A 144,179-nucleotide genomic window follows, 5' to 3' on the forward strand; every position below is an offset into this window, starting at 1 on the left:
AGACAGAGCATGGTGTATGATCCTACTGTTCTGACATCAATCAGCACATCTAATGATGTACGGTACTTTTATGGTGCTTGCTGGAGACAGTTCCCTGGTGCCTTGCATGCATGATACCAGGGAGCTAACCCAAGACCAGAGAATAAAAGCCCTAAATCAGGAAGGTACTGCTGTGGAGGGAAGCAGTAGTGCATTTGTATGATCTACAGTCTATGCACTAAAACTCATCTAGTACATAACAAGGCTGGGGGATCTACTGCAATTCATATACCCACTAAAGTATAGTAGACTTAGCTTCTGCACATTCAATTCTGAGATGCTGCCAAAGATAATCTTGCATTAGAAATGCGTACACATTCCAATTTCCCTTTGGCATTCTCTGACTTCCTTTAGGAAAGCCTCTACTAGGGCATATATCTGGAAGGTTGCAATATATATGTACATCGCTGCACCATATGTTGACACTATATAAATAATTGTAATTGTAATGCAGTTTATCAATATCATGCGGCACTTTTATAAATGTATGTCCATGATGATCCTTAGATTCATCTAAATCCTGGAATGTTTGGATGCCAATCCCATAATTTTTAGTTTTGACGTTATCTTCACCATTCTCCCCACTCTGTTCTCATCGCTCTATGTTTGTGGGTTTGGAGGCATCACATCATAGAGCTCAAGCCTTGATATGAACCAGTTAACTCTAAGGCCCACTGCTGACAGACCTCAAAGGAGCTCTCGCTGCCCACATGGATAAAAAAAAAAAAAAAAAAAATCAATGTTTAGTAGATATACTCCCAATGAATACATGCAAGAATTTTCAAGCACGTATTCATTGGAGTATATCTTAAAAGAGGTTGCAAAGGCTGTAGATCTCATGAACTGCAGCCTTAGCATGCCCTTCCCTTTTTCCCCCTGGAAATGACAGGCAGTCTCTTCATAGGAAACTAACCAATCAGAGGCTTCTCATTGAGATGCCTCTGAATTGGTGCACATGTTCACGCGCGCGCACTGGCTCGTGCAGACGCACACACAGCTACATGTGCAAGTGTCAGTTTGTGCACACGCGCACATATACGTGTGCGCGCACACGACTGGTCTAAGGTCTGGAGCTGGTGAGTGGGGAGGCAGGCACGCTCAAGTAGCGCATGCCTGCCACTTCAGTTAGCTCAAGGGAGCTAACAAAAGTAGGAAGGAATCCTCCCTGGCTGTTTGATTGACAGCCAGGGGGGTGTTTCCTAGCAAATTTATAAAAAAAAAAATGCTTATTTCTCATAGAAAGGGTTAAGCTATGCTACTCCTCACCCAAAATAAGTATTTTGACTAAGCTGGAATCTTATTAAAAGATATTACAAGACAAAATCAGAACTACTTTGTGTAGAACAGAGAGCCTGACAGAGCTTTCACCATCAAGTTTTGCCAGTTGCCACAGAGATCACTTGGGAATCCTCTCGTAAATGGCATTTTCTTGCATATCACAAGAGATGGTCTCTTGTGGATGCCACAGTCTTGTTGGATCCTACATTATTATCCTCATCTTAGACGTCAGTGTTGCACTCTTGTGCATGTGCAAGTGTACAGCAGTCACATGGACTCCTAGTGAGGAAGGCACTAGGAGCATAAGAAAGAAAATTGATGCACAAGCACGTATAGCTCTTGTTAACTATATCTACCCTCAGCTTCGCAACACACTGAATGCAAAATATGCAAGGACCCGAGAAGCTGACAAAGCCACTTTAAAACCCCTTAAGGACACATGACATGTGTGACATGTCATGATTCCCTTTTATTCCAGAAGTTTGGTCCTTAAGGGGTTAAATGACACACTCTGTCGGTGACAGACAGCTTATCTCACATTGGCAAGAGAGGATAAAAGGTATTTTAAAAATAGCCGTATTTCTGTGTGGTTGCGGACTATACAAGTGAAACGTATTAGTAATGACCTTGTAAGATCCTACAGCTGGAACAAGTAATTAAAAATAGAGGATTAAAAATGTTATGCTTCTCCTTCACCTGCAAGTAAAATGAGAGAGCCTTGGGCAAACTACATGTGCTGTGCAAACACAAGGAATTGACAGTTTTGTAAGCAGTGTTATTTGCAAGGAGAGTCAGAATGCCCAGCTTTGTGGAAAATACTGTTGCTATGTAAATTAGGCTATTGGGGGCTTAGAATACGGTATATTCAGTGCTGTGTTTACATGTATTGAAATATTCTGATTAGAAGCCCTCCACCTAACTGGACAAACAGGATATAAAAAATGATATGTGCCTAAAAAGGGGTTCTAATGAACTCAGGATAATTAACTAAGGTCCGAATAGCTCCGTACCAAATTGGGCAACACCATTTGGTGCTGTACAGGGCAATTCAGAATGCAAAATCCTGATATTGTTAACACTTTTAAACAATTTCTGGATTATGTAGACCAAACTCTGCCGGTTGGCTGGAATCCAATCCAGGATTTTAAAAATCCAAACTGTTTGTCTGCGGGCAGCTGGAAAGCACTTGATAACCAGCCACCACAGTCAAAAGTATAGAAATAAATAAATAAGTAAATAAATAAATAAGCCTTTGGAGGTCAATAAAGCCAGCGGCTGCTTACTGTAACTATAACTATAATCTAGTTTTGCTAGTTATTGCCCAGTCGCTAGAGAAGCCTGTAAAATAAATGTGGGAGGGAGGGCCTAATTGAGAAACGCCTTGGTCATGGGGTGGGGGCTTTTAATTATATAATGGGGAATATTCCCAAGCACGTCTCGAGAGAAGTACAAGTGTCATAGAGCCCTGATTGGTTGGCTTACAAGGTTTTTCCCACCTTTAAGGTCATTCTATGCCCCGAGAGGGCACTAGTAAAGTCAGGAATTATTAGGGTTTCTTTAGGGCTTTTATGGGGATGAAGGAAACAAGATTGGAAAAGAAATAAACCACAGATTATTTGATGTATTGCCCCCTCTCCTCACTATTATTAGGATATGGGGGGTAGTCAGAGTATGTTTTATTTGGGTAAAGGTGTTTAGGGGCTTGTTACTGTTTAGTAGATATGCCCCACTAGTGACATGACAGACTGAATCATAAGAGAGGTGAGATAAGCTCCCCTATGCTTATATTGGGATCATAGCTTTTGCTTGTTTTAAAAATGTTTTAACTTTTATGTTGTGTTGGTTGGTTAGCGAGCACAACCGTCAAATGGGTAACCTTCTCACTGCCAAAGGTTTTTAAACTTTATGTCCACCGAATGCTACAGTCAGTGGGCAAATAGTACGCAAATTACCATTCGCTTGCCAAAAGCATATGATGTGTTTAATTTGCAAATGAGTATCCTGATGAATGCATTTAGTCTTTATTCATTTTAAAATTGGTGCCTTGTAAATATTACAAACCCCCACATTTTTTTATAGGGCTTGGATGTGAAAAGCACTGATTTTCAACCATACACCAAATGTATCTAGCCAACTGGTGCAAATTCAGTAAGGCTGACTGGATTTCAACTACTATTACCTATAGTGAATATGAGAATTGCTCTTTCGGTCAGAATTCGGCCACAATTTGGTGTTTAGTGAATAGCCCTGTCAGTAAAATCTGTTGGATTTGACACAGGTATATCTACAATGCTTGTTTTATATTAGTTCATTCTACGCATGAACAGACGTTCTCAATGTACCTGGCAGATAGTGACATAATTATTTCCTGAGAAGTGCATAACCTGTTTGAAAATCTTGCCTACAAAGCAAGGCATTAGTATAGGGATTAGAGGAAAGTAAGAAATATTAGCATCAATGAAATAAAAAAAATTAAAAATAAAAAATAAAAAAAAACAACAAAACTGCTTAATAGTTAAAATGATTAACATGAGACAAAGAAACCTAAAAATTTCAAATAGTGGAAATGGATGGTGAGGCTCTTAAGAAAGATCTGTGTAAAAGCATAGATCAAATATAATGGAGGGCAATGTAAATTCGCTATATAAAATACATGATACATATAGTGTGTGTGGGAACTCCTTCTGATAGATCCAGTGGAGGCTTGTCTATACAGGCTCATGGGGCAGTGCCCCACTAGTTTTTATGTGAGGAAAAAATATTTGCAGTAGTTTAGAAACACAAATTTAAATTATTTTAATGGAGGGGAGGGTGGTAACTAAAAAATATATATATATGGGAAGAAAATTAGTGTCTCTTTAATTCTGAAATAGCTTTCAGTTCTGCAGGGCTACTCCCCACTCATTAGTAGCTGTTTGGAGACGTTTACTTAAGAGCATCTAAGCATGTCAAAATATGTGGCTGGTTTGAAATCTGCCTTATTACAGCAGGTTTTGCACATGCCTAGTATCCTTTAAGAAGGAATTTCCATTGAGTTGATGTAACGGTAGTCACCGTCACTGGTAATGGAAGACAGACACAATATGTAGGTTCCCAGATTCCTCTTGTGTTTTGGTCACCCTGTGCCCAGTATTAGTGCAGGGTATGTTGAATGTATTGCTTGTCTGTGCCTCTTCGCCTCCCCCCTTTTCCTGTCCCATTGTTTCCCCAGTAGGGAGTTGTCCCAGGGACACTGCCAGACCAGTTTAAACTAGCTGCTTTATCCCTCATCAATCTCCCATCAGCCCTTGCTATTGTCTTACCCCACTCTTCCTTGTACTATAGTGCTCTATGCAACATTGTATGTAAATTAGGCTATTGGGGGCTTAAAATACGGTATATATGCCATGTCTTGTAAAGTCAGTTTTTGTTTTAACCTTCATTAAGTGTTGAAATCTGCTGATGGAAAGTGTGTCCAAGGCTATAAACACAGTAGCCTGGTCCAGGGTGGAAAAGGCCCTCAGTGATCCCAGTCAAGCCTCGGTGAGTGGGTCTGAAGTGCTCCAGGGTCCCTGATAGTTACAAGGAAGCACGCGGTGAGAGTACTACTTGGGTAGTAGAGCCAGCTGCCCATTTATGGGTGCATGTAATTGGTCTCCCTATTTAGGGGCCATCATTGGCTGATAGCACCAGGGGGTGCGGTTACAGAGAGAAGCAAGAAGCCACCTTGGAAGTAACACAGGGTGAGCAAAACAGCAGCAGCTCCTGCCAAATGTCAGTATATAATATATTTTTATGTCCCACAAGTGACTGCCTCCTTAAAGCTAATTAACCTCCCTGGTGGTCTGATTATCTCAGTATTATTTAATATTAAAGTGGTACATTGTTTTAAAATGTATTGTGTGGATGTGTGTCGTTGTTTGTTTGTTTTTTTGCCTGGTTCCAGCAGCGCTCGCAAGGAAAGGAAACCCCAGAAGACGGATGCTGGCATTGGGCGGAGAACACTGCGGGAGGACACCAGGGGCTCATAGGGACAAGGTAAGTGATACTACAGTGTAATCCCGAGCGTGGCTCGTGGTTACCGCTTTTGGTACTGAGAATTAACCCCAAGCCACCCTTGGGATTACTGCCAGGGAGCTTAAGCAAGGGAATATATTTAAATATATAATTAATATATATAAAGCCAGGGAAGACCAGGGCTGGCAAGGGTAGGGGAACATTTCTGACGTAGTGCACTGTTCTGCCTGTCACTAATAGTTTTAATAACTCTTTCTGCATATAACCGCAATCTTCTTTGTAGTGCTCAGTCACTCTACAGCTGAGACCTGAAACGCAAATGCTGTGACTAGTTGAAACATTGTGAAGCTTCAAACTGCAGGAATGGGGCTGTGACTCTGATGATTCATCTGATTCTGATTTCAATCTGTTTTAATCGGTAATGATTGTTAATTCTGTTAACCATGCCGGCTACGTCTTGGCTCTAAAATACCACTGCAGAGTAATTATATCGACAGCTGCAAAGGTAATAAGGAATCTATCAGCATCCTGCTGCTTTAACCCTGTGTTTACTGTGTGCTGAGAGCTAATGGAGCGGCTGACGTTTCATAATGTTGGGAATACAACATCATGTACTGCATAATATGTATATAATTAGCACTTGAGCTATAGATGGCGCTGTGCAATTCAGAGTGATACCGGAGAAACTGACGGAAGCCAAGCACAGAGAGATGGACACAGGTTTCTTCAGGAAGGAAGAGATTCTTTATTGGATCACCGATCGGGACTCAGAGGGACTAGCGTCACCAAAATACAGCAAAGTCTGAGTCCTGAATACATAGAGTACATTCCTTATATAGCACTGTAGCTCCTCCCACAATTAACTACACCCACACATACCCTTAACCTATTTAATGAATAGAGTCTAAACTCATCCATCCGGTCTAACCACGTGGCTCATCTGATACAAAGGAGAGGGACGCGTAATTCCAGTTCTTACATTCCTGCACCTGGTCAGTACAGTGATAACAGTATCTTAGCTACGTGTACTACAAACACATATACATACATATGCCTTGTGGCAATCTTAGCCTGCTAAACTTGTATTTTACTGGAATTACATCACATTCCCCCCTTTGATGCCTCTGATATTTCACAATTACTTGAGGCATCACTTAACCTTGGTTTGCATATACCTCAGGTTACCATGAACCAGACCAGACTTATCTTATGATGTGAATCTTTTAACACTCATCTTCCTGCATTGGTTCTCCCTGATCTAGAGCCTTATACTTATATATCGCCATTATCTGTGCAGCAGCCTTCCTCTCTGCTATACTTCCTATCAGGCTTTGCACAGACCTAACTACTAAGGGTATAAGACACGGTAGGAGTAGACACAACAGTAAAATCAGTAGGACTCCACCTACCACTGCCTTAAGCCCTCCAAACCACTCATACCAGCTACCAAACCAACTACTTGGATTGTACCCTTTCCATACCTGAGTAGGCACATGCGCTAGTTTAACCATATGGCTAGTAAGCTCAGCTATTGCTTGCCCTTCGTCATCTATTTGAAGACAGCAATTACTTAGGTTAAACTTCCCACATACACCTCCCTCTACTGCCAAAAGGTAATCCAAGGCTAATCTATTTTGGTAGACTGCTGTCCTCATCCTGGTGTTATGCTTCGCTAGAAGATTGAGCGCTTGTGATGTCTCATTTGTGATAATCTCAACCACCGCCTGTAATCTTATAATACGGTTGAGCATATAAATAGGGGTTCTATAACCAAAGGTACCATCCTCAGCCCACGTGGCTGGCCCATAATAATCTATAATACGCTGGGGAGGCCATTCATTATCTTCCCAGGCGCCTATCTCTATGGGTCCCCTTTTCTTCCTATGATTCACATCATACACTTTAACACCTAAAGTCTCACCTGTTTCAATCGGTAACAAGAAGAAGGATGGTTTGAGCATACCCAACACACATGCCCCTTCCCAGTCCTGTGGCAACTCCGAATAGGCTTTCTTACCACAGATCCAGTACAAATTTGCTGGGGCTCTCCAGGTAGATGTGATGGATAGATCAAACCACACATCCTTTAAATTGGCATATCTAGCAAACGGGTTAGATGGTTCTGAGACATTTGAAGCCGACCACCAAGTTGTATTCTTTGTATCATCATCATAAGCTTTTTGCCCTAGACAAGTTAATTCTCCTACAGAAGTATTATACATCATTCCTTTCCTTGCTATGCAAACATAACCTATGATGGAGGTCTTTAATCTCCACTCAGATTTACCTCTAACACTCATATGATAATCGGCTTGTGTAGATATTAATTGGTCAACTGCCTCAGAACCGGACATTACCTCCTTTGCTTCCCAAGGCCATTGGTCTCCCATGTTAGTACCTCCACACACATAGCAGTTGGTAACATTAAGACTACCGGCAATACTTTCAGCTAAATCGATGAACAGGTTTTTAGCATTATGGGGGATCTTATTATCTATACTCATCTCTTCGTAAAAGGAATGGTATACTTGATGAGTCTGGGAGGATACCGTATCAGTCTCTATTCCTATAAACAATAATGTCCCAGGATCTAAACCCGTCCCGTATATCTGAAACCCAAATAAATTTCCATACTTATCTAGGAACTTGTCGGGGTTATTAATAAGTATATGGACTGGGTTGCATTCCATAGACTTACAATAAGGGCTAGTCGGCAACTTAGTCACTATCATGTCTTTGTCTACTGTCTGTCCCCAAGTTGCCCACCCCACACAAGACCAATATGGGCAAAAGTTATAATCTCTATTTGGGCATCTAGGACTTACATATTTATTTTTACTACTGGGACAAATATATTTATCATTAGACCCATACGTCCTCTCCCATCTAAGATCCCCACATACATTCCACGGTTTTCTACCACTTGATATCGCCTTACATGCATCAAATAGCAGAACACCCGAAGAATGTACGGATTCTAACACCGTTTTATTAATTAGGGTCCCCTGAGGATCTCCATTCCTGAGAGTCAACCAAATTGTACGAGGCTGATACTCCGGACTGAAGCACTTAGGTTCTCCTACTCCTAAATGGCACACACTATAATCTATATTTAAGTATCTACATCTCGATACATCTCCTTTACATTCGTATTGTGAATGCCAAATTAGGGTTTGGGAAATATGGTTACCTGTTCTCGTAGTCTTAATGCATACCTCACAGCTAGGAGTGTCGGTACCTCTACCTTCCTGAATATAAAAACACATATAAATAAACACTATCAAAAGCACATCTTTCGCCGTCATCCTCAGTCTTCGTCCGTGCGATGGCGCCTCAGCTTCCAGGATGTGAGGGGCTGCAGGGAATGGAGTTCTGCTCATCTTCACAGGTGTCCCTTCGAGACTTTCCTGGCTTATACACTATGTGATGGTAAGCGGACAGGCTTTATTATGGCCTTCTCACTCACACCTGTAACAATAAAATTTGTAATCCACAATAATTCCTCGTTACTCCGACTGAGTAGTGCGTTTCAACCGGATCTTGCAGGGATTCTCTGGATCTGCTGTAATTTGCCAAGAATCGACTGCTGCTGGTTTAACCCTGGAGTGATGTATCCACGGAGTTACTTCGGCTACTTTTATCGCTGTAGGGGTAGACAAAAGAACAACATAAGGACCTCTCCACTTGGGCCCTAACGGTACATTATTCCACTCTTTAATCCACACTTGGTCTCCTGGATGATAACTATGAACAGGGGGATAAATATTCACAGGTAATCTATCTTGTACCCATTTCTGTACCTCCTCCATAGTCTTACCCAACTCTACAACCTGCTGCCGGGTAATTCCTTCTCCCAACTGACTCAAGTCCCCCCTTAAGTTACCAAGTACGGGAGGTGGTCGCCCATACATGATTTCAAAAGGAGAGAGGCCCATCCTTCTGGTAGGGGTACTGCGGATTCGCAATAAGGCTATAGGTAAGAGAACGTTCCACTTAAGTTGGGTTTCCTGACACATTTTAGCCAACTGGTTCTTTATAGTTCTATTCATTCTCTCTACCTTACCAGAACTCTGGGGTCTATATGCAGTATGAAGCCTCCACTTTATACCAAGCATATGAGTCAGTTGTTGTAGGCACTGGTGAACAAAAGCTGGACCATTGTCCGATCCTATAGAACAGGGTAGTCCATATCGGGGTATTATTTCTCGTAGCAGGAATCTCACAACTTCTCCTGCTTTCTCTGTACGAGTAGGACATGCTTCTACCCAGCCTGAATAGGTGCACACAATTACCAGCAGGTAACGATGTCCACCCGATTTAGGCATCACTGTAAAGTCTATTTGTAGATCGGACATGGGGAGTCCCCCCATAAACTGGACTCCTGGTGGCTTTACTGGTCCTTGTCTTGCATTATTCTTAGCACACGTTACACATCTGCGTACAATGGCCTGAGTCAAGTTGGACAATCTTGGTATGTAGAAATGTTTTCTAAGAGATTCTTCAGTACTGTCTCTCCCAGAATGTGTCCCGTTGTGATAATTTTGGACAATTTCTACCGCTAGCGATGCTGGTATAACTATTCTTCCATCTTCTAGCTGATACCACTTGTTCTCCAGATACTTTCCCGGTTCAGTCTTTAACCACTCCTCTTCTTGAGCTGTATAAACTGGAGTCCATTGGGACAGTGGAGTTGGTATAAGAGCAGCTATATGCCCTACATACTCCTGTCTTCCTGATTCAGCAGCACGCTTAGCTGCACTATCTGCCATCCGATTTCCCTTGGTTACATCACCATCTCCTCTCAGATACGCTCGACAATGTATGATACCGACTTCTTTCGGCTCCCACACTGCTTCCAATAGTTGTAGGATTTCGGCTGCGTACTTGATTTCTTTGCCTTCTGAATTCAGTAGTCCTCTTTCTTTATACAAAGCTCCGTGGGCATGAGTGGTTAAAAACGCATACTTAGAGTCCGTATAGATATTTACTCTTAAACCTTCAGCCAATTGTAACGCTAGTTGTAGTGCTATTAATTCTGCCTTTTGTGCTGATGTTCCTTTCGCCAGTGGCCGAGCTTCTATCACCTTGTCTATGGTTGTTACTGCATATCCTGCATAGCGGATCCCTTCTTTCACATAACTACTGCCGTCGGTGTAATATTGAACATCGGGGTTCTGGATGGGAAAATCACGAAGATCTGGTCTACTTGAGAATACTTCATCCATTACTTCCAAACAATCATGTTGACTTTCAGTAGGTTGTGGCAAAAGGGTAGCTGGATTTAAGGTGTTTACAGTCTCTAAATGCACTCTTGGGTTTTCACACAACATTGCTTGATACTTGGTCATACGGCTATTACTAAACCAATGATTTCCTTTGTAATCCAACAACGTCTGTACTGCATGTGGGACTCGTACATAAAGTTCTTGACCCAGAGTGAGTTTATCGGCTTCAGCTACTAGCAGGGCGGCTGCAGCTACGGCTCTTAGACAAGGTGGAAGTCCGCTGGCCACTGCATCCAGTTGCTTAGACATGTAGGCAACAGGTCTTTGCCATGATCCCAAGTACTGTGTCAATACTCCCACAGCCATTCTTCTTTGCTCGTGTACATATAAGTAGAATGGTCGTGTGTGATCAGGTAGACCTAATGCTGGGGCACTCATCAAAGCCTTCTTCACATCTTCAAATGCCGTTTGCTGTTCTTGGGTCCATAAGAAGGGGTCGTGCTCTGTACCTTTGATAGCTGCGTACAGAGGTTTTGCTAGTATCGCATAACTGGGAATCCATATCCTACAGAAGCCTGCTGCCCCCAAGAATTCTCGCACTTGTCTTCTATTCTTGGGTATTGGTATTTGGCAGACAGCTTCTTTTCTCTCTGGCCCCATAATTCTTTGACCTTCAGAGATATGGAATCCCAGATACTTGACAGTTGGCAAACACAACTGAGCCTTCTTCCTGGACACCTTGTATCCTGCCTTCCAGAGAATATGTAGTAGATCGTGCGTTGCTTGCTGACATTTTTCTTTTGTAACTGCTGCTATCAACAAGTCATCTACATATTGTAACAATACACATTCTCCTGGGATAGACTCGAAATCCAGTAGATCTTGACTTAGAGCTGAACCAAATAGGGTAGGTGAATTTTTAAACCCTTGGGGCAGTCTTGTCCAAGTCATTTGGCGTTTTGAGCCCGTTACAGCGTTCTCCCATTGGAAAGCGAAAATACATTGACTTTCTGCGGCAATTCGGAGGCAAAAGAAGGCATCTTTGAGATCTAAGACTGTGAAGTAAGTAGCCCCGCCCGGAATTAAAGCAAGCAGGTTATATGGATTGGGTACAACTGGATGTATGCTAACAACCGCATCATTGACTGCTCTTAAGTCCTGCACAGGTCGATACTCATCTGTGCCGGGCTTTTGAACAGGCAGCAATGGGGTGTTCCAGGGGGAAGTACAGAATTTTAGGATACCATACCGTATGAACTTATCCAGATAGGATTGGATGTTCTTCTTAGCCTTCTGCGGAATGTGATATTGTCTTAGGCTCACTGGATAAACCCCATGTTTCAGTTCAATTTTTATTGGTGGAATATTGCGGGCCAGTCCTGGTGGGTTGTTCTCTGCCCAAACTCCTGGTATGTTAAACAATGTCTCATCACTCCTAGGGTTTTGGCTAGTCAACACTGTATAAAGTCGCCACTCTTCTTCCTTTGGTACGGATAAAGTCATAATACCTGAAGGTCCATTAAACTTTAAAGATGTTGTTCCATCTGGTAGGAACGTAATCTGCGCTTGTAATTTGGATAGCATATCACGTCCCAGCAATTGGACTGGACATTCAGGCATATAAAGGAATTGGTGTTTTACTACGTGGCCTCCCAATGTACAGAGTCGACTTTTAAGAACCGGTCTTTCAGCACTTCTTCCAGTTGCTCCTATCACAGTAATAGTCCTTCCAGATGGAGGAGCAACTAGATTAGTCACCACTGAATGTTCAGCACCAGTGTCGATCATGAACGCACTCCTTTTCCCCCCTATTGATACATCGACCATAGGCTCCGCTCGACCAAGGGGGATGGAGCCCGGTCGGTATCAATAGTCCTCCATGACCGTGTCAGCCAATCCTACGAAGTCCCTACCTTCTCTATCGCGGGACCTTTGCGCTGCTGGAATATATCTGTCTTCCCTAACACTTCCTCTGTTCCCATTACTCCCTCTATACCCATTACTCCCTCCGGGGCCTCCTCTACCTCTCGCTCTGCCTCTAAAGTTTCCGTAGCCTGCCCTGGGTTGGTCTCTCTCGTACTGCTCTCTTTGCGGACATTCGTTCCTCCAATGCCCTTCTTCCTTGCAATACGCACACTGATCCCTACTCAAAGGCTCCCTACTCCATCTATTATTGCCTCTATCTGGGCCCCGTTTATCTACGCCTGCGATCGCTACCGCTAGCATATCAGCCTTTTTACGCATCTTGCGCTCCTCCTCTTTCTTGCTTTCTGTTTCCCTATTCATATAGACCTTATTAGCTACCTCCATTAGTTGGGAGATTGACATACCTGCAAACCCTTCTAACTTTTGTAGCTTGCGCTTAATATCTCCGTAAGCTTGGCTGACAAAGGCGGAGTTAACCATTCGGGAATTGTCTGCGTCTTCCGGATTAAAGGGGGTGTACAAGCGGTACGCCTCCAATAATCGGTCATAAAAGACACTGGGCGCTTCATCGCTTTTCTGGATCACCTCAACTGTCTTCGACATGTTAATGGCTTTCTTTCCTCCGGCTTTCATGCCAGCAATTATAGCGTCTCTATAGGCTCTGAGTTGAACCATATCAGCACCATTTACGTTCCAATCGGGATCAGTGTTGGGATAATGTGTTGCGGCCCATGCTGCTGGATTAGCTTGGTTCAAAGCACGGGCTCTATCTTCTAATGCTTTAATGGCTGCTTGATTTATTCTTGTCCTTTCCTCATTGTTAAATAAAGTCATTAGTAACTGCTGGCAATCAGCCCATGTCGGATTATGCGTCTGTACTATTGAGGTGAACAGATCAGTCATGGCTTGTGGTTTCTCAGTATACGAGGAATTATGGGTCTTCCAGTTTAAAAGGTCGGTAGTGGTGAAAGGGACATATACGAAGACAGGGTCAGCGTGTGCCATTTGACCTGCGGCATCGATATAAGCTGACCCGGGATTTAAGCGAAGAGGCATCTGATAGTGCTTTAATTGTTGGGCACCAGTCAACTGTCGGGTTTGGATGGGGCTACGTAGGGAAGCGTCAGTCATGGGTTCCGGTCGGGGAGAGATAGGGTATGGGGATGTGGGAGGTTGGTTTTGGGAAAAGGTAGTGAATAGAACACTTCGGGCCGAGCTAGATGAAGCTTGACCGGAAGTCTGAAGTGGCGCCAAATCAGGATATTCATTTTTAATGGAGGTTGGTCTATCTGGTTCCGGAAGGGGGGATTTAGTACGAGGGGGGGTGGATCCTGCACTGGAGGAGGAAGCGGAAGTGGATGGGGGTAGTGAGGGAAGGGTTACAGGACTTCCTGCGTTTGCGTCACTTCTTCTTAACGGAAAGTAAGGGGGCGGCAAAGGGATCTCGGACTCAGGGGGCGTGTCCAAAATGGGCCTAACACCAGCCCTAGTGGACGAACAAGTCCTAGCTACCATGAGGCGACACTGTTCCTCGTGGCATGTCCGGAGCCATTTTGGCGAGTCATTTACGGCCTGTCTCCAACAATCAATATAAGGAAACTGGCCGTAAAGTTCAGGCCTACCTGATACAGCCACGTGTAAGCGCTGTACCAGAGTTGGATCCAAACTGCCACGTGGCGGCCATGCCGCAACCAAAGTAGGCCACTCCCTAGTGCACAAAGTGACCAAACGTACAGGGGACATCTTAACCCCAAAATCACAAACTTTGAATCCCTTTTTAAAATTCTTAACCATACATCCTAAGGGATCCGGAATCGTTGACTGCGACGCACCCATATTTAACAGTGGAACGTTGTCGACAACGATTACTATACACGCGTACTATTCAACAGTCACACCCGTTTCCTCTGGCAACAGCACCACGTGGTACGGTTATCAAGTGAAACGTACACAATAACAATAAACACTCAGGGAATTCCCGTACACACACAGCTGCTACACCAGTCACTATATAATCAATATTATGCCCTTTGGCGTAACTACACAGTCACCCACGCTATAATTCTCTATATACGAATTACCCGTCTATAACACACCCCAGTAACATCGTCTTTTACAAATAGCGGTTACAGTACGGTTAGCATAGGTCAAAGCACAAGTTAAGGTCACAATACAATTATTAGTGGTTATGGTGTTAAACATGCAATGGACGACAATGATTAGTACTTATTATATAATGTCAGTAAATATACAGGGTTATGGTACCGTGCACTATAATACAGCAACACACTATTAACACTCTCGCTAGACGGCTGAGCTCGCGCTATCTAACAAGATATACACTTTACTAAACAATCGTTAACACATTTACAATTCCCAACTAAACTATTGGCCAGTACCTTGAATGGACTACCTAAAACTATATACACCCGTTTTGGTTAGCCACACTGCCCAATCACCACATATATAGCGAGCTAGAGAACCGAATTTACACAGGCGCCTCTTAGTCGCACTATCAAAAGTCTAGTGGGTTCCAAATTTACACGCCTTCCCACTTAGCCCAGATAGGATGAGAACTAGCGAACCGAATTTACACAGGCGCCGCTTAGTCTCCCGGTCCCTCCGACCTAGCGAACGTAATATACACCCTAGAACGCTAGTCTAGACAAGACACCGGTGTCCGGCTAGGGCTATTTACACCAGGACCCCGCCTGACTAACCAAATCAAACGGTCTGACTAAAGAGCGTTCGATCGAGCGGTGCGCCTTCGCTCCTTCCCTCCGACAGAGGGGGCAGATACAGATTCAAAAACCCCTTTGGGCCTACCGCACAATCGGTATACCCCTAGCGGGTCCTGCCGTCTAAAACAGCAGTTATCTTACCTCCTCGTTCCTGAACCTGAGTTCACACTCATCGACGGGGACACCCCAGCACTTCTCACGTAGAGGCCGATGATCTCCTGGACAACAGACCAGTGGCGCCGAGACGAAGGGAGGTCCACGCAGAAGTTCAGGGGTGCAGCCGTAGAGAACGTGGGCAAAGATAGACCGTCTCACGCCTCTGCCTCTCAGCTACCGTTGAACGATGAGCTTCCCGGCCAATGCACCAAATGATACCGGAGAAACTGACGGAAGCCAAGCACAGAGAGATGGACACAGGTTTCTTCAGGAAGGAAGAGATTCTTTATTGGATCACCGATCGGGACTCAGAGGGACTAGCGTCACCAAAATACAGCAAAGTCTGAGTCCTGAATACATAGAGTACATTCCTTATATAGCACTGTAGCTCCTCCCACAATTAACTACACCCACACATACCCTTAACCTATTTAATGAATAGAGTCTAAACTCATCCATCCGGTCTAACCACGTGGCTCATCTGATACAAAGGAGAGGGACGCGTAATTCCAGTTCTTACATTCCTGCACCTGGTCAGTACAGTGATAACAGTATCTTAGCTACGTGTACTACAAACACATATACATACATATGCCTTGTGGCAATCTTAGCCTGCTAAACTTGTATTTTACTGGAATTACATCACAAGAGTACTTCTTATATATGATATGAACTTGTTGGTACTCACAGGAAGGAAGTTCTTTGTTTTTTTTACTTGCTCTTTGTTTCTCTTCCTTTTACCTTTCACCCTGCTGGCTGCTGTTTTAAGTAACTGATATGTTATAAATGTTTGCTGGTTATCCACACAAGTAAAGCCCAATATTGCCTCGTTTCCACTGAGCGGATCGGTTCGGGTTGGTACAGTTTGGAAGGTTTAGAATGGACCAGCCCATTCTGGTGAGCGTTTCCACTGCAAGTCAGACCTTTCAGGACAAGCAGGGTTTAGAAAAAATGCTCTTCCTGTCCACCAATCAATGGATTGTATAGTAGCTCCACCCTAACCGAACCGTTCAATTTCCTATGGCCCTAGATCTGAAGCAGGACCCTGAATGGATCGGTACGGTTCGCTTGTATGGACTACTTTCATAATGGAAACACCCAAAATAGCGAACCGTACCGAACCAAACCGAACCGATCCGCTCAGTGGAAACGAGGCATTAGCTTCTTCACAATCTGTCATTGTCTCTTTTTGATGCATAGCCAACAGGTTATGGGTCCAGACACTGAAGGAAAACCACAAAAAAGTAAGTCTTGCATCTATGATCCCAGTAAATACTGAGTACGGAGCTGCATCCAATTTACTGAAAGATGGCGAACATGTGAAGGCTATGCTAGAGATTGTGGAACAGCTACATGCAATAGGTGAAGATATGAAAGACAATCATGTAGTAGCATTATTACTATGCAGCCTTCCAGAGTCAATTGGTGCCCTTATAAATGCTCTATAAACTAGACCAGAGCAGGAACTAACACTAGAATATGCTAAAGGAAAATTAATTGATGAATACAACAAAAGAAAGGAAAATATGCATATGGAAGAGGATGAGAGACCAGATGTAGCTCTAAAGGTGCATGTAGGCATAAGACAAAGCAAAGAAACAGGGTATGTTTTAGGTGCAAAAAGGCCAGTCGCCTAAAAAAGAACTGCTCAATCTGGAAAGCTGAGCAGCGAAGGAAAGAGCCACCAACAAGAGAAAAAGAGTTAAAACAGCCACAAAGGAAACTGCAGGTGCATCATGGAGTGGTACCTTTAAAGTAACTCAGAATAGCACATCACACAGATGGTGCATTGACTCAGGGGCAACAAGTCACATGACAAGTGATAAAATGTTTTTTACAGAAATTGATTACAAACTCATCACTGCAAGCGAACAAGCCAGAGCAACAACTCATGATGTACACGACAAGTGTATCCACCTGTGGCACAGAAGATTGCGGCATTGAAACCCAGAAGTCATAAAGGATCTTGCAAAAAGAGGTCTATCAGAAGGTATGACAATTTTGCCTTGCCACACGCTCAGTGCACGTGTTGTATCAAAGCAAAGGCCACACGCAGACCAGTCAAAGAAAGACGACTCAATCAATGGAACTTATACACAGTGACGTGTGTGGACCAATTAAAACCCCCACACCTAGCGGGAACAGGTATTTACTGACCTTCATTGTCGTTTATTCTAGATACACAACGACATATCTGCTGAAGCACAAAAGCGAGACATCAGAGAGACTTCAAGAATTTCTAGCTATGACTAGCAACAAATTTAAACGGAAACCAGGAATAATACGCACTGACAATGGAGATAAATATATGGGAAAGGAAGTGGAATCATATCTAAAGAAACAAGGTATTATACACCAAACAACTGTACCATACACTGCCGATCAAAATGGTGTAACAGAAAGGAAAAACCACACTCTCACAGAAATGGGCAGATGCATGCTTTCAGGTGCCAACTTACCTAACAAGTACTGGGGAGAAGCAATAATGACTGCAACATACCTACAGAACAGGCTACCATCAAAAACAATTGAAAGTACCCCATACCAAATGTGGAATGGATCAAAATCCAGTATAGGACATAGAGTGTTCGGCTGTAAAGCATATGCCCATGTCCCAAGCGAGAAACGTTCCAAGTTGGAGTACAAATCTGTAGAAGGGATTCTGGTGGGCTACAGTGAACAAAGTAAGGGATATAGAATCCTTCACCCAAAGACCAACAGGGTTACAATAAGTCTCAGTGTTTATTTTGATGAAAGCGAAGCATCAGAAAATCTGATCCTAGAAAGCTGTGAAGAGACACTGACCAAAGTGAAGATGCACAAGAGTCAGAACAAGAAGTGGAGCTTACAATGGACAAACCAGTAGAATCTACCGAAGAATCAGAAATCAGACGATTCACTCGGGTGACAAAAGGAATACCACCCCGCAGGCTGTCATACACTGCTAAGACATATGGAATACAGGAACAAATATGCTGGGAAGAAATAGAAAAGTTGGCGCAATCGGAAAGGGTAAATCCTAGAACAAAGCACATTGATGTAAAACATCATCTGCTCAGGGACACACAAGAGCAAGGAGTTATTGACACTCAGTATTGTCCATCAGAAGAGATGCTTCTTCACAATCTGCCAGTGTCTCTTTTTGATGCATAACCAATACATAACAGGAGCAATATTTAGTAGAAAGCTAAAGTTATCATAGCAGCAGCATTGCTGAAGATGACATCATGTAAGAGAGAGTAGGATAATAGACATAAAGAGAGCTGGATCATTATACAGAGACATGTAGGTATCTTTGTATTACATCTGTGTAATTCATCACAGTGATCCTGGCTGTGTGGGATAGTTATGAGTAGTGATGTACCGAACTGTCCGCCGGCGAACAGTTACCGGCGAACTTAGCGTGTTCGCGTTCGCCGCGGCGGGCGGACACATGCGCAGTTCGATCCGCCCCCTATTCGTCATCATTGGGCAAACTTTGACCCTGTGCCTCTCGGTCAGCAGACACATTACAGCCAATCAGCAGCACTCCCTCCCTTACACACCCTCCAACCTCCCTCCCAGCATCCATTTTCGATTCATTCTGAAGCTGCATGCTTAGTGAGAGGAGGGAAAGTTTAGCTGCTGCTGATTAGATAGGGAAATTGATAGCTAGGCTAGGGTATTCAGTGTCCACTACAATCCTGAAGGACTCATCTGATCTCTGCTGTAAGGACAGCACCCCAAAAAGCCCCTTTTAGGGCTAGAACATCAGGCTGCTTTTTTTTTTTTCCTGTGTAATGTAATTTCAGGTGCCTGCCTGCCAGCTAGTGCCACCACTCATATCTGTTTTAACAATAGGTTAAGCTTTACATTTAAAATAAATATTTATTTTTCACTGTAATAGAAGAGCAGTTGCCTGCCTGACAGCTTCTGTGTCAGGTTGGATGCCTTGCCCATTTGCACAGTCAGTGCCACCACTCATATCTGTTTTAACAATAGGTTAAGCTTTACATTTAAAATAAATATTTTTTTTTCACTGTAATAGAAGAGCAGTTGCCTGCCTGACAGCTTCTGTGTCAGGTTGGATGCCTTGCCCATTTGCACAGTCAGTGCCACCACTCATATCTGTTTTAACAATAGGTTAAGCTTTACATTTAAAATAAATTTTTTTTTTTCACTGTAATAGAAGAGCAGTTGCCTGCCTGCCAGCTTCTGTGTCAGGTTGGATGCCTTGCCCATTTGCACAGTCAGTGCCACCACTCATATCTGTTTTAACAATAGGTTAAGCTTTACATTTAAAAGAAATAATTTTTTTTCACTGTAATAGAAGAGCAGTTAGTTGTCTGCAAGCGTCTGGGTGTCAGGCCTACTTCAGCGTGTGCTCTGCAGACCTGTGCCAGCGTGCTTTGACAGTTGCCAATCATATCTGGTGTCTCTTTAGCGTGCTTTAACAAAGAAAAAAGGTTTCTAGTGTAAGCTAATAGCAGCCAGTTAGTGTCCTTCAAGCGGCTCTGTCAGTCCTTCCTTCAGCGTGTGCTCTGCAGACCTGTGCCAGCGTGCTTTGACAGTTGCCAATCATATCTGGTGTCTCTATAGCGTGCTTTTAAAACCAACATTTTTCACTGTTATAGATTGAATAGCAGTTACCTGTCTTCAAGCGGGTGTGTCAGGCCTACAGTGTGTGCTCTGCAGAACTGTTCAAGTGCACATTGCCAATCATATCTGGTGTCTCTATAGCGTGCTTTTACAAAGAAAATTTGTTTTTCACTGTTATAGATTGAATAGCAGTTACTTGACTTCAAGTGGGTGTGTCAGGCCTACAGTGTGTGCTCTGCAGAACTGTTACAGTTCACATTGCCAATCATATCTGGTCTCACAGTAGCTTGCACGCATAGTACCACTAATCCCCAAAAAAATGACAGGCAGAGGCAGGCCACCCCGCAGGGGCCTTCGTGGTCGTGGTGCTGTGATTCCCTTTTGCCCTAGAATAATGCCCAGTTTTCAGAAGCCACGTACCCTGAACTTGAAAAGTTCTGAGAACATAGTTGACTGGCTAACACAGGACACCCAATCTTGTACAGCCTCCGCTCGGAACCTTGACGCACCATCCTCCTCCAGCTTAGCTTCAGGAACCAGAGCAGCTTGAACGAGGTGACCTTGCTCAGGTCCCAGGTGTGCGGTTCCTAAAATGGCTGCCATATACATGTCCACGGATAGGAGACGCGGAAGGTATTAAACTGATATGAACAATACTCCACTCCTATCAGTAGGTCCGTCCCATTGTGATTTATGCCCCCCACCCACCGCGCAGGGATGGGGGCCGGGGGGAGGAAAGTAGGCCCCCCCATTGTGATTTATGGCCCCCACCCACCGCACAGGGGTGTGGGCCGAGGGGGGGAGGACAGTAGGTCCCCCCATTGTGATTTATGGCCCCCACCCACCGCGCAGGGGTTGGGGAGGACAGTAGCTCCCCCCAGTGTGTATCATGGGCTTTGAGGACAGGTGTCAATCCATACCTGCCAAGTGACCCTATGTAGGGGGAACAGTCCCTATTCTGCTCTGTGTCAGTGTGTATCATGGTCTCTGTGGACGGTGAACAGTCTCTATTCTGCTCTGTGTCAGTGTGTATCATGGTCTCTGTGGACAGGGAACAGTCTCTATTCTGCTCTGTGTCAGTGTGTATCAGGGGCTTTGAGGACAGGTGTCAATCAATATCTGCCAAGTGACCCTATGTAGGGGGAACAGTCCCTATTCTGCTCTGTGTCAGTGTGTATCAGGGGTTTTGAGGACAGGTGTCAATCCATATCTGCCAAGTGACCCTATGTAGGAGGAACAGTCCCTATTCTGCTCTGTGTCAGTGTGTATCAGGGGTTTTGAGGACAGGTGTCAATCCATATCTGCCAAGTGACCCTATGTAGGGGGAACAGTCCCTATTCTGCTCTGTGTCAGTGTGTATCAGGGGCTCTGAGGACAGGTGTCAATCCATGTCTGCCAAGTGACCCTATGTAGGGGGAACAGTCTCTATTCTGCTCTGTGTCAGTGTGTATCATGATCTCTGAGGACAGGTGTCAATCCATATCTGCCAAGTGACCCTATATAGGGGGAACAGTCCCTATTCTGCTCTGTGTCAGTGTGTATCAGGGGTTTTGAGGACAGGTGTCAATCCATATCTGCCAAGTGACCCTATGTAGGGGGAACAGTCCCTATTCTGCTCTGTGTCAGTGTGTATCAGGGGCTCTGAGGACAGGTGTCAATCCATGTCTGCCAAGTGACCCTATGTAGGGGGAACAGTCTCTATTCTGCTCTGTGTCAGTGTGTATCATGATCTCTGAGGACAGGTGTCAATCCATATCTGCCAAGTGACCCTATATAGGGGGAACAGTCCCTATTCTGCTCTGTGTCAGTGTGTATCAGGGGTTTTGAGGACAGGTGTCAATCCATATCTGCCAAGTGACCCTATGTAGGAGGAACAGTCCCTATTCTGCTCTGTGTCAGTGTGTATCAGGGGTTTTGAGGACAGGTGTCAATCCATATCTGCCAAGTGACCCTATGTAGGAGGAACAGTCCCTATTCTGCTCTGTGTCAGTGTGTATCAGGGGTTTTGAGGACAGGTGTCAATCCATATCTGCCAAGTGACCCTATGTAGGGGGAACAGTCCCTATTCTGCTCTGTGTCAGTGTGTATCAGGGGCTCTGAGGACAGGTGTCAATCCATGTCTGCCAAGTGACCCTATGTAGGGGGAACAGTCCCTATTCTGCTCTGTGTCAGTGTGTATCAGGGATCCTTAGGATAGGTGTCAATCCATACCTGCCAAGTGACCCTATGTAGGGGGAACAGTCCCTATTCTGCTCTGTGTCAGTGTGTATCATGATCTCTGAGGACAGGTGTCAATCCATATCTGCCAAGTGACCCTATGTAGGGGGAACAGTCCCTATTCTGCTCTGTGTCAGTGTGTATCAGGGATTTGACTATCTTTATTCAGATTGAAAAATTACAATTCCAGGAAAAATTTAACAAACATTTACAAGAACATGTTATGCACATCATAGAAACAACGTGAACCTCTTTAAAGCCACAAACTTAAGACAAAAAATACGTACACACAATGTGTAAGGGTTTGAAAGAATATTCTGAATCCTTACATGTTTACTTTATCGTTTGTTTGATTTTTGTGAACCATATATAAACTAGAAGCAGCGTGAAAACTATAAAAACTCAAGTGGCCATGCTGATCAAATTAAATAGTATGCTTTACACGGCGTATAAGGGTGATGTCACAGCACAACGGGAATCTAACAGGGGAAGAGGTGAAAGTCATCCTCCCCCTCCCACGACCCCGCCATATCTGCCAAGTGACCCTATGTAGGGGTAACAGTCTCTATTCTGCTCTGTGTCAGTGTGTATCATGGTCTCTGAGGACGGGGAACAGTCTCTATTCTGCTCTGTGTCAGTGTGTATCAGGGCAGGGCTTTGAGGACAGGTGTCAATGTTAGGTGATTTATGCCCTTTATGGATTAAAAGCAGACTCTGCATCAACTGTGCAATTTTCCATGGGAGTTTTGCCATGGATCCCCCTCCGGCATGCCACAGTCCAGGTGTTAGTCCCCTTGAAACAACTTTTCCATCACTTTTGTGGCCAGAAAGAGTCCCTGTTGGTTTTAAAATTCGCCTGCCCATTGAAGACATTTGCGGAAGTTCGCGTTCGCCGTTCGCGAACCGAAAATTTCGGGTTCGCGACAACACTAGTTATGAGTATTAACTATCTATTGTGCCTAACTACTGTGACCAGATCTGTGTGTTATTTCTCTGTATTTTACTCAGATCCACCACTGGCTAGGTCCCCCATTAGCACGAAATATATGCGTGCAAACACTGCTGGTAGTGGGAATAAGGCTTATCCAACCATTCAACAATATAGACATGGACAGTTGCTGTCTGGACTCTCTGTAGCTGCACCCCTGCAGATCAGTGAGTAGAGATATGCAGGGAGGGATATGCTGGAACTTCCTATCCCTGCCTGTCTCCACACACACACTGACCCTTACTGGCCAGTGCTGGTATCGCATAGCAATCTCTTGTTTATACTGAGAAAAATACCAGCATTTGTATTGCCAATATCACTGCAATATTGGCACCAGCCAGGCAGCCTCAAATACTGGCTGTGCCAATAAAATAAAAGCCAGGTGGAATCCCTAAGAGTAGTGTGTGAAAAGAAAAAAAAAATGTATATATATATATATATATATATTTTTTTTTTTTTATCAATTTGCCTATTCCATGGGCCTGGGCCTGGAGCTGCAGCTCCATCAGCCCCTATGTTAATCCGGCCCTGGACATGGTAACTATTTAAAATTCAAGGTATATATGTATAAAAATGTGTTTATGTATGTATATATATATATATATATATATATATATATCCCCTTCTAGAATTTACACCCATGCAATCAATGGGATAACGCAACCATTTTGCCTCTCTAATACCACCTTTAATTTCTGGACTTCTATTATTCTCAATATCCATAAAACAACATTGTGGCATGTAGAAAAAAACTAAAGCTCCATACATGCATTGCATGTGCAATGTAAACACAAACTACACTAAAACTTTCAATGTAGAGAACAGGAATTCACTGCTTTGCAATGAAAAGTTCTACCCATGGTAGTGAAAAAAGCTGAACAAAACTGTACAATAACATATTTTCAACTCCAATGTGCTTGAGGTCCACAGGTTCCAGTGGAAGGTTAACTAAGAAAAGATTATTTATTTTTCCAAAACACACATAGACCCCGTGTAACAAAACATTTAACAGGCAAGTGGTGCCTTTAAACTTGATGTTCTTTTTTTATTTCAGTCATGCTCAGATTGCCCCCTTAACCTTCATGCTGCATGCCACTAAAAGCCCCATCTTCCAGACCTCACATGGCCCATCTCTCCACTTTTCCTTACATTGGCTCCTATAAATTTTAGGGTTGAACTTAAAATCCTAGTGCTTATCTATAAAGCTCTTCATAATAATGCCAGAATCTCCATGTGCACTAATAAAGAAGTAAGTCCGATCCTGGCCCCTCCAGTCCCATATTCAGATTATTATACATGTGCAATTTGTTTCGGTCCGAATATGTATTCGGACGAATTTCGGACATTCGGGTACTTCCGAATGTCCGAATTGCCGAGGTCCCGAAGTTCCGAAATTTCTGAAGTGTCGAAGTGTCGAAGTGTCGAAGTGTCGAAGTGTCGAAGTGTCGAAGTGTCGAAGTGTCGAAGTGTCGAAGTGTCGAAGTGTCGAAGTGTCGAAGTGTCGAAGTGTCGAAGTGTCGAAGTGTCGAAGTGTCGAAGTGTCGAAGTGTCGAAGTTCCGAAGCACAGTATTGCCTAAGTACTAATATACTTAGCCAGTGAAAGAAGAAGAATGTTACATTGTAAATAATTTTAAATAAAAAGTATACAAACATAGCCAGGATTCCGCTGTAAGCATTTGCAACACTTACAACAATCAAGTAACATACATTCATATAAAATGTAAGTTACTTAGCCAGTTAATGTATGACAGGAATGAATAAGTAGATAACTCCCTAATTCCCACGGTATTAGGGAGCTATCTACTAAAAGGCTGAAAGACCTAAATTGGTCTTTCAGCCAAATTTACTAATACTAAGTAAAGATTACTTAGTATTAGTAAATTACGCCCCTACTCGCTACACTGCGAGTAGGGGCATGTCTATTAAACAGTGAGCAGTCTGTGGCTGCTCACTGTTAAAAAAATAAATAAAAAAAGGGTCCCCCCTCCCTGAGCGGGTGGGGGCCCTAAAGTAAAAAAAGGGGGAGGACCTATTGTCCTCCCCACCGGCCCCCTCCCGTGAGCGGTGGGTGGGGGCCCAAATGTAAAATAATGGGGGGGGACCTATTGTCCTCCCCCCGGGCCCCCACCCCTGAGCGGTGGGTGGGGGCCCTAAATCAGAATAAGGGGGGGACCTAATGTCCTCCCCCCTGGCCCCCACCCCTGAGCGGTGGGTGGGGGCCCTAAATTATAATAAGGGGGGGACCTAATGTCCTCCCCCCTGGCCCCCACCCCTGAGCGGTGGGTGGGGGCCCTATAGTAAAATAGGGGGGGGACCTAGTGTCCTCCCCCCTGAGCGGTGGGTGGGGACCCTAAATACTAATAAGGGGGGGGACCTAATGTCCTCCCCCCGGCCCCCACCCCTGAGCGGTGGGTGGGGGCCCTACATTAAAATAAGGGGGGGACCTAAGGTCCTCCCCCCTGGCCCCCACCCTTGTGCGGCGGGTGGGGACCCTAAATACTAATAAGGGGGGGACCTAATGTCCTCCCTCTTGGCCCCCACCCCTGTGCAGCGGGTGGGGGCCCTAAATACTAATAAGGGGGGGGACCTAATGTCCTCCCCCCTGGCCCCCACCCCTCAGCGGTGGGTGGGGGCCCTAAATACTAATAAGGGGGTGACCTAAGGTCCTCCCCCCTGGCCCCCACCCCTGAGCGGCGGGTGGGGGCCCTATAAAAAATCCCCCCCCTAGTCACCCCCTCCGCCCCCAATAAAAATGATCCCCCTACCTACCCCCCTCACCCTAAAAACTAATGAGGGGGGGGGGACCTTTAACTAAGTACCTGTAAAAAAAAAAAAAAATAACTTACCATTCGATGTTTTCTTTCTTCTAAAATCTTCTTTTTTCAGCCACAAAAAAGGCCAAATAAAAAACCATAATAACCGACGCAATTATAAAAAAAAAAAAAAAATCCTTCTTCACCCGGCGAAGGCTCAGCGCAGACTGAGCTCTGCAGGGCTGGGGAAGGCTTATAAAGCATTGCCCCACCCTGCAATTAGGCTCAGAGCACTCTGATTGGTGGGTTTAAGCAATCCAATCAGAGTGCTCTGACAGGTAAATGAAGAGACTGACCGGTAAGTCTCTACATTTACCTGTCACAGCACTCTGATTGGTTGGTTTGGAATCCACCAATCAGAGTGATCTGTGTCATTTTGCACAGCGTGTGAAAGTTCTTTGGAAATTTCCCACGCTGTGTAATTTGACTCATAACTCTCTGATTGGTGGATTAAGTAACCAATCAGAGAGTTATGAGTCAAATTACACAGCGTGGGAAAATTCCAAAGAACTTTCCTACGCTGTGTAAAATGACACAGAGCACTCTGATTGGTGGATTTCAAACCAACCAATCAGAGTGCTGTAACAGGTAAATGTAGAGACTTACCTGTCAGTCTCTTCATTTACCTGTCAGAGCACTCTGATTGGATGGCTTAAACCAACCAATCAGAGTGCTCTGAGCCCAATTGCAGGGCGGGGCAAGGCTTTATAAGCCTTCCCCGCCCTGCAGAGCTCAGTCTGCGCGGAGCCCTTCATAGGTGAAGATGGATTTTTTTTTTGCGCTCGTTTTTTTTTTTTTTTTATAATTTCATCGGTTATTATGTTTTTTTTTTTGCCCTTTTTGGGGGCTGAAACAATAAGATTTTAGAAGAAAGAAAACATTGAATGGTAAGTTTTATTTTTATTATTTTATTTTTACAGGTACTTAGTTAAAGGTCCCCCCTCATTAGTTTTTAAGGTGAGGGGGTGAGGTAGGGGGATAATTATTATTGGGGGGGAGGGGGTGACTAGGGGTTTGGGGACCCCTAGTCACCTGGGGGGAACATATTTTTTAGGGCCCCCACCCACCACTCAGGGGTGGGGGCCAGGGGGGAGGACCTTAGGCCCCCCCTTATTAGTATTTAGAGCCCCCACCCACCGCTCAGGGGTGGGGGCCAGGGGGAGGACATTAGGTCCCCCCTTATTAGTATTTAGGGCCCCCACCCGCCGCTGAGGGGTGGGGGCCAGGGGGGAGGACACTAGGTCCCCCCCCCTTATTACAATTAAGGGCCCCCACCCACCGCTCAAGGGTGGGGTCCAGGGGGGAGGACATTAGGTCCCCCCCCTTATTAGTATTCAGGGCCCCCACCCGCCACTCAGGGATGGGGGCCAGGGGGGAGGACCTTAGGTCACCCCCCCTTATTTTACTATAGGGCCCCCACCCACCGCTCAGGGGTGGGGGCCAGGGGGGAGGACAGTAGGCCCCCCTTTTTTTTACTGTAGGGCCCCCACCCACCGCTCAGGGGTGGGTCCAGGGGGAGGACATTAGGTCCCCCCCCTTATTATAATTTAGGGCCCCCACCCACCGCTCAGGGGTGGGGGCCAGGGGGGAGGACATTAGGTCCCCCCCCATATTCTGATTTAGGGCCCCCACCCGCCGCTCAGGGTTGGGGGCCATGGGCGAGGACAATAGGTGTGTCCCCCCCATCATTTTACGTTAGGGCCCCCACCCGCCGCTCAGGGGTGGGGGCGGTACTGCTCTGTGTTTACTAGACATGCCCCTACTCGCGGTATAGCGAGTAGGGGCAAAATTAATTTTTACTTAGTATTAGTAAATTTGTCTGAAAGACCAATTTAGGTCTTTCAGCCTTTTGGTAGATAACGCCCTAATACCGTGGGAATTAGGGAGTTATCTACCAAGCGGCTGCAAGAGAAGTCCCGAGGTGCTTAAGTCCCGAAATGCCGAAGTTGCAGAATTTCTGAAGTGTCGAAGCTGCCGAATTTCCGAAGTCTCGAAGTGCCGAAGTTCCGAAGTCTTGAAGTGCCGAAGTCTTGAAGTGCCGAAGTCCCGAATTGCGAAAATCCTGAATTTCAGAAAGCCGAACCGAAAAGTTTCCCCATGCACATGCCTACTGATTATTATTCTTGGCAGGTGGGAGAGTTGGCACCGGGGGCTCAGCACGTGGCAAAATGTAACACCCTTACAATTGCCACCTGGGTCCAAAGATCCCCCTGGGACACCTGTAGTGTCGACCTTGCTAAGAATCATAATATCGGCAAATAATGTCATGTGCATGAAATGTTAGTGACATATCAAGCATGATTGTCATAACTGTCTATGAATAGTACATTTCAAGAGATATTTGCAGACGTGTCAAAAGTCACTTGCACTGAATGGGGAACGGTCACTTCCAGAAGCTTCAAGTTTTTTGCTTGTTTTTTTTAAATTAGAGAAATCAATGCATTTATTTAAAGTAAGATAGCTGTTTTACCTTAAAGGGGAAATGCCACCTCCACTGATATTTGATATATATAATATCATGTTTTTGTGAAGTCTGATATAAAATCAAAGTTAGAAATTCACATTGCTGTATGTAGCTCTATATTCCACCTTCAATCACTGTCAATCATTGCTTTAAGTACACATGAGTGTTATTAATTTGTTCCATAAACAAAAACTAGTACTAAATAGATCCCCCAAAATTGTGGCCAGATAAAAAAAAAAATATGATGAGAAGAACGATGGCCGAGGAGGTTCATCAACCTTTATGAAACAGACAGATATTGTATTGGGATTTAATAAGGTAAAGATCCCAGATTTGCTTAAAGACTCTGAGCAGCAGTAAGACATGTTCTATCAATTTATGATCATCTTTCCATACGCTGACTAGACCCAGAAAGGCTCACCAGCTATCATCATGTCTCAGGTATAAAGGAAAAGAATTGGGGGCAAAAATATATGAGTTGTGCCATTACTAGGTAACAATGCATTAGAACTGTAGTGGGCCCAAAGCTACTAGGTCGGTTGACTTCGCTAAACCACGTCCTTCATCTGGAATAGAACTGTGTAAAGTATACAAAGACCCATTTCCCTCCCAGTAACCGGAGGACACAAGGTCCTGGGGGTACAAAAACACTTTATTTGCCACACTCGCCTTTTATGCAAAACCCCATGCAAGGGGAGTACATCACACAATGACAATATCCCCTCCCAGGGGTCTTGGAGCGGAACCGGAACTCCAGCCTTCTTCCCATGAGCCTCTGTACCTGGCAATCACAGCGCGGGAAACCCTCCTGCCTCTTTGTTTCCCAGGTACAGATAGACCGCCAAACCGGCCATTGTCCCAAAAGGGTGCCTACACCAATCTCCAGGGACCCCCACAACGGTGCCTCCTTTGAAAAGCCTCAGTTCGCAGGGTCCCTGTGTGAAACCAGACAATGGAAGCGTCTCCTTTCGGGATACGAATGCTCCCCCTGGTTGGCGCTTGTCTATACGTACAGCAGCCACCCCGAGGAACGCTCATTAATTACTTCCCTTGCGGTTTCACACTTATGTTGCGAGTGGTGAATGTTTTAATTGATTCACTCCAGTGGGCACTGGGGGGAGTCCTCGTTCGGAAACAGAACGGGGTGGGACGCAGTCCGCGAATGCTCCCCCTGGATGTTGTTTGTCTATATGAAAGAGCGCCCACCCAGGGGAGGCACGCTCTGAGGCTTCTCTTGCAGTTTGTGGTTTAACACCTTGTTGCTAGGTGCAAACTTTCTAACCCGACATTCTAAATGAGGTATCGGGGTGGTCCCCATTCGGGAAATGAATGAATTTCCTTCGGGGAAGGCCTCCCGAACGGGGAGTGGACACATTACACAAAAACTAGGGGAACACGCATAGTATAATACCGGCAATTTATGGACAGGCAGTGGTCCCGCCACAATAACATGACTACTTTTATGAGTGGAGCTCTTATGGTAGAAACTTATTTTGAAGGAATTTAAATAATTCAGCCACATAATTTCCAGTTTGCTTAATGTAACCATGCCCCCCTTGTTTTAACCCTGCAACTGAAAGAAAGGCAATGTTTACATTGAAGGGTTTAAATGCCTCTAGTGGATGTCTTTCCCACAGCCACTAGAGGATCTCCAAAAAAGCAGAGTAAAACTGCTACAGGTACTCCTCACTTACTGACCGGGTTCCGTTCCTACGACCCAGTCGTAGAACGAATTGGTCGGTAAGTGATGAGTTAAGGGATTCCCTGCTCTGGTGCACTTGTCTATGTTCGGAGAAATTTCCCCGGTTAGTAGCCATGGCGAAGGAATAAAATAAATGTATATAACTGGAAATATGCTGGGTGTGCAAAAAAAAAACATTTTGGAGCTAATTCTTAAACAGAGTCTGTTATTGTGTCTTTTGCCACAGCCCGTTTAATACGTTGACAACCACATTCTCAAACCAGGAAATTACAGCCTTATTTTAACACCTTGCCCCAAAGAGTGGAGCAGGTCCATGCTAAATCCAAAGGTCACTACTCCATATTAATTCTCCTTGACCTCTCTGCTGCCTTTGACACAGTTGATCATGCTCTCCTCCTTCAAACTCTTCAATCACTCGGTCTCTGTGACTCTGTCCTCTCTTGGTTTTCCTCCTATCTCTCCCAACGCTCATTTAGTGTCTCCTTTTCCAAGGATACCTCCTCCCCTCGCCCTGTCTCGGTTGGAGTTCCCCAAGGCTCTGTCCTTGGTCCCCTTCTATTTTCTCTTTATACTGCCTCTCTTGGAAAACGTATTGCCTCTTTTGGATTCAACTACCACCTGTACGCTGATGACACTCAGATATACCTCTCCTCACCGGACCTCTCCCCGGCCGTCCTGCAACGTGTCACTGCTTGCCTCTCTTCCATCTCTGACTGGATGTCGTCACGCTTTCTCAAACTTAACCTCTCAAAAACTGAACTCCTTGTCTTTCCTCCTCCTAATACTGATCCTCCTCTCTCACTCTCCCTTCAAGTCAGTGATATCCACATAAGTCCATCCCTACAAGCGCGCTGTCTTGGCGTCATACTTGACTCTGGTCTCACCTTTGAGTCTCACATCCAGTTTGTTGCCAAGTCCTGTAGGTTCCAACTCAAAAACATAGCCCGCATCCGCCCCTTTCTTACGCAAGATGCTACCAAGGAGCTTGTCCATGCTCTAGTAATTTCCCGCATGGATTACTGTAACCCTCTCCTGATTGGTCTCCCCAAAAGCCGTACTGCCCCGCTACAGTCTGTAATGAATGCTGCAGCTAGACTGATTTTCTTATCCAGTCGGTCCTCGCACACCTCGCCCCTCTGCCAGTCCTTACATTGGCTCCCTGTATCCTATAGGAGTCAATTCAAAGTGCTAACCCATACATTTAAAGCACTGAACAATTCCAACCCCTCTTATATCTCTTCACTGATCCAGAGGTATGCCCCTCCTCGCACCCTCCGCTCTGCCCACGACCACCTCCTGACCGCTGCTCGCACCCGTACGGCCAACTCACGCTTGCAGGACTTCTCACGGGCGGCTCCTCTCCTATGGAATAACTTGCCTACTGCCATCAGACTCTCCCCTAGTCTTCAATCATTTAAGAAGGGCCTTAAAACCCATCTCTTCAGGAAAGCGTATGGCCTCCCAGAGTAATCTCTCCCTTACATACCTGTCGCTTGCTCTCCTATGGGATAGTGCTTTGCTCTCTCCTCCAGCTCTGCTTCACTCCTACTTGATATTTCCTATCCTAATGTTTCTAATACCCCACCTCCTATAGACTGTAAGCTCATTTGAGCAGGGTCCTCTTCAACCTATCATTCCTGTAAGTTTTCTTGTAATTGTCTTATTTATTGTTACATCCCCCCCTCTCAAAATATTGTAAAGCGCTACGGAATCTGTTGGCGCTATATAAATGGCAATAATAATAATAATAATAATAATAGCATCCAGAAAGTTAATAGCAATGCGTGAGCTGTAGCCTAAATCATAGATTTACACCTAGCAAAACTGCAGGCACCAGGTTCAAACCATATTTGCCATGTGAGACATGATTCACGTTAGTCATAGTGGGCAGTGATCAGCTGATGGTCTCAGCTTAACACTGCCTACTATAACTGGAACGATTTGGTGTAGCGAAGGCAGAACAGAACTCCTTGCCAGTGGGTGCCAAGTTAAACTGAATCATTGTTAAACTGTTTTGAAATTAAACAATAGATGGTGTCCAGGAGACTACAGGCACCAAATCCGATTGAATGAGCTGAAGTTATTACTGTGCCCCTTGAAGAATTTCTGGAAAAGCCAAAACACAAGAAAAAAAATAAAAATAAAACACCCACACATTGTAACATCTGCTGTATCAAGGAGTGCAGTTAAAACCATCAATGTGAATATAAAAGCAACAACCAATCTGGGAATTCACTGTTATCTGAGAGCACTAAGAAGGTCAGGGGGATCTCTTCTTCACACTTTTATTAGCGAAGCCACTGTGGATTATCACCAGTGTTTCTGTATAAGCCCATTTATACAGGGTATTATATGTTCTGAGAAAGTTGATAATGAAAGCAAACTCCCCTTTTCTGCCCATTGTAACTGAAAAAGGATGATCAAACTTCTTAGAAATTCACAATTTTCCTCGTCTTGCTACTGAGCGCCTCCTTAATGTGATAAAAATGTGTAACAGTGTAGTCTAAGAACATACCACCGGGTACAATCAATATGCCTTCCCTACTGAGTTTCAGGAAGAAAGCAATTCTTTAAAGCATGAAACTATTTCCTATGCCCATTAGCATGCACATCACACACAATTTAAGTATGCACTCAGAGAATTATATTTATATTAAAAAGTTAATTTATCAAAGAATGGAAAAAGAAAAAAAAAAAAAACAAACACACTCAATGATGGAGGCAACTCTTTCTATTTTTCTTTTAGTGTAATATTATATGGAAAAAAAAACTATTAAAAAAAAAAAAAAAAAGGTACGGACTTGCTGAGTGACACATTCCCAGGCTGTATAACTTTCACACAGGCAGCTCTCAATACACCAGCAAGTGACTCAGACAATCACACTACTTGCTTTACTATCGCTAATCCCTGTTGTACGTGAGCATAGAGAAGGTTTTTTGGGGGGGAGTTTTACAGGGTTTTTCACTAAAGTGAGCATTCCCAGAGAATTTCAAATTTAAGGTCAAAGCAACCGGACGGAAAGCATAACTGAATTAGATTTTTTTTTTCCAGTTCAGCTATTTAGCTCTTAAATTTGAAATTCACTATGAATTACTCACTTTAATGAATAAATAAAATGAATTTTGTGCAGCAGTGGCTTGAGCACAATGTCATGCCCTGCAGACTGTAAAGTGTAAAGTAATAATGGAGGGTTTGTGTAGCAAATTAATTCCTAACAAAACTAAAATAATAATAATATATGTATAATTAAAAGAATATAAATATATATATATATATATATATATATATAATATAAAATAATATATGTATTATTAAAAAATAAAATATGATATATAATATATATAGAAAAATACACACATATGTAATTAAAAAAATTATATATACATAAAAAATATTAATACATAAAAATTAAACACTATTTTATTTACTTTTCCATGTTTTTGTCTAGATAGATAAATATATAGATAGTCCATGTCTTTATGTTGGGTTAGTGTATAGATTAACCCTGTATGGGGGCTCGGAGCTCATTCCATTGGAGGCGCCAGGCCGGCAGCCATGAGGTCACTGTCCCAGCGCTGACCGCACACTAACTTCACCTCCAGGATCCTGTCAGAAACAAAGCCGCAGCCCAGGACTGTACCATCATCCCCGCACACCCCTCTTCCGCCGCCCGAGGAGTTGGTTTCACCCACCTATCACAAGGAACCCCCTTCCTCTTCTTGCCCGTTCACTGCAAAAACCACGCCCTAAACGCCCCCTTTACGTCGGCGCTGTCAGCCAATAGCCTTTTTTTTTTTGATCCTCCGGCGGCCATATTGGAAAAGGGAGGGTAAGGCGAGCGGTTTGAATTTCAGTGTGAGTGGAACGAAGAGGGGCGTGGCCTGAGTGAAGGGTGGGAGGGGCCGTGAGAGCGCAGGGGGTGGGGCGGCCAGTAACAGTCATTTGTCGGTTGTACTTTGCAGTGTCCGTACTGTCTGTCACTTCCTCTGAGCGCGCTACTGCTGGGGAGGTGTGAGAGACGCGGACCCAGACAGCTCTCCTCCCCGGCCGCCAGCCAGCAGCTGCTGTCCCCGTCAGGCGGAGCTGGGGCAGAGCGGAGAGACCGGCAGCGGCCTGTGCCATCCCCGGGCTGTCCTGAGAGAGGAAGCCGCCTGCAGTGAGCCCCGGAGAGGATGTGCGCGCTGCGCTAGGTCCCGTGTGTGAGCGGCTCTCTCTCCGTGTCAGTGTCCGGGAGGGAAGGGGGGAATCCCCGGCCTCTGTCCCCAGCCCCCCCGCGGGGGATCGCACCATGTCCAAGATGCCGGCCAAGAAGAAGAGCTGCTTCCAGATCACCAGCGTCACCACGGCCCAGGCCGCCAGCAGCCTGACGGAGGACACGGAGAGCCTGGAGGACCCGGACGAGTCGCGGACGGAGGATGTGTCCTCGGAGATCTTCGACGTGTCCCGGGCCACGGACTACGGGGGGCCTGAGGACGTGGTGGAGCGGAGCTCGTCCGAGGAGACCCTGAACAACGTGGGGGAGGCCGGCACCCCCGGCACCATGTCCCCCAACCTGTCCCAGGAGCCGGGCCCCGTGACGGGAGCCAGGGGCAGCCTGCCCAGCACCCCCGGGGGCGGCCATGCCCACATCGGCCATGTGCTGCCCGCCGCACTCCCCGCGGGGGCCTCGGCCAACTCTCCGTCCACGGCCAGCGGTACGGCCACCTGCAGCTCCCGCTTCAGGGTGATCAAGCTGGACCACGGCTCCGGGGAGCCCTACCGCAGGGGGCGGTGGACCTGCACGGACTACTACGACAGGGACTCGGACAGCGCCATCCTCTCCAGGGCTGGGGACTCCATCCGGCACGGCAGCACCTTCGAGCACCCGGCTGCTGACAGGGACAGTGGGCTGGGGGCCACGGGGGGCTCGGTGGTGGCCTCTGCCCTGCTCATAGGTCACGGTCCCGAGTCCCTGGCTGACAGCTCGCTTACTGCTGTGTCACAGCTACTGCACACCGACAAGATGAACCAGCCCTCCCCGCAGCAGCATTTCATCATTGGGCAGCAAAGCATAGGCGGAACAGTGTCTCAGGGGGGTGCTCAGCCCATGTATCCTTCGCCTGCTGCACTCACCAGTCAACACATGTTGGGCCAGCAGACCCCATCCCATGGAACTGCACCCAGCATTGGACATAATGGGAAAGGCACAGCAGCTCAGAATGTAACCCTTGTCCACCCCCCAGTGTCTAATACACAACAGCAGACTAGTGCTTCTGTGGGTCAGGCACAAGGCCCTTTTGCTTACCCCCAGGCCCAAGTCCAATCTGGACTTATGTCCACCCAGGCCTCTGGCCAGACAGAGTATGTGCAACATATAACAGTTATACAATCACAAGGAACAACTCAAAAAGCCACCACGACCTCGGTTACTACAAGTACTGGGGCTCCATCTAGTCTTCCAGGACAGCAGCAGCACCTTCAAGCAGGTGGAGCACAACTTATGGGTCTTCTTTCCAAACCCAGTGACTCACTCAGCCAAGGGTTAGGGCTCCTACAAAGTGGACAAACCCCACCGAGCCATCCTGTCCATATACAGCAACAAGGAGGTGTGGCACAGTCAAATATGGCATCCTTTGGAGTCATGCAACAGAAAACTATAACTCCACAAGTGAGTGGCGTTAGTCATGTTTCAGGTATTCCAGGTGGACACGGTGTCTTGCCCTCTGGAATGCAGAATGTGTCTGTGGCGGCACCTGGTACAGGTGTCAGTAGTGTACCCAGTGTGTCTGCCACTCCCGTTACTATGCCAATTGCTCCAACTACTTTTGTACAGTCTCAGATAAGCAGCCATACGTCTGTCAGGAGTAATAGCCTAGTCACAGCTGTTGGTCTTCCAACAATGCAAGGCACAGCAAATGTGCACAATAGTCTGCCACAGTCGAACATTAATCCATTTCAGTCACAGCCATTGACTGGTCAAATTGATGATAGAAGAAAATCGGAACCCCTACCTCAGCCGCCAATATCCCTAATTTCTGAGAAGTCTTTTGTGAAGGTTCCTATCACAGACAGTCTAACAAACCCACTCCATTTACCTGTATTTGGATTACCTATTCCGGTTGATGGTGATGATGACAGGTATGATGAATTTACCATGTGTCAGTGCTATAAATGCATTTCTTTTCCAGGAACTTACATTATTGCTTGTAGACTGAATGACATACTTGAATAGGAGATTCATAAATGTGCTGAAAGGCAGGAGAATGGTTGTTCTCTTTTGCTGTATAAATTCAGTTCCACTATGGGCTATAGTTCCAGTTACTCAGTGAACTCCTTAAGTCTATAGTGGATTTATGTATAATATACAACATCTGCCAAGTTTGTGGCCTATGTTATCTTTTTGTTTTACATTACACCTGTGTCCATGGCCAGTATTCTTTAAAACCTTGTGCCAACTCTGTTATGTTCTCAAGATGTTTTCTCAAAGATGTTTTCATTTTTTTTCTTTTTTTTTTTTCGTCAGATGTATATAGGGCTACACATTTAGATTGTAGATTAAGTGCAAATGCAGTGACGTGCATAAAGGTGATTATTCTGGCAACTTGTTGAGTGTAATGCATATGGTTTTCGAAACCATTGGTGAAATGGGGTGTATATGTGATAATATTGGTTGATTTCTTCTTATACCCATCTTCATATTGGGTCAGAACTCGGAGGTATTTAGTGCAGATCAATATTGCATAAGGGCATACTTTATACTTCATGTTTTTATTTTTTTTTAGTATGCCTAAGCTTTACTTGAAGTTGAAAATAAAGAACCTTTTTAGTACGCTTAACTAGTTACTGTTTGGCAATACTGCAAAAAATCTACAGGAAGCGGAGGAACATGCTATATGGCTCATAATGTATCAAAATGTTTATGGTATACTATTCATAAAGAAAACTGCAAGTAATTATGGTTATACTGTATTGTTTATCGTATTATGGAATGTCAGGCATTTGACCCAGTAGTGATCTTTGGTATCGAATAGTGCATGTGAGTGGCTTGTCATTCAGAAAGTTTTACAAGAGAGATTTTGTAATTCTGTGATTTAGGCCTGTGGCATAACTGAGTAACAATCTCTTCCTTAAAGGAACACTATAGTGTCAGGAATACGAACATGTACTCCTGACACTATAGTACTCTAATGCAGCATTTGGTCCCTGGCCCCCCTCTTTATGGAGATTACAGGTGATTTTTACTGTGCATTGGCACAGGAAGCACCTCTAGTGGCTATCTGAATGACTTCCACTAGAAATGTAACAAGTCAGCGATATGAACACTGCCTTCTCTTTGAGGCAGTGTATTTAGTGCTAAGGCTGCAGGAACATGCTATAGACACCAGAACCACTATATTAAGCTGTCATGGTTCTGCTGTCCCTTTCAGATTAAGATCCTAAACCTTTTTAAGCACTTGCTAAAGTTCATTAAAGTCAGTCAACATGACTGACTCACCTGTGTGTAACGGAAAATAAGTTGGGTGTCTCCTTTTGATATGCATATACATATGTAAACCGGCTAAAATAAGGTCACTGAAAATAGTTTCCTTTTTAGGTGATGATTCGTGCTGGATTTGCTTTGAATGTCATCGTTTATTTTTTACCTTGAATTTTGAAAGCATTAATATGTATTTAAATTATTAATTACTCTCTGAATGTGTATGTGACTTATGAGGTCTGTTAGAAAGATGTCTGCTTTCTATATTATTGGAATGATGGATGTTGTTAATCTATGTCCAGTGGCCATTGAGATTGTTGATGGCGGGGCACAGATTTTTTTTCACATGATGCACAGTAGATGCCTATGGTTTCTTATTGCACATGTGCTAGTTCTATGGAGGGACTTGCTGTTAATACATACAAAATGCCGTTTGCTCTTTTGTGGGATTAATTTTACTGATGATTTGTGGGTAAACTTTATTGGCAACTGAAACAGCCTTGGTTTAAGCTACACCCATCGTCATGTTTTGTCAACTTTACTGCTATACATAAGCTACAGTAGTTCATACGTTTCCTTATGTATAGCGGTAGCAGTCGGGAAAACAAGAGATTCAAACCAAGGGAACTATATTCAAGCAGATTAGATAACGTTTATCTAATCTATTATTCTCTAATAAAGTTTAATTTTAGTGACCGCTTCTCTTTAAGAATCCAATTATTCCTGTAAGAGTCAACCTTTTTTTTAAATTTGTACAAACTGCCAGGATGTAAGAGTGAAATGGTGGTCCATTTAAAACAAAAAAAACTAGAATTTTTAGAAATACTGGTTCTTGAGGTTTTCCAAACCCTAGAATAGCTCCTGATGTGATTCCAAAGCCTGTCAACTTGCACAGGTCCAGCTTTTGTCAGCTTTCTTGTTGGAACAACACTAGACTCCTAAACCTAGAACTGTTCATTCGTCTTAAATGGGCATTACAGACTGAAGGCAACCATTCACTTTTAATAATGCATCACGGAGAAGCAAAGTACTGTTGAATTGTTACTTTAAATTCTGCAGAGATGAATGAGTTGTTGAGATTTGTTGCCCAGTTCTGGTCATCCCTTAGGAGAGAACTACATAGCCTATGAATTCCTGCACAGAAATGGCAATTTATAAAAAGAAAATATTTATGTAATTCAGCAGGTGGATGTAAAATGTCTCCGTCATGAAACAGGTGAATGAAACTTTGGCAAACTAATGACAGCTGTCAAGATATTAACTGGTAATGCTTAGTAATTGGTTGATAAACACTTTCTTAAGGTACAGTTCATTAAAGGAAAATTCTAAACATCAAAACCACTACAGCTTAAGGTAGTGGACTTGGTGCTTAGATGCTGTTATTCCTGCTGACAAATTTTGGAGAAATTGTAATGTTACATTTGTTAGTCAACAAAATGGCTTAATTTTCCTTGATATGAGAGCACTTAAATGAGATGAAGCAGTCTGGTAGCCTATAGTTTTTCTTAAAGGGAGACTCCAGTGCCAGGAAAACAGTCTGTTTTCCTGGCAGTGCAGGTCCCCTCTCCCTCCCAACCCCTTCAGTCATCTACATGAGACCCCTGCCGATGTCCCGTGGTAGTTTTTGCTTGCTGCCGCTTCTTCTCTTCCTTACGTCAGCCAGTGGGCGAGACTGATCCCGGCTGAGGGGACCTAATGCGCATTAGTGTGCAGCATTGCCTAATGCGGCAATGCTGCACACGTGCATTAGAGCTATCCATAGGAAAGCATTGAAAATGCTTTCCTATGAGGAATTGAGCGACGCTGGAGGTCCTCACACAGTGCGAGGATGTCCAGCGATGCTCATAACCTGTGCTATGGAGCAGGAAGTGCCCTCTAGTGGCTGTCTAGTAGACAGCCACTAGGTGAGGACTTAAAGGGACACTATAGTCACCGGAACAACTTTAGCTTAATGAAGCAGTTTTGTTGTATAGATCATGCCCCTGCAGCCTCACTGCTCAATCCTCTGCCATTTAGGAGTTAAATCCCTTTGTTTATGAACCCTAGTCACACCTCCCTGCATGTGACTTGCACAGCCTTCCATAAACACTTCCTGTAAAGAGAGCCCTATTTAGGCTTTCTTTATTGCAAGTTCTGTTTAATTAAGGATTTTCTTATGCCCTGTTATGTTAATAGCTTGCTAGACCATGCAAGAGCCTCCTGTATGTGATTAAAGTTCAATTTAGAGATTGAGATACATTATTTACGGTAAATTACATTTTTGTTTTTCATGCAGGCTCTGTCAATCATAGCCAGGGGAGGTGTGGCTAGGGCTGCATAACAGATACAAAGTGAATTAACTCCTAAATGACAGTGAATTGAGCAGTGAAATTGCAGGGGAATGATCTATACACTAAAACTGCTTTATTTAGCTAAAGTAATTTAGGTGACTATAGTGTTCCTTTAACCCTGCAAGGTAATTTATTGCAGGTGATAAAAAAAACTGCAATAATTACACTTGCAGGGTTAAGGGTAGTGGGAGGTGGCACCCAGACCACTCCAATGGGTAGAAGTGATCTGGGTGCCTACAGTGTCCCTTTTAAAGTACGTTTGGCATTGGACAAAGTGTTCACAGTTAATTGGAAAGGAATTGGGTGTCACACTTGTAATGTTTAGGGAATCCTGATGAAATGGTTTTTATAGGCAAGTACGTGTGTGTGTGTGTGTGTGTGTGTGTGATTGATTATATTCTATTCTTTAACTATACATATGTTTATCTGATGTGGTGATGCTAACTTTACTAAAGCTGAAGTAGGTGCACATAGTATTGTCACAGTGTATACTCTGTTTGAGTATTGGCGAAATATAGATAACATTTTGGAAGGATTTTTAAATGTAAGCAAACTAATAAATTGGTGACTTGTTTTGTTCGAATCTGACACTTGATCACTGATCCTTAGTGTCATTCTAAGATTCTGCACCATTTTGTCCTCGGTAAGAACCATATGATTGGACAATATCCCGCGCTTACAAAGACGGTGGACCAAACAAAATTGGAAACAAAGGGATTCTCCAGTGTCTCCCCATGTCTCTGAAGGAGTTGAAACCCCTCCAGACACTTACCTGAATCCAGCGCCGATGTGTCTTGGTGCTGGGTCAGGCTCCGCCCACGCTCCTCCCCGCCGCTGTCTATCAGGCAGACACTAGAGGGACTTCCGTGTTCTTAAAACAAAGTGTTTTAAATGAAGCTGGATGTCCTGACGCTGTGAATGAGCACCTCCAGCGTCGCCAGAATCCCCATAGGAAAGCATTGAATAATGCTTTCCTATGGAGAGAACTAATATCTGTGCGCGTGGCCATTGCCGCGCATGCGCATTAATCTCCCCCGCTTATGTCAGGAGGAGCGTGGGCGGAGCCTGACCCAGCGCAGAGGGACATCAGTGCTGGATTCAGGTAAGTCACTGAAGGGATTTTAACCCTTTCAGCGACATGGGATGGGGGGCGGCAGGAAGGTGGGCACTGCAGGGTCCTGCAGTGCCAGGAAAACAATTTGTTTTCTTGGCACTGGAGTCCCGATAAACCTTCCAAGGGAATTATTGCAGTTTATAAAAACTGCAATAATTACACTTGCAGGACTAAGGGTGATGGGAGTTAGCTCACAGACCACTACTGCCTACAGTGTCCCTTTAACTACAGAACGCTGTCTGCTATAGGTTAAAAACTGCAATTTTTTTTTATGCATTTTCAAACATACTCTCAAGAACAACTGTCACCTCAACACTATGTATTAATATACTAATCCTTTCTTAAAATTAAATGTTGATGTAATCTAATTAGTAAAGCCAGTCACTTTACTATTTGAGAAGATCCTTCAGCCATATACATGCACCTTGGGTTTGAAAACCAATTTCCCTGCTTCTTTGCAGAGAGTGAAGCAGAGAAGGCACAGATAACAAGGTTTTTTTAATAGTGAGAATTCAGTGTCAAGTGCCACTAACCAAACTGAGAGCATAGCTGGTTTAGAAAAAAAATTCCAGTTCAGCTATCTTGACATTCTAATTTGCATTTCACTGTAAATTCTCAATTTTGTGAATAACCCAGCAACTGTCAAATCATTCTCTCCCAAGGTTGAAGGATTGTATACTAAAGGTAGGCAGGTTTTGTAGCTTACTTAGGTGGCCTAGTATGTTGCTTGAAAGGATACATCCCAAAAGTGACCGCATGCTGCTTGTTGAACACCATGCTTTTTGTTATGTTAAAAAAAGAGGTGGCTTTGGCTTCCCATATTCCAGAATATTTTTAATCTTCACCTTTTTATCTTGCCAGATATTCCCATTCTATGGTCATAAAGCACTACAGAATATGTTGGTGCTATTTAATAATATAGATTTGTTATCTTCTCTTGTGTAGGTGTTTTTTCCATGAGTTTATTTTTGACTCGCAAACCAGCAAGTTGATAACAGCACAGCACTTTTAAACTGGCATTAATTATTGCCTCCTAGACTTGTGCATTGAGCACGGTTAAAGGGACACTATAGCCACCAGAACCACTGCCGCTCAATATAGTGGTTCTGGTGTCTGTAGCATATGCCTGCAGTGTTGGCACTCTAAACACTGCATTTTAAGAGCGGCTAGGAACACCTCTAGTGGCAGTCACTCAGATGGCCACTAGAGCTTCCTATCTCAGTGGTGCTCGCTCTGCGTGGAGACTCTGATCGTTCTTCATAGAGATGCATTGGTGCAGTAGCTTCCCAAAAACACTAGATTGGCTGAGATAATGAAGTTTGATCTCTGCCATGGAGGCATAGCCAGCTATGGTGAGGCAGATGCAGTGTGGGAGGAAAGGTGAGTAAAATCACTTTTACTGGAGGGAGGGCTGGACATCTAAGCAGCAACTTTGGCACTGGTGTCAGGAAAACACGTTTGTATTCCTGACACTAGTGTCCCTTTTAAATTGGTTTGTTTACCATAATTTATTTGCATAACGAGTGTTTCCTATTCATCTACAATGGAGTGGGATCTGACTACTTACACAGGCCTTGTTAAAGTGTACTGTTTCCATACCCATTGCTTACATTACAAGCAGCCTCCATCTTGACTGGATTTGCATCATAGTTCGACCCCATTTATATATGAAAAGCTTGTTATACAGCATTTGCTAGAAAAGTAATGAATAGGGAAAGTTGTATAGGGTACAATTTGAAAACATTAGACAGAACGGGAATGTAGAAACCAAAACATAAATGTATTTCCTCTTAAATGAAGGGGAAGTTGCATTTTAACAATCCAAATGCCAAGCTCAAAATAGAAAGAATAGTGGTAACCGAAAAGGAACACAAAAAAGGAAACTGCACACTTGTATGTGTGGTGTATATGAGTGTATGTATGTATGTATGTATGAAAAAAGGCTTGCACTCACGGTCTGTTTCTTTTATAAAAGTGTTCTTCTTTATTCCAAATCTTGTTAAAACATAATCTTAGTCATCAATGTTTCAGCCATCTTACGTGGCTTTCATCAGGATCAGTTCAGCAAAAAAATACATTTACAAACATTTGCATTTATATAGCTAAACAGACTGATTATTTAATCATTAAAACACTCACCACCTGTATCGCAGCCTTCCCGGCGTCTCTCCGCCGTCTTTGCGCGTGTGCAAATACGCTGAAACCCGAAGTGGCATGTTGATGTCACCAACCGTCACCAGGGTTACCCGATATGTTTACAGGATCCCTGGCAACGTGGTTTATCTATCCTGCGCCCGGGCGCGTATACAGTTTACAAATTAATTAAAACAATGGCAAAATTTGCCTAACTGATATACATCCATCTCAGCATAACATATTCATCAATACCAATATTACATTACTATTCTATAATGTTAAATGTGCCCATATATCCTCTAACACAATTATCTGACCCTAATTTTACAAAATAATGCATCCATATTCTTATGTAATTTATAAAGTTTCTAAAGATATTTTTAATATCGAGTCAACTTATACTCGGTATTAAAAATGTCTTTAGAAACTTTATAAATTACATATATGGATGCATTATTTTTTAAAAAAATATATAGATGGATGGATGCTGGGCAGTTCTGAGAAATTTTAGATGACTTACGAATAACAAAGTATGTAATTCAGAATGGGGACTGTTTTCTTAAACATTTATTGCAGCTTTAAGACACATTATTGTATTATTCCTATGAAGCTCTGATTCCCCAACAATATGGAGCTCCTAAGAAAAAAGGATATTGGGATAGAAACGTGGGAGAGGGATTTGTGCCTAAAATAGTCCTATATTGCGACAATCGGGAAGTATGAATCTGGGTTGATGCCCAAAATGGTTAAGAATCACTGATCTTTAAGGTACAAAAAAATATGAACTTCTCTCTTTTACTTCCTAAAGTTGTGCCTAGTCCAATTGAGAGCAGAACTTATTTCTATATTGATCCTGTGACTGAATAGACCATCTATATCATGTGCCAACCTTACAGGGGAAATGCATTGAGGTGAATTGTTCTCTCTCGTCCTTTCTTCTCACCTTAACACCTGTAACTCTTACTACCAAGGCACACTAAAACTCATTGTGCCAGTGGGGTAGGCACAGAGGTGGCATGCAGACATATTCAGTACATGGAATTGTACACACCTAACTTACATTTTCATTTTCCGGCTACACAATATATTATTAGCTAGTCAGATGTGCAGTCTTATTTCATAAGCAGCACATATGTGTATTTTATAAGCAGCACATTTGTGTCTGCCTGTCATTTTCAGAGTGGAAATGTTGGTGGGTTTTCTCAAAACCTTGTTCTTTTTGACCTAAATATGTTTAGTTCCTACTTCCGTCTCTTAATGATTTCCCTTTACTTGTGATATTCAGTTGACCACAAGTTATTCTTACTGCCCCAATAGTCATGTGTACAGAGAAACTAATTGTCTATATTAATACCACCTCGTCATGCATACATTCCCCTAAACTAGCAGGTAGTTGCACAGCTGTATAAACCTGTGAATGGATGCACCTTATGTCTGATCACTAAACTGTAAATTGTCATTAATTAAGATTTTAGGTCTGAAGAGGCAGAATTGGAAAAGCCTTTCTGACGTAAACAGTATTATCATTCTTGTTATTTTGACGTCCTATTTCAAATTTTAAAGAGAAGAGAAAATTATTTTGGCGTACTTCTATGAATATCTTTTATTAAAGCACTAGATAAAACAAACACCCCAAGCATCTTAACCATTACAGGATTTTGGTGCCAGGATTGCACTGGTTTCATCACATGGTAATATGTAAAACTGTTTTTAGTATGACTTGACAACTTTTCTGGGTCCCACCAGGCACCCATAGCCGCCTCCTCTACATCCAGTCTTGTCCAGCAGGAAAATGTAGATTCATCAATAGATATATGCAGGGCAATCAAAGTAAGTTGTAATTGTACACAATTCTTTAACATCGTGCAGTGGTACTGCTGGCACAATAGCCACTAGAATGCGTTTGTAATGCTTATAGTGCGTGGAGTGTTCCATATAAGAAAAACATAGGCCAAACATTATTCCTTTATATGCATACAGCTTTATCAGCTGCATCTATCTAGAAAAAGATTGTTTTATCAAAGTATCTTATCCATATTACATAGCATAAAATACTCTTTGCTTTAGGTATATGAGTTAAAAATGGCTTCTGAAAGTGGTTTTATGCATTAAAGTGAAATGTAGAGAGATATAGGAGAGAGCCTTAATTTTAGATCGTCCAGTCTGCATAATCTGCTCTATAACAAGCTTCATTCAGAGCTGAAGACTTGAACAGATTTTTTAATTTTTTTTAAACTGCTATGTTTATATGAAGTTGAACATGTTCGGTGCACGTACAGACGAGACTGCATTCCTTGACTCCATATGACTTGGTGTTGGAATAAGAACAGAGCATAGATCGTCTTCCATAGATAGCTGACCAGTATGAACTGTGCAGGCCAAATTCCAAGAACTCTAATGAATGGCTGTGATTGTGAACTGTTGGACAGCTAAAAAATGGATTGTAGGCACCTCATTTTTGGATTGCCTGTTGCCTCATTTCATTAAAGACTTGCTTGTGCAGTGTTAATTGAAGCTGATAGAGAACCATTCCAAACATGACCATTTTGAACTATTTACGTTGATTTCTATACCAGTTTTAAGTATTACTTTAAAATGTCCTTGAGATCTGTTTGCCACCAAATGAGATCCCTAGCTTTTGTCTCCAGTTCCCTTGATGCTTGGCTGTGCTTCTGCCATTTTGGTCATTGCTGATGTATACTTTTAAGCTTTCCTGTTACATTAGCTTTTGGCTTCTTTTGTAAGAGAGCATTGTGATTAAATAAAAATGTGCAAGCTTCTACAAGTGTTAGTGGTCTATTCTTAGACTGAAGTCTAAGTATAGCTGCCTGGTGCCATTAATACAACTTTTAGATCAGACCCTCTGACAACGACCATCCTATGCCAGAGTCTCTCACTCTCCCCCCCAGGACCAGATGCACCGTAATATCAGACCTTGTTCTAGTCTGGACTACTCTGTACTGAGACCTTGAAAATCTGCACATAAATCAAAACAGTGTGCAGAAATCAGTTACACAATGTAAATGTGTAATGACCAACCTCAATAGATTTTTAGTACATGTACACACAGATTCTTCTCAAATGTACCTCTGCAAAAAGCATCCATTCTTAAGCAGCCGCCACTCTGTTTTTTTTTTTTTTTTTTTTTACATCTTTGATTAAATAATTTTCTATGACCTGCAGGAATTGCAGTATATCATTTATTCCTTTTACATTAGGGCCATTGAAAAGCTCCTTAATGTCTGTCCTCGACGCAGAGTTGTGGTTTGCAATGGCTTTATATTATAAAATAATGCCCTGTGTTTGTATGTTCTTTTAAAGCAAATTTGTCCTGTTGAAAACCGATAAAATTAACCTGCAAAATCAAACTGAAAATGGTGCAAATTTACATTCAGTTTTACTAAAAATATGCTGTCGCCTAAAAGTAATGTTCATCAATTCTCCTTTAACATGTTGTAACACATTGTTCATATGCAAGAAACTTTTTTTTTTTTTTTTTTTTTTTTTTTTTTTATCACTTGTGGTTTTTGAAGGTATTTTTGGGGGGATGGAAGGGGGGGGGGGAGTTTTTTTGTTTTTTTGTTTGTTTGGTCGTCTCAGTAATCATTAAAAATCTAATATACAGCTTAGGTGAATTTGAAGGGGGGGGGGGGGATAAAAACCCTACCTTCTCTACATGAATCGCAAAAATGGGCAACCCCATCCTTCTGACCATACTCTCATATCCACTACCTCAGTGTAACAAATTTTCTGTGAATTTCACCATTGTGTGCCAGGAATAATGAGATTTGCAGTTAATTAGCATCCATTGTCTTTGAGGAATTGTTACCCATAAAATCAAACCGTACATAATATTTTTTTTTTTTTTTTTTTTTAAACCTGGTAAGGTGGAAACCTAAGATCTCCTTGAATAATTAGATGGAAGGATCTATCCAATTTTAATTGTAAAATCGCCATTCCAGTTAAAGGGTTTTCCTTTACGTTGACACTCCATTGGAAGCATTGTAGATATATTCCTCTGTAGCATACACTATTTTATCATAGATCAATACAAAGCCACTGTTTTAATTGATCCAACCTTGCTATTTCAGTAATTTCTACAAACTCAACATTTATACATTGAGAAATTTTTTTTTTTATTTTTTTTCGTTTTAAACATATAGTCAATTGTTACTTCTAGTACCATTGGAAGAGCTCCTACGGCACATTCTTTGTTTTAATTCTTTACAGTGCTTTTATACACATTAAAAGCTATGTCTTTGTAACTATCATAATGCACACATTTACCTTGGTAAATTATTAATTAGCAATTGGTATGCAGACTACAGAACTGCCGCAGTGTGAATAGTTAATGCACCTATAAATCGTGATAATTGCTGTTTTTTTTTTTTTTTATAGTGTTTTTCAGCTGGTAAGTGGCCTATGAACACTGATATCCTAGATTTCCTTGACATTCCTTGTTCTAGGTGTTGACTAATGAAATTATTCATGTTTCAGTCCATACTTGAACGTATTGTGTACCTGTGATCTTCAGCACAAAGTTTATAATTCTATCGAAATATTTGTCAAAATGTACATTTTTCTTCTATACCTCACTCGGTGGATTTCAGTGTTCTGCAATACCAATTTGTTTAGGGGATATATATATATATATATATATATATATATATATATATATATATATATATATATATATATATATATATATATATATATATATATATATATATATATATATATATATATATATATATATATATATATATATATATATACCGTGCAATTGATCTGATATAAGTTTAAACTTACTGGGTTAGTATAATGGGTGTCTGCAGCACAAAGTGCATTCTGGGATTCTCAGAGGCACACGCTTGATTTATACAGTTTATACATTGTATCTTAATATCGATATATTCTAAATGCTTTAGATTTTTTTTATTTTTTAGTTTTTTTTTTTTTTTTTTTATGAAGCATGGATATTGATTTAATGTTTTATCATGGCCTAAGTAACCGTACTGTAGATTTTCTGTTTTTAATTTGCAAAATTACACAACTGCATTTGTATGATAGATTTTTATCTTTTTTAAGCCACTCCTGCTACAAATTTTGGTTAAACTGTTTCTCGTTTTGGTTCTTGGGTCTCGCAGGAATCCTTTATCTGCTTTCTATGAAGCATTTCATCTGAAGGTTCGTGGCTCAAAGAAACTGTGTGATAGGTATGATCCAAATGCCCACATGCAGAGATTTGCATGAATAGCTTGTGCTGAGTTTTGATTCTTGCACTAACTGACAGAAGGTGCTACGACAATGGTAGCTTTTTGCTAGGTGTGCTGTAGCAACTTGTAACTGCATATTTAGCTCAAATAATTCTGGTTTTTCTTTTTAGGTTATTTCTTGCTCCCTTCAATGCTCAAATCCAATTCTAGTCCTCCTAAAGGTTTTTGAATTATGTATATTTTAATTTATATAAATCTATATAAATTAAATTCTTTCTTCTACTACATATATTGGAACATTAAAATAATGGAAAATAGAACTTTTCATATAGGGTTTCAGAAACTGGAATGTAACCTAACCAATGGAATGCGTGAAGGCCTTCATCTATTCTCTATATTTTGACTTGTTATCCCTCAAGTTAGAAAATTTTGAAGCTGGATCTAGTTATCAGTGAGACCATTCAGATTTATGAAATTTTCTAGAAGATGCATGGGGTGAACACAATTAGTCTCTGAAGATTGAATGAAAAAGAAGTTTGCATCCAAAGAGATGCCTGCTATCTGCATGCGTGTGCTTCCAAGATGGATTCCTCAGCTTGACGTTTCATTACAGCGGAAACGATTTTAAGAAGAGAACTGGAGGCTTGCCTTTGCAGAACATTTCTCTGTATTCAATTAGAGAATGTTATGGTTTGAAGCCAGATGTGGAAAGAATTTATATATTTGTTTAGAGTGTTGTTAGCCTTTCGATAACCATCTTGCTTAAGAATAGAAAGATACATATATTTTAATTCCCTCCCCACCCCCCACCCCAAAAAAAAAAAATTACCATTTTGGTAGCAATGTATTAATTTAACTTCCTATACTCTATACATTTTGTAACTTTTTTTTTATAATGTTTTGAACAAAATGATTTATCTATACATTCTTGGCATGGTTGTGCTCTGTGCTCAGAGCCATTTCAGAAAAAAAGTATTTAAAATAGTCCAAATATTTAATACAAAACACCAAATTTTAGAGTGTATTTGTTTTTATTTTTTTGAGCACTCTTAAACCAAAAATCATTCAGAGAAGATACTTTTCTAAGTAAAAAGGGCTATTTTCACCTTTCTACTAGATGGTTTTATAATTTGTAGTTTATAACAATGTAATAATGTACATTGCTTTTGTAGGAAATTTTGATATAATACAGTTTAATATATTTTTAAAGTAGCAGTTAATTTGCTGAATAAACTACTGTTAACTGCCTAAACGTGGATTTCAGAGGAAATTAAAGTAAACAGTTTAGATAACTGGAATACTTTTTTTTTCTAAGGCTGTTCAAAAATACAATGCCATTTAGTTTTATTGCCAATTTTTATATATTACAAGCAGTTAGAATAAAAATGTATAAGACAAACTTGACAAACTTTTAAATACCCTATTTGCAAACTTTAAATTCCTCCATGCTATTGGCATGGTTACAGAATATAGCTTTGCATTCCTTTTTCACCTAAAATTTGGATTTAGAAAATAAAATTAAAAATATTAACTTACCCACTGCATTTTTACCACTTACGGGACAGTAAGGGGAAATTGCAGTCTAAATATATTTTCCATAAGGAGGGTTTTTTTTCCCCCCTATATATTTTTATTTTTTTAAATTATTTCCAGGAACCAGGATGAGCTGTGTCCTTTATCCATTCACAAGCAGAGTTTTGAAGTTTAAATGACATTCGGTTTTGTGCTTTCACCACTTGGATGAACATCTCTCTCATTGCTCACATTTTATGGCACATTGGCCACTCATCGAAGTTAAAGTTATCCATTGACTGACTATTCATCTTTTGGTCCAGAAACCTCAATTGCCAATCCTTTAAACCTTGACATCTGGGGTATCTGTGTAGGGAGCTGCATTTCTAATTGTGTACAACTTTTTTTTTCTCTAGTCTTTTTAGATCTACAGTATTGCTATTTTGCTTTGGAAGAACTGGAATTGGATTAGAGCAGTCAAGGGAGCAGGGAATATCGTAAATGAAATAAGTGGGATTAACACTATGTGAACGTCGACTGTGTTAGCAACTTATTCTAAGGCCCAATGAGAGAACCAGGAATTCAGAAAGGTAAGATTAATTTCCCTTTTTGAAAAGCTCCTCTATAACCGTTAATTAAATACATGAATTTTGAAGAAATTCACTGAATTTTACTCAGGACTTGCGAAATATCAGGAGTCTGAACGCTTAATTCACAAGCTGTTGTTTTTGCAGCTAAGCAGCTATGCTGTGTGAAGCTGTTATCAAATAAATTTTGGTTGTGGTACATAAGATGCACTTTACTAATTTTACTCTAAACTGCAAATGCATTGGCTGATCACATGGGGTGTGTCTTGCATATTTTATATCTTGTATTGATTGAGTTTTTATTTAAATTTTTTATGGAGGAATTTTCATTGGGCGGTTTTCTTGTAAAAGTTAAAATTATTTAATCACTTACAATACATTCATACAGTACGTAATGTAATTTTTGCATGGGCAGTGTAAGTTTTGTGTTTATTTAAAATTTGTGCATATAAAAATGTAAAAGTAATATTTTTAAATTAAGGAACATCGGTTTGTAGGTAGGTTATCCTACCTATCTACAGTTTTTTGTTTTTTTTTGTTTGTTTTGGTTTTGTTTTTTAAAACCCAAACCACAATACTTTCTAAATCTGAGGTTTGGATATTTTTTCATTTTGGCTGTTTGTAATTTTCATTTATTTATTTTGCTTCCCGTTTATATTTGGACCAACATCAAAGTTTGGAAACTTTTTAGACATTTGCAACCAGGAAAATTAAACCATAAAAATAGCTAATAGTTCCTACATTTATCAATCAATTAAATGGTTACTCCAAGCATCACAGCCACTGAGGGGGTAGCTTGGTGCTAATCCCCAGTGACTAGGTTAAGCTATTTAGCAGTGGTTTGCTTTCCTACCTGGGACAACACCGGGCACCTGGTCTCTGAAGGCAGGTTAATGACATCTGACTTATGCAGAGTTGCTGAAGCCGCATACTAATCCTGCTGCTCATTCATTGACCAAGAGGGTCAACTGGGTGCTCTCAGCCAATGAATGAGCAGCTGCGTATAAAATATGCATATAATTGACCATAGCCAGTCAGGAACTCTTGCTATGGGCTGGTTAATGGTGCTACCATTGGTGGGGTTACACCTCTGGCAGCAAAGAGCAAAACACCTGCAGATTTAGACACTACTAACTTCAAATCACTGAAGTAGTCATGGTGACTAAAGGAAGTCTTTCTAAATGAGCCTTTTCAGAACGTGGCAATTGTTAAGAGATATGAATACGTGTATTACCCTAAGAAATTTACGATCCTTATTATGGCTAGCTGCTGTGGACCAAACCACTGCACGTGGTGCTTCTAGGTAAAACCACCTATTTTAACAAGCCTTTTTGCTTAGAGCAGGGATAATCTGTGAACTTCCTGTAAATAGATAATCATAATTTGCATTCAGCCTGTTCAGTGGAATCTACAAGACCAGAGGGAATTCCCAACTAAATCAAGTTTCCCATTGGGCTTTAACGTAAATATTAGAATCCACATATATTATTTTATTTTTTTTACTAAGTCCAACCATTTAACAAAATAAATTACTAGTTTGGACTTTTTATTATAAATTTCTCATAATGTGGCATTTAACAATACTTTGCACAGGTTTATATTTTTAGTTCGACATAAATGATTTTTCTTTTAATAAAGAAAATATCTTGCCAGTAGCAGATAAATTGACATAGACTTTGTGTGTGTTATGCTTCCTCCTGGGAAGTTTTTATTTTAAGCATAACCATTAAGGTTGCTATGTAACTTATCCCTTTGCGTCTGGAGAGATGGAAGCCAGTTCATAAGCAGGAATAAATACAAATGGATGCATTCGCCAGAAGTACTGACTTTTACTGAATCTACAAAAGGCAGAGCAATTTGAAGATTTTATATGCATTTCATGTTTTAAAAAGGTGTAAACTGTATGTGCATGGAGGAAAAAAAAAAAATCTCCCACTACGGTAGTTCTTCTTTTCCTTTTGTAGTCTATTTGAAAGTGAGAGCAGATAACCCATCCAAGTTTACTGTAAGGGTTAATATATTTGTACATGTTAACAATTCGATAAAGTTTGTCCCCAAGACCAAAATACAGTGCTCCACTCTGTTTCCAGAAGTGGAATCCGTCATAAGAAGGTTGTGTAGGTTGTTACATAGTTGTCTATAGGTAGTTCAGCTCCCAAGCCCATTCTTTTATGCTGTTGATCCAAAAGAAGCCATTTCCAATTATGCCACAAAAAAATCTCTTCTGCCACTAGCCTGCAAATACCTTCAAGGTTATTTATAAACAAATTACGGTAAGCAGAAATGGAACCAGGACAGAACACTGAATCTCTTCACTTATCACTTTTGTCCAATTTTAAAAGTTTAGATTTAAAACTACTCTCAGCAGTCTATGCTTAACCCAGTGTTTTCAAGAACAGTTTTTCATCTAAACCAACTGATTTCAGTATTACGTGAAACTTTATCAAATGCCTTGGCAAAATCCAAGTAGATCACATCTACTGGATTGCCATGATCAATATTTATTCTAACTTCTTCATATAACGTCAGTTAGGCGTGTCTTTCGTAAAGCCATGTTTATTCCTGCTAATCTTGTTCAAAATTAACATTTGAATATTAAGCCCTTATCAATCCAACCACAGATGTTAAGCTCACAGGTCTATATTTTCCAGGTTCAGCTTTTGAACTTTTTTTTTTTTTTAATTTTTAAATAGTCACCACGTCTTCTTTTCTCTAATCCTCTGGTAGAATTCCTGAAAGAAAATTCTGAAAAATTAAAAACTGTGCTACACTAAGCTGCCCAAGTGCATGTGGGTGAATACCAATCTTCATTATATGTTAACTAATTGCCTGTTTGCTGTAATACTTTTATAACCGGGATTTGCCAATCTACAGCCATAGACTTTTCTTCCATGTATGCTGAGAAAAATTATTTAGAATTTCTGTCTTTTGTTAATCCTCCTTGATTAACTCGCTCGTCTCCATCTCTAATGGACTAACACTTTTACTCTTAACCTTTAGGCAATAAAAAAAACAAAGCACTTTTGTTTTAGTGTGTGTGTGTGTGTACACAAAATCGACCCCTCTGGTTTTTAAATGTTTTGAATGCCCTTTTCTGTTATTTGACTGACCATTGTGTTTAGTCACATTGGTTTTAATTTGCTTCTTTTATATTTCCCAATGGTATGAATTGAGAAATGCATGATGAGAAAATAAGTCAACCGTATTAGTTGACCAGATTTAGAAAAGCATCAATTTTATTCAGAAACAAAATAAATGTGAGGTATATGTAAGTATTTACAAACAAATTGCATCTTGCACAATAAAGAGTCCATCACTGGGAGCTCTTTTATTTCATTCAATTCCAAGACTAGAGGTTTATTTTGGGTTATTGGCAATCATTCCCAATTTAACCCACAAATATATTAATCTGACTCTTTAGCAATGTAAATTGTTCTGCGTTGTTACAAGATGGCTATCCTTTTCAGTTGGGGTTATCACGTATATTAATTGGAGTGCATTTTTACTTTGTGGGATACCACATTTTTCCTCAAATGTATCTTTGTTGGTTATTTTAATTTCCGTATCTTCAGGATAAATGTGGTTCAGGAAAGAATGATTGAATTCTTAGATCCTAATCTTTTTATTGTGGTTTCTCTGTTCTGTAATGCCCTCTTATTCTTGGTTGCCAGTGGGAAAATATATGGAAACGGTAGACCTGACACCGCTTTTATGCTGCTGCCTAAAGGTTTTTTTTGTTTGTTTGTTTGTTTTTCTTCAGTATGTTTTTTTGTTTCAGTAAGATGCATTACCTTCTGGCGTTTAAAACCATTGTCTGTTTCATGAATAAAAAAAAACCTCACTTTTCCAAGGTTGGTTGGTGATTTTTTTTTTTCATCGAGGTCCTTCTGTTTTAAAAACAAACCTGTTTACTTCAGGGGAAACCGTGTGTGTAAAAGAGAATGAATGTAAAATATATATATATATATATATATATATATATATATATATATATATATATATATATATATATATATATATATATATATATACCTTTTTTTTTTTTTTTTTTTTTTTTTTTTTTTTTTTTAATGGGATGCAATATATTTTTCAAATTACTTTTTGTAAATCTTTATTGGTGAACATAGTCCCTTTAAATGCCTCTGGAGTATTTTCTTGTCATTCCTGATATTCTCATTTGAATAGGCTTCACTTCCTACAGACAGGATTAGAATCTACTTCTTTCCTGTAGTAGTAAATTATGAAATACTAGTTGCCACAGTGATTAAGCACTGCTTGCTCCTTGAATGTCAAACATGTATTCCATTTTTGTTAAATAGTTTATTTTATACACACTAGATAGTGACAAGCTCCCTCATAATTGTGATTAACAGTCAGCAATAAAAGCATTTTGTGTATAAAAAAAAACACTTGATCAAGATCTACCTTTCCTGTATGAATGGTCGTTGGTTTTTCCCAAGTCAGGTAGGTAGTGGTCTCACATTTTTAAGGTTTTATTTTGTTTTTTGTTTTATTTTGTGTCGAATTCTAGACTTTTTTTTCTGTCAGACGCTACCTGAACGTACGGGTAAAAAAATGAGCCTGATAACTTATCATGGTTGGCTTCTGAAAATAGGGTACAGACACCTTCCTGAACAAAGTTGGTGTTAAGTTTCAGACATGCTTGTTTTTTTTTTTTTTTGTTTGTTTTATGTATTGTGACAGGCATGTTTGGCTTCTCAAACACACATCTACATCTGTTAACAGCTGGTTATTGTGCTACAAAATGCAGAGAGTTATAGACCATGGCAGTCCAGTTGCTGCCCTGTTGTGAATTTTACATCACCACTTGCTATAGACAGGTCAGTTCTCAGTGGGAGTGCCATTTTTTTATCCCTTTTTAAAAGACTCCAAAACTTAAAGGAAGGAATGGAGGAGAAATAATAAGGTGATTCATTTAGCAAAGTAATTGTGGTAGTTTGTGGTGAGTAAAAAAACCTGATACAAAAAGGGAATCTGCAGTCAGTTTCAAGAAGTACCGGTATATTCAATTTTTCTAGAAAAGTTGGTTTAAGCACCAAAACATGTCAGTCTGCAGCACTGTGGTGGAATATTTTTTAGCAGGTAAGGTCTCATTGGACTTTACCAAAAACTACTCATGGATTTGGGCAGAAGAAGCAAGTTAGAACTAAAACAAATGCTTGTTAGAGTGCAGGCCTCCCCATGCTGGTTCAAGCTGGACAGTTGTGAAAACGTGACCTCTTGGTCCCTAGTCATTTTCAACCACCGAAAAGACATTCAGTCTAATATCAATGCGGAAGATGTGTTGCATGCAACTATATACGTGTAAAAAAAAAATACATTTCCAGTTAAAGCCTCTTTTAATCGCAGAACGAGTGGAGTTGTATACCATCTGACTTGTAGTTGTAGACAAATATAAGTTGGAATTTTTTTGTCCATTTAAAACTTAATGGACACCTAAGATTTAGGACAGAAAAAGGAGATCTAGATTAAGGCAGAGAGTGTGTTTGATCTACCTTTTGAAAACCTGTAAGTCCAGCAGGCCTAAATGAAGGCTTTTCATATAAATATTTTATTCTAGATTAAACATAAAACTGTTTGATTTGTTCAACATAATGTTTATTGGGAAATGATACTTGGCCCAAGGAAACAGGAGACCTGTATTCCTTTACTAGGTACATAAAAGATCCAATATGGTGTCAAGGATAAGGTGGGTCTCTTCTAGTTACTAAAACCAAACATTAAAGACGCCCTTATGATACTTAACTTCAGATATACTGTTAAGGTATACAATGCTAGCTATTTATTAAATGTGAATAGAGAACGATGAAGTAATTAACTGGAGCATCCCGCAGGAAGAGGGACTTTATGTTCCTGTTTTCATGCAGGAACTTCTCACTGCTTAGTTAACCACCCCTATTGAACTGATGAGTAATTTTATGCAAAGTATAAATCTGTGCATGGAGTGGCTAAAATTAATACATACGCCTACTCTGTATGATGGATACATGCATACCCTTCATATAAATTGTGTTTGTTTTTTTTGTGTTTTTTTTGTTTTTTTTTATGACTGGACACAAATAACATGGAGGTTTATTTGTAAGTTTGGACAGATTAAATGTTTGGTTTAGTGAAATGGTAAATGGTAAATATAGTAATAATATGACCAATGATCATGTGACCTCATATAGTTAACAGAGCCAAATGGGTATCTTTAAGATATATATTTACATAATCCGACCTCTCCTTCACGCCTCCTGTTCAGTTCTATCGACAAATCCTGTCGCTTCCATCTCAAAAACATTGCGCGCATCCGACCCTACTTAATGCCAGATGCGACTAAGGTTCTGGTCCATTCCACTGTCCTTTCTCACCTGGACTACTGTAATCCGCTTCTCAGTGGTCTTACGTGCTCCCAACTTGCACTGTTACAGTCTATAATGAGTGAGGCTCATCTTCCTGTCCGCCCGCACCTCCCATGCCTCACCCTTCTGTCAGTCCCTACATTGGCTTTTTGTATGATATAGGGCTCAATTTAAAATTAAAATTCTGGTTCTTGCTTTCAAATCTTTACATAATTCTGCTCCCATCTATCTATCCTGCCTAATACACAAGTATGTCCTGTCTAGGCCCTTATGATCTGCTGAAGACTTGCGTTTATCTTCTGTCTGTACTCCCACCTCTGATGCGCGCCTTCAATACTTCTCCAGGTTTGCACCGTTTCTGTGGAACTCACTTCCCTCCTCTGTTAGATGCTCACCCAGTCTCCACTCCTTAAAAAAAAAAAAAATCATTAAATACCCACTTCTTCATAAAATCATATCAATTAAACTGTTAATAGCTCCTGACTGATTCCTCTCTTGCAACGGTCATTAGTCTAATACTATCCTTACCTTTTGTGTCCCTTTACCCCACTCCATCTAGCATGTAAGCTCATTGACCAGGGCCCATAACCCCTCTGTTCCTGTGTATCCAACTTACCTCGTTACAACTACATGTTTGTTCGTCCACCCACTGTAAAGCACTGTGGAATTTGTTCCTGCAATATAAATAACATAATAAACCCACCATCCAAACTTGGAGAAATGGGTGTTCAATTCATAAAACGGACAATTGATTTAAGTGCCAGAAGGTAATGCATGTTGCTGAAACAAAACAAAAACAAGAAAAAACAGAATGGAAACAAATACCTCTATCGTTATCACCATTGATATTTTGTTGGGATAATCACTTAAATAAAGTGTGAATTGGTAATGATTAATACCTGGAATATCTCACAGGGAGAGGAACGTAATGCATGAACTTTTCACTGGTGCTGGACTGATCCTATTTGAAAATGTCACCACATTACTCCAAAAGATGGGCACTCACTATCATTCATGTAATATCCACAAGTTAAATTGTAATTAGTGCATCTTTATTTCATGAAGTATAGCAGGTAAGCCTTATTAATAGGTAAACATACCACAAAAAAACCATTCCAAAATAGAACCCTGTGCCTGCTGGAAAGGGTTGTTAGGTAAATGCCTAAGAGGGCTCTCTGTGCGTTTCACATCTACACTTAGGTGGAAGTATAGTATATCTGAGTCACAACTTGATTGGAAGCTATTCATTAAAGGGGCGTTACACCGTGGCAGAGAACTGCCTTCTAGAGACAGTGCTGTCAGGTGATTGGTGCAGAGGACAAAAGAGGTGTGAATCAATGCATCTCTGTGGGGAAAGTTCAGCATTTCTAACGTCCGTGCTGCACACCCAGGAAGCACTCCTTCTAGTGGCAATCTGAGTGTCTGCCACTGGAGGTGTCCCTAGGCAGCAATGTAAACAATGCCTTTTCTCTAAAAAGACAGTGTTTACAGCAAAATGCCTGCAGGAACTGAATTTAATCACAAAAACTACTACATTAAGCTGTAGTTCTGGTTACTATAGTGTCCCTTTTAAGCCCCCTTCCAGTTCTATTGCTAGAGCAACCTAGCACTTCAAACATACAGATTTATATACCTGTATGTCGTTTTGCATAATTATTGGGATACTGCAGTCTCTTACTTTTCTAACATAGGTGCTAATTCTAAAACTGAGTTCTCTGATTATTCGTCAATGTTTAGCAGGGACCTGCTGGCCGCATTGGCCAACTATTCACAAAATTCAAACCGAACTTGGCCATTGGGAACCTTATAAAGCAGGCTTCCCCAAACTCTGGCCCTCCAGATGTTTCTGAACTACAACTCCCATGATTCTATGAATGACATAGGTTGAGAATCATGGGAGTTGCAGTTCAGCAACATCTGGAGGGCCAGAGTTTGGGGAAGCCTGTTATAAAGCATTGCAAAGGTTAGGTTGGTTGATCTAAGCAGTGCTCCCCAACCCAGTCCTCGGGCACCACCAACAGTCCAGGATTTATGTATTTCCCGGTTTTATTCCAATGGAGATACTGTGGTGGAATCTCGGTAAAAATAAATTTAGTAGGCCGAGATTACCACGTGGCATGTGTACGTGCATATGCTGACGTATCGATCAGTTGGTTGCACGAGGCAAGATACGATCAGTAGTGTAAGGAGCATGTGCAAGAATACAGGATGTAGTATTCCCCTCCTCCATTGTGCTGGACAGGCCATGCGGTCAAGCAGGAAGTTAATTCTTATTTGTGTTGATTGGTCAAGAGAATGTGCGGGTGGAGCTTAATATGGGAGGAGTTATATGCCTATATAAGGAGCCTGCACTATTGTCCGGGGCTCAGAACTTGCTGTATTTTGGTGACATTAGTCCCTCTGAGTCCCGATCGGTGATCCAATAAAGAATCTCTTCCTTCCTGAAGAAACCTGTGTCCATCTCTCTGTGCTTCGCTTCCGTCAGTTTCTCCGGTATCAATACTGACAAAACCTGGACTGTTGGAGGTCCCTGAGGACTGGGTTGGGGATCACTGATCTAGAGGTTGTGGGGTGTGTGGGTGTTTTTTTTTTTTTGTGTTTTTCATACTGTTCAGTGTCATGCCCCCATCGCAGTTTTGTGAACTGGAAGTGCAAAAGTGGGTTTGAGGAGTGTTAAACGTTGCAATTCCCTTGAACATACTACTAGTTTAGTAAATAATCCGACATATCTTTCAATAGAATTTACAGGGAGGGGAAGCATATTTTGTATGACTTGGATTAACTCTAAACTGTTAGGTGTGTGTATAACACAGACTTCTAGTAGTGTCTCACTGGAGAAACTCGTGATCTATGTTTTGATTTGTGGACTCATGTGACACATCCATTTGGCTGCAAGCAACAGGTAATTAAGGCAGAAACTAGGATCACATATTTTTGGTCAGGCTTATTATGATTTTATTTATATAGTAACAGTTCTGCAACGGTCTACACTAGGATGAGATCATCCTTCTAGTAGTTATTAAGAACAGTGATTCTACATGTATCTGTTTAGATTAGTATGGAGGATGAAGTGTATTATGAATGTAAAATATATTTTGATTGTTCAATGTAAACGCATGCTGTCATGTTACTTATTCGTGAGAAAATAACTTCCCAAGACATGTAAGCAGGTTCAGAGCTGTACGACCTAACAGATTAAATTTTTATCATTTTTGTCCAGAAAAATGTGTTTACCTTTTAAAAGTCCATTTCCTGTGGAATCAATAGAGCATTATACTTGTGTTACGATCTTGGAAAAGCTAAGGAGAGAACTTGGAGCTGTATGGAGAAAACTGAAAAAACTTTTAATTTTGAGCAATTATTTAATGTATTCCCTAAATATCTGATATTATGAATAGTTTATATTGTTTCACTTGGTTTAGAGCGGGTCCTTTAAAAAAAAAAGGGGGGGGGGGTGGAGATGGAGATATCTGATGAATTTAGTGTGAAGAGCTACAGAGGAAACAGTTGCAGCAATAGAGTTAAATTAAAAACAATGCTTGGAATTGAGGACTCATGGAATTGTGGATTTTTATTTTTTATTTTTTTTTTCCCATACCAGCAAAAATATGCCCCCTTCTTGAAGATATTTATTTTAAATGTATATCTTTATCATATCCCTATGACAACTGAAGCAGATCTTTCTTCGCTTTACTGATCCCATGTTTCTGAACTGTTTGTTTGGATACCTTTAAAGCAGGCCTGTCCAACCTGGTGAGTAAGGTGAGTAACTGAAGGGGTTTTAACCCCTTCAGCACCCCTGAGGGTGTCTCCAATTATTTCAGTTTCTTTTATACATGCCTATGCAGTGATTTCTGATTCTATTAGGCTTTGGAAATACTTTTATTTTTCTCGTTCAATCCATTTTAAAGTGTTTTGACATACTAAGGTCCCAAACATGCATTGGAGACCAGCAGTTTTGATCCAACCGCTTAAATCGCTTTATCCAGAATGAGGGGGTGACTCCATAAAAAACACTACATGAGCTTTTAGTGATTATGATTGCCCCATGATGCAGACATTGTGAGCAGAATTGAGGTGTGTTTTTTTTTTTATTTTTTTTATTTTTTTTTTATTATTGGTTTCTTCAGTATAGCAGTGGAACATTTTGTTTTCTTAGTGACATTTGAAAAAGGAATGTGTAATTAAAATTCATTCTAACTTACAAGTATTTTCAGTTTTATGATCTCTTTATTGATCTTAGAAATATTTACAGCCATTTAGGCCATGCCTAAATGCCTTCACAAATGTGTTTGGTTCAAGTATTTCAGAGGCTTTGGTATGAGTGATGTAATGAGGAATAAATGGGGCTTATTGTGGTGCGAGAAATCTATCCTCAAGCACTTCCAACTTTTCATGAATGTTGCATTTAAATGAAAACCCTCCATATACTTTAGTCAGGAAGTTATCCTCATTCTTATGGATTTAGTTCCTAGTATCTTACACAATAGGTCTTTCTGTAACATATACATATATAAAGAGGCACTTAACACCAATCAGTGGCTCTTAACACCAGCACAGGATTTAGAGGTACATTTGTTTCCTTGGTTAACGTTGAGTCCTGTAGAGGTTTTACTTACCGTATATGTTATGGAAAAGATACACTTGAACGGGTCACTGAGTGAATTGCATCAAACAATACAGGTATATTGTATTGTAGTAATTTTTCAATAGTTTTCCAATACAGTATATAATCTGAGGTTTACAAATTTGTGCCTCCAAATTCGAAACGCACAGAAATGCAGACTTTTTTGGTACATTGTCTTAATGCCATGGAATGATTTTGCCAAATGCAAGTAAAGCAAGCCTTCTATCCTTGAGCAATCCCCATTTTACTGCATTTGTAATTTTCCATTTAATTAGAGGTCCACCAAATACATTCAGTAGACAGAATTTGTGTAGTTGCAGTTCATTGATGGCACTAATGCAAATTATATATTTGATAATAGCCCCTGTGCTTGAAGATGAGTAAAAGATGATTTATCAACCCTTTATTCTTAAAATACAGCAGTGTTACAAAAAAATAAAAACAAATGTATTGTTAAAGTAAGCAAGTTTACATTGTTCTGTTTGATATGAATATTACTCTGACTTTGTATTACCAAAATGGATGCTAGCCAGAGTTGGAACATCCACCCTGCCGCCATTTTGAAACCTCATACTTTGGTCTGTTGCGGTTTTCTTGCCAACTTCTGTGCAGTCATAAATAAATTGATGGCATTCATAGGCTTTACAGTATCTGTATTCAGAGGAAAAGAAAATGCAAGCTCTTCACCTTATTCTAAAAACTAAAATGTTGGGACTTTATTTTTCTTCAGCTTTTAATTTTCCAAAGATTATAATTTTGAAGAATATAAACCATAAATTCTAATAGCTGACCAACTACAATAATTTTGTTTTTGTTTTATATATGGAGGAAAGTACAGCAATGGCAATTTCAACAGATTTTGGCTTTTTTAATTTGTGATTTTGCATTATCCCTTTGGTGTATACTTCACATTTATTTATTTTAGTTTTCTTAAAGGTGACGTTTTAGAATCCCTGTGTAATGCTTCCATCTGCTGGTGTGGAGAGGTAATGCCTACCACATTGGTCCTAGTATCTTTGAAAGTACAGTAAAAGGTCTTTAGTACAAACACAAATCTCTGATGGTTCAACTATTTTTAACTTATATTTTTATGCTTAAAACAGAACTGTGTTTTGGTTTATATACAAATATAAACAAGGATTTGGTGTTTATTTTATTGCTTATATGTTAAACTTCTTTCTTTCCAGGGATTTTTGCAAATTGCTCACTGCTTTCCTGCATTCATATCACGTCCTGCAGTATGATGTTCCTTTTTTTTTTTTTTTTTTTTTTGTGGCCCTAAAAATAAATGTCAGTGTACATAGGCAGTTAATGTTTCATAAAAAATAAAATAACGAGTAGAAGTTACGTTCTCTCAACTTGCTACCTTTTGTGCATCTTTTAAAAATGCAAGATTGGGAAAAGTCCAGGAGGATCTGTGATGACCTTTTCAGGCAATCTTAGTCTGGAAAAGATATATTGCAGATCTCCCCTGGATCATTCCCAGTTTTTGTTGATGTCCTCTGACACTTTATACACCCCAATATATAAACTGACTTTTTTTTCCCCCCCAACAACCCAGAAGATACATTCTAGCAATATATATATTTAACCCCTAATCCCCCGTGAAGAAAGAAATAACCCAAAAACCATGTAAAGGCAAAGCCGAAATGGTGTCATTGACTGTAACAGTGTTACTGAATTCACGTGAAAACATTTAATACAAAATTGGCATTGTTTTGTTTTTGGTTTTTTGCTTTTGCTAAAACCGTTGCAGTCAAGACACTTTATTCGTTAAAAATGGAAAAAGAAGTGTCCCAACAACAATACACTTGAGCAAGGCATAAAAAGTGATTTCTGTTGTAATGCCCCATATAGCACCGTAAATGGCAATCACAGAATGTAAAATGAGGACCTGGTGTACTTGGTGTTCAGTAATACCTCCATACTGCATTATAGTGAGAAACAAAGAATGTTCCTTTTACGTGAAAGGAGTGCAGAGGGGAAATGGCCTTGAAGGGCGTTGCTTATTGTATGTGGGAGCTGCTGCTGGTTTTAGCTGTGTTAGGTACAGCTTGCAGTGACAGGGAGGATATGAGTAAGGGTAATTGAGGAGTATGGTGTCATGACTTGTGAAGAATGACTGACTTTTTTTTTTTGCCCTCCCCTCTCTATAAGTGGAAGTGTTTGTGCTTTGTTGATACCCTTCTACCATCTCTGTGGCCTTGCTAGGGTTATTGAGATAAACACTAGTATATTAAACTCTTCCAGCACTCATACATTTGTGTAAAAATGTGTATAAAAATACACTAGTACTTGGCTTCTATAGCTGGAGATACTTATAGCAGTCTTGGTTGCTTAAGTTTATTTACTAAACTGTGTTTTGCTATGATACCTTTTGTCTTGTATTTACAGCTGAATTCCCATAATTTTTTATTTTGGAATTCAGCTCTAAAATGTATTCCTCTAACTTTAGAGGAATAAATTTGGTGTGCAGAAATAGGATGTCTGTATACTTTATAAAGAGTCACCTCAAGCACTATAGACTGCTGTAATGGCTGTGTTCAAACCATTGAACATCTGTTATGCTTCTGGTCTACTCTGTAAAGCTGAACTGGATTTCACTTTACCTATGGCCATTTTGTGTAAGTTTTTAGATCGGTCATTGGCTGAGAGTGTCCGTAACTTATGTCAGCAAAAAAGTATAAACTGCGAATTGGAGTGTGTGTGTATTCTATTGACTAGGAAGGCTTTGTATTTCTAACACTATAGTGTTCCTTTAATATAAAAAGTCATGCATACTTGTTACACTTTTACTGGTGATGTCCAGGGATTAATATAATTTTCATGTTGTACCTCATGTCATTACTTTTATTTTTTCATTTTATATAATTTTTTTGCAGAACAAATATCCAACTTTTATTAGCTATCTGGTTGCTCACATGAGATTGTTCCATTTAAAAAAAAAAAAAAAAAAAAAAAAAAAAGCCGACTGCAGGCTGGAGTGTCCCTTTAAATTACATAAACATTAGTCAATCCCTATGTAAGAGCACTCCTAACTAAATAAATGTTTACTTGCAATTGTTAGCCAGTCTAACCAGCCCTGTAAATATCCTGTTTTTTTTTTTGTTTTGTTTTTTTAAACCTACATCTGAAATGTTGCTTATTTTGGTTTTATTGAAGATATGCCTCAGTTTACCAGTTTGCAAAGCGCCATGTATTGATCGCTTACAATTTTAACCGCTTAAACACTTTTGAGCCTCAAACTTCATACAGCAGGGCCCTTTCGTTGTGATTTATTGAAGCAGAGGCGGGGCCGGGTGTTCTACAAATATAACTGGGTGGTTTGCAGTCAGTAATGAATAGGCCTGACATTTACTGTTTGCATTGTAATTCATGTATATACTGCAAACTTGTCAGGATGCACCCTAAATGTCATTTTTCATCTTTACCTTTTAAGGCGAAACGTCTTAAAAGATTTACACCGTCCTGGTTAACATTTGCTTATTTACAGCAGATGAAACAAAGTTGTGCTGTTGGTGGTTTTGTTTTTTTAACCAAGAAACATGTAACCTGTTACAAGTCATATGTATTGGCTTATCATGCAGGTGGTGATTATTTGATTTAACAACTGTTGTGGTTTTAATGAAAACAGGAGTTGGTTAGCACTTACTTGTCTGCAATGTGCAAAATGCCACACTAGCAAATTACGTTTAATGACTGCTTTTTGTTTCTACAGTGTGGTTGCTGCAATACTTGCTACCTTATTCAGCATATGTGAGTTTGTGGTTCGTTTTTATTTTCTGTATAGTGATCCATTTTGTTTAATTGGTAACTGTTTAACTTTTTTTTTTTTTCTGGAAACACACAAAAATGTTTGATTTTATTAAGAATATTTCATAGGGTTGTATTTAATCATCCAGTGCAAATTCTTGATCGAACTATAAAATCTCACAGGTGGAAGTTTGATTTAATGAAATATCTTGTTATTCTGAGGCAATCAGATGGTGCAAAGAGTCCAGTGGTCATCCTCAAAGATCTATGAAGAGGTGATTTTTTTTTTTAACACTTCAAAGCTACAGGTTGGCAGCTGCTGTATCTGTAGTGTAATCCATCTTGTATGTGATAAATCCAAGCTTTAAGACCGGTGTTGTAGATGCTATACATGTTCTTGCATTTGCCAGAAAGCATGGCTTCAGATTCTGCTGTTTTCACAAGTCAGGGTGAATATATTTTATCATGTCAAAAACTAGGACCTACACAAAATATTGGGGAAATTTAAGCCTTTGGTATCGCAATTCTTCATGCTGCAGATAGTTTTGAACCTTAAACTGGAAGTGTGTTTTCAGGGAGTTATTCCATGATTGAATGAGAAGACCTCTTGACTGAGCAAGTATGGCGGTGGTACTAAATCTATGTGTACAGTCTTGTTGTTTAATGTTGGTAACATTCACTGGCAGGCAACTGAAGGACCTTTTGATGAAGATCATTGAAAAGCTATTTGTACAGTCGTTATGGTGAGATTTGCTGTTGCATTCCTCATCTGCTAAGCACCACTGGCGTGTTCACCTAAGTATCTAGATCACGGTCCATATATCATGTACATGTTGATATGAGTGTGCTGGAAAACTCATTGCCTGGTCTTGATATTGTATATTTTTTTTCCCTTCATTTGATTTCTTCCACAGCACGTGTACACATGTAACTCCTGACCTTGATGTTGAGAAATAACTACGTTCTGTTTTGCATTATCCTATTGTTAAGGAAATGACTAAATATCATGCTGCAAAAAAGACACTTTGTCATGAACCCAGACTGTTTTTTTTTTCCTTTCTTTCTGAAATTGTATTCAGTCTATCTTTACATTTCTTTTATTCCTGCATAATTCTGTGCAGAACATATCCTCAAGGATGTGTTAATAATCTAAATATATTGATTAGCCACAACATTAAAACCACTGACGTGTAATGCATAAAATTGGTTTAGTTTCAATGGCACCTGTCTTGAATTACATGTGTGAAGCATGGAAAATAAGCACGTGAGGGGCCAAATAGTGACGGCTAGATAACTGGATCAGAGCATCTCAAAAATGGCTAGCCTTTGGAGTTGGTCCTGGTATGCTATGATTAGTATGGAAAACAGAACGGTGGGTGGAGCACCTTGGGAGCTTAATTAACGATACAAAAAGAGAGAACAAGAACTAATAGTGCGGTAGGTCTTTTGATAGAGCGGAAATTAGTATAGGATTTACACTTAAACTTTTCTGAAGCTCCAATCTAAAAGCGTTGCGGTATAATATCCACCTAAGGATATAGTGTAGTTCTGGATATAGATGGTTATTCCTCGTAAATTATCTAATGTGCATAAAATAAGAACTCAATAAAACAATAAGTGAAAAAAGAGATACAAGATAGAGCTACAACGTCACAGTAACATGTAGTTAATGGACCGTCCTCCCTATATATCTATGGTTAATCGCCTTTTGAGCGATAGAGCTACAACGTCACAGTAACATGTAGTTAATGGACCGTCCTCCCTATATATCTATGGTTAATCGCCTTTTGAGCGATAGAGCCACAACGTCACAGTAACATGTAGTTAATGGACCGTCCTCCTTATATATCTATGGTTAATCGCCTTTTGAGCGATAGAGCTACAACGTCACAGTAACATGTAGTTAATGGACCGTCCTCCCTATATATCTATGGTTAATCGCCTTTTGAGCGATAGAGCCACAACGTCACAGTAACATGTAGTTAATGGACCGTCCTCCCTATATATATCTGGTTAATCGCCTTTTGAGCGATACCAAGACATACCAAACTTTACAGAATGATCCCACCAGTGAATACATTATCGAAGTGAAAAGTTTACTGTCTCAAGCACTTGATAATAAACTCATTACAAAAGACGAGTTCGAATTTATGTTTACAAGGCATCCTATGACATCCACTTTTTACAGTCTCCCGAAAATTCACAAGTCCATGACTGACCCTGCTGGGCGACTGATAGTCTCTGCAACAGGCAATTTAACTCAAAACATGAGCATATATCTTGACAAGATAATGGGCCCACTTGTGTCAGTACTCCCCTCTTTTGTAAGGGATACAAAACAAATGTTACAACTTATGGAGAGCTTCACTGCACCTAAAGAGGCACTATTGTGTAGTCTCGATGTGGAAGCTCTCTATAGCTCTATCCCATGCAATCTAGGGATTGAGAACCTTAGACTTATTTTACAGCTACAGTCTAAATTTTCTCCAGAGTACATAGACTTTGTCTGTAAAATTTTGAGCTTTGTATTTACTAAAAATGTCTTTCTTTTCAATGGCGTGATTTACCATCAGATTATGGGTACGACAATGGGCACCTCATGTGCCCCCTCATGCGCAAACCTATACTTGGGCACATGGGAAAGTAACCTCCAAATTGAGCGTTTGGTCCAATATTTGACACAAATACACTGTTGGAAACGTTACATTGATGATGTGCTCATAGTATGGCTAGATTCAGTAGACGACTTTAATGAGTTTGTACGACTGTTGAATCTGAACGAACTGAATCTACATTTTACAAGCGAGGTCGGGGGTAAACATCTAAACTTTCTGGACATTACCCTGTGATTACAGGATGGTCGAATATCTACAACTCTGTACCGTAAAAAAACAGCTACGAATAGCTTTCTTAATTGGCATAGTTACCACCCTTACCCCTCTAAAGCAGGTATCCTGATTGGGCAATATCTGCGGTTACGCAGAAATTGCTCAACTCTTGAAGATTTCAAAACAAAGGCTGTTGGCCTACGGAAGTCATTCAAAGATAAAGGGTAACCCAAAAGTGTTAAAAAGGGCATATTCTAGGGCACTAAATTCAGATAGAGTGAACCTTCTCCAGGATAAAATTTAATTCCCAAGCCACCAGATTCTATGTATCGGGACATATGATGCAGATTGGCATACAATGTTGTCAATTCTTGGCAGATATTGGCCAATCCTGACATCAGATGTCCATATTAAGTCAGTGATTTCATCATTCCCCTCAGTTACAGCACGAAGAGGGAAGAATTTCAAAGATCTATTGGTACCCAGTCATTTTGGTCCCCCTAGTAGTTCTCCCAAACTGTACCTACCTAAAGGCACGTACAGGTGTGGCCATTGTAGTGCTTGCCAATATGTAGCCTGGGAAACTAGGACCTTCTCTGATAGTTTGAACCAGGACTTTCACTCAGTACAGTCCTTTTTCAACTGCCGCACAGAGGGAGTAATTTACCTTTTGATATGTTCCTGCGGAATAAAGTATGTCGGAAAGACCTTCCGTCCTTTTAAGTTCCGTATTAGGGAACATGTAAATTCAGTCCGAAGGAAATTGGAAACCCCCATCTCAAGGCATCTCAAAGTACACCATGCCAACTCATCCAGTAGGATACGCTTTATGGGCATAGAACTCATAACCCAAACCCTACGTAAAGAGGACTGGGACCGTAAGTTAAAGCAAAGAGAATCCTACTGGATTTATAAGTTTAAAAACACTTTCACCACAGGGATTAAACAAAGGTTTTTCGTTTGCAACATTTCTATAGACTTATAGGTTTTTCCATCAACAGAAAATGGGTCTATCCATCTGTCCAACCTTATTTTAATTGCTGTCTGTAAATATGTTTATATGTAAATAATTAAAGATTTTTTTGTTTTTCACTTAATAACTGCATAAATCCTTACCGGCTCTGACCTGATTATATGGCTGATCTAATTGGCTGCCATTGTCTAAGATCATAATATTAATATCTTTACCTTAACTCTAATGTTGGTCCTCTCTATACTCTTCTATATTTTGTAGAAGCAAACTATTATATTGGAAATGTTCTTCCCCTTTTTCTGTCTCACTCTGTATAGTGTGAGTCACATATAATCTAGAATTGGGTAATTAATTTAATACTATACAGGGTCTACTATATAGAAATCCTTCATCTGTATTGGTACAGGAATACTTGCATAGAGTGACCTCTGGAAGGTGGAAACTTTAGATTGTCTGGCTTCTCACCATCCTAGGCTTATTTTTGGGAAACAGTACTTGGTGTCTTGACAGTAGAGGGTATTTCCTTTGTAGTATAGAAGACCCTTGATATGATGGGGTTAAAGTGCTTAACCCTTAATTGTCTCATTACCTTAGGTTTCATATTAATTTAATCTACTTTATGCTTTGGCCATTAATACTTAGCGAGATGATTGTCTTTACAACTCCTCTCTGCACTAGCCGTGATGTTGAGGGGAGGGGCGTTCGATTGTGCACCCTCCCCCTGCAGTGATTGACTCTGCTGTATTCAAACAGCTATACACTATAAGCTATGATGCGGCGAGGGGGCGTGGTGACTTCACGTCACTCACCCCTCTCCCGTCGGTACAACATTGATTGATCTCGCTGTTCTCCAATGGCTCGCACTACAAGCTATGACGCGGTAAGGGGGCGTGGTGACATCACGTCATTCACCCACATCCCTCAACACATACGATCAGCTGTAGGGACTTTCTCCCTAATTGAACAGGTATTTAATCGGCACAATGGGATAGACATGCGAATTTGCTCCTGACGACGGCGTGTATTCATGCTGAAACGCGCGTTGAGCGCCTATAAATATATATATATATATATATATATATATATATATATATATATATTCACTTTAGGTAGCACTTGGGTAGTCAGTATGATGGGATAAGTTAGTTAGTTTACCAGATTGTTTAGGATTTCTAGGTAGGCAGCTTTAGTCCTTTGTGTGGTGTTTTTGGACCTTATATAGGGCTATTTATCCAGGGTTTGTTTAACCCATTTGCCTATAGGACTTCTAGTCTGCCTTATGATAGTAGGGATTTTTCAAATTTTTTCCTTTGGGTTATCAGCTCCTATTTTAGTTTTTATTTAGGAAGCTGTGGGTGGTATAGGGTGGAGAAGGAGTTTCTCTCTGTTCACTCCCTCCCACCCTTTCCATCCCTTTACCCATTTATATGTGACTTCCCTCTCTCTTCCTTCCTTTTTTCCTTTTATTATCTGGTACTATATATGTGCCCTCTGTGCTCAGCGCTACTTCCCTTTTTTTTTTTTTTAAACTTTCATAGCTTTTATATTACGACAAAAATTAATTCTTAAAGGGACACATTGGTCACCAGGGCCACTACAGCTTAATATAGTGGTTCAGGTGTCTAGCCTGTCCCTGCAGTCTTTTAAATGTGAACACTGACTTTTCAGAGAAAAAATACACACTGCATCCATTACGCACGTACTACGCAAATACACACTGCATCCACTATGCACGCACTACGCAAATACACACTGCATCCACTACGCACGCACTACGCAAATACACACTGCATCCACTACGCACGCACTACGCAAATACACACTGCATCCACTACGCACGCCCTACGCAAATACACACTGCATCCACTACGCACGCACTATGCAAATACGCACTATGCAAATACGCACTGCATCCACTACATGTGGCATGTATATTTTGTGCATTTACCTTTAGAAATAGTAAAAAAAATTCAAAATGGTAAATGTACAGAATATCGGTAAATTATCGGTATCGGCTCTAAAAAAAAATCAATATTGGTCGATCCCTAATTCGTGTAACATGTTCTGCTCGTACGTCTAACACGATACGTCTAAAATGTTCTGATTTTCAAACTGGGTAAAGTGAAGGTGTGAGACTTGTTAGGCACATTGTCGCACTTAATGGGTTAAAGGGATATTTCAATTGAGAAATGGAAAGGAAATGTGTTGCACAGTACAAACCTTATTGAACACTTATTTTAAACCAGTTTTCTGGGGCAATTTATCATGTTAAGACATGTGGACTAAAAGATAGTTGAATCATAATCTGGTGAGTCATTACGAATTAACAATGGGAGCTGTAGGTTTACAAAGTCCATCTCTTTAGTCAGCACTGCTGTTCAGTGACTAATGCAATTGTTTTATCAAGGGTAATGCCATAATCTGATTTGAGACAATATTTACCTGAACAAGTGCCACGGTACATTCTAAATGCACTATTCAGTGATCGTTACTAGAGTTTTTAACAAATTTTCATCAAATTTCACATAACCCACTTTTTCGCTGCTTAAACACATGCTTTTGTTTTCCTGCCCATTTTATTCCAACAGTCATACACTTGATAAAACATGTAAATGAGGGTACATGTGTAGAACGGCAAAGAAAAATGCATGTTATCTTTTATATAGTTCAAACACATTTTGCAGCAATTTCCAGTTCTAGAATGCAGATATCTGAAAATTAGTAATTGACATAGAAACAAATTGTAAGTGACGAGGAGAAGGCCTTGCTTAAACATGCTTATATTTGCGCCCATTTTCCCCCTTTATTAAATAAGTGTGAAAATGTTGGAAGTTTTATGTACCGCATCTGTTTAAAATTTGTTTTTCTACTTCAATTTTGTATCTTTTTTTTTTTTTTTTTTTTTTTAAATTACAAAAAATGCCTTTTATCAGATTCAACCCAGTGTCCAAGTATCCTAAAACGGTGCATCTACAGTAAACGCCTTTTTCTGGTGGCTAGCTGTAGACATCCTGACAAATGCTGCATTAAAGGCGCAGTTGGGAATCCTTTCTCTTAGCTTCCTCATGTTCAGCTCTTATATGCACCAGGAAGGGACTGATAATTCCTCACAGGTATATATTTTTCTGTGAAATCAAACTGTTTTTTGTCTTCAACTTTTATAAGGGCCGTGGTGTTGATCTTGCTTAGCTAATTCTGTCCCTCTCCTAATTTTTTAAAGGGAGTGTAGTGCTTATCCTAAAACTGCCTGCTCTGTTGGGGTTTACGTTACCCGTAGTTCTGCACTTGCTAGCTCTTTGCTTCATGAACAAAATATGTGAAGGAGGCTACTCTTCAAGCTAGGCTACCGTAGTTTGCAGAGGTTTTTTAGGAGAGGGTGTTGTTAATTTGTAACTCGACATGCCACTATCTATTTTACAGGCTCTATCATAGCTTTTTACAAGAGAGCCTGTGCAGGTTAGTTGATATTTTTGTTCTTGCACTACCATATTTGGGAATATAAGCTTGGAGCTGCAGTGTATTTATTTTATTTTGTTCATTTAATTTTCTTGTCAATTCCTACAGCTATAAAAAACAAAACACCAATTAAGGTTTCAGGAATAAAGAGGGTCCCCTTAAAGCATTAGTCTATTTGATTTGTGTGTCCACTTAACTTACTATATCTGCCCAGTTCAGCTATGTCTGCATGAAGCATGGCTGGATGCAGAGGGTTTGTTGGTATAATATATCTTAAAGGGCTGATAAGTTCATTTTTACCTTATCCTGGAAATTGTGCCAGTATGACTAATAACAGACTGCCCTTTGACCTATTTGTACTGTATTGATTTACATAAAAAAAAAACTGAAATAAGCTCAACAACCTGTATTATTGCATGAATGTGTGGATTTAAAGTGTAGATTTTGGTCACCATTTGACCTTTGTTCCTAGCTGCAGGAAGGTCAAGGACTAGATTAGGATCTTACAGTTCAGCTTGGAAGTCTTAACATTTTATAATGTGTTAAATCTTTTCTGTTCTCATTAAATAGGGAAATTGAGCAGCAAATCACTTTTCATTAGACAATACTTGATTTTGGTATCATTGTATATTGTCAAGCTGAGAGGTGGTTATAAAGTATTATATTTCATGGTCTTTAAGATTCCAAACTTTATTAAGGTATCTTTAAAATCAGGTTTTTCAACGTTATGGGGACAGCCACTAGAGGCATTACAGTTCATGCAGAATGCCAATATTTTACATTGCATGGTTAAATTACAGGAACTTTGTACCTAGACCATTTCATTAGGAAGTTGCCTGTGTATCTATAGTGTCCCTTTAGTGAAAAGTAGGTTTACAGCTATAATTTGTGGCGGGGGAAACTATGCCCAAATACTATTTCTGGCTTCTCCAGATTGCTCTTTATGTGAATGATTGTGGTGTCACTCAAATTATATTACCATATAAGTTGATACATTTTTGTCCTAAACTTCATTTTAAAATGCAGAGTCAACTTATCCATGGGTCAGTGCTAGTTTCGATAGAATTTCAACTCCCGAACGTCGTTCTCCTAGCTGTTCGGGAAGTTGAACGTGCAGGGGTACAAGTTTCAGCGGGGTTCGCAGGCTTACGTAGCCAACTCAGAGATCCATGCCGTCGACGACCATGCACCGCTACCTGCGTTCGGGAGACAAGATTGAACACGTGCGTTCGTATATACAAATGGCGGCCACCCAGGGAATGCTTGTTTGTGGTTGACAGCCAGGGGTGGTCGGTGATTACAAGGTGTTAACAAGGAGGACCACAGTCTATTCAGTAACCGAACAGAAGGGGAACAAGTCCATTTGAATACAGTACCCTCGACTTATCCACGAGTGATGGCATGTTTCACAATTGTTGGACTAGAGTAGATCGACTTATAGACAAGTATATACGGTAGATTATATATTTTATCAGTAAGATTAATTCACAAACTGGATAATCACAGTGAATTTCCATTTAATTGCAAAACTGCTGTCATCCTGTCAATAACTAGATGTGCAAGTTATTAGTAGTTTTCAGCAGCAGGAAAAAAGGTTAATTTCTCCTCTCCTAGATTTACTCATGTCAAAGCTGTCCGATGTGGGGACCTGAAGCCACCCTTAACTGCCCCCTCCCCCTCTCTGAAGTAACATAATCACCATCCTAGGAAGAAGTAATACATCTTGATACCGAAGGCTGAGTAGCTTATGGATATCTCTAGACTGTCTCCCTTGTATAATTCTTCCATTAAACATATTTGAACTTTTATGTATTATGCGTATGTGGGTTTTAGGTGTGGGGGTTATTGGTTTAAGTAGGACTTGGATTCCGTCAATCATAGGGCAACACCAGGACATGAAATATCATATCGCCCTGCGCAGGGTATGTGGAAGTTACTCTAAGACACTCAATTTGTAGCTGCTGTTATTAATCCATCTCTCGTCGTAATACTGACATGCAATTGAAGTGGCCGGGGGAACATATACAGCTTTTCTCTCCACACCTCTTTAACCTGCCTATAAGTAATAGGCAGCAGTGCAGTTGCCGGCATTAATTAAATATTTTCCATTATTAATGCCAGAAGAATGAGCTAGGAGTTAAGCGCTGCCTCCACAGCCACTCTCCCAGTACAACCGTAATGAGAGAGAGGTGCTGATCTAAGGTACCACAGCTGCAAGTAGAGCTTTTTTTACCTGAAGTGTAACTACCACCACTCTCTCTTCTCCTAATTTTCCAAGGTGGTTGTGGTGTTTTCAAAACGTTTGTTGATGGTGATGTTGGTTACACAATTATATTTTTCTTTAAGTTCCACTGCCATCACTCTATCAATCCAGGCCACATTTTCTGTGAGACTAATGGATTCCATGCTGCACAATGTCATGTATTTTTTTGTTTTTGTTTGTTTTTCTGCGCTGTGTGATGTCACCTGACATGCAATATAAGATATGGAAACATGTTCTGCCAATTGAAATAACAGATTGTGTAATATAGTCCCATAACACACAGTTCATCATTGATCAACTTAATATAATCAAATTAGGATGACTAGACGGATTATGACACTTTAAATGGGTTGTTACTGACTAGTTCACAAACTCCATTCCCCACCCCTTCTGCTTGGTTCATTTATCAAGTAGGCAGGTAATAACACACCCGTTGTTTGCAGTTCAGTCTTATTTAGTGACACATTACTCTGTTGCACAAGTCAACACATTGTACGTGCAGAAGGGATGTTTGTAAACTTTCCTCTGTCAGATTCCTTATTTTTGTTTTAATGCTGGAAATGGATTGTAGGCGCTCTTATATGTACTCCTCTTTATCCCATCGACGGGTGAAGACTTACTCGTGAGTTGTTGTTTTTTTTTGTTTTTTTATTTTTTTTATTATTTAGATAACGTAGGCTAGTTTATGATTTACTATTTTAATGACAAACGTAATAGAATAAACTACATATTTGCAATTTATAAATACAGTTCAGTCTAAAAAAAAGTTAGATTTATAAAAATGGAAGCAGCTGGTAGTAATATTTGATGACACCTTGAAAATAAAACAAATTAATGTGATATTATGAAGTTGAGTGTATTTGTCTAGTGTCAAATAGTCCTGGATTTGTTGTGATTCTCAGTTCTCTTTGCAGTTAATCAGCAGTATTCTATCATTTGGGCAAATGATGAACTGTAAATTAATAATCTGCTGTCGACTGCAATATAATGCTTTCACTGATCAGTCTCTCCTAAAAGTGCATTAAAATAACAGCTACATTTGTTAATTAGTATGCTTTAATATTTATGCGTGATGTATGTGCATATACATGTAGTGTTTTTTTGGGGGGAGGTGTTTTATTTAAAAAAAGTGTTCTCTCGTATTTGTATGTACATACGTATATAACCAATACACACATACGTGTGTATATATGTATGTGTATGTGTATATATATATATGTATATGTATATGTATGTGTATATGTATGTATATGTATGTGTGTATATGTATGTATATGTATATATATATATATGTGTATGTGTATGTATATATGTATGTGTATATATAGTGTGTGTGTATTATAATTAGTGAGCAAACTTTCTTATAGTAAACAGAACCATAAAACCCATGGTTGAATGGTTTACACATGTTCTTTTTGATAACTATAGCTTCATTAATCTAATAGTTAGTTACATAGCTGAAAAGAGACTTGCGTCCATCAAGTTCAGCCTTCCTCACATTTGTTTTTGCTGTTGATCCAAAAGAAGGCAAAAAACCCAGTTTGAAGCACTATTTTGCAACAAGCTAGGGAAAAAATTCCTTCTTGACCCCAGAATGGCAGTCAGATTTATCCTTGGATCAAGCAGTTATTACCCTACATTGAAAGATTATATCCTTGAATATTCTGTTTTTGCAAGTATGCATCTAGTAGCTGTTTGAACATCTGTATGGACTCTGATAAAACCACTTCTTCAGGAAGATAATTCCACATCCTGATTGTTCTTACAGTAAAAAAAACCTTTCCTTTGCAATATGAGTCCTTACTTTCCAAAGATACATTTATTAGGTGGTGAAATTAATACCTTCTTAGGGTTCTAAATACATAAACCAATCATGGTTTCATTTTCCCAGCAATACATTGTTTTACACAGAATAATTAGGTTTAAATCTGGGTCAAAGAGGAGCCAGAAGTGCGAATTTTGGTCAGAAAGCTTATGGTTCTTCTGTATTCAGTAATTAAAAGGGTTAGTGCTTTATTTTTTTTTTTTTTTTAATCTAGCATTTCTTCTGGTGCAAACTGTGTGCACTAGTTAATGTGGTTCCTATAGTTTGTCCGTATGTTAATCTCCATGCAACGATGGTACTATTTGAATTCTGATCATTTAATAACTTCTGTTATTAAACACTTTGTTGAAATACTGCGGTTTCTAATATGTCTAGTATGTCTAGATATGTCTAGAGTTTTTTCAGTGCAGTTTAAGTACAAGCAGGTAAAGGCTATTTTGGTTTTGCATTTTAAAGGACCACTCTAGGCACCCAGACCACTTCAGCTTAATGAAGTGGTTTGGGTGCCAGGTCCCTCTAGGATTAACCTTTTTTTTTTTTATAAACATAGCAGTTTCAAAGAAACTGCTATGTTTATAATAGGGTTAATCCAGCCTCCAAATCCTCTAGTGGCTGTCTCACTGACAGCCGCTAGAGGCGCTTGCGTGATTCTCACTGTGAAAATCAGTGAGAGCACGCAAGCGTCCATAGGAAAGCATTGTAAATGCTTTCCTTGAGACCGGCTGAATGCGTGCGCAGCTCTTGCCGCGCATGCGCATTCAGCCGAAAGAGAGGGGAGGAGGAGAGCCCCCTGCCCGGCGCTGGAATAAAAGTAAGTTTTAACCCTTTCCTCATCCCAGAGCCCGGCAGGAGGGGGACCCTGAGGGTGGGGGCACCCTCAGGGCACTATAGTGCCTGGAAACCGAGTGTTTTCCTGGCACTATAGTGGTCCTTTAACAATGACTAGATTATAGTTATAATACGGTACAGTAAACAAGCTATTCACACCTAAACTTATTATTAAAGATTGTGGGTTGCCATGTAAGATAAAATGGTCTGTAAATGTTACAAAAATACTTGTCTACCAAGAAGCAGCATAGAAAGCAGAAGATGATTATATGGTGGCACGATGGGTACAGTTGAAATGTGGTTTATGGTATGTATGCATTTAAAACAGATATATTTAATTTTAAATTAAGGACAAGCACTGTCTCCAGATAATTTTCTCGCAAACCTCGTTGATATCTGGCATTGAAAGAATATTCTCTTTTGCACTTGTTCATTCTAAATTGAGAAATCAGTTGGGGACAATCAATGCAGGAAGCTTGTTTGTGTTAGTTAAATAAAACTGTAGTTCTCCAAATATGAGTGATTATTAAGCTAAAATCTGTTTTGATATAGCTGTTTTACTATCTCACAGATTACTTTTAATATAAAATATTCAACTGGTGGCAAATATTAAATATTAGAACAACTAACAAAGACTGTCTTCACATTTTTAAATCTTGATTTTAGAGTAGTCATGAAGAGTGATTTTTAGATTGTGATTTAAACCAAATTCACCCGGCTTTTAAAGAAATTCTACTGAGGAAAGATCACAAATGTAATTTTAAAGGTTACAGGGATGGCTGTCCTAATTCTGTGTTTAGTAGTAATTCAGCAAGATAGGTGGACTGTATGTTTAGTAATCTTCTTATGAACAGCTCTTCTGGTTGTTGAGGGATCTTTAATGTGACAAAATGTAAATAGGTTTGCGATTGAGTCACTTAATGCACAATGTAATAATCTAACCAGGCCCTGGGGTTGGTACACCTATGTCAATCCCAGTCCTGAAATGCACAGCTTTAGCTTGCAGAGTGAAAATTCTGGATGCATTTTACTGACTGACTTAATTAAGATGAAAGCTTTATACAATGCTGAGGCATTTGATGTCATTGTGAGTTCCATGTGTATGTAGGAAAAATGAATGCATGTATTCACTGGAGGTATATCTACTAAATAGTAATGTATTTACTATATGGGCAGTGGAGGGCTCCATTAATATTGCAATGTTAAGGGACAGAGAGAGCACCCAAACCTCTTTAACCCCCTTAAGGATGCATGACTGACCCAGTACGTCATGCGGAGGAAGCACTTAACGACGCATGACAGACTGGGTCTGTCATCAGCTAAAATGAACCCCAGATCACTGAGGTGCCGGCGATCGCGGGGTTAACACTGTTGCTGGGTGTCTCAGTGTCGGTGGCAGACCAGCAACAGCAAATCGCGATGTCCCAGCGCATGTGATCGGTCACAGCAGTCACAATGCTGCTGGGATATCAGATCAGCCTCCCTCCACCTCTTGTGGGTTTTTGAAGTGTCCCTGAAGTGAATAGATTGTCTGAAGAGGTTCCAAATCCCCTTTCCTTTCCCTTTTTTTTTTTTGTATTTATTTATGTTTTTTTTTTTTTTTAATTAACACTTTCCCTGCTGATCACTGCCAGCGGTGATCAAAATACAGATCTCTGTACTTTACTGTGATCTAGATTTAGTCACCCAGACTTATCTGTACGCTGAGCAGTATCTGGCACACAATCACGAGATGGTACCCCACCAGTGTGCCAGACGTGAAACAATTCTGGGCACTGACCATGCTAATGGGGATACCCCCCTTTTTTTCCCAGACAATGAGTAGTCCCTGATATGAAGACATTCTGCGATTTATGCACTTTAGTGATCATACGAAGTGTCCCCCAAAAGGTCATCCGCAGTATGATCTTATATATAATATACTCCCTCTAATTGCCCACTTTAACAATTAAAATTTGCCACTATTTATGCCGAAAAAACATGTTTCTATTGATGAATCCCTCTTATAAGTTGTGTGAAAGTGGCAGTGGCTATGTGTACACCTTCCGTGTATACGAAGGAAGGGATAGCCACCTTGATACCCCAGGTTGCCCAGATATAGTAGGGACAAGTGGGGAAAATTGTCAGGGACCTAATCATGCTGTTACCAAACAGTAACCTCTCAAAGTGTGTCAAAAAGGCAGGAAAAAAATCTAATTGTGATTAGACTTGGTACAAACTAGCAAAAAAATGATTTTTAAAAATGGTTTAAAATATGCCTTTTGAAATACCCATGAGTGTCTACTTTGTGGGGGGTTTACAGTCAAACTGCTATAATGCCCCAAATTGTAAACCTGGGCCATTCAAATCAGGCTCTCAAAATTCTACTGTAAATACTGAAATGGACATGTCTCCCATATGGCACTGTAGCTTCACGAAATAGTGCAAAAGACATACAATGGGGGTATCATTGTACTCAGCAGATGTAGCTGAACACAAAATAAAGTTTTGCACAGGAATAGCACACACCAACTTAACAAAATACATCTGAGAAGATCTTAACACAATTTTACTCCAAAATGTAGCAGACATTGGCGGTGAAATGGCTACTTAAAGTGTCAAAATAACCTTGGGTAAATGGCCTGTGAGGTCTGCTTTATATAAATATATACTTTTGTGTGGCAATTTAGTTTTCTTTTATGGCTATTAAAGGGACACTATAGTCACCTGAACACCTGAACAACTTTAGCTTAATGAAGCAGTTTTGGTGTATAGAACATGCCCCTGCAGCCTCACTGCTCAATCCTCTGCCATTTAGGAGTTAAATCCCTTTGTTTATGAACCCTAGTCACACCTCCCTGTATGTGACTTGCACAGCCTTCCATAAACTCTTCCTGTAAAGAGCCCTATTTAGGCTTTCTTTATTGCAAGTTCTGTTTAAGATTTTCTTATCCCCTGCTATGTTAATAGCTTGCTAGACCCTGCAAGAGCCTCCTGTATGTGATTAAAGTTCAATTTAGAGATTGAGATACAATTATTTAAGGTAAATTACATCTGTTTGAAAGTGAAACCAGTTTTTTTTCATGCAGGCTCTGTCAATCATAGCCAGGGGAGGTGTGGCTAGGGCTGCATGAAACAACGTAATTTAACTCCTAAATTACAGTGAATTGAGCAGTGAAATTGCAGGGAATGACCTATACACTAAAACTGCTTTATTTAGCTAAAGTAATTTAGGTGACTATAGTGTTCCTTTAAGCTTTCCAAGACAAACCTACCAAATTCTAAAATCGCTCCACATTAAGTTTATTTTACTCCTTGTGTTTTGTGACCTGTGACTACCAAAAAAAACCTTAAAATCCTAGACACATTATATATTCTGTAAATCAGAACTAGAGGAATTTATTTTTAATTACTTTCCTTAACCTACACATTATTGCAAAAACTGTAAAAAAAAAACAAAAAAAAAACCTTTTTGCATATTTATGTATTTTTTTTTATAAGCTTTTATATATGTATGTTATCTCAAATTAAAGCCCCTTTTGTCCTTTAAAAAACTGTTTATAATATGTGTTGGTGCAATAAATTAGTTAAATGCAAATTGCAGTTGAACGCCAACAGCAAAAAAAAAAAAATTGCAAATACAAGCCTTTGAAGCTGTGTCCTTAAGGGGTTATTGAGCTGAAGTGGTCTAGGTGCATATAGTGTCCCTTTAAGTCTCTCAAATCTGTGCAAAAATAGGGCAACAAAACCCAACTGAATAGGACTACTTATAAATTTATAAGGGTTGCAGGTCTGCACTGATGTTGACATCTAGTGCTTTCAATAAATTGATTACTTTGAGATGATGATGAATGTGAATCATGTGCTTTTGCAGTTGTCAACAAGCATATTATTCATTCATAAATTGTGCCAAGTATGTCTTTGAATGTTTTTCAGAAATGAAAAAAATCCTCAAACCTTTCCGTTTTAAATTCATATTTTTGCAATTGGCATTTGTGAATGTTATAATGTGGCGGTGCCCATAGCTTTCCATTTTAGTTTGCCATGGTCTTTCTCTTTTTCAGTTTGTCAGTACTTATCATGAAACTAAACTTAAAACCATACAGTTACAAAAATATCAGTGTTTGTGTATATCCTCCCCTAGAATGGTTTAGCATCTCCAGTTGGATATTTGTGCACAGAATTTTTTGTTTTCATGTAATGTGGAGTCAATACAGGATGTCTGCCTGAAGGGTCAGTGTATTTTTTTAATGTAGTGGTGTATATTCATTCTTTTGCCTCTCCAATGCATCCTCACACTCTCCTTATTACTAAACCTCTTAAAGGGACATTGTAAGAATCAGAACTGCTTTTTTTTTTTTTATCGAAGTAGTTAGTGCCTAAAGCAACCTTCGGCACTCCAGATGTTTTTAACTACACCTACCATGATGCTTTGTCATCATTATTGGGTGTAAGAGCATTATGGGGGATGTAGTCCACAACATCTGGCGTGCCAAATGTTGCCTACCCCAAACCTAAAGTCTTATTAAACAGTCCTTTCATTCCGCATTAAACTGTTTTTAATGTTCAAACGTTAAACAAGCGTACTCAGCAACTCCTTTATTATGTGCTGCTTTGGCTAATGAGGAAGCATGGGCATGAATTTTGTCCTGGTGCCTGGGATATGTCAGGCCGAATCAGCAAGAGAGAATGCAGTCAGTCGGCTTGCTGTGGGAGAGCAGAGGCGGGCCGGTGATCGCTGTGTTGAATGGAGCTAGGCAATGAGGGAGGGAGCTGTAACCTTCCTGCTGTGCTCCCTTGCGCACCCTGCAGTGATGCCAGGAGCTAGAATATGACATCATTCCGGCCCCAGCACACTAAACCGTGCACGACAACACAGCAGGGAGGTGACAGCAGCCCCACTGGACCCCAGGAGAAGCCGATCTACTCCAGCTCTCCAAAGGTAGTGAGGCTGGGTAGATTTCAATTAAAATTATAAAATGTAAAAAACTGACCTAGGGCCATGTCTGTTTTTGTGTTTTGTCTTAAGCGTGACTGTTTAGGTGACTGGTCCCCCTTCTGATGGCACGGAAAAGGTTATTTTACTCCCCTTTTTTCCCCTCGCCATGAGTCTCTGGGGATGGACCTGCCTCCATAGCTGAGATAATTAATCTTGATAATCTCAGCCATGCCGATGCTTTCCTATAAGAAAGCATTGGGAGGCTATTGTGAATGCACTAATCTGCATCTCCTCGTAAAGTTGCAGTGAATCAATGCATCTCTATGGGGAACATTCAGCGCATCATTCAGCTGCACACCGTTTGAGTGACGGCCACTGTTACTAGTCAGCAATGTTAATGCTTTTGTTCTCTAGAAAGGGAGGGTTTACTTTGAAAAGCCTGAAGGGACAGGCTGTAGACACCAGAACCACTACATTAAGCTGCAGTGGTTGTGGTGACCAGTGTCCCTTTAAGAATTGTATTTTTGTCGCAGAAAATTAAGCTTTGTTAAAATAAAAAGTATTGGCTCTCTGTTTTGTGCTTTTTTTTTTTTTTTTTTTTTTTTAAGCTGGCTCCTAGATATCAAGCAAATTTGTCAAGCCCTGCATCGAAGGTCTATTGTTGTGTTTTTTCTTGTGCGTTAATTGGTTGTAATCGCCACAGCTCTTGCTGCAATGATGCATAGTGTTGGTGTGACATCACAGCCCGTGACCTAAAAGTGCATTGCCAATCGCAACCTGCAGAGGCAAATTTCTATGTGGAACTGCTCTTTGCAAACTACAATAGTCTGGGTCCTGGAACCTTAACGTTTAAAGGGGTGCACTACACTGACAATTCCTCCTTTCCTATTTGTATTACCTAAAGTAAGATACAAAACCATCCTAAATGAGAACTGCTAAAGTAGGCAGACCCTTCATATACAATGCAAAACGTAAACCGATCTACTTGAAATAATTTTGTATTTGTTTTGGTCTTTTTATTTTAGGGTTTTGTTTTGTTTTTAATTAGTTTGATCAATATTGATCATTAAAAATAAAATGTAAAGGTGTGAATGTGATTCCAAGAATATATTTTATTTGTAACCCTTTAGTTCCCTTATGCTGTGTCAATGCATTCCTGAAATTCTTTTCTTTTATGCTGTGTCAATGCATTCTTAATTTCCTGCCCCACCTCTTGTTTTTACTCTAAAATCTCCATTCTGATGTTAAATTATACTGGAATACTAATAGAATTCCAAAACAAACCAGTGTTGAATAAATTATTTATAGCAGTCTGTGATAAACTGATTCTATAGTTACCAGAATAACTACAGCTTAATGTAGTTCTGGTAAGTATAGTTGATCCTAATGTAAACACTGCCTTTTCAGTGTGTACATAATAGCCTAGGAATAGCCCTAGTGGCCACTCCTCAGTCTGCCACTAGAGGTGCTGCACACTTGTTCAGCATCTCCATGCTCTGCTAGGAGGTGCATTGACTCGATGCTTCTCTGAGGAGATGCTGATTGGGCATGGTGGTGTTTTCCTCCGCCCCTACCCCACTTTCCTGGCTGCGGTCATCAAAATTGACTATCTCCGCAAATCCAATACGTTCGTATGTGATGATGCGTACATTAAAGGGACACTATAGTCACCCAGACCACTTCAGCTCAATGAAGTGGTCTGGGTGCCAGGTCATTCAGGTTTTAACCCTTCAGATGCAAACATAGCAGTTTCAAAGAAACTGCTATGTTTACATTTGGGGTTAATCCAGCCTCTAGTGGCTGCCTTCCGGACAGCCACTGGAGGCGCATATGCGACGCTGGATGTGAATTTCGCATGCATCGTGCAGAGCGTCCATAGTCCTCTGCTGATCATGATGGGTGATCCATGATTCTATATTTCAGTCAAAGGAGCAATAAAGCTAAACCATGTACCATAGACCAGTAAATAAAATTAAGATTTGTTTTGCTGTCATTGCATGTTACATTTAAACTTCCATGTAGAAGGAGTGCTTATTTACTCACTCATGGTTCATCTGCCTCCATCTTATTGAATTAACTTTCCAGCAACGGAAAATCTTAACCCCTTAATCAAAGGTTGCAAATTACCACTATTTAGTCTGGTTCTTTATGAAGTGTCTTGTTCCTGGCCACTCCATGCTTCCCTACAGGAGAGGAAACTCTGGGGTGGGCGGCGCCCAGGTGGGGTCGCCAGTAATACGTGTTACTGGTGATGCCAAAAAAATTGTGGGCTCGTGCACTGACCGTATCCTTGTCCAGCCTTTCAGCCTTCTGGACCATGCATGAAGCACTGCTGAAGTCCTGACATGATCCTAGTGTTCGTTGCATGTTGCAATTGCATCTAATGATGCACTTGCGCTGTGTTGCCTAAGAGAAGTTCCCTGGAATCCACAGGTACAGGACACCAAGGAGCCGAAGCGAAAATGTTGTGAGTTCTGGTTAATTGAATGTTGTTTTTTCATTTTGAAATGAAAGCACAGTTGGATGGTATAAAGTCATTGGTCTTTGAGGGGATGTTTTTTTCCATGGCAGAATCCCCTCTTGTCCTTTGCAGGTACCAATCCACTTCCAGTGCCGAAGTTATGGTTCCATTAGGTCCCTTGCTCCGGCTTGCCTTGGAACTGTTAAATAACGGTTTAACCCCATAATCTTCTGTCTGACACGATTCAGCTCTGTCCACTTTAAACCCATTTCTAGGCTTGAGTCCTAGGCCTGAAACCACGTCTCAGACTGGGTGCCGCTGAAAGAGTCAGCTCATGCTCTCAGCTTGAGTAGCTTCTTATTTACTATACTAAGGAGCCTCTGACATGCTGAGTGCATCAGCATCCTATTTCCAGCTTATTACTCAAACTGATTAGGCAGAGCTGTATATCGCTGGACAGTAGACTTTCAGGTTAAACCGTTAATTAACCCCTAAGCCAGGACCCTTGTGACACCATAATCACTTCATTCTGGAGTGTAACCAAGTATCTAGTGTCTATGGCAGTTAGTGTAGAAAATGACTGCTTGGCCATAGTGCTTATTTACCCCCCTAAACGGTGAGCTTAAACTTCAAATGATAATTGTGCTCATTCCATTAAATAGCCACTGGGATGAGCTCTTAATGTGTTAAAAGCTAAAACTATTTCCTAGTGGTGTAATGTTGATGAAAATCTAACCATGTCTTGTATTTGTGATGGGTAGCCTTGACATTTCAGATGCTTGCAAAACTAAATTTATTACGCCACACATTAAGTTGGCAAACATCTCCAAGTCCAAGGCTAATGTTATATTGATATTGGTTTTGAGATCTGTGTTATGCAATGTATACAAATAAATGTCTTCACTAGATTAAATACGAACGGGTCACTCTAGGAACTATAACTACTTCATCTCATTGTTGTGATTATGATGGTGACTTGAAGCTCCTAGTGTCAACCCACTATTTATTGTCTAATAGTTTTTTTGATCGGTTTGATACTGAATGAGGTCCTTTTAGTGCCAGTGGCTCAGCCCTCAGCTGGTGGTATGTCTGTTGCAAAAGGAAACTTCACATTAACCATACAAATTTACACCAGCAGTTGGCAGTGATAGACGGTGTAAACTTCTCAGTCAATCACTGCTGCCCATCATGGAGACAGGGTTTCAGATTGCCTGGTATACTCACTCAGTCTCAAAAAGATCAAAAACATAGGACACTCGGAACCATGACCACTAAAGGATGAAGTGGTTAGGGTGCCTTGATTTAAAAAAAAAAAGAGAAAAATAAAAAAAAATGCACTTTGTATTTGGTCTGTGGTTACAGTGCAAGATGTCTTTGTGCCATAAGAAATTGCCAGTCTTTGGGTTCTGAGTTAGCCATTTTTTAAAATTATTTTTTAAAATAAACTACTTGGTTTCATAAAAAACAAAAACAATTGGTCATACTGGTTATGATGCTTCAGTGTCTTGGTATTTACCAAAAAATAATTTAATTTTGCATTGTCTAATTTAAAATCTCCCCCCACCCCCTTTTCTTTCTTTTTTTTCTTCTGCAGTTCATCAAGTGCAAATGTTGTAGCAATCGACAACAAAATAGAACAGGCAATGGTGAGTAAATGAAATAATTCTAAACTGAGGGAACTAGTTTTCTGGAATGTGTTTTTGGTGATTTAATTATGCTCTTAATTGTTGGTCCATCTGACAAACTTTGATTAGTAAGCTCATCTATTCAATGTTAAAGGACCACTATAGGCACCCAGACCACTTCAGCTCAATGAAGTGGTCTGGGTGCCAGGTCAATCTACGGTTAACCCTGCTATGTTTACATTAGCGTTAATCAGCCTCCGGCGGGAGTGGGACCCAGAGGGGAGGGTGGGGAGGACCCAAAGACCCTATAGAGACCACTAAAGTGGTCCTTTAAGTTACTGGCTCTATGAATCCCATGAACAAGCTATTGGAGTATATAATGATTACAAGTTTGCAGAAGACTAAAATAAAATGTATACTGTATGTACATACCATTGATTGGATTAGTAAGAATTTTCTATGTCTCCTGTCAGTGATTAACTAAACCTCCACGATGTATCTCAAGGCCTATATATACACATGCAATTTCTTTTACAGATAATCTATTTGATTTGCCTCCTCCACCCCCTTCATCAGGGCTCTTAATAGGGCGGAAGCACAAATGACAAATCTATATAGATCTTGTTAAAGAATTCTGTGTTTTGTTCTTGAAAATAAATACTTTTAAAAAGAGCTGTGAATGTTTGCAAAATAACTTACTGAGCTGTTTAAAGGAACTCTCCAAATCCATGAAGTAATTTAGGGGTTAAAGAACCATTTTGGGCACCATAGCATTAATAAAAAATGAAGTTGTTATGGTGCCAGGTGGTCAAAGGCACCATCTTACATGAAACAATTAAGCCATTTAATGAATGGTTTAACCTCAGTCTGCAAGCTGGCACCCTTTAACCCCTTAAGGACCAAACTTCTGGAATAAAAGGGAATCATGACATATCACACATGTCATGTGTCCTTAAGGGGTTAAAGCAGCACGGTCATCCCCCCCCTGCAAAATGATTATTTTATAAAGTTAGAATCTTTATGAAATACTCTGTTGTAATTTCAATGAAATTCCAGCGCAGTCAAAAGATATGCTTAGACAAAGTAGGGTCTACTTTGTATCTGTTTATTTCCTATGCCTTACATTCTTGACACTGGGCAGAGCTACTGCCATCAAGGAGTGGAAATCGTCACAAGGATGGCAGACCTGGAAATTGTCTCGATCTCTAAAGGACTTTGCAGGATTGGCCATAGACCTCTCTGCTGTGCTTTCGCGTGAGTGAATTCAGCAGTGACATTGACTCCTGGCAGCTGGAGTATCAGGAGCAGAAGAGGATGGAGGTGCCGCAGACATTATGCTCTTCCATGCTTTAAGCAGTTGCTCAAAGCGGGTAGGCAGTGCTTCTATGAGCAAAGTGATTGCCATACATAAGCCATAGCACCTAGATTCTCAAACTGTGATCTGCATACCAAAGCTAGGAAGTTCTCTCCCCATAGCGAAGCCTTGATTTAGTGTATCTGAGGAGATGCTGATTTGGTACAATACATGTGCAATAACCTCAAAATACTTTCCTATGGGAAACCATTGAATTTGCTGAGATCATCAAATTTGATGATATCTGCCAAGGAATCTGCCAAGAATCTTGGATTGCCCCCATCCCAGGGGTTAAAAACCCTTCAGACACTTACCTGAATCCAGTGCGGATGTCCCTCAGTGCTGGATCAGGCTCCGCTCACTCTCCTCCCCTACCGACGTCTGCCTGCAGGGTAGACTTAACCCCTTAAGGACACAACTTCTGGAATAAATGGGAATCATGACGGAAAATTTCCTTAAGGAGTTAATGTGCACATTAATGTAAACATTATTCAATGCTTTCTTATGGGGATTCCGGCAACAATGGAGATCCTCATGCATAGCGTGAGGACATCCAGCGTCATTTAGAAGACCAAAAGTAGTCTATGAAGCCGGAAACTGCACTTGCAGAGTTAAGGGTGATGGGAGTTGGCACCCAGACCACTTCAATGGGCTGAAGTGGTCTGGCTGCCTAAGGAGGACTGGGGAACCTAAATGGTCATTTTAAATCTATAGTGTCAGGAATACGTTTGTATTTCTGGCACTATACAGTTCCTTAAAGTGTGTATTATATTTTCATTTTGGGACTTTTATACTTTAGATTAATAGTTCATACACAATATTCACATTATTTTTAAACATTCTTTATTACAGTTAATCAGGCTTGTTCTCCAATTAATTTAAAGGAGCACTATAGGGTCTGGAACACAAACATATTCCTGACCCTATAGGGTTAAAATCACCATCTAGCCACCCTGGCCCCCTCTTGCCTCCCTAAAAATAGCAAAATCTTACTTGTATTCAAGCCTGAAGCTGCTGGCTTTGTCACTGTTTCCTTTAGACCTGCCTGCTGACATCAGCAGAAGTGGTAGCTTAAAACAATCACAATGTTTCCCCATAGGATTGGCTGAGACTGACAAGGAAGCAGATCGGGGCAGAACCAGCATGATTCAAACACAGCCCTGGCCAATCAGCATCTCCTCATAGAGATGAATTGAATCAATGAATCTCTATGAGGAAAGTTCAGTGCCTGCACGCAGAGGGAGGAGATACTGAATGTTTGGATGAATTTTAGGCAGCCATGACCCAGGAAGGATCTCAAACAGCCATCTGAGGAGTGGCCAGTGAAGGTATCACTGGGCTGTAATGTAAACACTGCATTTTCTCTGAAAAGACAGTGTTTACAGCAAAAAGCCTGAAGGTAATGATTCTACTCACTAGAACAAATTCAATAAGCTGTAGTTGTTCTTTTGACTATAGTGTCCCTTTAAATATGAGTGTCTACTTTTTTATTTTGCATTTAAATCAATAGAAATTACTGTCTTGGGGCAGGGATACTTAGTTTTAGTTTTTTTTTTTTTTAAACCTGCTTTTCTTTAAAAGGTTGAGAAACTCAGCAAAGTACACACTAGTGCTTATTTATGAGAATCATTTTAAAAAAGGGACCTATAGTCACCAGAACTACAGATGATTGTATTTGTTCTGGTTAGTATAATCCTTTCCTTAACCCCTCTTTCACTTAATGACAACGGCATTTTTTTGCATTTTTTGCTGTTTGCATTCAACTGCAATTAGCATTTTACTAATTTATTGCACCGACGCATATTATATACCGTTTTTTAAAGGACAGAAAGGGCTTTAATTTGATGTAACACATATATTCAAAAAATTCAAAAAAAATACTTTTTTTTTTATTTTTTTTTTTATTTTTTTTACAGTTTTTGCTTTAATAATGTGTGCACAATTAGTGCAGGTTAAGGAAAGTAATTAAAAATAAATTTAGTTGTCCTGATTTACAGAATATATAATGTGTCTGGGATTTAAAGTTTTTTGTTTTTTTTTTGGTAGTTACAGGTCACAAAGCACAAGGAGTAAAATAAACTTTTAATGTGGAGCGATTTTAGAATTTGGTATGTTTGTCTTGTAAGCTTAAAGGGACACTCCAGGCACCCAGACCACTTCTGCTCATTGGAGTGGTCTGGGTGCCAACTCCCACTACCCTTAACCCTGCATGTGTAATTATTGCAGTTTTTCATAAACTGCAATATTTACATTGCAGGGTTAACTCCACCTCTACTGGCTGTCTATTAGACAGCCACTAGAGGTCACTTCCTGGGTTCTAGCACAGGTTTCCTGTGCTAGAGCGTCGCTGGACGTCCTCACGCTGTGTGAGGACCTCCAGCGTCGCTCAAAACCCCATAGGAAAGCATTGAAATGATTTTTCAATGCTTTCCTATGGGGAGACGTAATGCGCATGCGCGGCATTTCCACGCATGCGCATTAGGTCTCCTCGGCCGGTGAGCGAGATTAGTCTCGCCCACCGGCCGACGTAATCATTAGGAGGAGCGTCGCGGAGACAGCGGCGAGGGACATCGCCGCTGTCCCAGGTAAGTGACTGAAGGGGTTTTCACCCCTTCAGTAACCGGGGATTGGTGGGTGGGAGGGAAAGGGACCCTCCAGTGCCAGAAAAACGGATCGTTTTTCTGGCACTGGAGTTTCCCTTTAATAGCCATAAAAGAAAACAAAATTGCCACACAAAAGTATATATTTATATAAAGTAGACACCACAGGCTACTTACCTAAGGTTGTTTTGACAATTTCTACGTAGCCATTTCACCGCCAACCTCTGCTAAATATTGGAGTAAAATTTAGTTTTTGGGGGGTTTTGGCACGCAAACTTATAACAAAGAACTTCTCATGTGTGTTTTGTAAAATTGGTGTGTGCTATTCCTGTACAAAGTTTTATTTTGTATTCAGTTACATCTGCTGAGTAAAATGACACCCCTATTGTATGTCTTTGGAACTATTTTGTGAAGCTACAGTGCCATATAGGAGACCTGTCCTTTTCAGTATTCACAGTCGAATTATGAGAGACGGAATTAATGAGCCTATGCTTCCATTTGGGGTATTATAGTAGTTTGACTGTTCAAAAAAAACCAAAAAGGCCTACCATTTGTAAAAGTAGACACTCCAGGGTATCTCATAAGGTGCATATTGTGCCTTAACATGCCCCCATTATTTCACCAATATATGCCAAAGTATGTGGTAAATAATTTTGTGCATTTTTTACATACAGATTGCATTTTGTATATTTCATATGTGCCACTAGGTTCAAAACCCCCAAATTATGCTCAGCTAAGTCTTCTGATTTAAAAAGACACCCCCAATGAATGTCTTTGGCACGATTTTGTGAAGCTACAGTGCCATATAGACCAAGCCATATCAGTTTTTACCGAACTTTGAATTTTGACGCTGGGCCTATGTGCAATTTCCAAGCATCTTTGCAGGTTTTAAATTCAAACTACCCCACAAAGGCCTTCCGTTTCTTAAAGTAGACACCCCAGGGTATTTCAAAAGGCATATTGTGAACATTAGCATGGGATCATTTTTCCGCTAGCTTGTACCAAGTGTAGTGGTAATAAGCGTTTTTCTGCCTTTTTGACACACAAAGTGAGTTTGCACAGTATATTTTGCAAACCTTATGTGTGCTACCACTGTATAATACTTTATATGTTGCTCAGCTATGTCTGCTGAGTACAGCAATACCCCCGTATGTACCTTTGCCAGGTATATGTGGATGTTGAAGGGGCACATTTGAGACGCAGCCATTCAGGTTTTTTCTAACTTTGAAGTTTTACGCTGTGTCCATGTTCCAATTTGGAGTAGTTTAGATGGTTGGTTATTGAAACTTCCCCACAAACACATACTATTTATTAAAGAATACACCCTGGGGTAATTCAAAAGGCATATTTTGAACCTTGGCATGGGATCATTTTTTCTCTAGTTTGTTCCAGGTGTAGCGGTAATGAGCGTTTTTAAATGTATTTTTTCACTTTTTAAAACTTTTTTTTTTTTTTTTACTTTTTCAAACTATTTTTTTAAACTTTTGTTTTGCTTATTAATTTTTTTTAAAGTTTCCTAAACTTTCTTAAAACTTTTTTTTTTTACAGATTTAACATTTTTCTAAGCTTTTTTTTTACAGTTAACCCCTAACTAGCAGTAAGCAGCACTAACAGTAAATTCCCCATTTTCCCATAACTCCCACCCACCCCAGCTAGCAAAATATTTAATTATACAATATTTAAAGTTAGTTAATTAAATAAATTTAACCCCTGAGGGTTAAAAAATAAATAAAAGTTAATCGTCAGGGGTTTAAAAAAAAAATTAGATCACAGTATAATACTGTGATCTGTATTTTGATCACTGTAGGCAGTGATCGACTGGCAGGGAAGGGGTTAATTTTAATTTGGACTGGCTAAAGGGTTTTTTTTGTATTTTTTACTTAAACATTATTGAAACTTTAACTGAATTTTTTTAACTTTTTAAAGCTTATTTTAAAACTTTTTTTAGCGTTAACCCCTAGTTAGCTTAACACTAAATCCTCCAATTCCCCACCAACTTCCACCCTCCCCAGCTAGCTAAATTTATAATTTTAAAATATTTAAATTAAATAAATTTAACCCCTGAGGGTTAAAAAAAAGAAAAATAATTAACCCTCAGATCATAGTAAAATGCAATCCCTGCCAATTGATCACTGTAGTCAGTGATCAATTGGCACAGAAGGGGTAATTTGTTATTAAACTGGGTAAAGGGGGGTGGGATTTTAAATTTGACTTTTTTTTTTTTTTTTTTTTTTTTCAGGGGGCAGGATCAGTGAAGATCCGTCTCCCTGCACTTCACAGTGAACCCGGAACATGCTGTCAGAGCGGGCACATGTGCTGGGGCAGCACTATCGGGTGCTCCCGGTCTGCCTCTAATACAGAGGCAGACCGGAGCACCATTAACCCCGCAATCGCCGCGATTGCGGCGATCTGGGGTTAATTTTAACGGGTGACAGACAAGGTCCGTCACTCGTCGTTATGGCAATCCCCTGAGTGACGGACCTCGTCCGTCACTCGTCATTAAGGGGTTAAAGCTTTATTCAGTAAACACTGTATTTTGAGAGAAACGAGGGATACCTCCACTCAGTCACAGTTATTGATTCCCATTATGATCAGCTCAGCCTTTCATCCTACCAGTGTTGGTATAAGTAGTAAATTCCTTCATTGCTGAGTAACGTGTACACGTATTCAACTTTAGAAAAGGAAGAGTACTTCCGGACATGATTCACTAGCGTTGAATGTTGACTGCACACATATTGGACTGGTCAATGAAAACTGAAGTGGGCTGCAAGAGGGCAAACATAATGCAAACTAGATTCATGTTTATGCTTTATTCTAGGTTTTTGTTTTTTTTGCATTGGCAGAAGAGAAGCATGTGCAAATGGTACAATGTCCACAAGTGACATATAGTTTAAATAACTAGGAATACTCACATGCAGCAGAACCTGGTAACAATAAGACTCAATGTTGGCACAGGTTTGCCTTTGCAGGTAGCGACAAACCTTTCTTCTTATGAAACTCCATACTCAAAAGGGAGAAGAAAAAACAAATGCAGTAATAGTGCAGATATCTAAACCACTCCAATATAAACAAAAATCTGCATGTGCCAAAGAGGTCCTGGCTCTAGGTATATAAGCTTGGTGATACTGCCGACAATGGTGTACCAGTGGATGATGGTGCTGGATACTGCTAAAATATACTATAGAGATGTCATAAAATATATACCAATATGTATTAATACTCCCATATAAAACAAAAGTGCAGTAACAGGAAGAATTAGCAAAGTGCCAAAACACGTTTTGCCAACAGTCTAGGCTTTTTTCAGTCAGCTAAAGATCCTTGGTATACTGTCCCAGTTTTTTTTTTTTTTAAATGGTGGCACCCTCATTTTCAACATGATCTCATGATTTCAGTGTCCGTCCAGGAAGATGTTGGGCATCCTGCCCTTTCCTCCAGCTTCAGTGAGGTATTTCCTCTTCATGTCGTATCCATACTCCTGCCTATGTACCACTGTTATTAAAGGGTAAGAGACCCCATTTTTAACTCTCCACTTTTATAGGTGTTTTTCACTTATGTTCCTTATTTAAGGTATTTATTTGAAAAATGTTTTACCACAAATGGTACATTAAAATTTTCAAGTATGTCCCAGAGAAGGAGTGGATAATGATTTGACTTGGGATGGTATACCTTTTTTTTTTCCCTTTTCTAATTGGGACACCAAAATTTATTTTTTTTTATCAGCGTGTTGAAATGTTATATGGCAAATCCTGTGAGGTTATCGTCAAATCGTATCATAGCCTGCAATATGATTTAGAAGAGTGTGATCATTATTAGAATGATATATCCTATTAAAACCAGCATATGCGGTTTAGTCTCTTTTGTGTATGTGCTCAAGCATTTTTCTTACCTTTCTTCAGTCAGAAGGAAATATGCCTTTAGTAGGGATTGACCGATTATCAGTCTAGCTGATATTCTGTATTTTAAGCAATATCGGTATTGGCAAATAGATACCGATATTGCCAATAATGCAGACCAGAGCTGCCATCAGGACCCTGGGGGGGGGGCCCAGCACACTCTTACTTACCTTCCCTTCAGCTCACCTGTCTAACTCTCACAAGTCCCGTGACAGTCAGAGAATTGCTACGGGTTACCATTATTACAAAAAATGCCAGTGGCAGATGTATCCGTCAATCCCTGCTTTCCTCTTGAAAGTGATAAAAGAAGGACAGCACATATTTACTGCTTACTCCTAGGTATGCATTAGAATCATTGGCTTAACCCCTTGAGGACCAAACTTCTGGAATAAAAGGGAATCATGACATGTCACACATGTCATGTGTCCTTAAGGGGTTAAAGGAACACAGATCTATTCCTGCTACGAATGTGCCCTGCGGCTCCTCCCTGCGATGTAAAGGTTTAAATAATTCTTTATTCACTTACCCAATTCTAGTGCCGAGATCCCTTGGCACAAGGTCATGCTCTACCTCCTCTGTCCCCAATGGGGGGAGGACCTAATGTAGAAGGGAGGCAGCCTTAGTATTTAAAACAGAATTTTCCCACACGATTCTCATCCCCAGTGTTTCTCTATGAGAAGCATTGGACTGGACGAGAACGCAGAAGAGTTGTCATGCAGGTGGCTGCAGCCGCGGTGTCTTGTGCTGGAAACAAGGTAAGTAATCCTCACTTTCGTACATCAAAAGAGGGTGTACAATGGTCACAATTATTGAAGGGAACTTATAGTCCCATGGAAACTATTGTTATTTTTGGGACTGTAGGTACCCTTTAAAGTTACATTTTATGGGAAATTGATATACAGATGTACTATGAGTCACGTTAAATAATCTGTGTAGATTACATGCTCTCTAGGTCTCACAAAAAATTTTTTTTTTAGACCTTTCTATCAACAAGTAGGTTCACTTCTATTAGTCAGTGTTTTCTTCTTATTTGGTCTTTATTGTATATTTTCTTTTTCTAGGACCTGGTAAAAAGCCATCTGATGTATGCTGTAAGAGAAGAGGTGGAAGTCCTGAAGGAACAAATAAAGGAATTAATTGAGAAGAACTCTACACTTGAACGTGAAAATGCACTGTTAAAATCCCTTTCCAACAGCGATCAGCTGTCTCAAATCTCCACCCAGGCGGGTCTTAGCAACTGCCAGCAACAGCCTCCAGTGACTACAGCTTCTCTTGCCGCTTCGCAGACAGCACACCCCACGCAGCATCCGAATGTCTCCTCTGCATAAACAATACAAAACAAAACTTTCTTGCTTCATTCAGCGGACTGAGAGCAACCTGTTGTGTGCCACTGCTGTTCTTTCCACTTTAAGAAAAACAAAAGGATAAGAAAAAAAAAAACCTTAAAAAAAAAAAAAAAATGAAAGCAAGTAGCCATGCTTCATTTGTGTGTTTGGCCTTTTCAGTATTAGACAATCGTTCTCCAAGATTTCACTGCGAGAGAGGTGATGCCTATTGCGTTGTGCATCAGGTTTTAACCAAAGTGTTTAAACATGCATGCATTGGATGCACCCCCTTATACATTTGTGGTTAACCCTTTCTATGTAAGGAAACCAGTATGTTTCCATTATTTCTATTAATGGGGATGAAGCAGCATTTAATGTTCTGAACGAGAACCCTTTTGAGAAAGAAAGTGACTTTGCCTAGAATAATTACCAATATATAATTTCATCAATTTTTTTGGCTTCAATAATCTGTGAGCATATATCTAACCATATTAGTATATAAGTACTATATATTCTGCAAGGTAATGTTTGATCATTTGCCTCATGAAATAAGAACACATTTTTATTTATTGTTTTGCTATAGGTTAAATTGATTCCTCCATATTCCCCAGATACATTCCCTTGCTTTTTCTGACTATATAATTGGATGCGTTTATGCTGCCATTATATTTAGATGAATATAGTCTATTCAATACACTTCTTTTGCTTTGCAAATCAGGTTTTTACTAGGTTTGTGAGTTTTTATTCTAAATCACACTTCTAGGTAAAGGTAGCATCTTGAAACCAGATATTTTTTTTAAATGTATTTTGGTAATGTGGATATTCTGTAGCTTTTACCTCATTGCAAAACAATGAGTGGATTACATATAAAAGTAAAATGTGGGAGAGAATATGTGAAATTGGAGCAGTAGTCAAACATTGCGTTGACTCCAGAGGCAATATATATTATAAATATAATAACTACAGTGGAGATATATAGATATATTATATAATACAAACTACAGTAGAAATATATTAGAAATAAATAGTATTTAGGGGGAGTGGAGATAGATGGATAATATAGAAATATCACCTCCATACTACGTGATGATACAGAGACAAAATGTGTATTTAAATGGTTAGCCCTCTTTGTCATCAAAGCCCCTTGTATGCAACATGAGAGAGCGAGTTAATGTGTGGATTAAACGCATTGAAGTTTACCCATTTCTCTAAAACATGGTCATGGTTTATTCACAAAGCCACAAAAAGTACAGAATGGAAACCACAGAAATAGCTGAGCTGGGAAGATTCTCCAATTAAACCTTTTCCCATCTGGTCTATTCTAGCTTGGCTGACATTTATATAATGAGGCGAATTATCACCTAGAACATACCATCGTTATCCATGCTAAATGTTGTGCAGGTTGTCTCACAATTCCTCTTTATATAAGACCCCTCCTGAGTGGTCAAAGAAACAGCACTGAGCTGACCGTGGGAGAGCACTGTGGTTTTGTATTGGAACACATGTTGATTTTCAAGACTGGATCTCTCCTAGAATATAAGTTCATATATCTATATATTCAAGTCATCCACTGTTTAACATTTTTTTTAAAAGGGTTCCACATAACATAAAATGCTGCTTTTGATTGTTAATATCTGATGTTGCAACACAGCAAAAGGTCTTACAGAGCTTTGGTGACTCTCCCATGTAACATCTCCCTTAGAATATACTCTGAGCCATGTTATCAGTACTATGTAAGCAGAACTTCATTGTATTCCGTGAGAGCCACCATACTTTAACTATAAGTAATATTTGCCTCTGTTTTATGTTTGTGTTTCTATTTATTACAGGGCTGCTATTTTCATAATATGTATGAACAATGTCACAGAAACTTTTATTTTATTTTCCTTTTTTTCTTTTTTTAAATAAATGTAATTATCAGTAAAAAGCAAGAAAATTGATAGACTGGATTTGCGTTCAAGAAGTGTAATATTTAGGCAATAACTGAGCAAAAGTATTCTGGCATCTATATCGAACACTAACAGCAGATTTACTTTAGGTATTTATTTTACAAAAGTAGAGACCCCAGTTTGAATGTAAATGTTGTAAAGCGTGTAAGTATAAACCCATAATGCACCTGTACAGGAAAGCAACAGTCACAATTCCAAAATAAATGATAGATTAGCTATTTTGATGAAGAAAACTTTGTTCATTTATCTTCTTTCTGACAGAGGGAAAAATTGCCACGATTGCTATGCTTTTAAGAGAATTTATGTGTTCTATTTTTATTTTTTCTGGGGTGGGATTAAGAAAAAAAAAAAACTGTGAAATTGTTCAACCTACTTTGTAACCAAAGAAGCAAAGCTGTGTAATTTTTTTTTTATTTTACAATGCACATTTTCTGTATTTTTTTTAGTGTTCTGTCATTCACATTTTTTATTTTTGCTGTATAGCATGATCTGCATGATCTATAATCTTGAACCACTTTCGTACCTCAGTTTTTTGTTTTGTTTTTTTGTTTGTTTTTTTTATTTGTCCAGCACTCTTATTGTAAAATGTAATCTGTGAACTACGTCCAATAAACAGAGCAAATTGCTGGTGTGGGTGGAGATGAGCTAGTGTCATACACTAGTTATACAATAAGAAAAGCAAGCAAAATTGAAGTGAGCCATCTTTTGTTCATTTAAAATGGTGTTATAAATTTCGTATACAAAAGAAAAAACAAGTTTTGTTACATTGCAGATTTTAATGTATTTAATAAATGCAACATGCAGATTCAGTGCAGTTTATAAGGAGTATTTAAATTGAAAAAAATACAAATGTACATTTCATAAATACATTTGCGAGAGCATAATTTTTGTGTATACTAACACAAGTCTTTGTCAGAAATTATTGTAAAGATATCTATTTTAACACATTTTTTTGAAATTAAATTGCAGTTTTGTTGAAATACATGGCTCTAGAATATTTTGAAAAATACTCTGCTCCACTGTAGTAGTGGGTATAGAGCGTTTTGCAATGGGAGGAATGTAATTTTTGAAATCTTTTTAACATACTCAATGTTTTTGTCATGACTTGCTTAATTAGGGGGAAAAATATACATGCACTCTAGGTACTACAGACACTTTAGCTTATTGAAGTGGTTATTATGCAAGAAAATGGTTATTGCTTTTTGACTGTTAATTATTTATTTTTTGTCCTTTTTACAAAACAGGGCTTCTAGAAGTCCTGAAATGTAAGGTACTTGCAGGTACTACTACCTGGGGTGAGCACTTGCAATACAGAGTGTAGTATATATGTGGTTTGAAAATATGTTTATAGATTGCAAAAGTTTAAAACAGATGCAGTTATACTTGGGTAACAGCTGTAAAGCAAACTAGGTGTTACTATTTTCAATGATTCTACTGTAAGATTTGTACTGAAACAAAGTAAAACGAGGGATCTACTCATACATAAAATTAAATAATTGTAATGGCTTTACTTGGTCTTTTAGTAAATCTTGTATAGAAACAAAGGCATATAAAGAGTGCCTTTCAGCAGTTGTTAATATTTAGCTTTACGGCATTGTTGAACTTTTTTTTCAGCATATGGTGTTAGTGCTGACAATTTATTTCATTTTTTTAATGTTACTAATGGTTAATAATACCCTAGTGGAGTTGAAAGAAATATCATCCTATGTTGCAATTTCTTTTTTTTATTTTAAAAGAAAATGCTCAGTGATTTCATTTTACCAAAAAGAAAACCAGTTATGTTGGTACAGATATAGTATGCTTTGATATGAATTTTAAAAATGCAGACTAAATGTCTGAGATTGCAAGTTTACACCAGTGTCAGCCAGATAATGTTATCCCTAGGTGTTTGAGAATACAAGTGGAGAGATCTTTTAGGGACGTGCATGAAGAAGGTTCTAAGTGGGGAAAGATGATTCTCGGAACTAGTGAATATCACCGCTAAGCATAAAGCTAAATCTTTGAATTGTTTAAATGAGAACGCTTTAAGCGACTGTCACCATCGACCCGTCTATCTCAAAGTTTATTTGAAAGTTATACATAGGGACTACTTTTCCTTATACGAAGGATATGTGGTGCTTTAGTCTGGCTCCATGGCATTTGTCAACAGTTCGTGACTCCTAACAGCAGCATGTCACTGTCACTCTGTAGTGATTCTTGCGAGAGTCAATGGAAGCCTTGGGCGTGCATGTCATTTGTATTCCTGAAGCCAGAATCTTCAACCAGGAAAGTTAGATCATAAAGATAGGTTCTATTACAATTGGAAGTAGCCACACTGAAATAGAAACTAAACAGTGTAGTGATGCAATGCACAAGATATGCTGGATGACATCAATGGAAAAGTAAAACTCTTAATGAAAGTCAGTTGTCAGAATAAATATGCAAATGAAGGGACTAATAAAAAATAAACACACAGAAACACCTCCCCACTCTTTGTTGGATTGGAAGCAAAGCAGAACAAGAGACCCATTTTTTAAAATAAATATTTAAGTCTGTCTATATATTATAAACACAGGGTTAAGGGGATAACGCTTCTTCCCTCCCGCCAGAATCATCACCACAAACAAAAAATATTGTGCAATATCCCCATTCAAAAAGATGAGTCAAAAGAGGGGGAAATATTCTCAAGGCCATTAGCAAACTAAGATTTAATAAGGGGTCTTGGGGAGGTGATAGAAGTAAGCAGAGTTAAAGGGACACTCCAGGCACTCAGACCACTTCTGCGCATTGGAGTGGTCTGGGTGCCAACTCCCACTACTCTTAACCCTGCAAGTGTAATTATTGCAGTTTGTCATAAACTGCAATAATTACCTTGCAGGGTTAACTCCACCTCTAGTGGCTGTCTACTAGACAGCCACTAGAGGGCACTTCCTCCTTCATACCACAGGAAACCTGTGCTAGAGCGTCGCTGAACGTCCTCATGCTGTGTGAGGACCTCCAGCGTCGCTCATTTCCCCATAGGAAAGCATTGAAATTATTTTTGAATGCTTTTCTATGGGGAGATGTAATGCGCATGTGCGGCATTGCCGCGCATGCACATTAGGTCTCCTAGGCCGGTGGGCGGGATCAGTTCGCCACCGGCCGACGCAATGCAGAAGAGGAGCGGTGCGGAGGAGGAGACAGCGACGAGGGACATCGCTGCTGCCTCAGGTAAGTGACTGAAGGGGTTTTCGCCCCTTCAGTAACTGGGGATTGGGGGGTGGGAGGGAGGGAGAGGGAACCTCCCGTGACAGGAAAACGGATCGTTTTCCTGGTACTGGAGTTTCCCTTTAAAAGAATGACCATCTTATTGTTTTTTGTGGGGGTGGTTTTCTTTATCAGAACCACCAGCCACTTGGTTTGAAAACCTCAAGTCCTCCATTAGAAACCAATTAAAACAAATATTTATATAAATATACACGTGTGCAAGAAACAACAACAACCACCACCACCACCCCAGAATGTTTTATTAAAATGAAAAAACACCCCCCACCCCCAGAGCTCTCCAAGCACAATAACAGCAGAGCGTAGGGGGTATGGTGCTTAATGTTATCTGAAAAATCTAAATCCTTTCAATTGCAATATACGTGCACAAAGACACTTAACCCCTTAAGGACCAAACTTCTGGAATAAAAGGGACTTATGACATGTCACCTTAAGGGGTTAAGGCAATTCAGTTTGATGTATCTTCAAAAAAGAGTTTGAGTGAACATTCTCCATATACAAATCATACTTGAGTGACTTAAAGGTTTACTCTGAGCGTCATAACCACTACAACACATTGTGGTGGTAATGATGAAGGTAGTACCATGCCGGTGGACCCGGTAGGGAAGTAAAACGTTTTGTAACTCTCACATGGGTCCAGCCAGTCACGAGCTGGCCTCAATGCTGGAATAGTCAAACCTAGCTTCTGCCGAGCTTGCTAGTTATCTATTAGCGTCAAAAAGCTATCATAGCAACACGTAACAGTACAGATTACACTATTCAATATAGAAAGGCATTAGACAGAATTTAAAAAATTACCGTTTAACGGGGGCGGAGCCTGACCGTGATCGAAGATGGACGCTTAGTCCGGCGGCTCTCTCTCCTCCGTGATCGCAATCCGCTCACATCGGCTACCACGGACACGATATACCAAAAATAGGCGATCCAGCCTCCACAGACCCGGGCACACTCTCGCCCATGCGTGGAGGGAAGAAGAGGAAGGAGAAAACCCCTTCAGTGGCATCACTATTCCGCCCGCAGAGCGCGCCAAAATCGCCATCTTGCCGCTCAGAAATGGAGGGTGCCGATAAGGATCATGCACAGCACAGGTACCCGACCACAACAGACTCCCCCTTAACAAAAAGAGACCTACAAAACTTACTGCAGGAAGCCACTGCAGAAATTAAGGCACACACAAAGGCAGAATTGAACCGCCAAATTCAGTCCCTTAAAACGGACCTAGAGGCCCTGTCACACCGCACAGACCATGCAGAGGCCAAACTCACTACCAAGATATCACTTACCTGCATGGCAAAATGGCAGCACTTGAAGAAGAGATAGAAGACCTCAATAATAGGTCCAGGAGAAACAACATCAGGGTGAGAGGTTTACCAGAAACAGTCACCAATGACCAGCTTCAGTCTTCCCTCACTGACCTATTTAAAACACTGCTGCCAGAGGCCACACCTCGCCATGGACAGAGCACACAGGGCACTCAGACCTCTGGCGCTAAACCCAGACACCCCCAGGAACGTAATAGTGCGGATGCACCGTTTCCCCATTAAGGAGCAGCTGGTCCAACAAGCACGACAACACCCCCCAACTTTCCAACAGCAGACTGTAGCCCTCTATCAGGATCTGGCACCTTCGACTCTTAAGAAAAGGAGGGACCTGCGGCAACTGACAAACACCCTCAACCACCACGGCATACGGTACATGTGGGGGCACCCCTTCAAGCTACTGGTCCGAAGGGAAAACCAGACACACATACTATCGAACGCAGCAGAGATGATCCCCTTCACAGAATCCCTAGGCCTCACGCTTCTACCTCTGCAACCAAATCGACCACCTGGCCACAGAGGGAGCTCCCGGAGACATCAAGAATCCATCAGCCATTCACCTCGACGCACACCAAGAAAAAGAGCGCCTCCATGACCACAAGACGGCAGCCCACAACGGCCCTAAGATTCCGCCAAGATATGCAGAGACTCTCACTCCCAGGACATTTTTACCGCCATTATGCTATATGGCCCATGTCAATAACCGTTATATCCTTTTTTAATATTGCGCACCTCTATTATGCTTTATATTGCTTTCTGTTACTGGTATTTTGAACCCCTTGTCATATGCTGTTTGAACGAACTGGGACATAGGAAGACAAGGAGCGGAGGGGGGAAGTTAGGAAAGGGACGGGGTGGGCTCCCCCCAGACTTGAAGAGACGCAACTGAATCCTCCTGACTGAAAAAAAAAACACAATTATAATAATAATACAACCCAGCGCGCCGTGAGCACAAGCTCCAGCGACACAATGCCAACCGCCACGCTAACATGTGTCTCGGTAAATTGCAAGGGCCTGAACAGCCCGAACAAAAGGCACCGTGTCCTCAGATGGGCCACTAGAACTAACGCAGACGTCCTCCTCCTACAGGAGACGCACTTTGAGCAAAGCAGGCCCTTCCCACTACGTAACAGATATTACACAGAAAGCCACCAGGCAAACTCACCCCAAGGAAAACATAACGGGGTAGCCATTCTCATCCGCAAAACCTGTCCCATACAATTCACCAACGCAGCCTCAGACCCCCAAGGGACGTTCCTCACAGTAACAGGTCATCTAGGCCCAAATAAATATGCAATCACATTGGTATATGCCCCTACGGTACCTAACGCACACTTCTGGACGGCCCTACAGGCCCACCTGGCTCTATTCCCCGCCCATCACAAGGTGGTGGGGGGTGACTTTAATGCGGTGCCGTCCCCGTCCAACGACAGACGCAGGACACAAAACCGGGGACAGCTGCCCCCACCCGAGGGAAAAACAGACAAACTACTCCATTCTTTCTTAACAAACACAAATCTAGTGGACATGTGGAGAACGCAACACCCACAGACACTGGACTACACGTTCTTTTCCCACCCACACAAGTCCTACTCACGTATAGACATGTTCTTGACCTCCCCATCTCTAATGCAACACACAGACAGGACAGAGATAGGACAAATCACGTGGTCAGACCACGCCGACATCACCATAACTATACAGCTCCCGAACGCGACCAGACAATGGGCTTGGCGACTAAACCCAACACTACTTCACATCCCACACATCAAGGACACAATCAATGAAGCCATAAAAGACTTCTTCACGATTAATAAAGGCTCGGTACCCTCAGCAGGCACACTTTGGGCTGCACATAAAACAGTCATTAGAGGCAGCCTCATTTCGGCGGCCTCGGCCCACAAGAAAGAAAAATTATCCCGACTAAACCATCACCTCACCGAACTCCGCAAGGCGGAACACGAACACAAACAAAACCCCACCCCCGACTTACAACAACAGATACAGGCGCATAAACAAGCGATTCATGAATTCATGGCCCAAGACTCGAAAAAAGCACTGCTCTGGACGAGGCAGATGTTTTTACGAGAAGTCTAACAAGGCAGACTCCCTCCTAGCCAACAGGCTTAAAAAGAAAAGGCTGCATAACCGACTAACCTCGATTACCACACCTGACGGCCACACACAAACCCTCCCCGAACAAATAGCGGAAACCTTCACTCAATTTTACACCTCCCTCTATGACCACGATCCCCACTCTCGACAAAACGCAACAGACACAGAGGAAGCCATATCACGCTATTTGCACAGCATGCCCCTACCAAAGCTCACTGATGAAGCACGAGGGTCACTAGCAGCAGAAGTTACAATAGAGGAGGTGGCAGAGACGATTAAGGCCCTACAACCTAACAAATGCCCAGGCCCCGACGGCTACTCCGGGCTATACTACAAAACATATTCTGCAACCTTACTCCCACATCTTAGCAAGCTATATACGTCGATCCTCAAAGGGGAACCGCTTCCAGCGGAAATGCTCCAAGCTAATATTAGCCTAATACCAAAACCGAATAAATCCCTACAAGAACCAGGACATTACCGCCCCATCTCACTCCTAAATGTAGACGTCAAAATATTTACCAAACTCATCGCAAACAGACTTAAACAATTCCTCCCGAAACTGATCCACCCAGACCAAGTGGGCTTCATACCCAACAGACAAGCCTATGACAACACGAGACGCACATATGACCTAATTTGGACAGCCACTCACAGAAGGATCCCGTTGCTACTACTACTATCCCTAGACGCCGAAAAGGCATTCGACCAGATCCTCTGGCCATACTTGTTCTCGGTCCTGACAAAGTTCGGCTTCCCCAGGGCCCTCCTACAAGCAATTCGCACCCTCTACACCAACCCGACAGCACGACTACTCATACCAAATGCTCGCCAAACCCCGTTCCACATACAAAACGGCACCCGGCAGGGATGCCCCCTGTCCCCTCTCCTCTTTGCCCTCTCCCTCAAACCCCTCTTACAACAGATCCGCAATACACCGGTCATACAAGGAATAAAAATTAGAAGGGAGGAATACAAAGTGGCGGCGTATGCGGACGACCTGCTCCTAACCCTGACCGACCCAGAGACGTCCCTACCCCCACTGTTAGACTTATTGGACGCATACGCAAAAATCTCAGGGTACAAACTCAACATAGAGAAAACCGAAGCCCTTGCAATCCAGACCCCTTCCCACACACGAACACTACTGCAACAAAACTACCCATTCCGCTTTCAGACGCAAAGTATTCATTATCTAGGAATAAATATACCGGCAGACCTACATCACACATACAGTTTAAACTATCCCCCGTTAATCGACCAGGCCCTAAAAGACCTACAGACCTGGCAAAAATTATCCATTTCATGGCTTGGGAGGCTGGCAGTGATTAAAATTAACCTACTGCCGCGCTTTCTATATCTCTTCCAGACCCTCCCCATCCCACTCTCCCGAACAGACTTCAAAAATCTACAAATGCACATAGACAAATTTATATGGGCAGGGAAGAGAGCAAGAATAAAACAGATCACCCTGTATATCCCACACAAACAAGGGGGACTAGGCCTGACAAACTTCTGGGACTACCACCAAGCAGCCCAACTCGCGCAAATCCAAACCATGCATGCCCCCCCTGGGGTCAAGCGCTGGGTGGACTTGGAACACGACCTATTCGGAAGGGACCTGCCAACACTCTACCTTTGGATACCGAAAACACACAGACCACGCCAGCCAAACACAACTCCAGCCCTCACGACAGCCATCCACATTTGGAACCGGGTGACCGACAAATACAACCTCATACACACACCCTCACCCCTTATGCCTGTTCTGAGAAACCCTCAATTCGCACCGGGAATGACACCCCAGCATTTCAGCAGATATGAGGACAATGATCTCACGAGAATATACCAATTTTACAAGAATGACCGCCTCATTCCCTTCCCAGAGCTGCCAAACGACACACCGTATAACACGTTCAATCACTTCCGATACCTCCAGCTCCGAAGCTTCTTGTCAACCCCTAACATAGCCGCAGCGGCGGTGCTGAAACCCACTGCATTTGAAAGGGGCTGCCTAAATAACCCAATACACAAGGGCCAAATTTCCAATCTATACACCCTTATGACACTTAAAGCCCCACCTGACGCCTTCTCCTACATAAAGGCCTGGGAAAGGGATCTAGGCCCCCCAGAGGACCCCTCGGACTGGGCAGACATTTGGGAGGCAACAGCGACAGTGACTATCTGTGTTAACCACAGAGAGCAGGCGTACAAGACCCTGCTTCGGTGGTATCTCACCCCACTGAGACTCAAACAAATGAAGTGCACAGACTCGGACAGATGCTGGAAAGGGTGTGGCGAACAGGGTACATACATCCATGTGTGGTGGCAATGCCCAAACTTAACTCAAATATGGAAAGAGATGGCCGCTGCCACCTCGAGAGCACTACAAACCGACATCCCCCTAGACCCATGGACTTGGCTGCTGTCCAGGCCCCTAGAAAACCTGACCCGAGCACAAAATAAACTGGTAGCGAAAGTGGCCTTAGCAACACGCAGAACCATTGCTACCCACTGGGGTAGCCCAGAAATCCCAGCGGATTCAGAGGCCCAGAGAAAGATAAAGGAGGCCATGGAGATGGACGAACTATCCGCACTAATTCACGAAAACACTAGATCTTTTCATAAGATCTGGGACCCCTGGTTGGCAATGTAAAAAAAAAAAAAAACGCGCGCGGGGGAAGGGGGGGGGGGACGGGCTTTGCCCCCCCTCCCTACAAAACTTGAAAGTCATCACGCAGGTTTCTATTACACAGACATGATGATAACATCACAAGGAGCCAAATGTAATGCAGAAAATACTATGGTTTTCTCCAACAAAGGAAATCGACTCAAACTATTATCATATTGAAGTGTGTCCCGTTAACAGTTTATTTATCAAAGTGGCCCCATCTCAATGTCTCCATTCCCCATTTTGTAAAAGAAAACCTCACTGTATTGTCAATGAGAGCCATATCTGTGATGACAAAATATCGCTAAGATGTTCATATTAGAAAAACAGAAAGCGGAAAGAAGGGAGGAAAAAAAAACACCTAGATAAAACAATCTTTCCCCCAATAATCCTCCTGACTCTTTACCACTTTCAACTCACCCCCGATTCCCTCCTTCTCGTTCTGCTATAAACGAGCCATGGTTATCACTTTTCTACGTGTTTGTCAATTATACCGATAGAAGCAGCATGTGCAGCTTCCGCAGTTTGAATTTCCTCAACTTTCTGAAACAAGTGTTCTTTTGTGGGTATCTCAACTGTCTTCCAAAGGAATGGAATCTGTGCTTTAGCAGCATAGAGTAAATATTGCAAAATTGATTTTAGACATGTGAGTCAAGTGTAACAGGGCCGTTTCCGCACTCCAGGTTACCAAATTTCCAAATATTTCAGTCACCACCTTTCTTACTATTGTACAGAAAGGAGCTAAAATAGGACAATCCCACCAAATATGCAACAGGGTTCCCCTTTTTGTTTGGCATCTCCAGCAATTGTCGGAGATTACAGTAATATTTCTGTACATGTTGGCCGGGGTTCTATACCACATAGAAAGCTGTTTATAATTCACTTCCTGGTAGTGGGAATTGATAGAACTCCTATACTGCCATAAAAGAAATTTCTCCCACTGTGCAGCCAAAAATTTTCTACCTAGCTCCCCCTCCAATTGTCTCCGAAACATGTTTCTCTCCTGTCTAGCCCCAACCAACAAATATTGGTATAGCGTCAAGATTGTGTCATCTAATCCTATGTCCCTCACGCAAAGGTCTTCAAATCAGGTGAGATTTCTATGTAGCTTTTCCTAAGGTTTCGATTGTGCATAATGAAAAGAAATCCAAGCGTTTTGTGCTCTCCCTCAAACAACGTATCTAATTCCTGATTCCATATGATATCATTACAAGTGATAACGCAAACAGCAAGGGGGAGAGTGGGTATCCCTACCTTGTTCCATTCCAAATCTGAAAATCAGCTGTAAGAGCGCCATTTACCCATACCTTCGCTGATGGTTTACTACTATATGAGGCCCTTATCCACTTCAGCATATTGTCTCCAAAACCCATCCTCTCCAATGTAGCCAACATAAACGACCAGTTAACACAGTCAAATGCTTTCTTGGTGTCTGTGGATAGAATCATCCGCTCATCCCTCTTCCTAACCTGATGTTGTATTTAGAATAATTTCAGTGTGCTATCCCTGGCCTCCAGGTCTGGAATGAACCCCGTCTGATCAAGATGAACTAGTGCAGATGAAACGGTACACAGTCTGGTGGCAAGAATTTTTTTTAATAACTTTGCATCGACTTTAACCCCTTAAGCAACGAAATAGAGCAATAGCTACCACATTATTCAGTATCCTTTCCAGGCTTCAACAGGACTGTGATCGTCGCTGCTAACGATGCCCAAACTCTAACTTGTTAATTTAGAGGCAAATTTCTTGTAATATCCAGCAGAGGACCCATCAGGACCTGAAACATTACCCAGCTTAGAATCCTTAAAGGACCACTATAGGCACCCAGACAACTTCAGCCTAATGAAGTGGTCTGGGTGCCAGGTCCAGCTAGGGTTAACCCTTTTTTCTATAAACATAGCAGTTTCAGAGAAACTGCTATGTTTTTATTAGGGTTAATCCAGCCTCTAGTGGCTGTCTCATTGACAGCCGCTAGAGGCGCTTGCGTGCTTCTCACTGTGAAAATCACAGTGAGAAGACGCCAGCGTCCATAGGAAAGCATTGTGAATGCTTTCCTATGAGACTGGCTGAATGTGTGCGCGGCTCTTGCGCATGCGCATTCAGCCGAGGAGGAGAGCTCCCCACCAGGGCACTATAGTGCCAGGAAAACGAGTGTTTTTCTGGCACTATAGTGGTCCTTTAATAGCTACAGTGATCTTGTTCTCTCTAATTGGGGATTCTAATGTCTCTGTCATCTCTGAAGTAATTGATTACTTCATGTGAGCATATAAGTAGCTATCCATCAAGGCAGCCTTATGATTATCCTCCCCTTGGACGTTAGTTGCTGTCTCCAGAATGTTATACGGTGAGTTGTAGAACATCCAAAATTCTCCGGCTATGATATTGGGGAGTAAAGAAGTCACCCCTTAGGACAGCTTTAACTTATGTGCTACGGAATCTGAGGGCGCTATATAAATAATAAAATAATAATAATGTACCTGAGTACTCTTTTGTATACCTCGTAGCGTATGGGCTAAATGTTTTCCCTCTTTGACAGCGTGAAGATAAAGAAAACTCCCGGACCGTTGTAAAGATCTACAGATCTGTTTATAGAGATTTGGAAGAACCAACATGATTTGAGTGCAAAATTGGTGCCAGATAAGCAGTGCATTGGTGATATAGTTTTAATATAGAAAGGGGATTGACTATTTTTGAAGCTATTTCTTAATTATCTGGACACCAACCTGTGGAGCGTGGTACATATTACTCACTATTTCGAAACACAAATAGATTTCTTGAATAAAAAAAATGTCCTGTTTCTGTCGATAGAGGACTGGTGTGAAACTAAGAAGGGTTGGTAAGAAATAGCTGAAAAAACCTCCGTAGCTGAGAGGTGTGCCCAATAATATTTATGAACTTTTTATTGCATACATTTTAAAAGTTTTCTTGCTTTTTTGGTTTGTATATTTGTTTTAAAGGGCTTGCTGGTTTAAAAACAAAAAAATTGCCAAGTGATGCATGTCCCTTTAATGTTCTGAATTTAGAACTCAGGCCATTATGGTAAAAGATAATTTAAAAGAAAAAAAACATGCATTTCAGAGTTATTTACTAAAGTGCCAATTTTAAAGTGAATTTCAAATTTAAGATCAAAGTAGCTGAAATAGAAACAATCCCTAAATACAGTACAGTCTCGAGTCATTTTGATATTTAATTGATAGATGCATAGACTATCAAACATTTTTATTAATCATTGGAATGATTTTAGAAAAGAGAAAACATTCTACAAGTGTTACACCTGAAATTATTATTATTATTATTATTATTATTATTTTAATAGGGGCACCTTATAAATAAAAAGTAAACTTAAAGTTTTTTTGTTTTTCTTAACTCCATGAGAAGGCTTTTACCTTTTTAAAACTGGTGCATCCTGTAAAAAATAAATAAATAAAAAACACTAATGGTCATTAAAAGTTTTAGTCGATTGAGGAAAATTGGGGAGATCTTTTTTTCAGCAACTCTAATAGCAGTAAATAGCTCGAATGAGCAATTAGATGTTAGAATGCTCATATAGCTTAATATATGTATATGTGTATATATACACTGCTCAAAAAAAATAAAGGGAACACTTAAACAACACAATGTAACTCCAAGTCAATCACACTTCTGTGAAATCAATCTGTCCACTTAGGAAGCAACACTGAGTGACAATCAATTTCACATGCTGTTGTGCAAATGGGATAGACAACAGGTGGAAATTATAGGTAATTAGCAAGAAACCCCCAATAAAGGAGTGGTTCTGCAGGTGGTGACCAGAGACCACTTCTCAGTTCCTATGCTTCCTGGCTGATGTTTTGGTCACTTTTGAATGATGGTGGTGCTTTCACTCTAGTGGTAGCATGACACGGAGTTTACAAACCACACAAGTGGCTCAGGTAGTGCAGCTCATCCAGGATGGGACATCAATGTGAGCTGTGGCAAGAAGGTTTGCTGTGTCTGTCAGCGTAGTGTCCAGAGTATGGAGGCGCTACCAGGAGACAGGCCAGTATATCAAGAGACGTGGAGGAGGCTCTAGGAGGGCAACAACCTGCAGCAGGACCGCTGACTCCGCCTTTGTGCAAGGAGGAACAGGAGGAGCACTGCCTGAGCCCTGCAAAATGACCTCCAGCAGGCCACAATGTGTGCATGTGTCTGCTCAAACGGTCAGAAACAGACTCCATGAGGGTGGTATGAGGGCCCGACGTCCACAGGTGGGGGTTGTGCTTACAGCCCAACACTGTGCAGAACGTTTGGTATTTGCCAGAGAACACCAAGATTGGCAAATTCGCCACTGGCGCTCTGTGCTCTTCACAGATGAAAGCAGGTTCACACTAAGCACACGTAACAGACGTGACAGAGTCTGGAGACGCTGTGGAGAACGTTCTGCTGCCTGCAACATCCTCCAGCATGACCGGTTTGGCAGTGGGTCAGTAATGGTGTGGGGTGGCATTTCTTTGGGGGCCGCACAGCCCTCCATGTGCTCGCCAGAGGTAGCCTGACTGCCATTAGGTACCGAGATGAGATCCTCAGACCCCTTGTGCCATATGCTGGTGCGGTTGACCCTGGGTTCCTCCTAATGCAAGACAATGCTAGACCTCATGTGGCTGGAGTGTGTCAGCAGTTCCTGCAAGACGAAGGCATTGATGCTATGGACTGGCCCGCCCGTTCCCCAGACCTGAATCCAATTGAGCACATCTGGGACATCATGTCTGGCTCCATCCACCAACGTCACGTTGCAGGTCTGGGAGGAGATCCCTCAGGAGACCATCCGCCACCTCATCAGGAGCATGCACAGGCGTTGTAGGGAGGTCATACAGGCACTTGGAGGCCACACACACTACTGAGCCTCATTTTGACTTGTTTTAAGGACATTACATCAAAGTTGGATCAGCCTGTAGTGTGTTTTTCCACTTTAATTTTGAGTGTGACTCCAAATCCAGACCTCCTTGGGTTGAAACTTTTGACTGGCATTTTTTAATTTTTGTGTGATTTTGTTGTCAGCACATTCAACTATGTAAAGAACAAAGTATTTCAGAACAATATTTAATTCAGTCAGATCTCGGATGTGTTATTTTTGTGTTCCCTTTATTTTTTTTGAGCAGTGTATATAATGGTGACAGATGCCCCACATGTAAGAGTTCGTGTATAGATTATATGTTTTTACGTATTATCTCATTTTAAATTGTGTCATAATTGTGCTTTTAAATTTATAGGAATTAAAAATGTGGCAGGAGGAAACCTAATGTATCTATGTATGCAATAACCAAAAAAACAGAGTGTTTGAGTTATGTCACTTCTTGTAAGAGACCAAATATAGTTTAATTTTTTAAAAATATTTATGAACTTGTTGTTTTTTTTAGGTTGTTTTTTTTATTAACCCCTTAACGACCGCTGACGGTTCAGGACCGTCAGCGGTAAAACGTGCGTTTGGACCGCTGACGGTCCTGAACCGTCATAACGGTTTTGGGCTACTTACCTGATCGCCGTCGGTCCCACGGCGGCGATCAGCTCTCCTCCCGGTCCAGGGGGGTTGCCTGTCTGCCCGGGCAGTCCCCCCTCGGCAGATCAGGACCCCACGGCCATGTGATCACTCGATCACATGACCGCAATAGGGGTCTGTGTATCTGCCTGCAGGGGGACTGTCTGTGCTGACAGGCAGTCTCCCTGCAAGTGAAAAATCCAAAATAAAGTGTAAAAAAAAAATCTGTGTAAAAAAAAAAAAATAATATGTGTATATATATGCTATATATACATGTATTATATCTATATATACCTATATATAATATATGTATATATATCATATATATAATGTCACACTAAGTGTATTTTTATATTTATATATACGTATATAATTATAAAAATACACTTATATTTAAATTACACACGAATATATACAATATATATAATAACTATATATATGGTATATATATATTATTATAAAATACAAATAATATGTTAATAAAAATAAATAACAAAAAATAAAAATAATTTTTAATAATTAAAAAAAATTATATATATATTCAGTTTTATTCTAACAGTATTTTGATATTGATATATATATATTTATATCAAAATACACTTAGAATGTAATGATATATATATCTATGTATAAATAAATAAATAAAAATAATACGAAATATACATATGTCCACATACATAATTACATAAATAATTTCATAAATATACACGTAGACGTCAAATATATAAATATGTATATATATTAAAATTCTACGTGCATATTTATGTAATATTTTTACCTAATTAAGTAATTTTAATGATTGCAATTTGAGGGACCTGCCTGCCAACCCAGGCCAAAAGTCCAGATAATTTAATTTGCTAGCACTGTGTTTAACCCTGTAACTTTCTATGACACCCTAAATCCTGTACATGGGGGTACTGTTTTACTCGGGAGACTTCGCTGAACACAAATATTAGTGTTTCAAAACAGTAAAACATATCACAGCGATGATATTGTCAGTGAAAGTGAAGTTTTTTGCATTTTTCACACACAAACAGCTCTTTCACTGAGGATATTATTGCTGTGATATATTTTACTGTTCTGATACACGAATATTTGTGTTCAGCGAAGTCTCCTGAGTATAACAGTACCCCACATGTAGAGGTTTTATAGTGTTTGTGAAAGTTACAGGGTCAAATATAAGGCTTGATTTTACTTTTTTTTTTTTTATTGAAATTTGTCAGATTGGTTAGGTTGCCTTTGAGAGCGTATGGTAGCCAAGGAATGAGAATTAGCCCCATGATGGCATACCATTTGCAAAAGAAGACAACCCAAGGTATTGCAAATGGGGTATGTTCAGCTTTTTTTAGTAGCCACTTAGTCACAAACACCGGCCAAAGTTAGCGTTTTTTGCATTTTTAACACACAAACAAATATAAATGCTAACTTTGGCCAGTGTTTGTGACTAGGTGGCTACTAAAAAAAACTGGACATACCCCATTTTGAATACCCTGGGTTGTCTACTTTAAAAAATATGTACATGTTAGGTGTGTTTCAGGGATTTATGACAGATAACGGTGTAACAATGTCACTATTGATACATTTAAAATATATATATATTGAAACAGCAATTTCCTACTTGTATTTATAGGCCTATAACTTGCAAAAAAAAGCAATAAAGCATGTAAACACTGGGTGTTTTTAAACTCGGGACAAAATTTTGAATCTATTTAGCAGTTTTTTTCATTAGCTTTTGTAGATAAGTAAAAGATTTTTCAAGTAAAAGTCCAAAAACATGTTTTTTTTTTTATTTTTCACCATATTTTATTATTTTTTTTAAATACAATATATGACATAATATATATACTGGTATGTAAAGAAAGCCCTTCTTGTCGTGAAAAAAACAGTATATAACTTGTATGGGAACCGTAAATGAGAGAGCGGAAAATTACAGCTAAACACAAACACCACAAAAGTGTTAAAACTGCTCTGGTCCTTAACGTACAAACATCGCAAAAACAGGCCGGTCCTGAAGGGGTTAAACCAAGAGAGAATGTTTGTAGGATCTCTATATATGTTTTCTGTATTTGCTCAGATTTCTTGATTGGAACCATTTATGATATAACATGACCAGAGTTAAAGGAACACTATATTGTTACAAATGCAAAACTGTATTTTAAGTGCTATAGTGCAGTGATGGCGAACCTTTTTGAGCCCGAGTGCCCAAACCGCAATACATGCCAACTTTTTTTTCCTTAAAGTGCCAACACGGCAATTGCGTGTGTGTGTGGGGGGGGTGCGTGTGTGTGTGGGGGGGCGTGTGTGTGTGTGTGGGGGGGTGCGTGTGTGGGGGGGTGCGTGTGTGTGTGGGGGTGCGTGTGTGCGGGTGTTGTGTGTGTGTATGAGGGGTGCTGTGTGTGTGCGTGTGTGTATGAGGGGTGCTGTGTGTGGGGGGGTGCTGTGTGTGTGTGGGGGGGGTGCTGTGTGTGTGGGGGGTGCTGTGTGTGTGTTTGGGGGGGTGCTGTGTGTGTGTGTGTGTTTGGGGGGTGCTGTGTGTGTGTGAGGGGGGTGCTGTGTGTGTGTGAGGGGGGTGCTGTGTGTGTGTGTCTTTGGGGGGTGCTGTGTGTGTGTGTGAGGGGGGTGCTGTGTGTGTGTGAGGGGGGTGCTGTGTGTGTGTGGTGTGCTGTGTGTGTGTGTGAGACGGGTGCTGTGGGGGGGTAGGGGTACTGCTGGGGGGGAAAGGGGTACTGTGTGGGGGTATGGATACTGCTGGCGGGGTATGGGTACTTCTGTGGGGGGTAGGGATACTGTGTGTGGGGGGTAGGGGTGCTGTGGGGGGGTAGGGGTACTGTGTGTGGGGGGGTAGGGGTACTGCTGGGGGTGGTAGGGGTACTGCTGAGGGGGGGTAGGGGTACTGCTGGGGGTGGTAGGGGTACTGCTGGGGGGGTAGGGGTACTGCTGGGGGTGGTAGGGGTACTGCAGGGGTAGGGGTACTGCTGGGGTGGTAGGGGTACTTTTGGGGGGTAGGGGTACTGCTGGGGGGGTAGGGGTACTGCTGGGGGTGGTAGGGGTACTGTTGTGGGGGAGTAGGAGTACTGCTGGGGTGGTAGGGGTACTTCTGGGGGGGTAGGGTGCTGCTGGGGGGGTGGTGCTGCTGGGGGGGTGGGGTGGTGCTGGGGGGGGTAGGGTGCTGCTGGGGGGTGGGGTAGTGCCGTGGGGGGTAGGGTGCTGGTGGGGTGGTGCTGGGGGGGTAGGGGTGGTGCTGGGGAGATAGGGGTGGTGCTGGGGGGGTAAGGGTACTTCTGGGGGGGTAGGGGTGCTGTGGGGGGGTAGGGTGCTGCTGGGGGGGTGGGGGGGTGCTGTGGGGGTAGGGGTGGTGCTGGGGAGATAGGGGTGGTGCTGGGGGGGTAAGGGTACTTCTGGGGGGGGGTAGGGGTGCTGTGTGTCAGTATCCCCCCCCCCTCCCTCCTTCTTACCTTTAATGAAGTGGGGGGGGGGGGACACAGCCATCCCTGGTGGTCCGGTGGTGGTACCGTCATCCCTGGTGGTCCGGTGGTGGTACCGTCATCCCTGGTGGTCCGGTGGTGGCAGGCAGTGCTTCCGTGTCGGGAGGCAGGGGGAGGGATCTGTGATGCTGATCCCCTGTCCTCCCGCGCGATGCTGTGTGGAGCGTTGCCATGGTAACGCTCGGCAACGCTCCACACAGCATCGCGCGGGAGGACAGGGGATCAGCATCACAGATCCCTCCCCTGCCTCCCGACACGGAAGCAGAGTAGGCGCCTGCCGTTTCGGGCAGGCAGGTGCCTACTCTGCAGTGATGGCGGACCTGTGGCCGCGTGCCCACAGAGAGGGTACGGCGTGCCACCTGTGGCACGCGTGCCATAGGTTCGCCATCACTGCTATAGTGTCTCTTTGCCAATGTACTTTGGTGGTGAAAGGGTAAAAAAAAAAAATGTAATACCTCTTTCTAGCGATGAGGTCTCCTTCAGTGACGTAACGGCAATAGGAGAATCTAATGTGCATTCACATAGCAAGCACATTAGGCCTTCCTCATAGGAAAGTATTGAATCAATAGTTTCCTTTTGGGGGTTTGAAGATGTAGCGGACCTGGAGTAACCCGGCTGGTTACCTCCGCTTTTCATGAAAGAAAAGACCCATTTCCCCCCAAGTAACCGGACGACACAGAGTTAGAGTTCCACATTCAACTTTATACTTTTTCCCATGCAAGGGGTGGATCACACACAAAGGCAATGTCGTATAATGGATCCGGAACCCCACTCCCTTTGTCCCTTGTTCCCGCCACTCAGTTTCCCCTCCCAGGGCCCCCTCCCCACAGGGGTCTCCTGATGGAAACAGAACTCCAGTCCCTTTGTCCCCTGTTCCCACCACCCATCCTCAGGGTTTCCCACCTCCGGCTTCATCCCATGAGCCTCTATACCTGGGAGTCCCAGTGCGGGAAAGCTTCTCGCCTCCTGGACTGCCAGTTACAGAAAGGCCGCCAAACCACCATTGTCCCCAAAGAGTGTTCCCACCAATCTCGGGAACGCCCAGAACGGTAACCGTCATGAACAGCCTCCGTTCGCAAGGTCCCTGGGTGAAACCAGGCAAGGGAAGCATCTCCTTTTGGACCACGAATGCTCCCCCTGCCCATCTATACGAATGGCGGCCACCCAGGGAAGCACTAATTAATTACTTCCCTTGCGGTTTCACACTTATGTTGCGAGTTGCTAACGTTCTAATTGATTTGTGCGAACATTCCAAGGGGCACCGGGGAGGTCCTCATTCGTGAAGCAATCCACGAATGCTCCCCCTGGATGGCGAACGGGCGCCACTGAGGGTAGGCACGCGCCGAGGCTTCCCTTGCGGTTTATGGTTTTGACACCTAGTTACGAGGTGCAAACTTTCTAAGACAACATTCTAATTGGGGTTTCGTGGTGGTCTCCACTAGGGAGGTGAATGGATTCCTTTTGTGACGGCACCTCCCGAACGGGGAGCAGGCAGTTTTAGGCGAACACACATAGCAAACTACAGGAGTAAGATAGGGAAAATACCGAAAAGGGAACTAGAACACATGCCCAAAACAGTACATACACAACAGGGAAATCAGGGCAATGCACAGTTTAGCAGCAGTCCTGCTACAGAAGAAGCTGGACATATTCATGCAAAGTGTGAGGACAACCAGTGTCATTTCACCTAAGTTAAAGCCTCTAGAGGTGGAGTTAACCATGTGATGTGATTATTGCAGTTTCTCTGAAACTGCAATGTTTTACATTATTTGTTAAGGGGACAGGGACACTGCACCCAGACCCTTTAAATGACCACTATAGTGCCAGGAAAACAAACTCGTTTTCCTGGCACTATAGTATTAACAGGTCGCCTCCACCCACCCTCATGGCCCCTCTCCCGCCGGGCTCTAGATTGAGGAAGGGGTTAAATCACTTACCTTTCTCCAGCGCCAGGGGGGGACTCTCCTCCTCCTTCAGTCGTCATTGGCTGAATGCACATGCGCGGCAAGAGCTGCGCGCGCATTCAGTCAGTCCATAGGAAAGCATTCTCGCAGGCAGGTTTAAACCTAGATGAACCTGGCACCCAGACCACTTCATTAAGCTGAAGTGGTCTGGGTGCCTATAGTGGTCCTTTAAGTGAGTTTTAACGTATGTAAAAATAGGCGTTATTTTAATGATAAATGTAAAGGTTGTGAGATTTAATTTAGGACATTATAACATAGTGGTAGTAAATTTGAGTTCAAGCATTGAATAGGTTTTTGCAACACACTTTGATCTGTATGGCAACATACATATTCCTCAACAGCATAAACAGTAACATTTAAATTCGGTGCTAGTTCTGGTTTATTTTATTCATGGAAATTCCTACTGAAGAAGATCAATAGTGTGATCAGGAATCTAGTGAAAATACAAAAAATAGGAATATAGAAATGAAATGGCACAATGGCTTGTTAAAATTGATTGGATTTGACTGTGATCTACTAAATGGTGTTACACAGAGAATCTGAAAAAACTAAATGCTTATTGCACAAGTTTAGATATAAATTAACCCCTTAAGGACACATGACATGTGTGACATGTCATGATTCCCTTTTATTCCAGAAGTTTGGTCCTTAAGGGGTTAATTTACCCTAAACATAAATAAATATTAAATAGATAAAGGGATAAAAATATCAATAGATAGAGTTGTATCAGCTAAATTAATTCCAGACTGGTTACCTACTATGGGATAAGTAGGAAGAAACTCTGGTAAAGCTGAGAATAATATAGTATCGGTCTAATACCTAATGGTGTAAAAATAATAATATTAATCATGGAATGATACAATCTCTGCCGGGATATGTATCAGTATTGCTACAGAGTATGTGCCAAGTCCCTTGTGCACGATGGGTTTAGTGATGCAGAGACAGGGTGATCTCTATTAAAAATGTATTGAAAAATGGATGAACACTGTCAAAGATAAATGAATAAAACTTGCACTTATGGAAGCGTCCAAAGTAGTGGCATCAGGTACCAGGCCAATATTCTACAGACTAGAAGATCCTTGTAGCTCCCTCCTGCCGGCCGGATCGTGGGAAGTGTGGATCTCTGCGAGTTGGTAAACACTGGATACTCGCCGCGTGCGTTCCACTTCAGGTTGGGATGTGTTCCACTTGGCTGTCTCCTGAGCGCTTCGTGTTCGTGTAGTATCCCTGCCTTACGCGTATATGAAAAATATAAAAATAGAAATAAAATAAAACATATATTCCACATCTCCTTAGAATCATGCATCTTTGATCTGTTAAGGATAAACAATTGTTAAAGAATGATAAATAATAAAAATGAATATAAATTAAAAAAATAAATATAAAAATAATAAATATAAATAAAATTAAAATAATTTTTTTAATAAAAATAAAATGGATAAGAATATGAAAATTAAATGAAAATTCAAATGAAAATTAGAAATAATAATAATAATAAAAATAAATAGAGAACATTAAAATAAACAGAAAATAAAAAGTAGAACATAAAATTGAGAAAAATATTACTAATGAGTCACTGGGATAATCATAAAAGTCACCTGATGTCTTACAAGGGATATTATATGTGTCAATTGTAGGTTAAATTTATGTATATGTCTAAAACCTATTAGTTAGCTCATAGATCCTCAATTGATCTGATAGTGAAAATGAAAGTGACCGATATGTAATAAATAAAGAACTAGAATTCAATATGAATAAATCAATCTAGTGCCGAGAAATGGGATGTCCATGGATACTCTAATCTGATAATAAAAAATAAATTAATTAATAAGAGTAACTGGTATAAAATAAATAAAGAAATATAGAATAAAAATTAGCATTGCATATAAATAAATCAATCTAGTGCAAAAAATGGGATGTCCAGTAGACATAGACACTTTGATGGGAAGATTCATCAATATAAAATATATATAGAGAGAAAAAGGAATAAGAAAGGGAATAGGGGGGAGTCCCCGTTCCCATAACCTGAACACTAAAGGAAAGCATTGAGCCCATGGGTTCCAATCTGTTAAGTCTAAAAATCCATTTTGCTTCTGTCCTGTCTAGGACTTTCTCCAGATCCCCTCCTCTCCAGTGGATTTTGACTTTTTCTATAGCCATAAACTGATGGATAGAGAAGTGTTTGGAGAGATTGTGGGTAATTAGTCCCTTTTTGATATTTTGGATATATGCTCCCCCAATCTTATCTTAAAAGGCCTCTTAGTTCTCCCAATATAATATTTCTTACAGGGACATATTAGAAGGTAGATGACTCCAACTGTGTTACAACTCAAATGGGTCCTTATTTTAAAACTCTCATCTCCCTTCATGTTTTGAACTCTTTAATAGTTTATTCTTGAGTTGGATGGTTCTTGCAACCCAGACACCTATTGCACTTATAGAACCCTGCATTACTTATATTGATATTTCTGTTTCTTGTTTCTTTCAATGTTGGAGCTAACAGCATTTTAAGGTTTGGTGCTCGAGAATAAATGATCTATTCACTATTCACTATGTGTGCATAATGGTTAAACAGGAGGAGAGACACAGTTGGGTTAAACAGGAGGAGAGACACAGTTTGGGGGTTAATACATTAGGAGACCCACAGATGGAGGTAAGGACAGGATAAGAGACAAAGATCGGAGGTTTGGACAGAAGGAGAAAAACAGATGCAGGTTGATATAGGAGTAGACACACTGATGGAGGTAAGGAAAGGATAAGTGACAAAGATTAGGGGTTTGAACAGAAGGAGAGAAATAGATGGGGGTTGAAACGGGGGAGACAGATGGGGATGGCACCTGAGGAGAGACACCGGTGTTTAGTAGATATACCTCCACAACAACTAAAAAAGGATTTATTTTATTTCTGCATAGCCTTTGCAAGCCATCCTCCCTTTCCCAGAAAGAAAATAAATAAGCCTCTGTGCTGAAGTCATGCATACAGGTGCACGTGATGGCGGCTTTCCAATGTATCTTCCTGAGCTGTAGTACTACTCATTGAGAAGGTGGGAGCTATAGCAGAACTGGAGAATTTTTCCAAATCCACTACTTTGGCATGAACTTTGTAGTTTAGTTTTCAATTCTTTACCACTAAATTATTTAGTTCAATAAATAAACTACAGAGGTTTATTCATTAAAGGAACAATCCAGGCACCATAACAACTTCATCAAAATGAAGTTGTTGTGGTGTCAGGAGGTCCCTGGCGCTGGCACACCTTTAGGTGTGTTTCTTTTCTAGACAGTTTTATGAATGGTAGGGTCACTGACTGGCTGAGTGCCTCAGCTGACCACTGGCAGCCAATCAGCTGATGCTTCAAGAGCCTTCCAGTTTCACGATTTTGAGAAAACAGAAGGACAAAGAAGCAGAGAGATCCGGCACTGGCACACAGACTTAGGGGTTGAACCTCCTGGCACCATAACAACTTAATTTCTAAAGTTTTTATGCCTTTAAACTATGAATTGCATAATGTAGTGAGTTAAAATATAAATTGAAAATTATAGACAAAAATAATTGAATTAATATTCTCCAATTCAGCCTAGTCACAGCTTGGCTAATTTAGACTACATTTTGCAATTCAGATTGTAATTCATTATAATTTGGTGTTTAATCAGCAGAATCAAACTGTAATTGTTATTTATTTTGTGATTTGCAGAATTTTCCCCTTTCCAAATATATTTTTTTCTTATGTCACTCCTTGTGATAAACATCCTGAGATGTCATATCCTGTGATGTCACCCATGTATAATTAATTCTGCACATTAGCATGGCCAGTATATTTTCCCTAGAAAGGTAGCAGCCCTACAACACAGCACAAATTACGTGTATATTTAATAACTCCTACTGCAAATCGCATAGTGTAGGCTCTGCTGCCCATTGCCCGCCATCTTATTTAAAGTGTGCTATAGGAGTGGAGACTGGGTGAGCATCTAACGGAGGAGGGAAGTGAGTTCCACAGGAACGGTGCAGCCCTCAAGAAGTCTTGAAGGCGAGCATCAGAGGTGGGAGTACGGTCAGAAAATAGATGTAAGTCTTCAGCAAAGCGTAAGGGCCTAGATGGGACATACTTGTGCATTAGGGAGGATAGATAGGCGGGAGTAGCATTATGTAGAGATTTGAAAGCAAGAACCAGAATTGTAAATTCAGCCCTCTATCTTACAGGAAGCCAATTTAGGGACTGACAGAATGGTGAGGCGTGGGCGGTGCGGGCGGACCGGAAGATCAGCCTCACTGCCGCATTTATTATAGACTGTAACGGTGCAAGTTGGTAGCACGTAAGACCACTGAGAAGCGGATTACAGTAGTCAAGGTGAGAAAGGACAGTGGAATGGACCAGCACCTTAGTCGCATCTGGAGTTAAGTAGGGTCGTATGCGCGCAATGTTTTTGAGCTGAAAGCGGCAGGATTTAGCGATAGACTGAACATGAGGCGTGAAGGAGAGATCGGAGTCAAAGAGAACACCTAGGCAGCGAGCCTGTGTGGTGGAGCTGATGTTAGCACCATTGACTTAGAGGGAGACAGACACAGGAGTAGCAACACTTAAGGGAGGAAAGACCAGAATTTCAGTTTTGGTCAAGCTGAGTTTAAGGAAGTGGGTAGCCATCCAGTTAGAAATAGCAGAGAGGCAGTCAGAGACACTAGTCAAGAGGGACGAGGAGAGATCAGGAGAGGACAGATAGATTTGCGTGTCATCCACATAGAAATGATATTGGAAGCCAGAGGAGCTAATGAGTTTACCAAGGGAGGCAGTACAGATGGAGAACAGTAGGGGACCAAGGACTGAACCTTGGGGGACACCAACAGAGAGGAGTTGGGAAGAAGAAGCAGAGCCAGAGAAAGAAACACCGAAAGAGCGCTGGGAGAGGTAGGAGGAGCACCAGGAGAGAGCAATATCTTGTAGACCGATATTGCGGAGGATGAGAAGAAGCTGTTGATGATCAACAGTGTCAAAAGCCGCAGAAAGGTCAAGGAGAATTAGGTTAGAGTAGTGACCACGAGATTTTGCCGTTCTACCAGACAGCCACTTGAAGGCTTCTGCATTGAAATGGACTTTGGTTCAGTATCTGACGCTGGAGCACGAGGACCTTCAGTGTCAGATTTTTCCACATAGGAAAGCATTGATTCAATGCTTTCCTATTGGGAGGTCTAATGCGTGTGCTGCATTTGCACATTAGATCCCGCTGACTGCGGGACGGAGGAGGCAGAGCGTTGCCCTAGTGCCGAGGGACATCAGCTCTTGGAAAGGGTAAGTAAATAAAAGTTTTTTTTTATCTTTATTTCTCGGAGGAGGGGGGGCGCAAGGGAGGGGGGGGGGCAAAGGGAGGGGGGGCAAAGGGAGCTGTAGTGCCAGTCATACAGCTTTGTATTCCTGTCACTACGGTATCCCTTTAAGTCCCCTTTGGTCACAAGCGCCATTTATCAAACTAAAGAGCGTTATGGTAGCTGAGTTTCATAAGTCTTGACAAATCCTGATATCATCGGCAGGAGAAGAGTGGCAAATTGTAGCCATGGGGATAATTGATAGTACGTTTGTATGCATAGGTCTGGGTCCCCCTGACTATATATTGTGCTGATTTTTTAATTGAAAAGGAGTTAGCACAACCTCTGCAGTGAACAAAAGTAAACTCAACATATTTCTGCAAATTTTATTGCACATAAAACAGTAAATGGGACATGTGCAAAAGTCTTGGAAAACATTCAGTTGATCCACTTGCTATTTCTTACGTCTCAGGAGTCAAAAACTTAAATGTTTGAATTGACTCATCAGTCCTTGATCATAGTCTAATGATGATGGTTCCAAAGATTATAGAATTCTCTGAATCAGAGTGTTTTGCTTGCAGCCAACAGTCATGGGCTCATCTTAGCAGCTGACTGATGGTCAGAAATACATTGTTAAACTGCTTACAAAGCATTGAAAGATTGTATAGAGAAAAGATAAGATCAACCCTTCCAGTTTGCAGTGTTCACTATCCAAAATGTTATGAAGAAATGGAAGTTAAAAGGAACTATTGAAGTCAATGTGCAATCTAGAAATATCTTTAATAATACTGTATGTAGACTTTTAAATAAAACAAAATAAATCTACCATTGTACTGCAAAGGTCCTGCAGGAAGCTTGAGCTGGCACTGGTAGAAGCTCTGCACTGGTCCATTGTGCAGCGATGCTTGCGCACACCTGACATGCGTAGTTCAGCAGAAGCAGTCTTTGTGTTGTATGGTGAATGAGAGACAACTTTAAAATATTTCAGAACTAGAAGAGTGGAAAATTCCCTAAAGCAAGAATCAGTGGTAGAGGGGTGCTAGACTCTAGCCCCTGAATGTGAATCTTCCATTGACCTGCTGGGCTCTGCTTAAGGGCAGGCTGAGCACTACTTGGGAAAATCAGTCACTCAACAAGGGCCCTAGACTATAGGGAGCCTGCCCATGTTTTGGCCAGTTATAAACTGACCATCTGCTTAAACGGAGTGTTTTCCCCCTAGGCCACGTGTCAGCCTCTCCTCCTGGCCACACACAAATACAAAAACCATGCAAAGATGGGCAAATGATAGATCCCCAGCTGGAAAAGTATCATGGGAGTTGTACAAGAGATGGAGGTCTACCTTTTTACCCATCCTTGTGCTAGGAGAGGACATAAAAAAATATTTTTGTACCAGGGCCCTCTCTACATATTTTCTGCCTCTGAAATATAGAATTGTATTGACAAATACTGTACCATTGCATAATACACCCTTACATTCACAGACACGCTGACCCAATTAATAAACCTACTCAATGCATACCACCATATCCATTCACAGTCTCATTTCATAATACACCTCCATATTCATAAACGCTTGCTGCCACATTCACAGTCCCACAAACACTGTCATTATGTATAACCATACTGGCCCACTGCAGAATACACCATCACATTTACACAAATACACCCCACAGCATAATGTATCCCCACATTCCCACTGCGTAATGTATGCCATTCACACACACCACTTTGCATATTATACCTCCTCAATCACACTGCCATGATACACACATACATTCGAACAGATTGCCATATACCCCCTACAGTTACACACACACAAATACCACCCTGCATTTCATACATTTACTCATATACACTTTGTATTAACTCCTCATCATACTACATACAAATACAAAACATATATTGCAGCGTGTGAGTCGAAATTTTCCTTGCGCAAGCATGCAGTTTGCAGGGCTAGCCCTATTCATCAAGCCACCCTGTGGACATCCCAGTTTTTATATAGTTTGTTTAAAATACATTATGTAGATAATATTTTAAAAGGGGGGTAAACTCTAATCTGGAGCACTTATATTGGCCTTCAAGGTGCCCAGGGTATTATTTTGCGTTGGGGCCTAGATGGCTGTCAGTCCATCCCTAGCTTTGCATTTACATTTTGTCAGTCCAGAATCTCATGACCTAATACAGAGCCAGTGAGTGACATCATTAATCCTATTTAGGCAAACTAAACACGTCTAAAGGGCTTGCTTCTTAGCTTCTAGTGATATTTCAGCTATTAGGCTTGTTTTACCTGCAGACCCTGCTCCTGGTACCAATGGGCATTGGAACCTATAGAGGATATGATCAAGTTATTTGGCACCAGCCTGTTCTGGACCCGCAACGTATATCAGCTGCCAAGCATTAGGACCTACGCAGCCATTCTGGTGTGAAAGGTGGCCATCTCCTGCCTGATATGAGCGCTGCTCTTGGCTCAAAGCAGAGGTTTTTTTTGTGCCCACCCACTGGACTTGAGGGGGTTTATCCTAGTCCCATCTGCAGAGGCCAGAAAACGTCAGGGCCTGTGTAGCCAGTCAGCATAAGCTGTCCAAGTTGACCGTCACCCAGCACACAATAGAGTCAGAGAAGAGTGGTAGACCTCAGAGGACTCTTGCAGACAACAGTGGGCATTTTATTTAATCTGAGGCCAATTTTAGGCTAAGTTTGAGCAGGGGGAATGCCCTGGTGATCCCAGTGGGGTTCTCCAACATTCCCACCAAGATTCTAGCCTGTAATAACCACCAGCAAAGCAACAGCCACAAATAAAGCCTCTTCTCAAACCTGACTCCTTTGGACAGCAAGATGGTACAAATACCCATGAAAAGCGACATCTTCCTCCCTGTATACTCACCAACTGGGAAGACTCTACTGGCAAGTTGATGCAGCAAGGTGTATTATAGGGGACTTACCTGGACCTTTTGTGTGGTCCAACCCTGCAAAATCAGATGCTGACTCTGAGCAGGTCGTCATACATAGGCGCCTCCAGAATGGGTGGGGGTTGAGGTGGCCTCTATAGCTGCAGTTTCCAGCCAGGCTCTCAAAAGTGTTTCATAATTGGTCTTCTATTATGTGCATTGGAAGAGGTTCTTATATTGACACAACTCTAAATTGCTAAAGCTATGGTTATTTCTTCTTGCTTTTGTTTGTCACTATACATATATGTATTTGAAAACCAAAAATATTAACTTTACAAAAAAAGAAATAACGCTAAATCCACATACTTAGCATTACTCATTACCACTCCTATATATATTCAGTTCATCTTACAGGACAAAATCAACCAATCCCATATATTGTTTCTCTGTATCCCCTGAGAACACTCATTCTTCTGGGAATATTCTAAATAATCACAGCCTTATCACACAGGAGTAGGAGAACATCTTCCATATACAAAATCAGTTTTAACTACAGAATGGTTGCAGACCTGGCCAAATGTCTGTCTGAGCAGTGTAGGAAATAAAATGCCAGTTATGGCCAAACAGTGGCAAGCTAGATGTTTCAGAATTGCTAGCTGAGCATTATGGTCCACAATATATACCACTGATAATCACAAACTTTTCTGTTATGAACTACATTTCCCATAACATTCCTATATTTCCCATGTTGCTCATACTGCTAAATAGCGGACCACGACAGAAAACGGTGATTGCAAAACAATGGCATGGCGGCTGATTTGCAATGGTTATTTACTAGCCAAATGAAGGTTAGAAGGAGTGATTTGCCAAAGTTTTGATCTAAGACAGTTGCCGGGGTATGTGTATGCAATACAGAATGGTGCAGTGGGTATAATACACGCACTATTCTATTTTCCATTTTTAAAAAAGACAGTTTTAAAAGGAACAGGATCTTATAAATGCACTCATTTCAATGTTACAAATTTTGCTCTGCTGTCATGTGCCTTTAAGTAATGCCTCCTACCTGAATTTTTCTATATCAGATTTTAAAAAAACGGCTTTTAAAAGGAACTACTACATGGAATTTAGTAGTTTCGGATTATTTACATTCTTTCAGTCACATTTTACGAACGTTGCATACATTAGTTAAACTATTAGAAGAGGTATTTTATTTATTTATTTATTTTTGTCTCTCCGAAAGATAGTGTTTCAGATTTCAGAGACCCCCTTTTCAATGAGAAAACTACGTAATTCCGCACCAAGACAGCTTCTTCTGAACAGCCCGATCCAGCTCTTGATGTCATCATGTTTGATAACATTTTCTCCAATGAAATTCATCTCATAGGAAAGTACTGTAGACAAAAGATGCCTGTGCCGCAATCATCATGATATTGCAATCAAATGCTGTTTATAGTTCATTAAATCCGATGCTTCTCTATGAGAAGTACTAACTGAACGTTTGACGTCCTCATGCAATACGTGATGTGTCGGAAGTCAAGAATTAAGTCTGTCTCTTTTCTCACAGTGGAAGCATCCCCTGTATCTCCAAAAAAGGGGCACTGCACACAGACCACTTCAATTAAATAAAGTGGTATAGGAGCACAAAGCTAGTCTTTATAATGTGTAGGTAAAATGCTAAATTAATTATATTAAAAGCATCAAATCCTTTAAATGCTGCTTACTTTTTTCCTATTTCTTTACTTTTTTTTTAACCCAAAGGAATGTTTGCTATTTTTGATAATACCACATAATGTTAAATAGTTTACATTTTCCAAAGAAGACATTGCCTTCAAGTTTGCCTGAGAGGACATATTTAAAATATTATGTGGCTAAAATAAGTGTTGTGAATAAATAAGAGTTTCCACTGCTGTGGAGGTAAACAGGGGAGCGGCGATAGCAACCTTTAGCTGTGAGAGCGCGTCTAAACAAATGGCCTATTTTGTGCACAAAATCCACATATCTCTGTCTGCATGGCCTACCACATACAAGCATGAGACACAGGTTGTGAGGTGAGATATCATATACCTGTGTAATCTTCATCACTGTGAGCTGTACAGCATGATTGAACACACGGCCATCATCAGAGGGGATGTTTGCATCCACTATTTACGAAAACACAGCACGCATCCCTTATACACAAACACACTACAATTACTATATACAGAAACACTGCATGCATGCCTTACACACAAACACACTACAACTACCATATACACAAACACTGCACGCATCCCTTATACACAAACACACTACAATTACTATATACAGAAACACTGCATGCATGCCTTACACACAAACACACTACAACTACCATATACACAAACACTGCACGCATCCCTTATACACAAACACACTACAATTAATATATACAGAAACACTGCATGCATGCCTTACACACAAACACACTACAACTACCATATACACAAACACTGCATGCGTCCCTTATACACAAACACTGCATGAATCATTTATACACAAACACACTACAACTACTATATACACAAACCACTGCATGCATGCCTTACACATACGCTGCACCCATTATAGACACACTATATTCCATACACAAACACATGCACTACATCCCTGCCTAACATGCACACTGCATCCATTATTACACAAACACTGCACTATATGCACACACTTTCTTTAGACAGACACATACTGCTTTCCCTATGCACACACTACATCCCCTACACATACACTCCACTCAGGGTTGTAGCCTATGGGCAGACATTGTGGGCAGATTCGGGGGCTGACCCCAATGGTTCAGGCCTTGAGCTGTGTAAGGGGCCCCAAAGTTTCTGATGGCAGCCCTGACTGGACATTCACAGAGATCTATGGATTCAATGTTATGAACCCAGTCTCATCTCTACCTGCAGTTATTTGTAAACAACTCCAAGTCCAGGGACACCTTACGTGCATATTATAGTCTGGCATCCTGTTGAACTCCTGATACTGCAGTCAACAAGTAAACATCCCAGTGCACTATGCCCGTCCCAAAGAATATTGAGATTGTGAGCCACCAGTCCATGTACCCAAAGAGCAAAGGCCCTGCACAATTCCTGCTTCACTACTACAGTAAGGTAGAAACATAGAACATAGAATGTGACGGCAGATAAGAACCATTTGGCCCATCTAGTCTGCCCAATTTTCTAAAAACTTTCATTAGTCCCTGGCCTTATCTTATAGCTAAGATAGCATTATGCCTATCCCTAGCATGCGGACATCCCATTGCAGCCAACAATCCCTGCATGATAGTGACCTGGGGGAGATGGGGTGATTGCCCCGCCCCCTTCCATACCTCCAAACAATTGAAATAAGGAAATTGGGATGGGCTGGGTGCGGCCCTGAGGGGACTTCACCAAGGAGGCAACCGACTTCACTAGCAATGCCCTTAGTGGGTGGGCACACCTGGAAAAAGAGGCAGATCTGACTTGCTCCCTGGCTGTCTCCAAGCCTTCAGTGCCATGCAGGGAGCGCTGCTGAAAAACTCTATGAATGGTCCTAGTGCCTGCTGCACAGCACAAGCGTGTACTGCCTGGGGACACACCAGGGGACTAGAGGGGGACAGGATCCCAAAATTGGGACTATTGGAAGGCCCTTGCCAGGCCTCCAATGCACTAAACGCTATTGAAAATCTAACTGCAGTGATTTGTGCAGTGGATGTGAGTGTAAACTACTCTAACTCCCTCAGCACTTCTCTGGTGAGGGATAGCCTTCACCCCCTGGTGCTCACTCTGGTATCTGTGCAAAGACATAGCAAGCATTCCTTCCAGAGTGACATGAAGGCACCTGTGCCTGTAAATATAGTACAATGAAGATTACATTAGTCAGCCTGGTATGCACTGGATAGGCTAGGTCAATATTGTACACAATGTAAATGATATCATAGAAAATGTTTTCTAAAAAAACAAACAACCAAAATAGGTAAAGCCATATCTATTTTTTTTTTTATTAACTATGGGATTGTGCATAAATCTGGATGTAAGAGGTCACAGTGACCAGGTTATAATGACATTCCATAAAGCAATACAAAAATCATAGTGTTTGATTAGCTAACATGCAGGGCGTTTTGCCTCTGATCTTTTAATAGGTTAATTTGACCACACGGAAGGTGCTGATGCCCTCATATAAGTTTACTTTTAAACCCTTCAAATCAAATCTTGAATAGCAGAAAGGAAGTCGTCGTTTCAGAATATTCTAAAATACCATAGGAAATATTAAGGTACCAAAAGACAAGTAAAAAATGGCGCTAAAACTAATATGTACAGTACAATATAAATATAAAGCAGCACTATATATGGTGAAAAAGCTCCTCTCACATAAATTGCAAAAAACAAAAAATAAAGTGTGCTGTGCCTTTAAGACCATCAACAATGTAAGTGAATAATTTTCACACAAATATTAAATAATAATACATTTTCAAAAGGTTGTATAAAGTGCACTGTGCTTAAACACTACAAATCAAATTAAGTGATATGAATACCACATACATATGTAATATCATAAAAGTGCATTAGTGTCAAAACACATAAGTGCTAAATGAAAAATAAACTCACTTTTAAAAGTTTTGAGGTTGCTTCTGTTAACACTTCAGTGATATACTCAAAGAAAACAGAAAAAAACTCATAGGGCAATATGCATAGAATTAAAATACAGAAAATATAGATCAAAAACACTCACAAGAGTAGAGCAATTTAGTCTGCTCTGAACTGTATTGGCATCTCGATATATAGAGGCTTGAGGCTGTGATGATAGTTAAAATCCTTTATTAGACACTCCAATCATTAAAAGCAGTTGTCTGGCTGTATGTCCTTTTCCTCACCGATGTGGTATAGTCCCAAACAATTCTGTTGGTCCTTTTCAGGCTCTCAGGGCTGCTATCTCTCACACTTGTTCCGGGAGGCGGGGCTTACAGCCGTTGGACGTAATGACGTCAGAGCGTGATGACGCGTTTCGCCGACGTGCTCGGCTTCATCAGATCCGCCCACTAGTCCATCACAGTCTCATTATAAAGCTTTTACACAGGGCGTGTTTACCCAAAAGAGTCTGAAATTTCTGTCCTTTGATTGGTTACCTTAACCAACTCATTAACATCTATGAATGTCAAACGTTTTTGTACACACTCGATAGGACAAGGGGATTATTCATTAAATGTCTAAAAATGTATTTGTGTACACATATATAACTTATAAAATATAACAACAGTATATACTTATATGATTTACTAACTATTTCCACAGTACCTACTTGACTAGAGGAAGAAAGGGATAAAATTAATCCATTGTATAATATCATATTTCTGAATCACATTTAAAGTGCTAGATTACATATCTTAAAGTGAAATATGCAACATGCAACATGCAAAAAAGTGCAATTTTCTCAATACTTAAACAATTATATATTCAGAATGTAAATAAGTCTATTTATTAATTATTAAAAAAATTATTAAAAAAATAAAAAATTAAATTAAATAAAAATTTGCAGGATTCTGATATAAAATTATAGAAAATTAAAAAGGTCGAATTCTATATTAAGGCCCCTTGGTTCTAAGGTTTTCAATTTGTGAACCCACATCATTTCTTCTCTTCCAATTTTAGAAATAAAATCTCCACCTCTGCATGATTTCTTCACTACTTGAATTCCTAAAAAAAATTAAACCCTTCGGATCCATGTTAGACACTATGATGAGTGACTCCCCTACAAAATGTTATTTATATGCTCTCCTATTCTTTTGTGGAGTGGAAAATATATAAAATATAGAAAATATTCCTTCTCTTATCTATTTCATTCTGAAAATGCAGGCACACCCATAATTTGGCAGAGAATTATGAACTTTGTAGTTCTTAAACAACCGGTGGTGGCTGATGTTTAACACCCCGGACACAGGATATTACAGTTACGCCATTCTGTTTTTTTTTTCTTCTTGTGAAATATTCACTATCTATTTAAGTCAGTTTTGAGTTGATTGAGAAAAAAATAATGCATGTTGTAAACGTGCAGCAGAACACTGAACCAAGAGGTGTGTGAGCAATGCACTGTGTGTGATTAATGTTTATTGTCCTTCAGATGGTCATATTTGCAAACAAACAAAACCAAAGACCCTATCAATAAACAACACAAATACCATATAATAAATAAGAACCAACACCATTTAACATTGGATGGAAAGGCCGTAGCTTTATTGAGGGTAATTAGAGGCACTACCAAACACTTTAAAATTAATTCCATAACCATTTCACCAAAATTAAACCTAACAATCGCCCTTGAACCAGATTGCTTAAACCTTAAGCCTCAATCCACCTCGTATTTGAGGCGACCTTACTCCTAATTCCCCAGCCTATGACAGTATAATGAAATAAAAGGTTTAGGTGGGAAGCTCAAAACCTCTCCCTCTTGTTCTGTAAGTCCCTCAGAGCGTGAAGCCCGCACAATTTAAACTTGGTATATATAAACTAGTCCTAACTAGCGCACGCCACTTGCTTCAATCCTGACCAATCAGGGCCAACCATTTTCCCACCTCTGCGCAACCTAAACCTGCCAAAAAACTAACAGCCAATGAGAATATCCTAATGTTAAACTGCTGTAAACTGGATTTAGCCAGCTAACCCCCCTAGCTAAACTAACCCTTGACCTTTAGCTGACCCTAAACCCATTGCCCTGTGGTCCCTGCAGGACATCTCCAGTGCCAGCACGTCTCCAAAACACGCACACAGTCTTTAAATGTATGATAATGTCATTGACAATACATTGGTTTAGATGTAGCCCCTGGTACTTTCTACTGCACTTGTTGACATAGCCTCATATATAAGGTCATAGAGAGGAATTCTAGGTAAAATTATCAGTAGTCTCAGAGCATGAAACAAAGGGCAGGTGAGGGGGTGTGAAACATTTCCATGGATATATTTTTCAATCATTTCAGTAATTCACATTTAATTATTATGATGTTTACATCTGTAACCCTAGTTAAAGGTACACTCCAAGCATCATAACCACTACAGTGTAGTGGTTATAGTGTCATGAGTGCCTTGTTGACCTTGTTGACCCTCCAGTTTGATTAGTCAAACCATTTGTTAACATTGTGAAAACTTATCTGCTGTTCACGGGAAACCAGTCACTTCCTCTATAGACTAATTCAGAAATTATTCTGGACTTTGTTCCTGAGCAAAATCTTTTACAATAAACAGTCCTTTCTGGGAACAGTTGAGTCAATTTCACGTCAAATTTATTTTGGATTAATTCTGAGGTGAATTTGCAGAGGATACATTTAACCCCTTAAGGACCAAACTTCTGGAATAAAAGGGAATCATGACATGTCACACATGTCATGTGTCCTTAAGGGGTTAATGAATTACCTACAAATGATAGCCTCTGAATTGCATTGAATGAATTTTACTACATGACAGGAGGCTTCATTTTTGCATAACTCTTGAAAATCTCCAGCAGCACAGAAACAAACAAACAATCAGAGAAAAAGGTTAGTTGATAATCAAAAGGCCTAAGCCTAAGCTCCTCCTCTTTCTTTGCTGCTCCAGCCAAGGCACAGGTTAGAGTATTTTGTTCTCCCTTGTGATTCTGCTCAATGGTTGTTTTGCTACTTATTTTTCTATTTATTCTGCACTTATATATGCCCTCTGTCTCTCCTATACCTGTCCCTGCACTACACTTATAGATTGTAACTTTCTCCGTGCCTCAGCCCTCTGCTTTCCCCTCAGGAAATCTGTTTCTCCCTCTCCCCTCGGTCTATGAGAGTCGCTTCTATCAGTGCAGCGCCCGTTCAGCAGGTCCGTTAAGGGTTTTTGCTTCGAGGGCTACCAGGCTTGGGGGCAGGTTGGGGGGGAAACCGAGATGCTCGGTTTGCGGTATTTCGGCAGGCCCACGGTTGCAGGACTTGCTGACTGTTGACTGGCATTATTGTGCGCAAGCTGTGTCCACCTTGGATTTCGCGAGTACCGCGAGAGTCACGGCGGCCATTTTATTTCTTCTTCTGGGTCGGGATTCATTCGATCCAGACTTAGAAGACCTCAGGACTGGACAACACACTACCTGCTAACCCCTACAAGTTGCTGTATATACCAACTACGGTAGCCATTTACCCTCACTGGAATTGTTTCTACTGCCTGTCATTTCTGCAATTGATAAAGCAGGACTATCTATCAGTATTATGAATGGGATGTATGTGGTATTTCTGGACTGAGTGTATCATTATACTGCCTGAAGGCAATTACTACTACCCTTTAACAGGGATATATTATATACTGTACCAAGTGTACAATTACTGTTGTGGGTATCCTCTGGGTTTTCATGGCACACCACCTGGGATGAGCCGCCAGCTAACTACATACAGGTCCTGCAGATGCAGTCCCTACTGGGACGAGTATCCATATGGTAAATGACTATCACTGCTTACTACATGCACTTCATACTGATCTACTCACAAGATACAGCTCTGGAGTACAACCCTATCCCTTTAGGGGTGTTATTGGGATAACCCCACTACTCAGGGACGTATTAGCCGTGAGGCAAACAAGGCATTTGCCTTGGGCGGCATTTTCCAAGGGGCGGCAAAAAAAGCCGCCCCAAATGCCCAGGGCAAATGTCTTGTTAGTGTGTGTGTGTCTGTTAGTGTGTTGTGTCTGTTAGTGTGTGTCTGTTAGTGAGTGAGAGTCTGTCTGTTAGTGAGCGAGTGTGTGTCTGTTAGTGAGTGTGAGTGTGTCTGTTAGTGTGTGTGTGTCTGTTAGTGTGTGTCTGTTAGTGTGTGTGTGTCTGTTAGTGTGTGTGTGTGTCTGTTAGTGTGTCACTGTTAGTGAGTGAGAGTGTGTCTGTTAGTGAGTGTGAGTGTGTCTGTTAGTGAGTGTGAGTGTATCTGTTAGTGAGTGTGTGTGTCTATTAGTGTGAGTGTGTGTGTCTGTTAGTGAGTGTGTGTGTGTGTGTGTGTGTCTGCTAGTGAGTGAGTGTGTGTCTGTTAGTGTGTCTGTTAGTGAGTGTGTGTTTGTCTGTTAGTGAGTGTGTGTGTTTCTGTTAGCGAGGGTGTGTTTCTGTTAGCTAGTGTATGCGTATCTGTCAGTGAATGTGTGTGTATTTAGAAGGTGGGGCGGGGGGGCGGCTTGGGTGGGGGTGGCGCGGGAGGGGGGAGTGGGGCACCTGAGTTTTGTCCTGTGTAGGCAAGCACAAAACCAGGATACACCACTGCCACTACTACGAGACTGTCACGTCTCAACTGCCATTCAAGGGTACCATTTGTACCATTAGAGGGTGAGCCCCTCTCACACTGGTACTTAATACACTCACTGGTTTTACCTAGAATTATACCCTGTGTGAGCCCCAGATGTACCAGGAGTCTGGCACCTTTGCGTGCTTGCCCTACTACCACTACTCCTGCTGACTGTCACTGTCTCTAACACAGGACAGGGTATACCAGATAGTATGGGGTTACGTCATACAGTTTTACTTACAACCCGTCCATACCTCGCTGCCACCTCCAATACGCATGTCACGGGATCACAACCTCCCAGTGGACAAAGAAATCGGCACCCAAAAGGCACAGTGCAATACGCACCGGATGAAGGCGGTTTCTACAGCAACATTTTCCTCGTCAAGAAGAAAACAGGAGATTACCGATCGGTCATCAACCTAAGAACCCTCAACTGCTATGTGGTGTACAGACACTTCAGTATGGAGGGGATACATCTCCTGCAAGACCTCCTCATCGCGACCGACTGGTTCACTTGACTAGAGCTAAAAGACGCATACCTTTCGGTACCCGTTGTTCTAGAATGTCTTTGCTTTCTTAATTTCCTGTGGAGAGGACGAGCATGCCAGTTCAGGTGTCTGCCCTTTGGCCTCAGCTCGGCTCCGTAGTGCTTCACAAAGTTGCTGAAGCCAGTGATGGCCCAAATTCAAACCAAAACCGTATGCATTCCCTCAGGTCTCCACGCTAGCAAGGGTGCTCCGTCACACACGTACCCGCAAGGTAACTCTCCTCCTCATAGCTCCACATTGGAAGAGTCAAGCAAGGTTTACGGATCTATTGGAGATGTCCCACGATCACCCACTTCTGTTGCCATTATTCCCTCTACTTCTGATGGGACCACGGGAGGAACCCCACCTGTTTGTACTAGAACAGAAGTTAGACCTAGTGGCCTGGATGATTTCCAGGGATCCTGGTCAGTCCATGGCCTATCACAATTTGCTAAGGACCTTCTATGGGCTTCCGGCACCAGGAAATGCTATATCTCCGCATGGTCAGCCTGGAGTAATTGGTGTCTGGAGAGGGACTCTGACCCCTTTACTGCACCTATCCTAATGATCCTTAATCCTTTTTTCTCAAGGCCGTTCGTACTGATCCCTCAATGTGGTTCGATCGGCTATTTCGTCAGCGCACGTTCCCGCACAGGGCATTCCAATGGTTCAAGACCCACTGGTATTTCGGTCGTTGGGAGACACAAAGCTGTCTAGTAGTGATGTCGTGAACACAACATTTTCGGTTCGCAAACAGCGAACGGGAACTTCCGCAAACGTTCGCGAACCGGGCGAACCGGGCGAACCGCCATTGACTTCAATGGGCAGGCGAATTTTAAAACCCACAGGGACTCTTTCTGGCCACAAAAGTGATGGAAAAGTTGTTTCAAGGGGACTAACACCTGGACTGTGGCATGCCGGAGGGGGATCCATGGCAAAACTCCCATGGAAAATTACACAGTTGATGCAGAGTCTGGTTTTAATCCATAAAGTGCAGAAATCACTTAACATTCCTAAATCACAATGGATATGGATTGACACCTGACATATGACATATTGACACCTTGACATATGGATTGACACCTGTCCTCAGAGACCCTGATACACACTGACACAGAGCAGATAGAGACTGTTCCCCCTACATAGGGTCACTTGGCAGATATGGATTGACACCTGTCCTAAGGATCCCTGATACACACTGACACAGAGCAGAATAGGGACTGTTCCCCCTACTGTCAGACCTTCCGGCATTCGCTAACCGTGGACTTCCGGGTTCTCGGAGCGCGGCCACTCCCCCTCCTATGACGTGGTCGTTCCCAGGGTTCATAGAGAGTCCGCGTCAACACCACAGTGCTTGATCAACTCGAAAGCTCCCGCGAACTTCAAACTGGATATTTACTTCTACTGTGTATCGGACCCGGACTGTTTAATCATTTACCCTCCTTCTCCTCTCCTACGACCTCGGACTGTTTCTGGACATTCTCTTGCCTGTTGCAACCTCGATCCTCTGTGGAACCTCCATCACCAATTTGGATTATCACTCCTTCATAAGTTAAGTAAACCAGATTGGCTCAAGTTTAATATATAACCATCTCTAATCTAAGTGGTTTGCTATCTGCTCCACTTATTAATTATCTGCATCCTAATTTGGAACTTCTCGCTGGTTGTGTTAAAGTTACCTTATCCTAAAACAACTTCAAACACCGCTGCTGGTTATAACCTGCCATGAATTAAAGAGACAGTTCAAATTGATTATCTTTTTTATTTTAAAGTAATAAACATTATCAAACTCAGAAATCTGCAGTTGTTTCCATCTTATCAACAATTGAGCGTTACAGATTGATCAAGCCTAATTAATGGATACAGCAGATCTCACTTCTGAAATCACCAGATTAAACCAAAGGGTGGATACTCTCACTCAAGGCATGCAAGATCTACAGATCACCAATGAAAGAATCCTTACTTATGTAAGGGACTTGCAAACCCATACTCCTCACACAGTTACACACTCGGCTAGTGACCCTGCTGTCTCCAACCCCGAAAAATTCTCTGGAGACAGGTCCCAATACCGAGAGTTCATCAATTCCTGCAAGTTGTTGATTGCGTTAAAACCCCGATCATATCCTACAGAAAGATCTAAAGTTTGTTCCGTTATTTCATTTTTGAGAGGTGAACCCATGGCCTGGGCTCATTCCTTTCTTGAGAATGATGATCCCATATTGGATTCTCTGGATGAATTCTTTGAAGCCATGTCTCTCCTTTACGAAGACCCAAACAAACAAGCGACTGCAGATTTAACCATTAGAACACTGCAGCAAAGAAACCGGCCTGTTGAAGATTACATTGCTGAATTCAAACGATGGGCACCTGAAACTCAGTGGAATGACATAACTCTACGTAACCAGTTCCGTATTGGATTATCTGAAGCTGTCAAAGATGAGCTCTCCAGAACTGAACTACCTACTACACTGAATACACTTATTCAACTGGCAATCAGTATCGACAGAAGACTTAGGGAAAGAAAAGCTGAGAAATCACTCACTAGCTCTCTATGGAAAAAACCCTTCACCTCTTCAAAGGCACCGGAGAAACCTATAACTTCCGCTGAACCTATGGAAATAGGGGTTGTGAGAAGTCCTCTTACTCCAGAAGAGAGAACCAGAAGAAGACAACTGAACCTCTGCATGTACTGTGCTTCGCAAGAACATGTGGTCCCAGACTGTCCCCTATTGAAACGTCCAAGAGGCGGTAAGCATGGTTCTACCACGACTATAATGAGTGTACTTCCTTCTAAACCAACCTCTCATTTCTCCTCTGTCTCTCTCATATTACAGTGGGACAAAGAAAGAATTACGACTAAGGCCATTATTGATTCCGGTGCTAATGGGGTGTTCCTGGACTCATCCTTTGTTACAAAAAATAAAATTCCTTGTGTTCAAAAACGTAATTCCGTCTCTGTCAGAGTTATTGATGGCTCCTTAATCTCCTCGGGGCCCATTCGCCTTGAAACTGTCCCTTTAAGGACTACTACTAATTATGTCCATTCTGAATTTCTTGTTTTTGATGTCATAAATTCTCCTCTTTATCCTATAATATTAGGGATAGACTGGTTAAGGACTCACAACCCACTTATTACCTGGGCTCCTTTCTCTCTCACGTTTAACTCTGCATATTGCCAGAAAACATGTCTACAACACATCCCCATTTTGCATGTTACTAGGGAATCCACTATACCTTCCAGCTATTCGGAGTTCGCTGATGTGTTCAGTAAAAAGGAAGCAGAGACACTTCCTCCTCATCGACCCTATGATTGTCCGATTGACCTTGTTCCTGGTGCTCCTATCCCTTTTGGACATATTTATCCCCTCTCTGAATCAGAGCTAAAAACCCTCAAGGAATACCTAGATGAAAACCTCCGGAAGGGGTTCATTAGACCTTCCTGTTCACCAGCCGCTTCCAGCATGTTTTTTGTGAGGAACAAGGACCAGACTATACGCCCCATCATCGATTACAGGTCTTTAAATAAAATAACTATTAAGAATCGTTACCCTCTTCCCCTGATCAATGAGTTGATTGAAAGATTAAGAACAGCTACCATCTACACTAAACTTGACCTTCGTGGGGCATATAACCTTGTTAGAATCAAGGCCAATGATGAATGGAAAACGGCATTCAGAACCCGATATGGTCTTTACGAATATCTTGTCATGCCCTTCGGACTATGTAACGCCCCTGCAACCTTTCAGCATTTCATCAACGATATCTTCCGTGATCTCCTAGACGTTTGTGTCATCATTTACTTAGATGATATTCTCATCTACTCCAACAACCTTGAAGAACACAGAAAACACGTGAGATGGGTATTATCCAGATTAAGAACACACAAATTATACGCAAAACCAGAAAAATGTATATTTGAAGTCAATGAAATCACTTTTTTGGGATATGTTATCTCCCCTCATTCAATAAGTATGGATACCTCCAAAATAGATTGCATTGTCAACTGGTCTACCCCTACTAATACTAAAGACTTACAACGTTTTTTGGGATTTGCCAACTTCTATAGGAAGTTCATTAAAAATTACTCTAAGGTTGCTCATCCCCTCAACCTGCTCAATAGCAGTAAACGGTCCTTTGCTTGGAACGAAGAGGCTCAAGCAGCCTTTGATGAATTAAAACGGAGATTCACAAGTGCTCCCATTCTTCAACTACCTAATCCTGCTTTTCTCTACGTCATGGAAACGGATGCTTCTGATACAGCTATCGGGGCTGTCCTCTCTCAACACCAAACGCCTCAAGATCCTCTTCATCCAGTAGCTTTTTTTTCACGATCTTTGTCTCCTGCTGAACGAAATTATCCTGTAGGAGAAAAAGAATTATTAAGCATTAAAGCTGCATTCGAAAACTGGCGTCACATACTTGAAGACACACACACTCCTGTAATTGTTTATACCGACCACAGGAACCTTGAATATCTTCATTCCAACAAAACACTCTCTGCCAGACAAGTACGCTGGAATCTTTTCTTTTCCCGTTTCAATTTTCAAATCATCTACAGACCTGGATCCAGAAATAAAAAGGCAGATGCCCTGTCCAGAATTCACCAAGATCTTCCTGTAAACGAAACTCAACCTCCTAAAATCATAGGTATTATTTCGTCATTAACTGATGATATTAAACATCTTAAGGAAGAAGATCTTGAACTTCCCAAACAAGGCAATCTATCAAATAAGGACGGGTTGTACTACTTCAAAGACAGGTTATACATTCCTCCCTTGTTTAGGAATAAAATACTCTCCTTGATTCATGATTCCCCTCTGGCTGGTCATCCTGGTACAAGGAAAACACTGGAGCTGTCTAAAAGATATTACTGGTGGCCTCGCCAGGACAGAACCATAGAATCTTATGTCAAAAACTGCCCAACCTGTCTGAGATCAAAATCTGACCATCATCCACCATTCGGTCAATTACTGAGCCTACCTGTTCCAGAAAGACCTTGGCAGTCCATCTCAATGGATTTCTTGGTAGAACTCCCTCCTTCGCAACATCATACTACCATTCTGGTGGTGGTGGACCGTTTCACCAAGATGTCCCATTTTATTCCTTTAAAGAAATTACCCTCTTCATCTGAACTTGCAAAAGTATTCATCAACAACATCGTTAAACTCCATGGCCTTCCTGAAGAAATCATATCAGACAGAGGAACTCAGTTCACCTCCAAATTCTGGAATGAGATGTGTTCCTCCCTCAACATTCAACGTAAACTATCTTCAGCCTATCATCCTCAAACTAACGGACAAACAGAGAGAGTTAACCAATGTCTTGAACAATACTTGCGGTGTTATTGCTCTCATTTACAAGATGATTGGATCACGTGGTTACCAATGGCAGAGTTCTCATACAACAACTCGGTACACACTAGTAGCAAAATGACTCCATTTTTCTCAAATTTTGGATTCCATCCTTCTTCATTTCCCGATCAAGGACTTCCTTCTTCTAATCCATACGTCTCCAACCATAACTCGTTCATGTCTGCCCTCTTCCTCAAGTTACGTGATAACCTTAAAAATGCATCATCTGCTCAGAAAAAGTTTTTCGATACTGGTAGACGACCTTCCCCTACTTACAAGGTTGGTGATCTCGTATGGCTCTCTTCAAAAAACATTGTTACCAACCGTCCCTCAAAGAAACTAAGTTCACTCTTCCTTGGCCCTTTTCGTATATTGTCACTCATCAACGAAAACGTGGTTAGATTGAAACTTCCACCTACCATGAAACTGCATCCAGTCTTCCATGTGTCGTTGCTTAAACCACACCACTCCGACCCTTTCATGAGGGATGTTCATACCACTCCTGATCCCATTCTGGTACAAGGTGAAGAGGAATACGAGGTTCAGAGGATTCTCGACTCACGAATCCATCGTGGTTCCTTACAATATCTTGTCCGGTGGAAGGGCTACGGTGTTGACGAAGACTCATGGGTGTCGTCCTCCGCGGTGCATGCTCGTCGACTTATCAACGCGTACCATGCTCGCTACCCATCCAGACCTCGTTGACAGCATCCGGTGGCTGCTTCTTATGAGGGGGGTTCTGTCAGACCTTCCGGCATTCGCTAACCGTGGACTTCCGGGTTCTCGGAGCGCGGCCACTCCCCCTCCTATGACGTGGTCGTTCCCAGGGTTCATAGAGAGTCCGCGTCAACACCACAGTGCTTGATCAACTCGAAAGCTCCCGCGAACTTCAAACTGGATATTTACTTCTACTGTGTATCGGACCCGGACTGTTTAATCATTTACCCTCCTTCTCCTCTCCTACGACCTCGGACTGTTTCTGGACATTCTCTTGCCTGTTGCAACCTCGATCCTCTGTGGAACCTCCATCACCAATTTGGATTATCACTCCTTCATAAGTTAAGTAAACCAGATTGGCTCAAGTTTAATATATAACCATCTCTAATCTAAGTGGTTTGCTATCTGCTCCACTTATTAATTATCTGCATCCTAATTTGGAACTTCTCGCTGGTTGTGTTAAAGTTACCTTATCCTAAAACAACTTCAAACACCGCTGCTGGTTATAACCTGCCATGAATTAAAGAGACAGTTCAAATTGATTATCTTTTTTATTTTAAAGTAATAAACATTATCAAACTCAGAAATCTGCAGTTGTTTCCATCTTATCAACAATTGAGCGTTACACCTACATAGGGTCACTTGGCAGATATAGATTGACACCTGTCCTAAGGATCCCTGATACACACTGACACAGAGCAGAATAGAGACTGTTCCCCCTACATAGGGTCACTTGGCAGGTATGGATTGACACCTATCCTAAGGATCCCTGATACACACTGACACAGAGCAGAATAGAGACTGTTCCCCCTACATAGGGTCACTTGGCAGATATGGATTGACAACTGTCCTAAGGATCCCTGATACACACTGACACAGAGCAGAATAGAGACTGTTCCCCCTACATAGGGTCACTTGGCAGATATGGCGTGGTCATGGGAGGAGGAGGATGACTTTCACCTCTTCCCCTGTTAGATTCCCGTTGTGCTGTGACATCACCCTTATACGCTGTGTGAAGCATACTTTTTAATTTATTTTGCAAATGCTGCATCCTTTCCGACTTGTAATTCGGTAACATTTCCGCCACTGTCTGCTTATACCGGGGGTCTAGTAGCGTGGACACCCAGTACAGGTCGTTCTCCTTCAGTCTTTTTATACGAGGGTCCCTCAACAGGCACGACAGCATGAAAGACCCCATTTGCAAAAGGTTGGATGCCGAGCTACTCATTTCCCGGTCCTCCTCCTCACACAGAGCAGAATAGGGACTGTTCCCCCTACATAGGGTCACTTGGCAGATATGGATTGACACCTGTCCTCAAAGCCCCTGATACACACTGACACAGAGCAGAATAGGGACTGTTCCCCCTACATAGCGTCACTTGGCAGGTATGGATTGACACCTGTCCTCAAAGCCCCTGATACACACTGACACAGAGCAGAATAGGGACTTTTCCCCTACATAGGGTCACTTGGCAGGTATGGATTGACACCTGTCCTCAGAGACCATGATACACACTGACAGAGCAGAATAGGGAATCTTCCCCCTACATAGGGTCACTTGGCAGATATGGATTGACACCTGTCCTCAAAGCCCCTGATACACACTGACACAGAGACTGTTCCCCTACATAGGGTTACTTGGCAGATATGGATTGACACCTGTCCTCAAAGCCCCTGATACACACTGACACAGAGCAGAATAGGGACTGTTCCTCCGACATAGGGTCACTTGGCAGATATGGATTGACACCTGTCCTCAAAGCCCCTGATACACACTGACACAGAGCAGAATAGAGACTGTTCCCCCTACATAGGGTCACTTGGCAGATATGGATTGACACCTGTCCTCAAAGCCCCTGATACACACTGACACAGAGCAGAATAGGGACTGTTCCCACTACATAGGGTCATTTGGCAGGTATGGATTGACACCTGTCCTCAGAGACCATGATACACACTGACACAGAGCAGAATAGAGACGGTTACCCCTACATAGGGTCACTTGGCAGATATGGATTGACACCTGTCCTAAGGATCCCTGATACACACTGACACAGAGCAGAATATGGACTGTTCCCCCTACATAGGGTCACTTGGCAGGTATGGATTGACACCTACTCTAAGGATCCCTGATACAAACTGACACAGAGCAGAATAGGGATGTGGAATAGTACCTGGGGGTGCCATTGATGTGGAGCAAGACGCAGCAGCAGAAGAGGACTCAGCCGAGGAGGTTATGGAAGAGGATGGAGTAGGAGGAGTAGAGGAGGTGGCAGCAGGCCTGCCTGCAAGTCGTGGCGATGTCACCAACTCCTCTGCAGAGCCACGCATTCCA

General features: G+C 41.1%; 1 protein-coding gene across 3 annotated transcripts; it reads left to right on the forward strand.

The window, feature by feature from the left end:
• The first annotated feature begins 34,079 nt into the window (after positions 1-34,079).
• On the forward strand, positions 34,080-95,710 carry TSC22D2 (TSC22 domain family member 2). 3 transcript variants are annotated; one of them, XM_063442522.1, is made up of 4 exons: positions 34,080-36,242; positions 48,309-48,377; positions 86,368-86,419; positions 95,307-95,710. In XM_063442522.1, exons 1-4 carry the CDS (start codon positions 34,414-34,416, stop codon positions 95,571-95,573), a joined length of 2,217 nt encoding a protein of 738 aa, XP_063298592.1. In that variant the 5' UTR covers positions 34,080-34,413; the 3' UTR covers positions 95,574-95,710. The 3 variants fall into 3 exon arrangements, 2 of the variants coding, with proteins under 2 accessions (XP_063298592.1, XP_063298591.1); XR_010086588.1 differs by lacking the exons at positions 48,309-48,377; positions 95,307-95,710 and adding an exon at positions 50,306-50,479 and having other exon boundaries at positions 86,368-86,415; XM_063442521.1 differs by lacking the exon at positions 48,309-48,377.
• Positions 95,711-144,179: the final 48,469 nt, after the last annotated feature.

Source organism: Pelobates fuscus, chromosome 2 (genome assembly GCF_036172605.1).
Source record: "Pelobates fuscus isolate aPelFus1 chromosome 2, aPelFus1.pri, whole genome shotgun sequence".
Lineage (NCBI taxonomy): Eukaryota > Metazoa > Chordata > Amphibia > Anura > Pelobatidae > Pelobates > Pelobates fuscus.

What these genes read in the sequence shown, in the direction of transcription:
- TSC22D2 (XM_063442522.1), top strand. Translation starts at nt 34,414, where the DNA reads ATGTCCAAGATGCCGGCCAAGAAGAAGAGCTGCTTCCAGATCACCAGC. An exon ending in TCAAAGAAACTGTGTGATAG is followed by an intron (nt 48,378 to 86,367) that starts GTATGATCCAAA and finishes TTTCTTCTGCAG; the next exon opens with TTCATCAAGTGCAAATGTTG. An exon ending in ACAAAATAGAACAGGCAATG is followed by an intron (nt 86,420 to 95,306) that starts GTGAGTAAATGA and finishes TTCTTTTTCTAG; the next exon opens with GACCTGGTAAAAAGCCATCT.